General features: G+C 40.5%; 2 protein-coding genes across 5 annotated transcripts; both read left to right on the forward strand.

The window, feature by feature from the left end:
• The first annotated feature begins 6,292 nt into the window (after positions 1 to 6,292).
• Positions 6,293 to 61,539, forward strand: TIPRL (TOR signaling pathway regulator). Of its 3 annotated transcripts, XM_043877005.1 has the most exons (7): positions 6,293 to 6,647; positions 14,615 to 14,794; positions 15,531 to 15,630; positions 25,502 to 25,633; positions 57,149 to 57,244; positions 60,233 to 60,295; positions 61,241 to 61,539. In XM_043877005.1, exons 1-7 carry the CDS (start codon positions 6,544 to 6,546, stop codon positions 61,382 to 61,384), a joined length of 819 nt encoding a protein of 272 aa, XP_043732940.1. In that variant the 5' UTR covers positions 6,293 to 6,543; the 3' UTR covers positions 61,385 to 61,539. The 3 variants fall into 3 exon arrangements, with proteins under 3 accessions (XP_043732940.1, XP_043732942.1, XP_043732941.1); XM_043877007.1 differs by lacking the exon at positions 25,502 to 25,633 and having other exon boundaries at positions 6,367 to 6,647; XM_043877006.1 differs by lacking the exon at positions 57,149 to 57,244 and having other exon boundaries at positions 6,368 to 6,647.
• Positions 61,540 to 97,546: 36,007 nt separating this feature from the next.
• Positions 97,547 to 118,503, forward strand: SFT2D2 (SFT2 domain containing 2). Of its 2 annotated transcripts, none has more exons than XM_043876677.1 (8): positions 97,547 to 97,708; positions 103,343 to 103,429; positions 103,677 to 103,762; positions 106,643 to 106,729; positions 108,685 to 108,720; positions 108,808 to 108,866; positions 110,773 to 110,802; positions 112,818 to 112,929. In XM_043876677.1, exons 1-6 carry the CDS (start codon positions 97,646 to 97,648, stop codon positions 108,860 to 108,862), a joined length of 414 nt encoding a protein of 137 aa, XP_043732612.1. In that variant the 5' UTR covers positions 97,547 to 97,645; the 3' UTR covers positions 108,863 to 108,866; positions 110,773 to 110,802; positions 112,818 to 112,929. The 2 variants fall into 2 exon arrangements, with proteins under 2 accessions (XP_043732612.1, XP_043732611.1); XM_043876676.1 differs by having other exon boundaries at positions 97,551 to 97,708; positions 106,643 to 106,724; positions 112,818 to 118,503.
• Positions 118,504 to 144,179: the final 25,676 nt, after the last annotated feature.

The following is a 144,179-nucleotide window of genomic DNA, read 5'->3' on the forward strand; positions in this document are numbered from 1 at the left end:
TGACAGAACTAGAGACAGAGATTTTTCATGGCTTAATGTAGAAGTAAACAAAAGACACAGAGTGATAAGAATGTTGGAGTGAGTTTCTCACATGTCACCTGCTTATTCACCTCCTAATTATGTCCCCTTGGAAGACTAGCAGACATGTTTTTTCAGCAAGAACTGCAATGGTGAAAAGAACCCCCATCCTTGGAAAGTGCTCTGATGGTTGACCTCTGTACTTTAGAGATGGATGTGGAAGATGTTTCATTGAAATAGACTCCCTGATTTCTATAGGGGTGTAGGGATGTCCAAGATGGCAAAAGCCAAATAGGTGCACTTAATTGACAGAGGCAATGTGAATATGATAAGTACAATAGGCAATGAAGACATTGCCTCTTTTGTACTCTTCATTGCCTATTGTACTTATCAGATCATCAGAATGAACTGATCCACACAGATCTTGGGCAGGGACAGATGATGATGGGTCCCTAGGTCAGGTGGTCCACTGGAGAAGGGAATGGCAAACCACTTCAGCATTCCTGCCTTGAGAACCCCACAAACAGTATGAAAAGGCAAAAAGATATGACACTGAAAGATCAAGCTCTCAGGTCGGTAGGTGTCCAATAAGCTACTTGAGAAGAGTGGAGAAGTAGCTACAGAAGGAGCAAAGAGGCTGAGCTACAGAAGCAGCAAAGAGGCTGAGTCAAAGTGGAAACAACTCCCAGTTGTTTCTGGTGGTGAAAGTAAAGTCCGATGCTGTAAAAAGTAATACTGCATAGGAAACTGGAATGTTAGGTCAATGAGTCAAGGTATCTTGGAAATGATCAAACAGGAGATGGCAAGAGTGAACGTTGACATTTTAGGAATCAGTGAACTAAAATGGAGATAAATAGGCAAATTTAATTCAGATGACCATCATATCTACTACTATGGGTGAGTGATCACACCATTGTGATTATCTGGGTCATGAAGATCTTTTTGTACAGTTCTGTGTATTCTTGCCACCTCATTTCAAGCAAAGAGGGGCAAAATAAAGGACAGAAACAGTATGGACTTCATAGAAGCAGAAGATATTAAGAAGAGGTGGCAAGAATACACAGAACTGTACAAAAAAGATATTAATGACCTGGATAACCTCGATGGTGTGATCACTCACCTACAGCCACATATCCAGGAGTGTGAAGTCAAGTGGGCTTTAGGAAACATCACTATCAACAAAGCTAGTGGAGGTGATGGAATTCCAGGTGAGCTATTTCAAAACCTAAAAGATGATGCTGTTAAAGTGCTGCACTCAATATGCCAGCAAATTGGGAAAACTCAGCAGTGGCAACAGGACTGGAAAAGGTGATTCATTCCAATCAAAAAGAAGGGCAATGCCAAAGAATATTCAAACTACTGCACAATTGCACTCATCTCACACGCTAGCAAAGTAATGCTCAAAATTCCCCAAGCCAGGCTTCAACAGTAGTTGAACCATGAACTTCCAGATGTTCAAGCTGGATTTAGAAAAGGCAGAGGAACCAGAGATCAAATTGCCAACACCTTTGGATCATAGAAAAAGCAAGAGAGTTCCAGAAAAACAGCTACTTCTGCTTTATTGACTACACCAAAGCCTTTGACTGAGTGGATCACAACAAACTCTGGAAAATTTTTCAAGAGATGGGAATACCAGACCACCTTACTTTCCTCCTAAGAAATTTGTGTGCAGCAACAGTTAGAACTGGACATGGAATAACAGACTAGTTCCAAATCGGGAAAGGAGTACATCAAGGCTGCATATTGTCACCCTGCTTATTTAATTTATATGCAGAGTACATCATGTGAAACGCTGGGCTGGATTAAGCACAAGCTGGAATTAAGATTGCCAGGAGAAATATCAATAACCTCAGATTCGCAGATGACACCACCCTTATAGCAAAAAGTGAGGAAGAACTAAAGAGCCTCTTGATGAAAGTGAAAGAGGAGAGTAAAAAAGTTGGCTTAAAACTCAACATTCAGAAAACTAAGATCATGACATTCAGTCCCATCACTTAATGGCAAATAGATGGGGAAACAATGGAGATAGTGACAGATTTTATTTTTGGGGGCTCCAAAATTGCTGCAGATGGTGACTACAGTCATGAAATTAAAAGACACTTGCTCCTTGGAAGAAAAGGTATGACCAACCTAGACAGCACATTAAAAAACAAAGACATTACTTTGCCAACAAAAGCATATCTAGTCAAAGCTATAGTTTGTCCAGTAGTTATGTATGGATGTGAGAGTTGGACTATAAATAAAGCTGAGTGCCGAAAAATGGATGCTTTTGAACTGTGGTGGTGGAGAAGAATCTTGAGAGTATTTCAGACTGCAAGGAGATCAAACCAGTCAATCCTAAAGGAAATCAGTCCTGAATATTCATTGGAAGGACTGATGCTGAGGCTGAAATTCCAATACTTTGGCTACCTGAAGTGAAGAACTGACTCATCTGAAAAGACCCTGATGCTGGGAAAGTTTGAAGGTGGGAGAAGAAGGGGACGACAGATGATGAGATGGTTGGATGGCATCACCAACTCGAAGGTTGAGTTTGAGTAAGCTCTGGGAGTTGGTGATGGACAGGGAAGCCTGGCGTGCTGCAGTCCTTGGGGTTGCCAAGAGTTGGACATGACTGAGTGAACTGACTGATAGACAATGCCTTAGCATGTGTCACAGAGAACAAAGTTCCTTCAGGCAGGGGAATGCCATAGCTTACTCATATTTTCCATTGTAATATCTTTCTCCCAGTACTGTGCCTCAGACCCAATACATGTAAATATTCATTGAATAGATAAGCAGATAGGTGAATGAATGCAAAGGTAGACGATATAAGTAAATGGATGAATGAAAGACAAGAAAGCTGTTTTGAAACAAGAACAGTCATGAGGAGGAGGGAATATGCTTGTTCCATGGTGCTCCATAGCGCAAGACCAACTTCAAATAATGTAAGTAACAAGGAAGTAGATTTTACTTCAAATAAATGGCTCGGTGGTTAAGAAGCCACCTGCAATGCAGAAGACTTGCATCAAAATGCAAATGCAGTTTGATCGATTTTTGGGTAGGGAAGATCCCTTGGAGAAAGAAATGGCAATCTACTCCAGTATTCTTGCCTGGGAAATCCCATGGACAGAGGAGGCTGGCAGGCTACAGTCCATGGGGTCACAAAAGAGTTGGATACCACTTAGCAACTGAGCAACAACAGCAACAACCTCTAAACAATAGAGCTTCATCAATGGTACAGGCTATTTAGAGACAGTAAGCCTCTGCTTAACAAAGCTTTTTGTTTTTGTTTTTTAAAGACATATACATTGATTTGATAAGTTTGCCAAGAGAGAACATGATATAGCTTACAAATTATCTATGTGGTGGAGACCTTACTTGCCTCTCTGGACTCTTCCCAGTTTCCTTTTACTCCAGTCACACTGGCCTTCTTGCTCTTCCTAAAATGTGACAAGCCCACTGCCTCCTCTAGACCTGAATACCTGATGCTTGGAATGTTCTGTAAGATTTTCTCACGGATCTTCTTTATTATCAGCAGGTCTATGCTTGAATGTTACCTCCATTGATAGGGTTCTTCTGATCACTTCATCTACACTGTCTCCCCACCTCCCAAACACACACACACAAACACACACATACACGCACATTTTCCACTTAATTTGCTCAACAGTCTGCACAGAATTTATCCATATCTGAAATTATAAATTTTGTATTTACTTATTACCTGTCTTTTCCTTTTTCATTAGAGCTCTAAGATGAAAGAGATGTTGTCTTTTTTATCCACTGCTGTGTCCTTGTACCTAAAACTTTCTGGCATCATAATAGGTGCCCCAAAACGTTTGTGGAATGAGTTAATTTCTATAATAACCAGTTGGTTGTTCTCAGAACTAATCTTGATAAACTTGTAGATGATTTGATTTGGTGACTCAAACATACTTTGCCAATTTGGTTGAAAATAAATCCACCCTGCCTATCACCCCCATCAAGGCCCAGGAATTATTCCGTCCTCAGAACCAGCTTAATAAAGTAGACAGTTGTTGCATGATGGCTCTGGCTCTGTTTGGTTTTTGGCCTAGCCATTTGGCATGTGGGATCTTAGATCCTCAACCAGGGATCAAACCCATGCACACTGTATTGGGAGAATGGAGTGTTAACCACTGGACCACCAGGGAAGTCTTGCATGATGGTTCTTGAATAGACACTGAAAAATACCTTGTCAATGCCTAAATATCTCTTTTCCTAATGTGTGAGTGCTTGAAGTTGTACTTTTAAAGATTCATTTTCTTATATCCTCAAAGAATTTTAAACTCCCCTAACTAATTTCTGAATTGGAGGCCATTGAGATAATTGGTTTAATTTTTAGATTTTAGATTTAAATTAACATACCCTTCTAATAAGAAGTCTTCATCAGATCTTTTCTAGGAAAATTTTAGAAGGGAACAAATGTTTTAGGATAACAGGTGGAAAAGCACTGACTCAGCTCTGGATAGCATGGCCTGGCACTTCTCTATCAAGGCTACCTCAAAGCCAGCTCATAGAAAATGATACAAAAATCATTTATACTAAGATGTAAATGACTGATTAAGCCAATCAATGGCCTGTTGCCATATTGAAAAGCAATTAAATTTTTAGATAAAATTTGACAGATGGCTAACATATTTTGAGGGGCAGTGAGTCTTTCCTTGAATCACTGAAATCATATCTTAGAATTCCATTGTCAATCTCTGTTATAAGGAAGGGGGTGAGTGCTGTTTTGTAATAAAATAAACCCCTGGCAAATAGCAGGTGCTCAAATTTTGACATTTGGATTAATGAGTTAACAGTGATAACTGGAGTGAGAGAAGTTGACAATTCAACATGTTGGCTCAAAGGAAGAAGGGATTAAATCCAGCTCCAGGGTTCAGGAAAATCCTTTTGAAGGAGATGTATCATTCCAAGGATGATCATTCCAATCTAGGGAAAAGCACAGGTGTTGGGGCCGCTGGGAGGAGAGCAAGACAGATTCCATCTTCAAGACTGTCAGCCATCTTAAGGCAGGATGTGAACTGGGCCTGAACCCTGTTTACCATCATTGAAGAAAAACCAGGGAACCCCCTCCTCACAGACAGCAAACAAAGATTGGAAGTAAAGATCAGGTTGTCTCAGTTGGACTAATGATAGTGCCTGCACCTGCATCTTGTAATTGTTAATTCTTCCACCCCTGCATGTTATAAAACTAATTACTAACATGTATCCAGTCATGTGGAGGGTGGGTGGGTATAAAACCAAGTCCTCCGAAATCACTTGGGTCCTTGTTGGGAACCGATTCCCCTTGGACATGCTGGTGTAATAAACTGTACTCCACTGTCTTGAGAGTCCTCTGAGGTGTGTTTTGTGACTTTGGATTCTACAATACAGGGACTGGGGAATCTATACTTTTAAAAAAGTTCCAGGTTGACTCTGAAGTGGGACAGGTTTGAGTATGACAGTTTCAAGTATATAGAACAGTAAGAGTAAGGTCTCAGTAGTAGGGAGGAGTGCAGGTGAGTAGACCTAAGAGGGGGTTGCTGGAAATGAAGCCGGAAAGAAAGATTTGAGAGATCCTCTAACATAAACGCATAGCATTTTGAGGCAGCTGAAACCAAATCATTAGTTAAGTGGTTTGCCAAGGATTGGGCTTCCCTGTCTGCTCAGGGGTAAAGAATCCACCTGCCAAGCAGCAGATGTGGGTTCAATCCCTGGGTCAGGAAGATCCCCTGAAGGAAATGGCAACCCACTCCAGTATTCTTGCCTGGGAAATCTCATGCACAGAGGATCCAGGCAGGCTACACTCCATAGGCTCCTAATAGAGTGGGACACCACTTAGAGACTAAACAATCGCCAAGCATGCACAGAACAGCATTGCAATGGTGAATGTAGCACTAGATCTCTAGTGTTATTTCCACCATAACACAAGCTTAGGTAATAGCTAGACCAGGACACTCTTGAAATGTCTGAAGGATGAAATTTTTGATAGGAGTCTTAGTCAATAGTAGGTAGAGGTCCACTTGTCTTGCCGCACTTGATGCTGAACCTCCTAAACTCTAAGTGATTTAAGAACTTTGTCTTCAACGGAAAAATGCTGGGCATTTCCTCTACACCAATTCAGTAACTTTCTACAAAGATCACGTCGGATTCTCCAACACTGGGCTTCCGCGAAGGGGCCAAGATGATGTCATCCAAGGATGTGCGCGCCCCTAGCCACATCCCCTGCTGCCAAAGCCTCGCCCCTCAGCTGAGTCTCCCCACCTTTTTCAGGTGCGTCGTGACGTAAGACGTGGGTCACACAACCTCGGCAACTGGTCCCGGAAGCAAAAAGTCGCGGGACGGAGAAGGCGGAAAGGAGGGCCTGCGTCCGTGTCGCCGGCAGGGGGCGTGGTGGGGTGGGGCGGGGCCGGGCATGGTAACGGCTCGGAAGTCTAGGCTGCCGGGCTGGAAGGAGGAGGAGGGACCGGTATCTGCCGCCGCTGCAGCTGCCGCCCGAGCTCCAACCTGTTCCGTGTGGCCCCCGCTGGCCTTTCCGCGGCCATGATGATCCACGGCTTCCAGAGCAGCCACCAGGACTTCTCCTTCGGGCCCTGGAAGCTGACGGCTTCCAAGACCCACATCATGAAGTCGGCGGATGTGGAGAAGTGAGGCTCTAGGGCTGGGATCGGGGTGTGGGCCTTGGAGCTGGGCCTGAGCTGGAGGCGAGCGAGGCCCGCGAAGCCCCAGCCCTCCTCTAGGGCGGAGGCTCGTGTCCCTCCGGACGGGACCTTTGAATTGACAACACCAGGAAATATCCCTGTCACCACTTCCTGTCCTTCGGTTCGGGTTCGGCAGGCTCTGGCTTCGTGAAAGTCACTCCGCCTGGGTTTGAGTAGAGCATGACTGTTCTGGTGGACTGCCCCTTCCCGCAGGTCTCTACCTGCCAAAGCCAGCGCCACCTTTAGACTATTTCTGGGTGGCTGTGAACTGTTTTCTTGAGGGTTAATAACAGGGGTGGTATATATGCTTGGTTTTTAACATGTCAGGCGCTTGAGATACAAAAGATGAAAGCCTCTGCCTCGAGGAATTCAGTCTTGTGAGAGAGACAGACAGTTGTACAGTGTGAATTGATAGAGATGTACCTGCAGGGTTATTTATTTATTTATTTATTTATTTTGAGGCGGGGAACAAGGCATCCGGGAAATTGAGATGCCTGAAATGGATCTTAATAAAGTCGGTGGGATGGGGTGGGGCTGGGCTCGTGTGTAGCGCCGCAGGGCCAGTGAGAGTGACAACTGTGATGCGTTGTGATGCCTGAGCTGAATCTTGACAAGGTTTGGGGAGGTCCAGAGGGACGTGGAAAGCCAGGGGGGTCAGAGAGAGTGGGAGGCCTGAACAACAGTTCCTGTGTGATTAGAGCGTGAGGTATCAGAGGGGAAGAACTGCAGTGAGAAGCCAGTGGCAGATAGGCTCCTGAGCAGTGAAGGTACCACTGAGTGAACGTTTATGCCAGGCTAAGGAGTTTTGTTGGATTTTATCTGACTACCACCAGGTGTTATTTTATGCTAAAGGAACAAAATTATCAGGTGTACACTCTGAAAGATCTGAACATGATGTGGCGGTTGGATTGGAGGGCTGCAGGACTGGGGAAAGAGACCAGTTAGAAGGGTAGAGAGGAGAGGAGAGGTTTTAGAGATTAAGTGATTTGATGGTCACTTGATAGGAGGAGTAAGAGTAAAAGGAAGAATCTATACTCTTGGCAAGATTTCTGGCTTGGGTTATGCCTGGAAAGTTTTACCATTGGACATGGTGAGAAATACAGGAGGAAGAACAGTTGGGGGCAGGTGTTGGATGGAGGATGAGTTTAGTTTGTTGAAGTATGAATTGAATATAGCTTATGAAGTGGAGATGTATTAGGCACTTATCTTGGAGCTTAAAAAAGATGATTTATTTATGGATTTATGTTTGGGAATCATCACTTGGTACCTGGAGGCTTGAGAGTGAATTAAGATTGTCTGGAAATCATCCAGAAGAAAAGAAAAAGGTCATGAGGTGGAACTCTAGGGAGCAATGACAGATTTAGGCAGAGGAAAGTGACCAGAAGAGAGTTTGAAAGGATATTTAGTATCATAATTAATAAAAAGGTAACTTTCTTGCAGAGTCACTAAGAAAAATTTTGCTTCATCCCACCACAGGTTGAGTTATTCTCTGAGTTTTCCTCTGTGTATAACTTTCTCTGCTACATATTGCACCATATATATAATTGTGCTATATATTAGGCTGGTGCAAACCTAATTGTGATTTCGGATTGTGAATTTTAAATCATTGTAACTAGGCTCAAGCACATCTTTATTAATCAAAATAGAAACCATTACAATCATCACATTTTTACCTATGAGAAATGTTTGTTTATTCCTGTAGTGTAAAAATCTGTGCTTTGGGATTCAGCGATGAACTCTTGGTAGCATTTTCTGCCTCCTACTGGTTGTGGAAGCATTTTCCCTGCAAAAAGTTGAGGTGCTTGGAGAAGTGGCAGTCAGTTGGTGAGAGGTTGGGTGAATATGGTGGATGAGGCAAAACCTGGTAGCCCAGTTCATTCAACTTTTGAAGCATTGGTTGTGTGACCTGCAGTCAGGCGTTGCTGTGGAGAAGAATTGGGTCCTTTGTGTTGACCAGTGCTGGCTGCACCCTTTGCAATTTTCGATGCACCTCATCAATTTGCTGAGCATACATCTCAGATGTAATGGTTTCCCCCAGATTCAGAAAGCTGCAGTGGATCAGACTGGCAGCAGACCACCAAACAGTGACTGTGACCTTTTTTTCTGATGCAAGTTTGGCTTTGGGAAGTGCTCTGGAGCTTCTCCATGGTCCAACCACTGAGCTGGTCATCGCTGGTTGTTGTATATTAATATTTAAGTGAATTAGGAAAATTTTGGATTAATATATAGTGGCTCAGATGGTAAAGAATCTGCCTGCAGTAGTAGACCCGGGTTTGAACTCTGGGTTGGGAAGATCCCCTCAAGAAGGAAATGGTAACCCACTCCATTAGTTTTGCCTGGAGAGTTCCATGGACAGAGGAACCTGGTGGGTTATAGTCCATGAGGTCACAAAGAGTCGGACACAACTGAGCAACTAATGCTTTCACTTTTCTTTGAATTAGTGAAATTTCCTTTAATGAATTAAGGCATGTTAATCCTATAAAGGCTTTTCCTGTCTTCTTGGCCTTATAAATTTGTTGTTGTTCAGTTGCTCAATCAAATCTGACTCTTTGTGACCCCCATCGACTGCAGCATGCCAGGCTTCCCTGTCCTTCATTAACTCCCAGAGTTTGCTCAAACTCTTGTCCATTGAATTGGTGATGCCATCTAACCATCTTGTTCTCTGTCGTCCTCTTCTCCTCCTGCCTTCAATCTTTTTCAGCATCAGGGTCTATTCCAATGAGTAGGCTCTTTTCATCAGGTGGCCAAAGTATTGGAGCTTCAGCTTCAGCATCAGTCTTTCCAATGACTATTCAGGATTGACTTCCTTTAGGATTGACTGGTTTGATCTCCTTGCAGTCCAAGGGTCTCTCGAGAGTCTTCTCCAGCACCATAGTTCAAAAACATCAATTCTTTGGTGCTCTTTATGGTCCAGCTCTCACATCCGTACGTGACTTCTGGAAAAACCATAGCTTTGACTAGACAGACCTTTGTTGGCAAAGTGATGTCTCTGCTTTTTAATATGCTGTCTAGGTTTGTCATAGCTTTTCTTTGAAGGATCAAGTGTCTTTTAATTTCCTGGCTTCAGTTACCATTTGCAGCAATTTTGGAGTCCAGGAAAATAAAGTCTGTCATTGTTTCCCCATCTATTTGCCATGAAGTGATGAGACTGGATGCCATGATCTTAGGTTTTTGAATGTTGAGTTTTAAGCAGCTTTTTCACTCTCCTTTTTCATCTTCATCAAGAGGCTCTTTAGTTCCTCTTTGTTTTCTGCCATCAGGGTGGTGTCCTCTGCCTATATGAGGTTATTGATATTTCTCCTGGCAATCTTGATTCAGTCATGAGCATCATCCAGCCTGGCATTTTGCATAATGTACTCTACATATAAATTTAGAAGCAGGGACTTCCCTGGTGGCTCAGCTGCAATGTGGGAGACCCTGGTTCGATCCCTGGGTTGGGAAGATCCCCTGGAGAAGGGAACAGCTACCTACTCTAGTATTCTGACCTGGAGAATTCCATGGACTGTATAGTCCGCGGGGTCGCAAAGAGTAAGTCACAACTGAGCGACTTTCACTAGCACTAACTAGCACTCAGCAGGGTGACAGTATACAGCCTTGATGTACTCCTTTCCCGATTTTGAACCAGTCGGTTGTTCCATGTTGGGTTCTAACTGTTGCTTCTTGACCTGCATAGGGGTTTCTCAGGAGGCAGGTCAGGTGGTCTGGCATTCCCAACTCTTCAAGAGTTTTCTAGTTTGTTATGATCCACACAGTCAAAGGCTTTAGCATAGTCAATGAAGCAGATGTTTTTCTGGATTTCCCTTGCTTTTTCTATGAGCCAGTGGATGTTGGCAATTTGATCTCTGGTTCCTCTGCCTTTTCTAAATCCAGCTTATACATCTGGAAGTTCTTGGTTCATGTACTGTTGAAGCCTGGCTTGGAGGATTTTGAGCATTACTTTGCTAGCATGTGAAATGAGTGCAGTTGTATGGTAGTTTGAGCATTCTTTGGCATTGCCCTTCCTTGGGCTTGGAATGAAAACTGACCTTTTCCAGACCCGTGGCCACTGCTGACTTTTCTTTGACCTTATAAATAGGCATACCTGTTTGTTACAGAGTAAACTTTGCCATTAAAAATGGGGTTAAGATATTCTGTTTGACCTTTGTTCAAGATACTCTGAATTTAGGACATTTGAAGAAATGTAAGTTATTGACAGGTATTCTTTTGACATATATTTAACTGCAGTATTTCAGAGGACTATTAGATTTTTTCAGATATGTTGGGAAAATCCACAGAATCACATCTTATATTAGTTTATATTTCATATGCACTTTCCAGTGGTTGCAGCTTATTTATATCTAATCTTTTAATGAAATGTTTATTCTGATTATAATCCATCCAATTTAGTCTTTTAAGTATCTAGTATTTTCTTTTTTTAAAAGTTTTGTTTTATTGTGGTAAGAACACTTAATATGAATTCTACCCTCCTGACAAATTCATAAATGTAGAATGCATTATCATTGGCTATAGGGACAGTGTTGTATAGCAGATCTCTAGAACTTATTCATCTTGCTTGCCTGAAATTTTACACCTATTGATTAACAGCCCGTTTTTCCCTTCCTCTAGCCCTTGGCAACTACCATTTCACTCTTTGATTCTATGAATAAGTGGAATCATGTAGTGTCTGTCTGTCTGTGACTGGTTTGTTTTACTCAGCATAATGTTCTTAGGGTTCATACATGCCGTCACATATTGCAGAATTTCCTGCTTTTAAAAGGCTGCATCATACTCCATTGTATATATAAACCACATTTTCTTTTCTTTTCTCTCTTTTTTAAAATGATATTTTTGCTGTCCGTCTTGCCTGTGGCATTTGAACGGGAGTATTGGTCTCTCTTGTATTTGTTATTTTCTATTTCCTAATAACAAAAGAATAAATTTTACTTAAATTTATGTTGAAAATTAATGGTATCAGATATCACCCTAAAGTTGTGCAACTTAAAATGTTAGATCACTGATATGTGCTTATGTACAGAAACACAGAGATCTGATGAACATACAGTGTGCCTGATTTTTTTTCCTTAACTGTTGTTTCATAAGCATTTTCAACATTATTATATTCTCCTTTTAAATATTTTTAATGATTCCGTAATATTTTATCATCTGGATAGACAATAGTTTGTGTGCTCAGTCGCTCAGTCATGTCTGTCTTGTGACTCCCTGGACTGTAGCCTGCCAGGCTTCTCTGTTCAAGGAATTTTCCAGGCAAGAATATTGGAATGGGTTGCTATTTCTACCCCAGGGGAATCTTCCTGACCCAGGGATCGGACTCGTGTCTCTTACATCTCCTGCATTGGCAGGTGGATTCTTTACCACTGCACCACCTGGGAAGCCCAGACAGCAGCTTACATAACTATTTATTTCCTTATCATTAGAGTATTTCTTCTTTACTACTATAAATGAGATGATTATGAGTATTAATGTATGTAGTTTTTTTCTTCCCTGCATTGGGGTTTATTTCTTTATTACAGATTTCCCAAAGCTGATATTTTGAGTCAAAGAATATAAATTTGATTAAGTTCTTGGCACTTAACTGTATTAGAAACAGAAGGAAGGAGAAAAAATCCCTACAGTCTCTTTGCCCTAATAAATGAATTATTATTATTTTTCCTGTTCTCTTTTTATTCATTATGCAGTTTAAAGAAGTGTGATTGTTTGCTTTTTCCAGCCTTTGATAGGTTAAAACAAAATAAAGAGGGATGAGGGTGCTTCAGGGGCAGATACCTACATTCTAGAGCAGCTAGAGGTATAAACCCTCAGTTGAACTTGAGGACCTTGTCTTAACAAGTTTGTTAAATGTGATGATCTTTGATCAGTAGGAAAAGGTGAAGTAACATTTTATAGTTTTTGTTTGTGAACAAAGTATATAATACTTTTTGAAAATTTTCTGAAAGCAATAAAATTTAAAAATTGATATAAAATATAATTAGAAAATTGATTCCATGGGGCCTCTGTGTTGGTTATGCTTTCAGGTTGCCAGGAAAAGAGAATCCCTGCCCCAGCCCTCTACCCCCTTCTCATCCCTGTCCACCTCGGTTGCCTCAAGTGATGAGAATTTAATAGTACGTGAGGAAATAATTGAACACAGGATTCAGCTCAGAAGACGAACAGTGCTTATGACCAGAACAACCACAGATGTCCCTAGCCTTCCTCTTATCCTTGTTTTTCGGTCTCTCGTGTGCTCTGCCTGCTTCTCTGGCTGTTACTTAAAGTTTTCACTCTCTCCTCCTCACTCCCTCATGGTCTGTGTCATGCCGCATCTCTTGGTGTGTGCTTTATTCAACTGCCATCCAAACTTACGAAAAGAGGGATCAGAATAAAGTTAATTGGCCATTATTCAATTCAGCATGACTGTATTGGGCAGAGTTCTCAGGCTAAACTTCAGGGGTTCCTGCTAGCCGATAGATAATTGCCCTTGTTTGAGGAGCTGAACTTGCATCCCTAAACTGAAAGTCCTGCTTGTAACTGAGGTGATAGGGTTGTAAGGCATGGTAACCTATACATAAGGGGCTTCCCTGGTGGCTCAATGGTAAAGGATCCACCTACCAATGCAAGAGACACCGGTTCAATCCCTGGGTTGGAAAGATCCCCTGGAGAAGGAAATGGCAACCCACTCCAGTATTCTTGTCTGGGAAATGCCAGAGACAGAGGAGTCTGGCAGGCAAGAGAGTCGGACATAACAGCTAAACAACAACAAAAAACCTATACATAGAGTTACTTTTTTCAGAAGTAACTAGTAGCCACTTAAAAATCTTTAAAACAAGGGTTACAAACTCAGCTTTCTAAAGAGTCAAGGGGATTGGTGAACCAGCAAGCTCATACCCCACTTAGCGAGAACCCTCTACTCTGTTCCCGCCAGCTGGTGTCAAGTGGAAATACAGGTTCAGTATTGGCCAAATCTTCCTTTTTATTTTCCAAAGAGAAACCAAAAGTCCAGATCTCTCAAAAATCTCTCAATTTTTATTGGCAACTCAATAATTTTGCCAGTTATTTCAAATATTAAAAAGGTATTTTGTGAGGCTAGTCGTAACATGCTGCTGCTAAGTCGCATCAGTCGTGTCCAACCCTGTGTGACCCCACAGACGGCAGCCCACCAGGCTCCTCTGTCCCTGGGATTCTCCAGGCAAGAACACTGGAGTTGGTTGCCATTTCCTTCTCCAATTCATGAAAGTGAAAAGTGAAAGTGAAGTCGCTCAGTCATGTCTGACTCTTAGCGACCCCATGGACTGTATAGCCTACCAGGCTCCTCTGCCCATGGGATTCTCCAGGCAAGAGTACTGGAGTGGGTTTCCATTGCCTTCTCTGAGTTGTAACATATCTGTGAGTTAATAATTTGTGATCTTGGTCTCATGGTAGGTCTAATATAACTTTCTTATGTAATAAAACTAGCCAGTTGAGGTCCAAGTTTTTATAAAGCAGGCTAGTATAATGGAAAGAGGCCTAGTTTTACCACTTACTAGCTCTGTCATTTCATTAAGCTACTTAAGTTCTCTGAGCCTTTCTTAGCTCACAGGGTAGTTTTGAGGCTCAGATTCAACTATCTCAGACTTGTCTTTGATCATCCTACCTTAAATGGTACCCCTGCATTGCATTGCTTCAATTTTCGTGTATGACTAGCTGACATTGTATTATGTATTTTTTGTATATTTATTACTTATCTTATTATTTAGCCCACTACCTAGTACAGTGCCAAAAAGGTATACACAAAGACAATGGATGATGAAAGCATTTATAGACTTTACAACTATATCATCTTACTAAATCATATATTATTTAACTCATTTAGGAGTAAAAGGTATTCTGTGGAGATCAAAAGGAAACAAGAGTGCCAACAGTGATATAAAATAATCCTTCTGACTTTTGATTATGCATAGGCTAGCTGATGAATTGCATATGCCATCTCTCCCCGAAATGATGTTTGGAGACAATGTTTTAAGAATCCAGCATGGCTCTGGCTTTGGAATTGAGTTCAATGCTACAGATGCATTAAGATGTGTGAACAACTACCAAGGAATGCTTAAAGTAGCCTGTGCTGAAGAGTGGCAGGAAAGCAGGTGAGGATCTGGGCAGTTAGGGGTTGAAATAGAAAAAAGTTGAAAAAGTATTCAGTTGTGATATTTTATTATAATGAAGGGCTAGTATTATTATTAAATTTGATAGTTGAATCATTCTAGAGTTCATTTTTCTCATTGATAAAAGATTAATTACCCCCTTTTGAGTACTTCTTGAGTTAAATTCAATGACAGTTGAGGTGAGCTATGGAAGGTTTTGTTTTTTGAGCTTTCAGTGTTCTTTAGTGAAGACACATTGCACTGTGTACTTTAATATTCCTGTTTTTGAAGAAAAATGTTTGCTTATGGTTTGCATTGAAAATCTAAGGAGCATTGAAACTAAAGAAAATGAAAAATGTATTTTATTTCATAATCAAATCGAGAGTTATTTATTTTGTTCCTATTGTGTATTAGGTTCTTTGAAAAAAGTATAAAGCTTTAAAGCATGTCCTTGGGCAGTGTACAGATTAATTGGGGAGACTACATTATTAATTCATGACAGGTTAAATAACAATAAATGTACAGGAAAGCTAAGAAAGATCTTATATTAGTGAATTTTGACAAGTATATGTGTTTATTAATAGGATATTTTATATTATGTATAGAATGTAATTTGGTGTGATGCATGAATGGGGTCACAGAAGAGTTGGACACAACTTAGCAACTAAACAACAAAATGAATACAGATGTTCTATATTCTACCTCACTGAATCTGATCCTTCTCATTTTGGTATTTGAGGACGGAGGGTGAACACTCTAAAGAGGTTATTAAACCGTATGATTGGACCTATACAACGGATTATAAGGGAACATTACTTGGAGAATCACTTAAGTTAAAGGTAAATCTTACTTTTTGCTTTTATGAATCATTGATTGCCTTGGATAGTCTCAATGTTAAAGCTTTCTAGTAATGGGTTATTTTATGCTGCTACTTTCATCCTACTTTGTACTGTGGGAGGCTTTAGAACCTAATGTGAGGGAATTTTGCTTGTTGATTATCAGCACAAAATAAAAGAAGGCCATAGTGGAACAATTTTTATTAAAAACATGGTTGTAGTAGCTGGTGGATTGCCTTAGTTTTATTATGTAATATCAAGAAGCATTAAAATGTACTGTCCTTGGTGTACCGTATTAGGTGATTTAGGCAAACCCTGCTAGCTAGTAGCTTGCAGTTTTACAGATAAATGGATATGTGGGCAGGTAGGAATTTTGGTCAGACAACTGGGATTATTTTTCTGTCTGCACTATGTGTGAATCAAGTATGACTTAAGGCAAGTTATTTAATCTGTCTGATTCTATTTTATCAGTAAATTGGATAAACAGAAATATCTATCTTATAGCAGAGTTTTGATGTAAAATTATCTGTGGGAGTTTTCAGTGAATTCTAAAACTCTTTATTGATGTTAAACTGCATCTGTATAAGACCTGCTTAAGAAGAGATTCACTTCATGGTAAATGATACTAGGAATGTGGAGCTGGTAGGCCTCGTATTGGGAGCTTAGCTACATAGGGTCATGGATACAGCAGAGTACAGACAAATAATCCCTCCATTATAGTCTAATGGGGGAGGAAGGTTATTTTAGTTTGTTAATACTTTATAGATTAATATTTCCTCTTTTCATTCCTGACTGAAAAACTTTTCAAAGTGTGTAGACCATTTGCTATTTCATTGCAGAAAGTGAGGAAATGAGAATTTGTTTTATGCAATAATAATGATGACTTTCTTTGTAGGAGACAAGGGGTGTGAGAGCAGTAGGAGGTGAAAGACATATGCTCAGTACTCTTCATCGGCACTTGAGCCTGTCATTTAATTTGTTCTAAGGTGTTGCTGACAAATGTCAGTATGATCAACCACTCACTAGTGGTAAGGAGCTGAGGCTTTGGCAGACCTTAGTTCAAATCTCAGCACCATTACTTAACAGCTAATCTTTGCTAAGCCTTCGGGCTTCCCTGATAGCTCAATTGGTAAAGAATCCACCTGCAATGCAGGAGACCCCAGTTCGATTTTTGAGTCAGGAAGATCCGCTGGAGAAGGGATAGGCTACCCACTCCAGTATTCTTGGGCTTCCCTTGTGGCTCAGCTAGTAAAGAATCTGCCTGCAATGTGGGAGACCTGGGTTCCATCTCTGGGTTGGGAAGATCCAGTATTCTGGCCTGGAGAATTCCATGGACTGTATAGTCTATGAGATCACAGAGAGTCGGACACGACTGAGCGCCTTTCACTTTCACTTTCATGCCTTTGGTGAACTAAGGATAATATCAGTTGGGATGTAGTAAAGAATATATGTGTTGAGTGTTTAGAGCACAGTGTCTGTTAACACAGTAAGATCTTAATAGCAGCTGCTATCATTATAGTATCATATTTTAAATGTCAAGTTAATATTATTGAAATACCAAAAATAAAAGTAGATATATTGCCTAAATAGTATTTACCTCTTGCTTTATGATCTAAATAGAGTTGATGAATGTGTTCCTTTGTTGCCTTAAAAAATAGTGACTATTTTCCAGGTAAAATTGTTAGGATTTTGTTGCTTAACTCTCAAAATAATCTTGTTAGTAGGCATTATTATCCTCATTTTGTAGATGAAGAAATGGGTTCAAGATCTTTAAGTATGTATCTGTTAGTAAGGTAACACTGATGCTAGAGATTGTTGTTAAGCACATTTGTTATATGTGGAAGATCACTTTCATAGGAACATATTTTACATTTAACTTGTTTTAATACCTAAGGATTTTTTGACCTATTTTATATATATATATATATATATATTGACCTGTAATATTATTTGAGATTTTTAATTATTTAATCCTTCAACTGTTCCTCAGAATGCTTATTCAGAAGCCCTAGTAGGTATAGGAAGTGCATGCCAGTGTAGGAGAAGGTATTTTATATGTACAGTAAGGGTATCAGAGAATGAACCATTAGAATGAAGCCTTTCCTTTGCCCTTAAATTCTTGCTTTTTAGTTGCTGGTGGCTTCTGGTGTGTGTGTATATTTAATGTTTTCTCACTCTTCAGGTTGTTTAACCCATTACCCTGAGTTGTATCATGGTGTAAGAGGAGAGAGCCAGTCACGGAGTAATACTGACCTCGCTGGATTCATACCCAGCCTTGTCATTTGTTGTCTGGGCTACCATGGGCACTTCTCTCAGATTATGGTATGAGAATATTATGAGAAAACAGGTCAAATGCATAATATGTACCTGGCCCATAGTAACCTATCAACATTTGGCTGTTTTTTTCCTTTTCTATAAAATAAATGGGCTTCCTTGATAGCTCAGTTGGTAAAGAATCCGCCTGCAATGCAGGAGACCCCAGTTCGATTCCTGGGTCAGGAAGATCCCCTGGAGAAGGGATAGGCTACCCATTCCAGTATTCTTGGGCTTCCTTTGTAGCTCAGCTGCTAAAGAATCCACCTACAATGCGAGAGACCTGGGTTTGATCCCTGGGCTGGGAAGATCCCCTGGAGAAGGGAAAGGCTACCCACTCTAGTATTCTGGCCTGGAGAAATCCATGAACTGTATAGACATGGAGTTGCAAGGAGTTGGACATGACTGAGCAACTTTCACTTATTAAATAAATAAATTGGATATACAGGAAAATAGAAGTACAAAGCTGCCTCTTCTATTGATACTGCCTTTTAGGAATAAAACATACTTAGTGTGCATGCATTTAAACTTTTTTTTTTTAAAAGCACATTGGAACATTTGCCCAGTTATTTTTGTATGATGCAGTATCTTAAATTTTCTTTTTCTTTTTTCCTTTTGGTAAAAAGATATATAACATAAAACTACTATCTTAGTTATTTTCAAGCATATTAATTAGTGTTAAAGTGTATTCATGCTGTTGTGACACCAATCTCCAGAACTTCTTTCTCTTTAAAAACTGAAAATCTGTACCTATTGAACATCAACTTCTCCATTTCTTCCTTCTTCAGCACTTGGCAACTGCCATTCTTCTTTCTGTTTTTGTGAATTTGACTACTTTAGATGCCTCTTGTAAGCGGAACCATACATTGCCTTTTTCTGACTGGCTTATGTCACTTAGCATAATGTCCTCAGGGTTTATCCATGTTGTGGCGTGTGTCAGACTTCCCATCCTTTTTAGGGCTGGGTAATATTCCATTGCGTGTGTATACATTTTGTTCTTCTGTTCGCTTGTCAGGGAGCACTTGGGTTGTTTTACCTCCTGGGTATGGTGAATAGTGCTGCTACAAACATAGGTGTGCAAATATCTCTTCAGAATTCTGCTTTCATTTGTTTGTGTGTATACCCAGAAGTGGAATTGTTAGATCATATGGTAATAATTCTATTTTTAATTTTTTAAGGAACCTCTGTACTGTTTTCCATAGCAGCTATACATTTTACATTCCCACCAGCAGTGTGTGAGAGGTTTTGATTTGCATTTCCCTAATAACTTGTGATGTTGAGCATCTTTTCATATGCCTGTTGGCCATTTGTATATAATCTTTAATATTTTGAGCTTGTAAAAGTAAATTAAGTGGAGGGGGTAGGGGTAATGTGCTGACAGAAACATTGGAAATGAGTGGCGTTTGTAAGATAAAAGGCAAGAAGAACACATATGAATACTGTATGCTTCTTGATAGTTGTTTACCACAGAGGTGTAGGTTAACAATTCTGATACTGTTTTAGTTTTGCAAGATGAAAAAGTTTTAGAGATCTGTCTGACAACAGTGTGAATATAATTAACACTACTGAACGGTACACTTACAAATGATTTAAATGGTAGATTTCTTATTACTCATTTTTTCTTGCCAGCAATTTTAAAAAAAGTTAAACACTGTTATCATGTAACCCAGCAATTCCACTCTTAGGTATACACTCAAGAGAGAAAACTATATCCACATAAAAACCTGTATGCAAATATTCATAGCTGCATTACTCATAATAGCTAAAATGTGAAAACTACCCAGATGTTCATCAGTGGATAAGCAAAACTGGTATATCTAGACAGTGAAATATTATTTAGTCTTGAAAAAGAAACAAAACAGTGATACATACCTTGGAAATGTTATGCTAAGTGAAAGAAGCCAGACACAAACTTACATGTATATGACTCCAGAAGAATTTGCAAAACCAATTTATAGAAAAAAAACTAGAGTAGTGGCTTCCAGGAACTGCGGGAAGTGGGGAATGGAGAGACACTGCTAGTGGGTATGACAGTTTCTTTTTGGGGTGATGATATGTGCTGGAATTAGGTAATAGTGATGTCTACACAGTCTTGTCAACATACTAAAGACCAGTGAATTATAGTCTGGGAGTTGTATTTCTTTTTAAAGAAAGAAATCACTGTAAAACATAACAATTTCATGGTGTTTCCTAATGGGATGTACATACACACACACACTATTTTCAGTAATTTTTGAAAAGGAAATTTAACATTGGGTTCTTAACATTTGCTATTAACTAACTTTATATGATAAATATAAAAGTATTTATATCAAGTAATTTCCCTATTATAAATCTTCATCTGATGTGAGAGTGAGAGACATTCACTTGAAAGATGTGACCAAGACTTACTTTTCTTGCAAGGTATCAAGAATATTTTTAGCTTGAATATTTGTACATTTTTAAACCTTTTGAAAACTGTAAAATAACTTAGAAAAGTTCATGAAAGATGAAAATACAGTTTAATGTAACCACAGAGTAAAAGAAATAGAACATTGTGATCATCCCACCAGACCCCCAGCAGGATTTGCCTGACCATAATTCTGTTTAAAAACTATTTCCTAGTATCTTTTGATATGTTCAACCTTAATTTTATTTCCTTGAAATAAAACTAGTGTGCATTGTTGTTTATAGCGTGGGCCTCATATTTTCAGCATTTAGAGTCCCTAGTGTCTTTTAGTGTCTTATTTCTGTTGGTTCTGATTTATGGTGTCTAGACTCCTAATATACCTTATTTTCTTTGAATCCTCGGATGATGATATTTTCCTCCACAGAGGATTTTTGTTTATTTCTCATAAGCTACTAAGGGCATTCATAGTCAAGGGCATAGGTCTGCAATCTGTTTATGTAAAGGATCCGACAGTAAATATTATAGGCTTTGAAGACCATAGAGTTATGTTGCAGTTACTCAGCTGTGCTGTTGTAGTTGAAAGCAGCCATAGACAATATGCAAACAAGTAGGCACAGCTGTGTTTCAAAATTTTTTTTTTTTATGGACATGGAAATTTGAATGTCATATAGTTTTTTATGTCATGAAATATTAAAAAAACATTTTCCCCACAGTCATTTGAAAAAATGTGAAAATGATTCTTAGCTTGCATTCATACAAAAGTAGGTGGCAAACCACATTGGCCTGGAAGTCCTAGTTTGCTAACCTCTTATATGGGATCAGAGCTTGAGGTTTCAGTTCAGTTCAGTTGCTCAGTCCTGGCTGACTCTTTGCAACCCCATGGACTGCAACACAGCAGGCTTCCCTGTATATCACAACTCCCAGAGCTTGCTCAAATTCATGTCCATAGAGTTGGTGATGCCATGCAACTATCATGTTCTCTGTCATCCTCTTCTCCTCCTGACTTCAGTCTTTTCCAGCATCAGGGTCTTTTCCAATGAGTCAATTCTTCACATCAAGTGACCAAAGTATTGGAGTTTCAGCTGCAGCATCAGTCCTTCCAATGAACACCCAGGACCGATCTCCTTTAGGATGGACTGGTTGGATCTCCTTGCAGTCCAAGGAACTCTCAAGAGCCTTCTCCAACACCACAGTTCAAAAGCAACAATTTTTCGGCACTCAACTTTCTTTATAGCCCAACTCTCACATCCATACATGACTACTGGAAAAGCCATAGCTTTGAGTATATGGACCTTTGTTGGCAAAGTGATGTCTCTGCTTTTTAATGTTATGTCTAGGTTGGTCATAGCTTTTCTTTCAAGGAGTAAGCATCTTTTAACTTCATGGCTGCAGTCACCATCTGCAGTGATTTTGGAGCCCAAAAAAATAAAGTCTCTCATGTTTCCATTGTTTCCCCATCTACTTGCCATGAAGTGATAGGACTGGATGCCGTGATCTTAGTTTTCTGAATGTTGAGCTTTAAGCCAACTTTTTCACTCTCCTCTTTTACTTTCATCAAGAGACTCTTTAGTTCTTCACTTTCTGCCATAAGGGAGGTGTCATCTGCATATCTGAGGTTATTGATATTTCTCCTGGCAATCTTGATTCCAGCTTGTGCTTCATTCAGCCTGGCATTTCGCATGATGTACTCTGCATATAAGTTAAATAAGCAGGGTGACAATATACAGCCTTGACGTACTCCTTTCCTGATTTGGAACCAGTCTGTTTTCCATGTCCAGTTCTAACTGTTGCTTCTTGACCTGCATACAGATTTCTCAGGAGGCAGGTAAGGTGGTTTGGTATTCCCATCGCTTTAAAAATTTTCCACAGTTTGTTGTGATCCACATAGTCAAAGGCTTTGGCATAGTCAGTAAAGCAGAAGTAGATGTTTTTCTGGAATTCTCTTGCTTTTTCTATGATCCAGTGGATATTGGCAATTTGATTTCTGGTTCCTCTGCCTTTTCTAAATCCAGCTTGAACATCTGGAAGTTCATGATTCATGCACTATTGAAGCCTGGCTTGGAGAATTTTGAGCATTACTTTGCTAACGTGTGAGATGAGTACAACTGTGCTATAGTTTGAACATTCTTTGGCATTGCCTTTCTTTGGGATTGGAATGAAAACTGACCTTTTCCAGTCCTGTGGCCACTGCTGAGTTTTCCCAATTTGCTGGCATATTGAGTGCAGCACTTTCACAGCATCATCTTTTAGGATTTGAAATAGCTCAACTGGAATTCCATCACCTCTGCTAGCTTTGTAGTGATGCTTCCTAAGGCTTCCTAATGACTTCGCATTCTAGGATGTCTGGCTCTAGGTGAGTGATCACACCATCCTGGCTTTCTGGGTCGTAAAGATCTTTTTTGTATAGTTCTTCAGTGTATTCTGGAGAAGGAAATGGCAACCCACTCCAGTATTCTTGCCTGGAAAATCCCTTAGATGGAGGAGCCTGGTAGGCTAGAGTCCATGGGGTCGCAAAGAGTCAGCCAGGACTGAGTGACTTCACTTCACTTCACTTCACTTCGGTGTATTCTTGCCACCTCTCCTTAGTATCTTCAGCTTTTGTTGGGTCCATGCCATTTCTTTTATTGTGCCCATCTTTGCATGAAGTGTTCCCTTATTATCTCTAATTTTCTTGAAGAGATCTCTATTCTTTCCCATTCTCTTGTTTTCCTGTTTCATTGCATTGATCATTGAGGAAGGCTTTCTTATCTCTCCTTGCTGTTCTTTGGAATTCTGCATTCAAATGGATATATCTTTCCTTTGCTCCTTTGCCTTTAGCGTACTGGGCCTGTAACATAAGAAGTTGTGGATCCATTGTAACACTTTGAGATGTCTTTGCAAAATTGGGAGCAGGGCAAGGAATTCTCCAAGGCCTCTGCTCTTGGTGAAGACTGAACAGTGTCACTTTTCTGGGCTCCAGTCCTCTTCCAGATCTCAGTTCAGTCCTTTTTCACTGTATTGGCTGTATAATGCTTTTAAGAGGTTTTTATTTTTTCATCCAGCTTTGTAAATTGCCTTTAGCTTACTTGGGCTTCCCTGATAGCTCAGTTGGTAAAGAATCCGCCTGCAATGCAGGAGACCCCAGTTCGATTCCTGGATCAGGAAGATCCCCTGGAGAAGGGATAGGCTACTTACTCCAGTATTCTTGGGCTTCCTTTGTGGCTCAGTTGGTAAAGAATCCGCCTGTAATGCGGGAGACCTGGGTTTGATCCTTGGGTTGGGAAGATCCCCTGGAGAAGGGAAAGGCTACCCACTCCAGTTTTCTGGCCTGGAGAATTCCATGGACTGTATAGTCGATAGGCTCACGAAGAGTCCGACATGACTGATCGACTTTCACTTTTACTTTGCACTTTCAGCGAGAAAGTTTGTCTAGACTATTTATTTTGACAATACCAGAAGCCAGAAATGTTCAGTATCTCTTAAGTTTAGCTGTTTTACCTTTCAGATGCTTGAGTTCAGAGAGAAGATAAGTAGAGTTGAGGAAGAAAAAAGGCTGAGAAATATAAAGTTTTAAACATATTTGTCCTCATTAATGAAGAAGATAGTATATAGCTAAGCTAAATATAATGAATTTCCCTAATCCATGTGTTATCTAATTATTTTTTGTCTTTCTCTTTCAAACATTTTATGAGAACTTGGCAAAACAGATGGATTTATGTTCACTAATCACTTACTGAAGGCATATGTGAAATATTAGTGAAATGGCCGTTTACTAACGAGGTGTAATGGTTAATTTTTGGAAATCAGATATATCTATAAGAATGATCTTTCAAATGTGTTCCTTTGAACTAAAACTAAATAAAATATAAGGAATTAAAAGTTGTATTTATTTAATACTAACTAAAGTTTTATGCTCTTAGGCAGTTCTAGAGGCACCAGCCTTTGTTTTAAATAGATTACAAATATGCAGGTGATGCAAGGCACTGGTCTTATGCTGCCCTAAATCCCTATCCCTACCCTTCACCTTCCTTCCGCTCCTTTTAATTTCACCTCCATGTGTGGTCTCATGTCTGCTGCATGTTGAAATAAAATTTTAGAGAGCTAAAATATTATCTGTAAATAAACATGGAAGAACTATGAACATTTTTTTTCACCTCTTGGGAATCAAACTTCCAGATTCTTTCATAGCACCCTCTCCTCCTCTGCATTGCCATTTTCCCACAAAGTCTATGTAATCGCTTAGACATCCATTATCATATTTTCTAATTCTTATCCAGTTTTCTGAAACTACTCTAAATTTCTTAATTCTATCCATCAGTGAAAAAAAAATGACCTATTCACAGCTTATAAGTAAAGTACAATAATAGCTACCATATACCAAATACTTATAGTTTGACAAGCATTGCTTTGTTGTTTATTCATGATACAACTTTGTTAAAGAGGAAAAGCTGGACATTTTATAGTAAAAATGAATGTAGTATTAAATGGTATCACAAAACATACTTTCATGTTACTGTTAGGAGATACTTGGATTTAGTGAGTTACTGACATAACCCACCTTGAGATTGCTGGTGCTTTTGTTGGGTTATCTATGTTCGTGTCTGGTGGCTGTAAAATAATACTTTAAAAAAAAAAAGCCAGTATCCTCTAAAGCTCTTTGGAATGCTAGGAGTTTCCCTTAAAATTTCTCTAACGTTCTTATTTATCTCAATATTTAAAACACTTTTGTTTGTAGACTTGGAGATAGATCTACAATATGTAACATCATTCTTATAGGAAAGATTTTTTTTAAGTTCCAAATAAATGTCTTATAAGTAGAATTTTATAGCACCAAACTGCTTTGAACTTCTATGATAGTAGTAGTTTATTCATCACGTTGACTAATTTTCAGATAGTTAATTTTCTCATATTCATAATAGAGCAGTTGATTTTACTGTTCTATTTCGGTGTTCTATTTTACTGTTCTATTGCAGTGTTCTATTTCATGATTTGAATGAGATGATGAAGTTTGTATGTGTTGTGAAGCTATAATATTGGGCATTTTAAGTTTTTCAGGGGCAAGGTATATATCTCATTTTTTGTATCTACTTATAACATTGAAATTTAGAACCGTGCTCTGGCTATGCAGAAAATATTGGTAGGAAAACTGTTTAAATTTTTTTTGTGTGCCTGTTCTTAAATTTTTTCTTTCAGGTTGTACCTACAACAGATCATATAGATACAGAGAAATTGAAAGCCAGAGAACAGATTAAGTTTTTCGAAGAAGTTCTCCTATTTGAGGATGAACTTCATGATCATGGAGTTTCAAGCCTGAGTGTGAAAATTGTGAGTACTGTGAATTTGTTTAAAATTAACTTCTTTCATTTTTGCTATTGGCTAGAAATATGACTCCCTTCAAATCACAGTCTTAACGATGTCATGTAGAGTTTCACTTGAATCTAGGATACATCTTATTAATATCCATGATAAAATTCACAAAATCTTAGCATATTGCTAAGTCTTTAGCAAAGCATTTTTTTTTTTTTGTAGGCCCATGTGGTTACTTTGTGGTTTGTTTATTGTTTACTCTGAATGAAAATTGCAGCTTAATCCCCTTTTGTTAACGCAGTTTCTCTTCCATCATTTGTTTGCTCCTGGCGGTGCTGCACTTCACTTGCCCCACGCAGGCCTTTCTGTGGCTGCAGTGAGTGAGGCTGCTCTCTGCTGTGTGCAGAGGGGCTCCTCTTGCTGCAAGCACATGGACTTCAGCGGTCGCAGCTCGTGGGCGCTCGAGCGCGGGCTTAGCAGTTGTGGCACAAGGGCTTTAAAAAAAAAAAAAAACTAATGTATTTATTTTAATTGGAGGATAATTACTTTACAGTATTTTGATGATTTTTGCATGAGTCGGCTGTAGTGTCAGCCGCATGTGTACCCCCTTCCCCCCCAAATTTTGAACCTTGGTTCTGAGAGAGTCCGGAGGCCAAGACCCCCAGCGTCTTTGTGTGATTTAGCAACAACCTTTCACTTCCACCTCCCCCCCCCACCCTATCCCTCTAGGCTGTTCCAGGGCACTAGCTTTGGGTGCCCTGTTTCATACATCAAACTTGCATTGCTTATCTGTTTTATATATGGCGCTGTTTATGTTTTAATGCTATTCTCTCAAATCATCCCACCCACTCCTTCTCTCACTAAGCCAAAAGTCTGTTCTTTACATCTGTCTCCTTTGCTGCCCTGCATGTAGGATCGTTGGTACCATCTTTCTAAGTTCGATATATATGTGTTAATATCCATATATATTTGTCTTTCTCCTTCTGACTTACTTCACTCTGTATAATAGGCTCTAGGTTCATCTACCTCATTAGAACTGACTGAAGTGTGTTCCTTTTTTATAGCTGAGTAATATTCCATGGTGTATATGTACCACAACTTCCTTATCCATTCATCTGCTGATGGGCGTCTGGGTTGCTTCCATGTCCTAGCTATTGTAAATAGTGGTGCAGTGAACACTGGGGTACATGTGTCTCTTTCACTTCTGGTTTCCTTTGGAGTACATGCCCAGCAGTGGGGTTGCTGGGTCATATGGCAGTTCCATTCTCAGTCTTTTAAGGAATCTCCACACTGTTTTCCATAGTGGATATACCAGTTTGCATTCCCACCAACGGTGTAAGAGGGTTCCCTTTTCTCTACACCCTCTCCAGCATTTATTGTTTGTAGACTTTTTGATGGTGGCTGGAACATAGAATTAACTGGACCAAAAAGAATGCTGAGTGCCAAAGAATTAGCGTTTTTGAACTGTGGTGCTGGAGAAGACTCTTGAGAGTTCCTTGGACAGCAGGGAGATCAAGCCAGTCAATCCTAGAGGAAATCAACCCTGAATATTCATTGGAAGGGCTGATGCTGAAGCTCCAATACTTTGGCCACCTGATGCAAAGAGATGACTCATTGGAAAGGACCCTAATGCTGGAAAAGATTGAGGGCAAGAAAGAAGGAGGTGACAGGATGAGATGGTTGGATGGCATCACTGACTCAATGGACATGAGTTTGAGCAAATTCAGGGAAATAGTGAAGGATAGAGGAGCCTATCGTGTTGCAGTCCATAAGATCACAATGAGTTGGACATGAGTTGGACATGAGTTAGTGACTGAAAAACAGCAACAATAGTTCTAACTGGTATGAGATGATACCTCTTTGTGGTTTTGATTTGCATTTCTCTAATAATGAGTGATGTTGAGCATGAGTGATGTTTAGTAGCTATCTGTGTGTCTTCTTTGGAGAAATGTCTGTTTAGGTGTTTTGCCCACTTTTTGATTGGGTCGTTTGTTTTTCTGGTATTGGGCTGCATGAGCTGCTTGTATATTTTGGAGATTAATTCTTTGTTAGTTGTTTCATTTGCTATTGTTTTCTCCCATTATGAGGGCTGTCTTTTCATCTTGCTTATAGTTTTCTTTGTTGTGCAAAAGCTTTTATGTTTGTTAGGTCCCATTTGTTAATTTTTGTTATTATTTTCATTACTCTGGGAGGTAGGTCACAGAGGATCTTGCTGTGATTTATGTTGGAGAGTGTTCTGTGTTTTCCTCTAAGAGTTTTGTAGTCTCTGGTCCACAGTTAGGTCTTTAATCCATTTCAAGTTTATTTTTCTGTGCGGTGTCAGAAAGTGTTCTACTTTTATTTTTTTACACGTAGTTAACCAGTTTTCCCAGCACCACTTGTTGAAGAGACTGTCTTTTCTCCATTGTATATTTTTGTATCCTTTACCAAAGATTAGGTGTCCATAGATGCATGGATTTATCGCTAACCTTTCTATTTGGTTTATATTTCTGTCTTTGTGTCAGTACCATACTGTCTTGATGACTGTGGCTTTGTAGCATAGTCTGAAGTCAGAAAGGTTGATTCCTCCATTTCCATTCTTCTTTCTCAAGATTGCTCTAGCCATTTGGGGTCTGTTGGGCACATGGGCTTTAGTTGCTCCATGGTGTGTGAAATCTTCTCAGACTAGGGATCAACCCCATGTCCTCTGCATTGGCAGGTGGATTCCTATCTACTGTGCCACCAGGGAAGCCTTATATCTTAAATTTCACATTTCTGAATTAAAATGATGTTGAAAGAATCTGCAGACATCACAGTGGGTGTCATTTTAAGAAGTCACCTATGTGTCAGAATTTCAATGTACCATTAAGTTACAGTTTAGTCTCCTTTTCTCTCTTTGTTGTATTCTCTTCTATCAGGAGAGGACAAACTACTTCCATTAACAGTGTTATTGGTGGAACATGCTTAAAAAGAAAATAAATAGACTCTTAGCAGTTATTCATATCTGTTTACTATTAGGTTGTAATTGGAATTCTAACACTTTGCAGAGACACTTCAACTGAAACTTGTCTTGTCTGTAAGACCCAGCTAAATTGTCACCTCCTCTGTAAAGCCTTCCATAGCTCCCTTAGGCAGAGTCAAATATTCCATCACCATACTTCTTTAAGTACTTTTTTTAACCCCTCCATTATAGCACTTATCATAAGGACTGCCAAAGACCAAGGCCCCAGCATCAAACATTGTTTTTGGAGCATGATTACTGATATTGTGATTTAAATAATAATAAAGGATGAAAACAGTAAGTCAAAAGCGACAATAAATGTGTTTTAAAGCTGAATTTTCTGTAGAATCATAGGATTTGGGAATTGTAATGAATTTTTAGAGAATCACTTAGCCTAGCCTCTGTAGATGAAGCCCCAAAAGTTAATCTAAGGTTGTAACACTAACTAGTGACAAAGTTTGTACCATCTAACATATTTCATTATTTTAGCATTAATTGATTGTTTCTTGTTCACCTGTAACTTTTCCCCAGTTTATCCTTTGTAGTTTAGATTTGTCCATTCTCCAGCTCATCTAGTCTTGTACCTTTCCACTTGTCTACCTACCTACAGAATTGACTATGTTGAGTTTTTATTATGAGTTTGCATATCTGGGTGTGTGTTTGTATCCCAGTGGGTAGATATGTGGGGAGCACATGTATTTTTTTTGCAGTTGAAGGAGTTGGAGAGGCTATGGGCATAAATGTATGATATGTGTACCAGAGTAAATAGTAAGTCTCAAACTGAAGGGTAGCATCATCTTAAAACGTTTTCTTCTTACCTCGTGTAACTTTTTAAAAGTTATGTGATAGGGTTCCATTTTAAGAAAGCCTGGAAGGATTTCTTTAGCATAGTGAATTTCTTTTCTGGGTTGGTCTCTTTCTAAGAATGTAATAGATATTGCTGTAAATAAAATAAATGTCACAATTTCTGGCTTAGAGGTAATAGGGGATGGACAAGTGAAGGCCTCTTCCAAAGACTAACCTGACTAGCCTAGAAGCAAAGACTAGCCTGGTAAATATGAATGTAGGTGGGAAACCAGGAAAATGATGCCTGGGAGGTGAATGGAGTAGAGCTTCTCAAGAAGGGTGCAATGGAGGTCAATGTCATGCTGAAAAGAGATATCAGTAAACTTAGAATAGGATGGTGTCCACTAGACTAAAGCATTTGTTTATTGGTTTTAGCAGTTAGGGTATTGTTATTCATCTTGGTAAGGTCCACGCAAGTTAAATAGTTAAGGGGTAAATGAAAGATGTGGAGTTGGAGACAAAGTGTAGATGTACTTTCCTAAAACTTACTGGTATGGGGGAGAAACAGACATGGCTAAGAGAGAACATGAAGTTGACAAAGGAGTGTGTGTGTGTGTGTTTTGTTTTTCTTAAATATGGGGAAGACATTAGCATGTTTAGGGGCAGGAAAGAGTCACTGGACTTGTAGAGTAAGGGATGAAAATGGATGGAATGAAGTTTCTGAGGATGAGTATGGCAGGAAGAGGAAGGCTTTGAGCCTTTGCTGTATGTGAAACTGATTGGAAAAACTCCAGTCTTCTCCTGTATTTCTCCTTTATTCTCACACTACTATTATACCCATAACACTTCTGACACCAGATATGTGAGTTTTTATCCTAACACCAAGCAATTTGTGACATCAGCTGGATGTCCTATAATTTAACCCAGTCTGACGTTATCTACCTGGAAATAGCGTCAGGTCCCACAGGTTAAGTGGTCCCATGAGAGTGCCTTCCCTCCTTCAGATGCCAATTGCAAACAGTAGATCCCCAGGTTATCCACAACCGCTGTTGGACTTGGCTACAAATTGGAGGTTCCCATGAAATTCTCCTCCTTGGATTTGATTATTTGCTAGAATGCAGTGAAACACTAATGTTCACCAGTTTATTAGTTCAGTTCAATTGCTCAGTCGTGTCCGATTCTTTGTGACCCCATGGACTGCAGCACGCCAGGCCTCCCTGGAGTTTACTAAAGCTCAATGTCCATTGAGTTGGTGATGTCTATTGAGTTGGATGGCAACAACATCTTATCCTCTGTCGCCCCCTTCTCCTCCTGCCTTCGATCTTTCCCAGCATCAGGGTCTTTTCAAATGAGTCAGTTCTTCGCATCAGGTGGCGAAAGTATTGGAGTTTAAGCTTCAACATCAGTCCTTCCAATGAATATTCAAGACTGATTTCCTGACATCTTATTTTTATCCCTTTTATTTGAATGAGAGATTTGAAAATTGAATTATGTAAATATTTCAATGCATCTGCTATTATTTTGTGGAGTTTATTAAACTACTTTAAAAAAAAAAAAAAAGACTGATTTCCTCTAGGATGGACTGGTTGGATCTCCTTGCAGTCCAAGGGACTCTCAAGAGTCTTCTCCAATACCACAGTCCAAAAGCATCAATTCTTTGGTGTTCAGCTTTCTTTATAGTCCAACTCTCACATCCATACATGACTGTTGGAAAAACCATAGCCTTGACTACATGGACTTTTGTTGGCAAAGTAATGTCTGCTTTTTAATATGCTGTCTAGATAGGTCATAACTTTCCTTCCAAGGAGTAAGCGTCATGGCTGCAGTCACCATCTGCAGTGATTTTGGAGCCCCCAAAAATAAAATCCTCCACTGTTTCCCAGTCTATTTGCCATGAAGTGCTGGGACCAGATGCCATGATCTTAGTTTTCTGAATGTTGACCTTTAAGCCCACTTTTTCCCTCTCCTCTTTCACTTTCATCAAGAGGCTCTTTAGTTCTTCACTTTCTGCCATAAGGGTGGTGTCATCTGCATATCTGAGGTTATTGATATTTCTCCGAGCAATCTTGATTCCAGCCTGTGCTTCATCTAGCCCCGTGTTTCTCATGATGTACTCTGCATATAAGTTAAATGTACTCATGATGTACTCTGCATATAAGTTAAATAAGCAGGGTGATAATATATAGCCTTGACATACTCCTTTTCCTATTTGGAACAAGTCTGTTGTTCCATGTCCAGTTCTAACTGTTGCTTCCCGACCTGCATACAGATTTCTCAAGAGGCAGGTCAGGTGGTCTGGTATTCCCATCTCTTTCAGAATTTTCCACAGTTGATTGTGATCCACACAGTAAAAGGCTTTGGCATAGTCAATAAAGCAGAAATAGATGTTTTTCTGGAACTCTCTTGCTTTTCCGATGATCCAACGGATGTTGGCAATTTGATTTCTGGTTCCTCTGCCTTTTCTAGAGCTAGCTTGAACATCTGGTAGTTCACGGTTCATGTATTGTTGAAGCCTGGCCTGGAGAATTTTGAGCATTACTTTACTAGCATGTGAGATGAGTGCAATTGTGCAGTAGTTTGAACATTCTTTGGCATTGCCTTTCTTTGGGATTGGAATGAAAGCTGACCTTTTCCAGTCCTGTGACCACTGCTGAGTTTTACAAATTTTCTGGCATATTGAGTGCAGCACTTTCTCAGCATGGTCTTTTAGGATTTGAACTAGCTCAACGGGAATTTCATCACCTCCACTAGGCTTGTTTGTAGTGATGCTTCCTAAGGCCCACTTGACTTTACATTCCAGAATGCCTGGCTCTAGGTGAGTGATCACGCCATCCTGGCTATCTGGGTCGTGAAGATCTTTTTTGTACAGTTCTGTGTATCTTTGCCACCTCTTCTTAATATCTGCTGCTTCTGTTTGGTCCATACCATTTCTGTCCTTTACTGATGCCATCTTTGTATGAAATGTTCCCTTGGTAGCTCTGATTTTCTTGAAGAGATCTCTAATCTTTTCCATTCTATTGTTTTCCTCTATTTCTTTGCACTGATCACTGAGGAAGGCTTTCTTATCTCTTCTTGAATTCTTTGCATTCAAATGGGAATATCTTTCCTTTTCTCCTTTGCTTTTCGCTTCTCTTCTTTTCACAGCTATTTGTAAGGCCTCCTCAGACAGCCATTTTGCTTTTTTGCATTTCTTTTTCTTGGGGTTGATCTTGATCCCTGTCTCCTGTACAATGTCACGAACCTCCATCCATAGTTCATCAGGCACTCTGTCTATCAGATCTAGTCCCTTATATCTATTTCTCACTTCCACTGTATAATTGTAAGGGACTTGATTTAGGTCATACCTGAATGGTCTTATGGTTTTCCCTACTTTCTTCAATTTCCATCTGAATTTGGGAATAAAGAGTTCATGATTTGAGCCACAGTCAGCTCCCGGTCTTGTTTTTGCTGACTGTATAGAGCTTCTTCTCCATCTTTGGCTGCAAAGAATATAATCAGTCTGATTTCAGTGTTGACAATCTGGTGATGTCCATGTATAGAGTCTTCTCTTGTGTTGTTGGAAGAGGGTGTTTGCTATGACCTGTGCATTCTCTTGGCCAAACTCTATCAGACTTTGCCCTGCTTCATTCCGTACTCCAAGGCCAAATTTACCTTTTGCTCCAGGTGTTTCTTGACTTCCTACTTTTGCATTCCAGTCCCCTATAATGAAAAGGACATCTTTTTTGGGTGTTAGTTCTAGAAGGTCTTGATGGTCTTGATAGAACCGTTCAACTTCAGCTTCTTCAGCATTACTGGTCGGGGCATAGACTTGGATTACTGTGATGTTGAATGGTTTGCCAAGGAAGTGAACAGAGATCATTCTGTCGTTTTTGAGATTGCATCCAAGTACCAGTTTATTAAGGGTATGTTAAAGAATACAAATGAAGAGATACATAGGGTGAAGTCTGGGAGGATCCTAAGCCTGAATCCATGATCCTCTTTGAATCCCATGCTATTGGGATTTTATGGAGATTTGTTCTCAAAGGTATAATCAATTATTAATACCATTTCCAGCCTCTCTCTCCTCTGGAGAATGAAGGGGTTCTGAAAACTCCACGCTTTCAATCATGGCTTGGCCTTTCTGGGGACCAGCTTCCATCCAGGAGCCCATCCAGAGTCACCTCAGTAGGACAAAAAGTATTTGCTTGTAGTTCTCTTATCAGTTGGGAATGTACAAGGGTTTGGAAGTCCTGTTTTGGGAACCAGGGGTAGAGACTAATGTATGATTCTGTATTATCTCACAGATAGCATGCTAGATAATTATCAGTATTACCTCATTTAATCCTCATGAAAATTCTATGCAGTGAATACTTATCCTTATTTTTGCAGATATTAAGTCACTTGCCCTACATAAGTCACACAGTGGATGAGTTTGTCTCTCTGCCTTTGTTCGTAATCTTCTAGGATCTAGATCATGAGAATAAGGACTAGCTTTAGGAAAGAGAGATGCTTCTTCCCTAGTGATCAGAGGAAAGGGGAGCAGCATTAGATAAGTCTGCCTCTGTGCCAGTGATTCCTAAACCTGGAATTTAATCAGAATACCTAGCTATGTTAGAAATTTAGTTGTTTTTTTTAAACTATAGGACAGAGAATATTTCTTATTTGACAGTACATTGTACACTTGCCATGTGTTTGTTGACTGAAAAGATGGATAGACAGATGTAGAGATGGAGGGAATAGGTCAGGAAAGGCTTTTTAGAGGAAGTGGTCCTTGATCTGAGTTTGAGGTGTATAAGTTTCTCCAGCTAGACTAGAGAGGGATCTGGCAGTTGAACACAGTGACTCTGATGTATTTTCTGAGTTAATTTCTTCAGGCTGTCATGTTACTGGCTACTATCAGAAAATTAAGTATGATGATCATTTACAAAGTCCTTGCTAGGTTCTTTCCACTTACAGCTCACTTAAGAAGGTTGTTTAATTGGCCTTTTTCCATAGTGTTTTTCCTGACTTAATATCTACATTTCCCCCAATATCTTTGAAATAAAATGTGAACCATCACAGATTATTTTCAGTTTCTCAAAGTTTTCCAAAGAACTTCCAAAGAACTTCCAATATCTTTCAAATAAAATGTGAACCATCACAGATTATTTCAGTTTCTCAAAGTTTTCCAAAGAACTTCTATATTTTAAGGACTATCTTAGGTCTTTTCTTACTGCTAAGCATTCGACTGGGGGTATGGAACACACAGATATCTCACTTTCAAAGTGTTCTTAGCATCATTGGTAATAGAGTTCATTGCTTTTGTTTGGTGTTTTAACCTTGCCTGAAAAACTACTAAATGGTTACTGTTTTAGAATCAGGAAACTAGTTGGTTATGAGTGTTTGTTGTTTCAGTTTCCATAATAACTATAAAACATTCTGAAAAGAAATGTGGAAGATACTTATATAAACAAAGTAACATACTTTAGAATCTTGATGTTGTTGGATTGAGCCTTTTAGGTTGCTCTTAATTTATTTAACTGTTTCAGGTTTTAAGGTGTTTTCACTTAAATTTTCAATTCTAAACATGGATAATTTTTATTAAAAAAGAAATCTTAATTTCTTTGTGGTGCATTTCCCCAGTGGCAAAGAGTGAATTTAGAGGTCTGTGCACCATGAGGCCTGAAATGTTTTGGATTTGTTTCACTGAGTTTATTATGCGTTTTGATAGCTTTGTGTGGCTGGTATTACCTATACCTAATTAGGAGATGTGGAAATTCATCTTCTTTTGTGTTTCTAAATTAGTTTCTCTCAGCAGTGTTTGTTTCTAGTTTAGAATTTTGTGTGTTAACCTACTGTCCTTGTTGGGGCTTTCAGCTTGTAGGACTGTGCTGTCACAGAGATCTTTTTTGTCAAGAGAAGCTCTTTTTTTGTGCTGTTAGTTTTTAGCTTTCAAAGAAAATTAGTTTCCTATCTACCAAAGGGCTGACTCATTGAAAGAGATGCTGATGCTGGGAAAGATTGAAGGCAAAAGAAGAGGGGCAGCAGAGGATGAGATGATTAGACAGCTTCATCAACTTGATGGACGAAAGTTTAAGTGAACTCGGGGAGAAAGTGGAGGTCAGAGGAGCCAGGAGTGCCCGAGGACCCCGTGGGTCGCAAAGAGTTGAACGTGACTTAGTGACTGAACAGCAACAACAAGAATCTACCAAGTACTGGCAGTGCTGTAGTGTTCTGTGATGGCTTTTACAGCTAGTGGTTAATTCCATTTTGAGTCAGGGGTGAACATTGTGTACCTTCTGCCTCCATGTCTTGTTTTTGTTTGTTTTTTTTGGCTGTGCCATGCAGCATGTAGGATCCTAGTTCCCTGCATTGTATGTGCATGCTCTGTCATGTTCCATTCTTTGCAACTCCATGGACTGTAGCCTGCAGGCTTCTCTGTCCATGGAAATTTCCAGGCAAGAATGCTGGAGTGGGTTGCCATTTCCTGCTCCAAGGGATATTCCCCACCCAGGGATTGATCCTGTGTCTTTTGCATCTCCTGCATTGGCAGGTAGATTCTTTACCACTGAGCCATTTGTTAGTTCCATCACTAGGGATCAAACCCACACCCCCTGCATCCCTGCATTGGAAGTGTGGAGTCTTAACCACTGGACTGCCAGGGAAGCCCGTCCTTCCATGTTTTATTTAGAGTCCAAGTATAGTGGGCAGAGACATAGCTTTCACCTTTGTGTACAAAGAATTCTACAGTGCCTGTGCAGAGGTAACTTTTGTTGGACATGTAGTCCCATAGAATTTTTATATTTTACAGACACAGGTACCAAGAGACTGTTTCTTTATATCCCCTGTTTATGTAGGTGAAATAGAAGACTTTGGGTGGTTTGGTAACTTGGTGGTTTTCAACCTTATCAGACCCATTGCTTCATTTTTTTTTAAAAACCAAGTACTTTAACCTTTAACTATCCTGAAAGAAATTCATAAGCCACCTTCTTTCTAGGAAATCAGCATAATGCCCTATTTGCAAGATAAAAAGGAAACTTTGAAGTTGACTTAGAGTGAAGTGATGGGTATTCCTCTGTGTACATGTACAGTATGACCGCGTAAGTAGTCAGACACGTACATTTGCGTATGAGTCACTGTGACTATGACAGCTGCAAGTGCAGACTGACAGAAATGCCAGAGGTCAGTCGGTGACTCAGATAACACCCATCAGTGATGTAATTCTTCACAATGGTGGACAACTCTTAGTGGAGTGTCAGATCCAAGGATGATATTCCCTTGATTTACAAGGCAGTTGCCTTCCTTGGAAATTGAGTGATTTCATGTTTAAAAAATATAAAATGGAATAAGGTTCAAAGCTCAGATAATGAATTATAAGTTGATTTTTTTCACCTACATGAATGCCAGGTGAGATATTTGGCAGTTTTGTGGGAAGCAGAATTGGACTTTGTTTTAAAGGATTGGCCTGGGCACTATCAAACATTAATGTGTCTGGTCTTTAACTGCTAAATGTTAGTATTGGCAGCTCATTTTTGTGACAGTGAAAAATACCCTCGAATTTTCAGATGTCCCATTGGAGAGGACTACTGTCTTAAAATATACAGTTGAATTGTAGAATTGTAGATAGAACTTGGATCCCTTAGATTCTCCATTGTACCATGCTGAAGTGATACTTCAGCTTGGTTCATGTGTTGTGCCTGGATGATTGTTAATAATTTTGAAATTTAAAAAATGTTGCAAATGAGTCCAACAGCACTCTGCCAGGTAGTGATGTACTTCTCAACCAATTGTAATATCAAGTTATCATAAGTCAGGGTCTTTCTTCAGCTCTTCATTCCTGTAAGCCTTGCTTTTTAAAGTCTGCTGTTAATCTGCAGAATACAGTTTGACTCAGAGCTTTTTCTCCACCAAATAGCTTCTGGCCTCCATTTCATTCAGTCAGTAGTTAGCACCTGCTGTGTGCTAGCAACTTTTTTAGGCAGTAGACATGGTGATGAATGAAACAGTTATTCCCACTGTCTTAGAACCTACAGTCAAGTGGAGAAGAGATAGGCTTTAAGCAAGTAAGCACATAAATGAATATAGTTACAGATCTGCTCATTTGTGATGGAGAACTATGAGAGACAATAACAAGAAAAATCTCTGTGATTATGGAACAGTGGGAGAGGCATTGACATTTATTATGAGATTTGAAGGGCAAGTAAGCATTAACCAGGAGAACAACTCCAGGACAGGGAATAGGATGTTGAAAGGTCCTAGGGCAGGAGAGCTTGGCCTGCCGCTGGTGACTCTCCAGGCTTGTTGTTTCTTTCATTAACATTACCCCGTGCTTATCTGGACCTATTTCGTATTTCAGTACTTCTGTTTTTATTGTATGTGCTCTTTCCTCTTTCTAGAATTCTCCTTCCCACCCCAGCTTTTCTTTTCATGATCAGCTCTTCTCTGACTTCCTCCAGCAGACTTACCTACTTCTTTATTTGAGCACTTACTGAACCTTGTACATACCTCTGTTACAGCAGCTACCACATCATTTTGTCTGTTTTCCTCTTTGATAAACTTCTTAAGAATTGAGATTGTACTTCATTTATATACCTCCAAGGCCTATTATAATAAGAACCTGACACTTAGTAGACAACAGTATTTGTTTTGTAAATGGTCAAATATATTTTTTCTTTTTTAAATAATCCTGTATTATAAAACTTCCATGTTCAAAAGTAGATGCAATTCTCTTTTTTATTTAAAAAATTTTATTGGAGGTCTAGTTGATGTACAGTATACAGGTATACAATATAATGATTCACAATTTTTAAAGCTTATGCTTCATTTATAGTTATTATAAAATATTGGTTATAATCCCCATGTTGTGTGACATATCCTTGTTGCTTACTTTATATCTAATAGTTTGCATCTCTTGATACCTTACCCGTGTGTTGCCCCTCCATTCCTTCTCCGCACTGGTAACCACTTGTTTGTTCTCTGTGTCAGTGAGTCTGCTTCCTTTTTGTTATATTTGCTACTTTGTTGTGTTTTTAAAATTCCACATGTAAGTGATATCATGTAGTATTTGCCTTTTCTCTGTCTGATGTATTTCACTTAGCATAATGCCCTCCAAGTCTATCCTTGTTACTTCAAATGGCAAAATTTCATTCTTTTTTAAGGCTGGGTAGCATTCCATCATATCCATATCTTCTTTATCCACTCATCTTAGGACACTTTAGATTGCATCCATATTCTTGGCAATTTTAAATAATGCTGCTGTCAAGATTAGAGTGCATGTATGTTTTCAAATTAGTGGTTTTTTTTTTTTTTTTCAGGTATATACCCAGGAGTAGAATTTTTTGGTCATATGGTAGTTCTATTTTTAATTTTTTGAGAAACCTCCATACTCTTTTCAACAATAGTTGCACCAGTTTACATTCCCAGCAACAGTACTTGAGGGTTCTCTTTTTACCACATCCTTGCCAGCATTTGTTATTTGTGTTCTTTTTTAATGATAGTTATTCTGACAGGTGTGAAGTGGGATCTCACTGTGGTTTTGATTTGCATTTCTTTGATGATTAGACAAAATTCTATAATGACTCAGTATATATTTGTCATGTATCAATTCATGTCAATCTTTTAAACATTTTTTAATTTTTTATTGCAGTAACATGGATTTACAACATTATACAGGTTTCGTTACTTTGGAGAAATATTATATCTCTACTTCTGCATACCCTACAATGTGCTTACCACCAAAAATTTACTTTTCATTTGTCACCATACGGTTGACCTCCTTTAACCATTCCTCCCCCCCACCCTTTCCTGTCTAATAACTACTACTCTGTTCTCTGTATCTGTGTGTTTCTTTGTTTGGTTTATTCACTTATTTTGTTTTGTGTGTTTATTAGTTTTTTTAATCATACATATAAGTGAAATCATACAGTTTTTGTCTTTTTCCATCTGACTTATTTTGCTTAGGCTTCCCTGGTAGCTCAGATGGTAAAGAATCTGCCTGCAAAACAGGAGACATGGGTTTGATCCCTGGTTTGGGAAGATCCCCTGGAGAAGGGAATGTCTATCCACTCCAGTATTCTTGCCTAGAGAATTCCATGGACAGAGAACCCTGACGGGCTACACTCCATGGGGTCGCAAAGAGTTGGACATGACTGAGCAGCTAACACTTTCACTTTTTTCACTTAGCATAATGCTCAGCAGTAAGGAATCTACCTGCCAATGCAGGAGATGCATGTTTGATCCCTGGGTTGGGAAGATCTCCTCGAGAAGGAATTGGCAACTTACTCCAGTATTCTTGCTTGGGAAATCCCATGGACAGAGGAGCCTGGTGGGCAATAGTCTATAGGGTCACAAAGAGTCAGACAAAACTTAGTAACTAAACAACAACAGCAACATAATTATTGATAGATGAGGATTTAGTCTTGCCCTGTATCTTTTATGTTCTGGTGATTTCCTATGATATTTTTCTTAGTTTCCTCTTTCTTTGTTCTGTATCTCTGCTCTGTGTGGTTACCCTGAAGTTTGTATAAAACCTCTCATAGAGATAATAGTGTTTTTCCTACTGATAACATCTTACCTTCTTTAATCTGTAGAAGTTCTGTCCTTTTCCTCTTCCCTTTTCATGTTTTTGTTGTCTCTAATTATCCACTTAAAAAAAATTATTTATTTTACTTGGAGGCTAATTACTTTACAGTATTGTGGTGGTTTTTGCCCTACATTCACATGAATCAGCCATGCGTGTACATGTGTCCCCCATCCTGAACCCCCCACCCACTTCCCTCCCCATTGCCATCCCTCAAGGCCATCCCAGTGCACCAGCCCTGAGCACCCTGTCTCATGCATTGAACCTGGACTGGCGATCTATTTCACATATGGTAATATACATGTTTCAGTGCTATTCTCTCAAATCATCCCACCCTCACTGTCTCCCACAGAGTCCAAAAGTCTGTTCTTTACATCTGTGTCTCTTTTGGTGTCTCGCATACAGGGTCATTGTTACCATCGTGCTAAATTCCATATATATGTGTTAATATACTGTATTGGTGTTTTCCTTTCTGACTGACTTCACTCTGTATAATAGGCTCCTGTTTTATCCACCTCATTAGAACTGATTCAAATGCATTCTTTTTAACAGCTGAGTAATATTCTATTGTGTATATGTACCACAACTTTCTTATCCATTCATCTGCTGGACATCTAGGTTGCTTCCATGTCCTAGCTATTGTAAACAGTGCTGCAATAAACATTGGGGCACATGTGTCTCTTTCAATTCTGGTTTCCTCAGTGTGTATGCCCAGCAGTGGGATTGCTAGGTTGTATGGCAGTTCTATTTCCAGTTTTTTAAGGAATCTCCACACTGTTCTCCATAGTAGCTATACTAATTTGCATTCCCTCCAATAGTGTAAGAGGGTTCCTTTTTCTCTGTACCCTGCCCAGCATTTATTGTTTGTAGGCTTTTGGATAGCAGCCATTCTGACCAGCGTGAGGTGGAACCTCATTGTGGTTTTGATTTGCATTTCTCTGATAATGCGTGATGTTGAACATCTTTCATGTGTGTGTTAGCCATCTGTATGTCTTCTTTGGAGAAATGTCTGTTTGGTTCTTTGGTCCATGTTTTGGTTAGGTCACTTATTTTTCTGGAATTGAGCTGCAGGAGGTGCTTGTATATTTTTGAGATTAATTCTTTGTCAGTTGCTTCATTTGCTATTAATTTCTCCCATTCTGAAGGCTGTCTTTCACCTTGCTTATAGCTTCCTTTGTTGTGCAAAACCTTTTAAGTTTAATTCGGTCCCATTTGTTTATTTTTGCTTTTATTTCCAGTACTCTGGGAGGTGGGTTATAGAGGATCCTGCTGTGGTTTATGTCAGAGAGTGTTTTGCCTATGTTTTCCTCTAGGAGTTTTATAGTTTCTGGTCTTACATTTAGATCTTTAATCCATTTTGAGTTTATTTTTGTGTATGGTGTTAGAAAGTGTTCTAGTTTCATTCTTTTTCAAGTGGTTGACCAGTTTTCCCCCCACCACTTGTTAAAGAGAATGTCTTTTCTCCATTGTATATCCTTGCCTCCTTTGTCAAAGATCAGGTGTCCATAGGTTCGTGGATTTATCTCTGGGCTTTCTATTCTGTTCCATTGATCTATATTTCTGTCTTTGTGCCAGTACCATACTGTCTTGATGACTGTGGCTTTGTAGTATAGCCTGAAGTCAAGCAGATTGATTCCTCCAGTTCTATTCTTCTTTCTCAAGATTGCTTTGGCTATTAGAGTTTTTTGTATTTCCATACAAATTGTGAAATTATTTGTCCTAGTTCTCTCAAAAATACCGTTGGTAGCTTGATAGGGATTGCATTGAATCTATAGCTTGCTTTGGGTGGTATACTTATTTTCAAGATATTGATTCTTCCAATCCACGAACATGGTATTTTCTCCATCTATTTGTGTCCTCTTTGATTTCTTTCGTCAGTGTTTTATAGTTTTCTATATATACGTGTTTTGTTTCTTTAGATAGCTTTATTCCTAAGCATTTTATTCTTTTTGTTGCAATGGTGAATGGAATTATTTCCTTAATTTCTCTTTCTGTTTTCTCATTGTTAGTGTATAGAAATGCAAGGGATTTCTGTGTGTTAATTTTATATCCTGCAACTTTACTATATTCATTGATTAGCTCTAGTAATTCTCTGGTGGAGTCTTTAGGGTTTTCTATGTAGAGGATCATGTCATCTGCAAACAATGAGAGTTTTACTTCTTCTTTTCCAATCTGGATTCCTTTTGTTTCTTTTTCTTCTCTGATTGCTGTGGCTAAAACTTCCAAAACTATGTTGAATAGCAGTGGTGAGAGTGGGCACCCTTGTCTTGTTCCTGACTTTAGGAGAAATGCTTTCAGTTTTTCACCATTGAGGATAATGTTTGCTGTGGGTTTATCGCATATAGCTTTTATTATGTTGAGGTATGTTCCTTCTATTCCTGCTTTCTGGAGGGTTATTATCATAAATGGATGTTGAATTTTGTCAAAGGCTTTCTCTGCATAAACTGAGATAATCATATGGTTTTTATCTTTCAATTTGTTAATGTGGTGTATCACATTGATTGATTTGTGAATATTGAAGAATCCTTGCATCCCTGGGATAAAGCCCATTTGGTCATGATGTATGATCTTTTTAATATGTTGTTGGATTCTGTTTGCTAGAATTTTGTTAAGGATTTTTGCATCTGTGTTCATCAGTGACATTGGCCTGTAGTTTTCTTTTTCTGTGGCATCTTTGTCTGGCTTTGGAATTAGGGTGATGGTGGCCTCATAGAATGAGTTTGGAAGCTTACCTTCCTCTGCAATTTTCTGGAAGCGTTTGAGTAAGATAGGTGTTAGTTCTTTAAATTTTTGGTAGAATTCAGCTGTGAAGCCATCTGGTCCTGGGCTTTTGCTTGCTGGAAAATTTCTGATTACAGTTTCAATTTCTGTGGTTTTGATGGTCTGTTAAGATTTTCTTCCTGGTTCAGTTTTGGAAAGTTACACTTTTCTAAGAATTTGTCCATTTCTTCCAAGTTGTCCATTTTATTGGCATATAGTTGCTGATAGTAGTCTCTTATGATCCTTTGTATTTCTGTGTTGTCTGTTGTGATTTCTCCATTTTCATTTCTAATTTTGTTGATTTGATTCTTCTCTCTTTTTTTCTTGATAAGTCTGGCTAATGGTTTGTATATTTTATTTATATTCTCAAAGAACCAGCTTTTAGCTTTGTTGGTTTTTGCTATGGTCTCCTTTGTTTCTTTTACATTTATTTCTGCACTAATTTTTATGATTTCTTTCCTTCTACTAACCCTGTGGTTCTTCATTTCTTCTTTTTCTAGTTGCTTTAGGTGTAGAATTAGGTTATTTATTTGATTTTTCTCCTGTTTCTTGAGGTAGGCTTGTATTGCTATGAACCTTCCCCTTAGCACTGCTTTTACTGAATCCAATAGGTTTTGGGTTGTGTTTTTATTTTCATTAGTTTCTATGCATATTTTGATTTCAAACTATTAAAAAATAATTATCTGCTTTTATGTTGTGACTTTGTTGCTAAACTGAGATATCTATAGTTATTTTCCTGCTTTCTTTACTTTTTCTAGCCTTTATATTAGAATAAAATGTTTAAAAACCTATTCTGATAAAGAATTGCAATTTTATGATTCTATCTGTTTATCATCTTGCTCAAAGTTTTGTGTATTTTTCCCATTTTATTTCTAGTAAAAGAGTTCCTTTTAACATCTCTTATAAGGCAAGTCTGATGTTGATGAACTCCCTCATCATTTGTTTGTCTGTGGAAGTATTTCTTCTTTGTATCTAAGTGATAACTTTGTAGGATAGAGTATTTTGGGTTGGCAGTTTTTAATCTTTCAGTACTTTGAGAGCATCCTTCTGCTCCCTCCTGGCTTCTGGGGTCTCGGCTTGGAGAGCTGCTAACAACCTGATGGGGGATCCTTTGTAGTTACTGTCCTTTCTTTCCATGGCTATCTTTAAAAGTTTTTCTCTGTCATTGACTTTCAACAGTTTTAATATTATGTCTTGGGGAAGGTCTTTTGTGTTGAAGAGATTAGGTGTTCTCTGAGCTTCATGGGCTTATATGGCAGCTCCTTCTCCAGGTTTGAGAAGTTCTCTGTTGTTATTTCTTTAAATAATCTCTGCTCCCTTCTGCCTGTTTTTTTCTTTTATGATTCCCATCATGCTAATGTTGCCCTTCCCAAAAAAGTTGCATAGCTCTTGTAGAATTTTCTTAGTTTTAAAGTGTCTTATTTCTCTTTCCTCTTCTGTTTGTATCATTTCTAGCTATCTGCCATCGAGCTCACTAATACTCTTTCCCATATGCTCTTCTCTATTTCCAGTGTCTTCTAATGCATTCTTCATCTCATTTATTGAGTGCTTCTGCTCTGGAATTTCGGTTTGGTTTTTTTTTTTTTAGTTTCAGTTTCTTTGGTAAAGTATTCCTTCTCAGTTTTTAAAATTTCTGAGCACATTAAACTGCTTTTCTGAGTTTTCTTTTTTTAAAGTTTTCTTTTATTTTTATCTGGAGGATAATTACTTTACAGTATAGTGATGGTTTCTGCCATCCATCAAGATGAATCAGCCACAGGCATACACGTGTCTGCTTCCCTCTTAAACCTCCTTCCCACCTCCCCCTCTATCCCATCCTTGTGGATTGTCACAGAGCACCAGCTTTGGATTCTCTGCACCATACAGCAAATTTCCACTGGCTGTCTATTTTACATATGGTAATATATGTTCAGAACTACTCTCTCAAACCTTTTCACCCTCTCCCTCCCTCCTACCGTCTCCCTAATGCCTGCATTTCCTTTGCTGCCCTGCAGATAGAATCATCAGTACTGTCTTTCTAGATTCCATATAGATGCATTAATATCTGGTATTTGTCTTTTTCTTTCTGACTTAACTTCACTCAGTATATAATAAGCTCTGGAGTCATCCACCTCATTAGAACTGACTCAGATGCATTCTTTTTATGGCTGAGGAATATGCTATTGTGTATATATACCACAACTTCTTTATCCATTCATCTGTCAATGGACATCTAGGTTTCTTCTATATCCTAGCTATTGTAAATAGTGCATTGCAATGAGCTTTTGGGCACATGTGTCTTTTTCAATTTCAATTTCCTCAGGGAATATTCCTAGTAGTGGGATTCCTGGTTCATATGGTGGTTTTTGTCCTAGTTTTTAAACTAGGACATAAGACTCCATACTGTCTTCCATAGTGACTGTATTAATTTACATTCCCACTAACAGTGCAAGAGGGTTCCCTTTTCTCCATATCCTCTCCAATATCTATTATTTGTAGATTTTTTGATGATGACCATTCTGACTGGTGTGAGGTGATATACCTCTGGGTAGTTTTGATTTGCATTTCTCTAAGAATGAGTGATGTTGAGCATTTTTTCATCTCTTTATTAGCCATCTTTATGTCTTCTTTGGAGAAATGTCTATTTAGGTCTTCTGCCCACTTTTTGAGTGGATTGTTTTTCTGATATTGAGCTGCATGAACTGCTTGGACCTTTTGGAGATTAATTCTTTGTCAGTTGTTTCAGCTGCTATTGTTTTCTCCCATTCTGAGGGTTGCATTTTCACTTTACTTATAGTTTTCCTTCATTGTGCAAAAGCTTTTAAGTTTAATTAGGTCCCATTTGTTTATTTTTGTTTTATTTCATTACTCTGAGAGGTGGGTCATATAGGTTCATTCTGTGATTTATGTTTTAAGAGTGTTCTGCCTGGTTTCCTCTAAGAGTTCTATAGTTTCTGGTCTACATTTAGGTCTTTATTCCATTTCGAGTTTATTTTTGTTTTTGGTGTTAGGAAGTGTTCTAATTTCATTCTTTTACACATAGCTTCCCAGTTTTCCTGGCACCATGTATTGAAGAAACTGTCTTTTCTCTATTGTATGTTTTGCCTCCTTTGTCAAAGATAAGGTGTTCATAGGTGCGTGGATTTATCTCCAGGCTTTCTATCTTGTTCCATTGGTCTATGTTTCTATTTTTGTGCCACTTCCGTACGGTCTTGATGAGTGTAGCTTTGTAGTATAGTCTAAAGTCAGGAAGGTTTATTCCTCCAGCTTCATTCTTCTTTCTCAAGATTACTTTGGCTTTTTGGGGCCTTTTGTCTTTCCATACAAATTGTGAAATTGTTTGTTCTAGTTCTGTGAAAAATATCATTGGTGGTTTGATAGGGGTTGTGTTGAATCTATAGATTGCATTTGGTAGTATAGTCATCTTCATATTATTTATTATTCCAATCCAAGAACGTGGTATATTATTCCATCTGTTTGTGTCATCTTCAATTTCTTTCGTCAGTGTCCTATAGTTTTCTGAATATAGGTCTTTTGTCTCTTTAGGTAAATTTATCCCTAAGTATTTTATTCTTTTTGTTACAGTGGTAAATGGGATTGTGTCCTTAATTTCTCTTCCTGATTTTTCATTGTTAGTACATTGGAGTGCAAGAGATTTCTGTGTCTTAATTTTGATCCCACGACTACTATATTCACTGGTTTTTGTTGTTGTTCAGTTGCTCAGTCATGTCTGACTCTTTGCAACCCCATGGACTGCAGCATGCCAGACTTCCTTGTCCTTCACTGTCTCCTGGAGTTTGCTAAAACTCATGTCCATTGAGTCAGTGATGACATTCAACTATCTCATCCTCTGTCACCCCCTCCTCCTCTTGCCCTCAATCTTTCCCAGCATCAGCATCTTTTATAGTGAGTTTGCTCTTTGCATCAGGTGGCCAAATTATTGGAGCTTCAGCTTCAGCATCAGTCCTTCCAGTGAGGATTCAGGGTTGATTTCCTTTAGAATTGACTGTTTTGCTCTCCTTGCAGTCCAAGGAACTCTCAAGACTTCTCCAGCACCACAGTTGGAAAGTGTCAATTCTTTGGCTCTCAGCCTTCTTTATGGTCCAGAGCTCACATCTGTACATGAATACTGGAAAAGCTATAGCTTTGACTAGATGGACTTTTGTAGGCAAAGTATGTATCTGCTTTTTAATACACTGTCTAGGTTTGTCATGGTTTTTTTTTTTTTTTTCAAGGAGCAAGCATCTTTTAGTTTCATGGCTGCAGTCACTGTCTGTAGTCATTTTGGAGCTGAAGACGATAAAGTCTGCCACTGTGTCCATTTTTTGCCCCTCTATTTGCCATGATGTGATGGGACCAGATGTCATGATTTTAGTTTTTTGAATGTTGAGTTTTAAGCCAGCTTTTTCCTTTTTCACCTTCACAAGAGGTTCTTTAGTTCCTCTTCGCTTTCTGCCATTAGGGTGGTATTATCTGCATGTCTGAGATTATTGATATTTCTCCCAGCAATCTTGCTCCAGCTTGAGCTTCATCCAGCCTGGCATTTAGCATGATGTACTCTGCATATAAGTTAAATAAGCATGGTGACAGTATACAGCCTTGACATACTCCTTTCCCAATTTTGAACCACTCTATTGTTCCATGTCCAGTTCTAACTGTTGCTTCTTGACCTGCATACAGGTTTCTCATGAGGCAGTTAAGGTGGTCTGGTATTCCCATCTCTTTAAGCATTTTCCACAGTTTGTTGTGATCCATGTAGTCAAAGTCTTTAGTATAGTCAATAAAGCAGAAGTAGATGTTTTTCTGGATTTTCTGGTGGCATCTTTAGGGTTTTCTATGTAGAAAATCATGACATATGTAAACAGTGAGAGTTTTGCTTCTTTTCCAATCTTGATTCCTTTTATTTATTTTTCTTCTCTGATTGCTTTGGTTAGGACTTCCAAAATTCTGTTGAATAATGGTGGCAACAGTGGAAAACCTTGTTTTGTTCCTCATTTTAGAGGAAATGATTTCAATTTTTCACCATTGTGAACAATATTTGCTATGGATTTGTCTTATATGGCCTTTATTATGTTGACTTATGTTCCCCCTGTGCATATTTTCTGGAGAGTTTTCATCATAAATGAGTGTTGAATTTTGTCAAAGAATTTCTCTGCTTCTATTGATATAATTGTATGGTTTTTATCTTTCAGTTTGTTAATATGGTGTATCATATTGGTTGATTTGAGAATATTGAAGAATCCTTCCATCCCTGGAATAAAGCCCACTTGATTATGATGTATGATCTTTCTATTATGTTGTTGGATTGTGTTTGCTAGAATTTTGTTAAGAATTTTTGCATTTATGTTCATCAGTGATACTGGCTGATAGTTTTCTTTTTTTTTTTTTTTTTCCGGCACCTTTGTCTAGTTTTGGTATCAGAGTGATGGTGGCCTCATAGAATGAATTTGGGAGTTTTCCTTTCTCTGCAGTTTTCTGGAAGAGTTTGAGTAGAATAGGTGTTAGCTCGTCTCTCAACTTTTGGTAGAATTCGCCTGTCAACCCATCTGGCCCTGAGCTTCTGTTTGTTGGAAGATTTTTTATTAGAATTTCAATTTCCATGTTTGTGATTGGTTTGTTCCTATTTTGTATTTCTTTCTGGTTCTGTTTTGGAAGGTTATATATACTTTTCTAAGAGTTTGTACTATCCAAAATGCAGTACTTGGGTGCAACCTCAAGAATGACAGAATGAGCTCTGTTCATTTCCAAGGCAAACCATTCAATATCACAGTAATACAAGTCTGTGCCCCAACCACTAAGGCCAAAGAAGCTGAAGTTGAATGGTTCTTTGAAGATCTTCTAGAAGTAACACCAAAAAAAGATGTCCTTTTTGTCATAGGGGACTGGAATGCAAAAGTAGGAAGTCAAGAGATACCTTGAGTAACTGGCAAGTTTGGCCTTGGAGTACCAAATGAAGCAGGGCAAAGGCTAACAGAATTTTGCCAAGAGAACACACTGGTTATAGCTAATACCCTCTTCCAACAATACACGAGATGATGACTCTCCACATGGACATCACCAAATGGTCAGTACCAAAATCAGATTGATTATATTCTTTGGTTCCAAATTGGGAAAGGAGTACATCAAGGCTGTATATTGTCACCCTGCTTATTTAACTTATATGCAGAGTACATCATGTGAAATGCCGGGCTGAATGAAGCACAAGCTGGAATCAAGATTGCTGGGAGAAATGTCAATAACCTCAGATTTGCAGATGACACCACCCTTATGGCAGAAAGTGAAGAACTAAAGAGCCTCTTGATGAAAGTGAAAGAGGGGGGTGAACAAGCTGGCTTAAAACTCAGCATTCAAAAAAAATGAGATCATGGCATCCAGTCCCATCACTTCATGGGAAATAGATGGGGGAACAATGAAAACAGGGACAGATTTTATTTTGGGGGGCTCCAAAATTGGTGCAGATGGTGACTGCAACCATGAAATTAAAAGATGCTTGCTCCTTGGAAGAAAAGTTACGACCCACATAGACAGCATATTAAAAATCAGATGTATTTCTTTGCCAACAGAGGTCCATCTAGTCAAAGCTATGGATTTTCCAGTAGTCATATTTGGATGTGACAGTTGGACTGTAAAGAAAGCTGAGTGCCAAAAAATTGATGTTTTTGAACTGTGGTGTTGGAGAAGACTCTTGAGAGCCCCTTGGACTGCAAGGAGATCCAACCAGTTGATCCTGAATGAAATCAGTCCTGAATATTCATTGGAAGGACTGATGCGAAGCTGAAACTCCAATACTTGGCCACCTGATGCAAAGAACTCAGTCACTAGAAAGGCCCTAATGCTGGAAAAGATTGAAGGCAGGAGGAGAAGGGGACAACAGAGGATGAAATGGTTGGATGGCATCACTGACTCGATGGACATGAATTTGAGCAAGCTCCAGGAGTTGGTGATGGGCATGGAAGCCTAGTGTGCTACAATCTATGGGGTCACAAAGAGTTGGACAGGATTGAGCAAACGAACTGAACTTGAGAAATTTATCCATTTCTTCTAGGTTGCCCATTATATCAACATATAGATGCTGGTAGTAGTCTTTTATGATCCTTTTGTATTTCTGTGTTGTGTGTTGTAATTTTACCTTTTTCATTTCTAATTTTAATGATTTGAGTCTTCTTTCTGTTTTTCTTGATGAGTCCGGCTAACCATTTGTCAATTTTAATTATCTTCTCAAAGAACCATCTTTTAGTCTTATTGATCTTTGATATCGTCTCCTTCATTTCTTTTTGATTTATTTCTCTGATCTTTATGATTTCTTTCCTTCTACTAACTGGGTTTTTTTAAATTCTCCTTTTTCTAGTTGCTTTAGGTGTAAAGTTAGGTAGGTTGTTTGATGTCTCTTGTTTCTTGAGATAGGCTTGTATTGCTATAAACTTCCCTCTTAGCACTGCTTTTACTCCATCCCATAGGTTTTGAGTTGTCATGTTTTCAATATCATTTGTTTCTAGGCCTATTATGATTTTCTTTTTTATTTCTTCAGTGATCTGTTGGTTATTCAAAAGCATATTGTTTAGCCTCCATGTGTTTATGCTTTTTCTAGTTTTTTTTTTTCTGTAGTTGATAGTCTTACAGTGTTGTGGTCAGAAAAAAATGCTTGAGATGATTTTGATAGCTTATGGTGAACGGTGTTGGATCCCTGGTCTCTGAATAAGATTTAGCTTTGGAACCAAGGACCAAGCTTGATCACTCAGAGCTTTTGTTGGCAGAAGCTTTATTACAGTGAGAAAGGACAGAGAAAGCTTCTGACACAGACATCAGGAGGGGGTGGAGAGTGCCCCACTCACTATGCTTATCAAGGCCTTACACACTTGTACCAGACTCACTTCCACAGCATAAACCTTAAATTAACAAGCTTAGAGGTAGACCCACTCCCACAACTAGGTCTTAAGATAACAAGATTAGTCAGAAGGTTCTTGATAAGAAGGAGAGGTGTCCTGGAGCAAGATACATTGTTGTTATATAATCATTACTACAGAGTTTAAGGAAAAACATACCCTTGACCAAGATGAGTTGTTTTGTCTAGATCTGGGCTTAAACAAAGTTAGTCTTAAAGATTGTCGTAACAAGAGTTTAAGATAAAAAGTCTTATGTGACTAAGACAAAGCAGTGTAGAAAAGAAAAACTTTCTCCTCCTTGAGGGCCCTGGACCCCTTCCTCCTCCTTAGGAGCCCCAGACTCCTTATCAACCTACCAAAGAATTAACTCTCTCAATTCCAGTTTTTTTTTTTTTTTTTTTTTTTTACCAAGGCTTGATTTACAGCCCAAGATGTGTTCCATCTTGGAGAATGTTCCATGTGCACTTGAGGAAAAAGTGAAATTGTTCTATTGTTTTTGGATGAAATGCCCTGTAGATACCAGTTAGGTCCAACTGGTCCAATATATTGTTTAAAGCTTGTTTTTCCCTATTTTCTGCTTGTATGATCTGTTCATTGGTGTGAGAGGAGTATTAAAGCCCCCCACTATTACTGTGTTACTGTTGATTTCCCCTTTAATAGTTGTTAGCATCTGCCTTATATATTTAGGTGCTCCTATGTGCATATATATTTGTAATTGTTACATTTTCTCCTTGGATTGATCCCTTGATTATTATGTAGTGTCCTTCTTTGTCTCTTGTAACAGTCTTTATTTTAAAGTCTATTTTTATTGCTACTCCTGCTATCTTTTGATTTCTGTTTTCATGGAATATCTTTTTCCAGCCCGTCACTTTCAATCTGGTCTGAGGTGGGTCTCTTGTAGATAGCATATATAGTGGTCTTATTTTTGTATCCATTCAGCCAATCTGTTGTCCTTTGGCTAGAACACTTAGCCCATTTACATGTTTGATTAATATGGGTCTTGGCATGTTTCTCCTTGGGTTTATCCTGTATGGTGGAGAAGGAAATGGCAACCCACTCCAGTACTCTTGCCTGGAAAGAGGCAGAGTACTGCCTCCTGGATGGAGGAGCCTGGTAGGCTACAGTCCATGGGGTTGCAAAGAGTAGGACACGACTTCACTTTCTCTTTCACTTATCCTGTATCGAACTCTCTGGGTTTCCTGGACTTGGGTGGCTGTATCTTTTCCCATTTTAGGGAAGTTTTCAATTAAAATACCCTTAAATATTTTCTCTTGCCCTTTCCTTTTATCTTCTTCTGGGACCCCTATGATTTGAGTATTGGGATGCTAAATGTTGTCCCAGAAGTCTCAGAGACTATCCTCATTTCTTTTTTATTCTTTTTTCTTTAATGCAGTGTTCAGTGGTGTGTTTTAGGGTGTTTATGGGATCAGTATGGCTTTGGGCAGCCTGTCTGCTAATGTGCCAGGGTTGTGCCTCTCTTTTGCTGAAGGATTGGCATGGGGTGTCCAGCAGTGGAACTTGCTGAGTTTTAGGTGGGGCTTGGTCTTAGTGTTGAGATGGAGGCCTTTGGGAGGGCTCTCACCTATTAATGTCCATGGGGTCAGGAGTTTTGGTGATCCAAAGTCCTGGGAGTCAAGCCTCCTGCATCTGGGGTTCAGGTCCGACTCCTTACAACAGCATCAAGATTTCACAGTCCACATAGCACAGAAGACAAAATGCCTAGACTAATGGTGAACCAGCTCTCAAAAGCCAAGAACACCCAAAGAGATTGGCACACTGACATAGGAAAAAGGGGGAGGAAAATGAAGAAAAGGCTGTGAAGAGGAGTCGAAAGACAGCAATCAAGCTAGTGATCAAACCCCTCAGTGAAAATAGATACTAAAAATTAGACTCTTAAAGATACAAAATTAAAAACAAAAAGTCAAAAAGCAAAAATCAGAAACATGGAATTTATTTAAAAAATAGAGTTTTTTAATGGAAAAAGTAGGTTATAAAAATAAAAACTAAAGGATTAATAAATAACCATATTAGGACAATATGAGAAAATAATTTTTTAAAAGGGGAAAAAACAAATATATATATATATATATATAGAGAGAGAGAGAGAGAGAGTGATAGTGAGAGAAATGTCCAAATGATTCTTCCTTTGTCCTGCTCCAGTCGATTTGCCTACCCAGAAAGGCCTCCAGTATTTCTAGAAAGATCTTGACCTGTTGTGGGCATCTTCCGTTGCTCCAGTTTGTACTTGTTCTCAAAATCTACAGTTACCTCTAAAGCTTACGGCCTCAGGCTTAGAGTGGAAATGTAAACCATTGCACCTGCCACTTCCAGGGCAGTTTCTCCTTCTTTGCTTTGCTTACACAGCCACTGGCATTCTGCTTTGGTTTGGAGCCCACCTCTCCTTATAAGGTGCCTTACCTCTGGAAGAGGTCAGTTTTCATTCTGATCCCAAAGAAGGGCAATGCCAAAGAATGTTCCAGCTAGTGTACAATTGAGCTCATTTCACATACTAGCAAGGTCATGCTCAAAATCCTTCAAACTAGGCTTCAACAGTACATGAACTGAGAATTTCCATATGTAAAAGTTGGATTTAGAAAAGGCAGAGGGACCACAGATCAAATTGCCAACATCCACTGGATCATAGAGAAAGCAAGGGAATCCCAGAAAAACATCTACTTCTGTTTCATTGACTATGCAAAAAACCTTTGACCTTGTGGATCATAACAAACTGGAAAATTCTGAAAGAGATGGGATTGCTGGACCACCTTACCTACCTCCTGAGAAACCTTTATGCAGGAAAAGAAGCAACAGTTAGAACTGGAACATGAAACAATGGACTGGTTCAAAATTGGGAAAATAGTATGTCAAGGCTATGTATTGTCACCCTGCCTATTTAACTTATATGCAGAGTATATCATGTGAAATGCTGGGCTAGATGAATCACAAATTAGAATCAAGGTTGCCAGGAGAAATATCAACAACCGTAGATATACAGATGATACTATCCCAAAGGCAGAAAGTAAAGAGGAACTAAAGAACCTCTTGATGAAGGTGAAAGAGGAGAGTGAAAAAGCTGGCTTAACACTCAACATTCAAAAAACTGAGATCATGGCATTCGGTCTCATCACTTCATGGGAAATAGGTGGGCAAAAAATGGAAACAGTAACAGACTTTATTTCCTTGGCTCCAAAATCACTGTGGACAGTGACTGCAGCCATGAAATTAAAAGATGCTTGCTCCTTGAAAGAAAAGCTATGACAAACCTAGACAGCATATTAAGTATAGTCAAAGGTATGATTTTTCCAGCAGCCATGTACAGATGTGAGAATTGGACCATAAAGAAGGCTGAGTGCCAAAGAATTGATGCTTTCAAACTGTGGTACTGGAGAACACTCTTGAGAATCCCTTGGACAGCAAGGAGATCAAACCAGCCAATCCTAAAGAAAATCAACCCTGAATATCCCTTGGAAGGGCTCATGCTGAAGCTGAAGCTCCAAGATTTTGACCACCTGATGTGAAGAGCTGACTCATTGGAAAAGACCCTGATGCTAAGAAGGATTGAGGACAGGAGGAGAAGGGGGCCACAGAGAATGAAATGGTTGGATGGCATCACTGAATCAATGCACGTGAGTTTGAGCAAATTCTGGGAGACAGTGAAGGACAGGGAAGCCTGGCATGCTGCAGACCATGGGGCTGCAAAGAGTAGGACACGACTTAGCGACTGAACAAAAACTGCTTGTAAGTCTCTCTTCTGTGTCCTTCACCTAGACATGAGGGGGTGAAAATAGGAGCTTATTAGGGCTCACTTGCTCAGTTGTGCCGGGATGGGGGAGGGGTAAGGCAGATGTTGTTAGGGTGTGTGAGGAGTGCTCGCCACAGCTGGTCCTTGCTTGGTCCCTGCGGGAGGTCCCCAGTCTGAGGCAAGTTGTGCACTTCCCCAGGGGAGTTGGTCCTGGTGCTTGGCAGAGTCGTGCTGCTCAGGCTCCCAGGAAGACGTGGGTAGCAACCCTTAGCCACTCACAACTTGGCGGTAGATGCAATCTCTGGGTTCGGGACCTTAGTGGCCCTCTACCTTCCACCTCTGGTATTTGCACCTGCCTCTCTGCCTCTGGGGCCATAGACCACTGCCATCTTGCCCCCATTTGGTATTCACTAGGGTTGTGTCCTTTTTTTCTGTAAGCGTGCAGAACTAGAGTGAAGCATTAGAGTCTTCCCATGGGAATGATCTTTTGCTTCTCTGGCATTTTCCCAGGTCTGCCTCTGCAGTGTCTTGTTAGCGCCCCCAGAGTATCCTCACCGCAGTCAACCCTGATCCTTTCCCTGAGGACCAATCCCCAAGGGCTGAGCCTCTGTGCCCAGCCCCTACTCAACTGTGGGGAGACGCGAGTGTGAGCTGCTTCTTGGCTAGGAAGTGCCAACCAGTGCAGTCTCTGTGGTGAATTTTCTCCAGTTTGCCTTCAGAGCACCTGGCTTGCTGTGTTCCCCTCTGAGGTTCTGAATCTTCCCCCTGACCCCGCCTGTGAGGCGGTGTCCTAGTGTGCAGAAACTTTTCCTCCTTCATAACTCCCTCCCCGGGAGCCCCCCAGGGGCTCAGGTCCCCGCCCGGAACTCCTTTGTCTCCCTTTTTGTTTTTATCTTTTGCCCTACCTTATTCTGAGGAGATTGGTTTGCCTTTCTGAAAGTCTGGGGTCCTCTGTCCGCATTCAGAAGATATTCTGTGGGAATTGTTCCACGTGCAGATGATTTTTTTGATATATTTGTGGGGGAGAAGTTCATTTCCCTGTCCTGTTCCTCAGCCATGTTAAAGCTCCCTCCTCTGAGTTTTCTTAAATCTCATTAAGTTTCTTCACAATAGCTACTTTGAATTCTCTACCAGTTAGATTGAAATATTCTGTGACTTTTAGTTTGGTTTCTGGAGATTTGTCATTTTCTTCTTGTGGTGTATAATTACTGTGGTTCTTCATGGTGCTTGATGAAGTGCTCCTCTGCTGGTGTCTTTAAATAACAAGTTAAAAGTGAGAGCGCCTTCTTTTGTTTTCTGGTAGGTGGCACTATTGACTTCCCTCCCTCTTGACTTGCCTGGTGGCTCAGATGGTAAGGAATCTGCCTGTAATGCAGGAGACCCGGGTTCAGTCCCTGGGTTGGGAAGATCCCCTGGAGAAGGAAATGGCACCCCACTCGAGTCCTCTTGCCTGGAAAATCCCACGGACAGAGGAGCCTGGTGGGCTGCAGTCCACGGGGTCGCAGAATGGGACAGACTGAGCGCCTTCACTTTCGCTTTCAGGCGGCACTGTAACACAGGCTCTGGTTTCTCTTGGCTGTGCTGCTTCTGGTCGTGTTTGAGAACTGGCGCTCTCCACACGTGGTAAGAGGCATGGCGCTGTGCCTTCTTTGGCTCTTCTTGTGCCTCTGGGTTAGCTACTGCTTTGCTTCTGTTGGAGCTGCTGTGTCGTGGGCATGGTGGGCTCTCCCTCGTGTCTGGGATCCCCGAGACATCGGCTCTGCTCTGGAGGAGGATGACGATTGGAGGGGAGCAGGGTTGTGCAGTCACCTCCACCATGTTGGGTGCTGTGAGCGTCTTGGGCTCTGCCGTTGCAGACTGGGGGCAGGTCTTTGGGTACGTCAGCCGCTGGAGGCATAGAGTCCTAGGCCCTGCTGCTACTGCTTCCCAGGCACCCATGCCCACAGGTGCTCCCACATTCAGGACACCAAAGTCATGTGTGCCGCTCCCCCTGCTGCTGGGGTTTCTGAGGCTGTGGGCTCAGCTATCGCAGACATAAGGCTGGGATTGCAGGTACGGACTCCACTGTTCCTTTGGTTCTGCCCCTCCATATGTTCCAGTACACCCACCAATAGATGTATAGATGTGTGGAATTCTCCATTGACTGATTAAGTTGGGCACAGGTATACTTTTGTTCAGTTGTGGATGTTTTGCAGGTTGTAGGTTGAAGGGGAGAAACAAAGGTAACCTTGTTTCTGACAGCATTCCTATGAGGTTTAAAGACCTGAAGACCCCACACCCTATCCATCCCCTCCCTTCCTGACACCAGGACCCACACTCCACTTATTCTGACTTTCTTCAGTGGTAATACTTGGAAAACAGAAATGTGTAGATGTGACACAGGTCAGAGATGTTAAGAACATGTTATAATGATCTCATAAATCAGACCTTGGCAGTATAAAATAGTAAATACTTACTTGGTTGTGTTGAATTAAACCATACCATTAAAGGCCTCTTGTCTTTACATAAAGTTAATGAAAGACGAGTAGCAACAAAGAACTAGGTTGTTTTCTCATTTTTATATTACTGATATTGACATTTACTATAAGTGTCATTTTTTTAATAGTGAACATTATAATTTTCATATTATATAGGTATGTTTTAAGTCTTTAACCTCATTATCTTTTGACATAGAAAAAATATTTTTCTATTACAGGAAGCTGTTTGTGTTATGTTACATAATATAAACAGGTTTTCAGTTTTGGTTGGAACTAGGGCAAAGACCTCTAGTTGAGAGATTTTATGCCTTAAAATTTTTTTTCTTTTAGCAAATTAATAAAATATTTAATTTTCATTAAAATATTGATATACTTTTTTTCTTTTCCAGAGAGTAATGCCTTCTAGCTTTTTCTTGCTGTTGCGATTTTTCTTGAGAATTGATGGGGTGCTTATTAGAATGAATGACACAAGACTTTACCATGAGGTATCTCTTCTTATTTAGAGAATATACTAGTTAATATTTGGCTTGTTCATGTTACGTTGTCGGTCTGACAGTTTGAAATTCAACAGTGCTTTATGTTATATGGTTATCCATCTAACCTTTAAGATTGAGTGTTTCACATTCACTGTTGACTGCACAGTTATCAAAACATTACATCTTCTTTTCCAAAAGTTCTAGTAGCTGAAAATGTTTTTCTAAAAGGCATTTCCATTAAGGGGAGCCTAATGCTTTTTTAAAAAAATTGTGTTTACTCTGTTTAATCTGTTTCAGAAAACTATCCCTTAACTCTTACTTTTTTTTAATAGTATGTGTTATTTATGTGATGTCCTAATATTAGAAATATCAATCACATAGCCTCCAGAAATTTGTATCATCCCATCATTTTAATAGTTGTTTTAATGCTTGGAAGTTCTATGTTCTATTTCAAGGAATTGTTAACCTACAAGATTCTTAAAAAATAAGTGAAGAAAGTATAGGGAGGCTTAATTGAGTCATAAAAACTCTTCTAGTAGCTTATAGCAGCCTATCCTTTTTTATTTTTTTTTATTTTATTTTTTTTTTCAGCCTATCCTTTTTAAATGAATTTTTGACATCAGATTTGTGATCATACAGAATGATAAATAAGAGACCACCAGAATGACAAATGAGAGAAGACCCCACCAGTATCAGTCACAGTAATTGTAGTAATAGTTAACTTTCCTGATAATCCTATAAAATAAATATTATGATTATCTCTGCTTTATAGCTGAGGCAACTAAGGCAAAGAGAAATTAAGTAAATTGCCTAAGTTATACAATCAATAGGGCTTCTCTGATAGCTCAGTTGATAAAGAATCCACATCCAATGCAGAGAACCCAGTTCGATTTGTGGGTTGAGAAGATCTGCTGGAGAAGGGATAGGCTACCCACTCCAGTATACTTGGGCTTCCCTTGTGGCTCAGCTGGTAAAGAATCTGCCTGCAATGCGGGAGACCTGGATTCAATCCCTGGGTTGGGAAGATCCCCTGGAGAAGGGAACGGCTACCTACTCCACTATTCTGACCTGGAGAATTCCTTGGACTGTACAGTTGCAAAGAGTCGGATGTGACTTTCACTTTCACTTTTTTGCATACAATTAACAGGTGGCAGAACTGGGATTTGAACTCAGTAAGATAGAATTGAATTGGTATTTTCCTTTTTTTATGGCCACAATGTGTGGCCTCTTGGATAGCTCCCCAACCAAGGATTGAAACCCCCACCCCGGCTACCTTCAGTGGTAGAAGCTTGGAATCTTAACCACTGGATCACCAGGAAAGTTCCTGGATCTTTTTCTTTTCAAAAGTGATAGCAAAGTACTAAAAATAGGCTATATTTTACTGCCTCAGAAAAAAATGAAATTTGCATTTTTAGAAATGCTTGCACTTTAGCTCAGAAATGTTGATTTCTTTTCAGGGTTTATCCTCAAAAAGATTCTTATATTCAGTAACCCACAAATTTCAATTAGGCAGATGTATAGAGTTGTGTCTGTGTGTGTGTATATATATATGTGTGTGTGTGTGTGTGTGTATATGTATGTATTCATGGAAATGCTATTGTTTGTAACAGTTCAAGGATTTTCCAGGCAAGAATACTGGAGTGGGTTGCCATTTCCTTCTCCAGGGGATCTTCCCAACCCAGGGATCGAACCCAGGTCTCCTGCATTGTAGTCAGACGCTTTACCATCTGAGCTACCAGGGAAGCCCCAAAGGAAAGAAGGAAAGTGCTTTAATAACCATTGAATGAATATTGATTAAATGGCCATTTATATCCTGTTAATCTGCTACAAATAGACTGCCAGATATTTCTCCAGCAAAATTGGATTTATTCAGGATCAGCTGAAAATTGCAGTTTGGGATCTGTAACCATGGTGAGCCATGTGCAAGCCCCTGCCTGGCAAGGGAAGGAGAATACTTCTGTAGACTGGAAAAGGAAGGTGGGATGGCTATAGGAAACTGAGAGTCCATGACCTTCCATTGGCTGATTCCTTGCCAGAAACTCAGAGGAGTCTGTCTTTTTTGTTGGGCTTTGCTATGGTTGCAGGATGTGAGAGCCCCCCGTGTTAGTCTCCAAACTGTGTTTAATTGAGGTTTCTATTTTTAACTTTTTACAATTCATATCGTAGAAAATATTCAACCATTAAAATTAGTGGTTGATTTGAAGAGATGTACAAGTTAATATTGACTTTTAAGGTGCAAGTATGAATATAAGATTTTCTGTAGAGATTTCTAAATGTTGAGGATAGTGTTATCTGTAGAATTTGTGATTGTTGATGATTTATACTCTTATGTTTATATTATTTGATTTTTTTACAATGAGCATCAATCTTTTTGTTGATATAGAAGATTGAAACTTTAAGGGAATGTAATCTTGTGATTTTTTTCTCTTATTAAATAATGTTTACCAGAAACCAAATTATAATAAATTGCTTTCTAAAACCTCCCTTTAAAAAATCTTAAATGGGAAAATTGAAGTATTGAAAAAGTGACTATAAATAAGCAATTTAACAAATTTTTAGAAATAGGAAAGAATAAAACTTGTTTAAGCTTTCTTCTTTTTTTTGAATATAAGGGTAGCCACAGTTATGTAGGTAGATGCTAGTATAGCTTAAGGAAAAGGTGTGGTTCCAAACTTGAAATGATATTTAAATCTCTAACATATCTCATTACAAATATATACATTTTCTTTCAGAGTAAAACCTTTGCTTGTGTTTCCCTTACATGATAATTATTAAATATGTTTACATATGTGTATCTGATATTACTGTAATTTATACAGATTGGAATTAATTCAGAATTCTTGAATTAGTTATCTTAACTGTAGAATTAGCTGGTCTCGCCAGACTTAATGCTACTTTCACAACCTGTTCTAAAATGCAGGCGATTCTATTTAATAGGAAAGATTTTGTAAATCAATATAAATAAATTTATTGTGATTTTTTTATTTTTAAATATAGGCTGACAAGACCTACATGTTACGAGAATATACATCACGAGAGAGCAAAATTGCTAATTTAATGGTACAGTATTTAAATATAAATTTTTAAAAGTTAAGTTTTAATATTTTATTTTAGGTGTGGTATCCTTCCATGTCCCACCCATCCACCAAACCTGTATCCCTAAATCCATTCATTAACCTAATAGGTAGGTAAATTCTGCTGAAGTATATATTTTTTCTGGTACTTACCTCAATTATAGTTAGAGTTGTTAGGTATCTTAGTCATCATCCAACCCAGTTTCCACTTGTATTCTGGGAAAACTGAGAGCCAGAGGTGTGACTTACTCCAGCTCTTACCACTGGTTGGTGGTGGAGCTGCAATAGGATGTTCCTTCTACTACTTATTTTGGGGGGCATAATACCCTCTTCTTTTTTTTGCTCCCCTGGAACTTGTAAAGGGCTTCTGCAAGTCTACAGGAGTTAATAATGGCTTGTTTAAAACGTGATACCTTCCTGCTAAATTGACATTTTTAAATTCACCCTTAGTGCTTATTTCTATCTGTATGTATTGGGTTGGCCAGAATGTTTGTTTGGGTTTTGATGTTAAGATGTTATGGAAAGATCTGAACAAACCTTTTGGGCAACCAAATAGAATATGTATGAGTTAGAAAAGTTACTTAGAGTCTATTGTAGACTACATATTGGCATCTAACTGAAGACTGGTGCTCTCAGGGTACAAAAGTAACAGGAAAAGGGACTTGGAGTAAGATGTATTAAATTCTTAGAACATTTCATGGTGCATTATAAATGACATCTCCCTGTGATTTTTGAGGAAACCCTGTAGTAACAGAGCTAAATGAGTCAGTAACAAGAGATATTATTAGGAGTACCTAATGATGTTCCTTATATACATATACTGTACCTCATTTTAAAATTCTCATGCTTTAGGAATGCTTGAGCCAAAGCATTTCCAAAATTATCAATGTAGTGACTTTATATATGCTAATATGATTTATGTATTTCCTAGCATGTTTCACCTTCCCTCTTCACGGAACCTAATGAAATATCACAGTATTTACCGATAAAGGAGGCAGTTTGTGAGAAGCTAATGTTTCCAGAGAGAATTGATCCTCGCCCTGCAGACTCAAAAGAGTGTACACCTGTGGAATAGAATGTGTTATAACATATACTCACTGTGAAATCTGACTGGCTATTTGGAGGGGGGCATTTTTATTTTGAGAATTAATTGCCTTGTCTATGTGCAGATTTTCTGTAACCTTAAAGGAAAAAAAAAATAAAGGATTGTTGCAGGCAGATTCCACTCAACTGCTGTTTGTACCCTGTCTTCAAATTCATATTCCAGGAATTTATATTCTCTGGGATTAAGTTCAGATTTCTAAATTGTAACAAAGCGGAGTCTCACTAAGAAGGTGATGTGTGTATGTTTCTGAAGGAGTGAGCACAACCTGCATCTATGATGAAACGCTATCTTCTGCCATGAGGAGAGGTTATTTTAAATCGCTCAAACATAGCACGTTGTGGCTTTCGTTGGATTCCCAATCATGCACATTGGTGTAGCTTAGTGACTCTCTACCTTGTTTTTTGCCTTCTAGGAAATTGATCTGTGCCCAGGAATTAAAAAGAAAATTACCCCTTAAATTTTAAATTGGCTTTTGAAGTTTAAAGAGTCAGACATAGAACCAAATAAACTATATTTTTGGAAAACGTAAGGTGTTATGTCCATGGAAACACATGAACGTGGTTTGCCACTAACAGCTAGGGTATCAGAGCTGTCTCCTTCCATCTTTAGGTGCTTTTTCTGTATTTGGTACTGTTTGTACTGACATATGTTCTACTTCCATCTTCCATTGGATATTGAATTTGATATTAGTCCTAAAAAGTTTGAATTAAAGTGGATTATTTTAAGTGAACATTACATCAACCCCTAAAACAATCAGATTAATTTTCTGCTTAAAATATTTGAAGGGTAGCTGCAGAGGAGGAGAAGGAGGAGGTTTATTTTAAAGTCTAAAAGCCAGTTTTTAGTTTTTTTTAAGATTCATGTTTTTAATATTACAGGAGATCCAGGAAAGTGTAATTAATTAGGACAAGACCTCAGTAGTACAGAAAGTACACAGAGGTAAATTAAAAATCCATTTGGTTATTTTGATAACCTTTAAATATTTTATATTCTTTGCTGCCTTTCTAAATGATCTCTATAAAGTAGAAAGTAATTATAAAGCACCAAGTAAGAACTTATTTTAAATGGATTTTTAAAAATATTTTATTTACAGGGCAGGGGAAAAGAATTACCCTCTCCCCCCCCACTTTTTCTAATTTGAAATAACTATTGTACATATTTCTACTTGATGCATAAGTCATTAAAGAAGAATATTTAATTGTAAGTATTAGAAAAACTCTTCAGGTATTAGCCTGAAGATAAATTTTAGTGAAACAAATACAATTGAATATTCATCATTGCTCAGACTCTGGTGTATTGTTGTGTGGTTTTTTTGTGTGTGTGTGTGCTAATTTTATTAGCTAAATTTAGTCACAAATAATTTATGTGTCTGTGTTCTGCTTCATCAACCTGCAAGGTGTGAAAAAATCAATTTTTTTGGCTATAAGAAAACACATGGCATGCTCACTGTATATTAAATACATCTGTACTTAGTGTTTCCTCCTAGATTCGAAAAGAACAGACTCTTTAGTTATACAAATTATAAAAAATGGAAAACTTAAGAATATTCATGAGTTGAATTAGTTGAGGTTTCTAGGTAACAACATATTATACATATATTTTTAACTTAATTCAGATACCTTAGTCACAAAATAAGTCTTAGATTACTTATTTTGAGAATCCATTATTAAAACTTGTAAAATTGATCTTTTTATAGAGGGTAGGAGGTGGGTAGGATGAGGTGGATGGATAAACTTATAAAAACTTCATTAGCTTAAGAATACCAAGAAAACTTGTATTTGCCTATTGCTAAACAAGACCTATACCATTTTATATTTATTTGTTCCAAGTGTCTTTTTGTAAGAGGAGAATAAACAATAAGTAATTACTGATCTGTGTTTTGCTATTTCATTTGATCCCATTTTTCTTGAAACTTAATTAAAAATGGTTTGTGTACCTTTCTTGTTTGTGCTTTATATTAAAAAAAAAAATTTATTTGACTGCATTGGGTCTTAGTTCTGTAGCACTTGGGCTCCAGAGTGTGTGGGCTTTAGTAGCTGTGGCATGCGGCCTTAGTTGCTCCAAGACATGTGAGGTCTCAGTTCCCCGACCAGGGATCACACCTGTCTGTGTCTCCCGCACTGCAAGGCAGAGAGTCTTAACCAGTAGATCACCAGGGAAGTACCATGCTATAAGTGTTTGTGGTAATGTATCATTCCATCTCATTTTCAGTGCTGTGTGTCCTATGCGGTGCTAGACACAGGGATCACAATAACAAAGAAGACACTTAGCGCTCTGTATCTGCTGGTTCGACATCTGCAGATTCAGCCAACCACGGATCAAAAATATTGAAAAAGAATTTCCAAAAAGCAAAACTTGGATTTGTTGTGTACCTGCCAGCTATTTACATAGCATTTATGTTGTACTTAAAGCTATCTACACAGCCTTTACATATTATAAGTGTTTAGAGAGGACTTAAAGTGTATGGGAGGATATGTGTAGGTTATATGTAAATGCACCATTTTGGAGTGTGAAGTCAAATGGGACTTAGGGAGCATCACTGTGAACAAAGCTAGCAGAGGTGATGGAATTCCAGTTGAGCTATTTCAAATCCGAAAAGATGATGCTGTGAAAGTGCTGCACTCAATATGCCAGCAAATTTGGAACACTCAGCAGTGGCCACAGGACTGTGGCCAGTTTTGAAAATGAAAAGGTCAGTTTTCATTCCAATCCCAAAGAAAGACAATGCCAAAGAATGCTCAAACTACCGCACAGTTGCACTCATCTCACATGCTAGTAAAGTAATGCTCAAAATTCTCTATGCCAGGCTTCAGCAGTATGTGAACTGTGAACTTCCAGATGTTCAAGCTGGTTTTAGAAAAGGCAGAGGAACCAGAGATAAAATGGCCAACATCTATTGGTTCACCGAAAAAGCAAGAGAGTTCCAGAAAAACATCTATTTCTGCTTTATCGACTATGCCAAAGCCTTTGACTGTGTGGATCACAATAAACTGGAAAATTCTTCAAGAGATGGGAATACCAGATCACCTGACCTGCCTCTTAAGAAATGTGTATGCAGGTCAGGAAGCAACAGTTAAAACTGGACATGGAACAACAGACTGGTTCCAAATAGGAAAAGGAGTACATCAAGGCTGTATATTGTCACCCTGCTTATTTAACTTATATGCAGAGTACATCATGAGAAACTCTGAGCTGGAGGAAGCACAAGCTGGAATCAAGATTGCCAGGAGAAATATCAATAACCTCAGATACGCAGATGACACCACCCTTATGGCAGAAAGTGAAGAAGAACTAAAGAGCCTCTTGATGAAAGTGAAAGAGGAGAGTGAAAAAGTTGGCTTAAAGCTTAATATTCAGAAAACTAGGATCATGGCATCCGGTCTCATCACTTGATGGCAAATAGATGGGGAAACGGTGGCTGACTATTTTGGGGGGCTCCAAAATCACGGCAGATGGTGAGTGGAGCCATGAAAGTAAAAGATGCTTACTCCTTGGAAGGAAAGTCATGACCAACCTAGACAGCATATTAAAAAGCAGGGACATTACTTTGCCAACAAAGGTCCATCTAGTCAAGGCTATGGTTTTTCCAGCAGTCATGTATGGATGTGAGAGTTGGACTATAAAGAAGGCTGAGCACCTAAGAATTGATGCTTTTGAACTGTGGTGTTGGAAAGACTCCTGAGAGTCCCTTGGACAGCAAGGAGATCCAACCTGTCCATCCTAAAGGAGATCAGTCCTGGGTGTTGATTGGAAGGACTGACGCTGAAGCTGAAACTCCAATACTTTGGCCACCTGATGCAAAGAGCTGACTCATTTGAAAAGACCCTGATGCTGGGAGGGATTGGGGGCAGGAGGAGAAGGGGATGGTAGAGGATGAGATGGCTGGATGGCATCACTGACTCGATGGACATGAGTTTGAGTAGACTCCGGGAGTTGGTGATGGACAGGGCGGCCTGGCATGCTGTGATTCATGGGGTCGCAAAGAGTTGTACACGACTGAGTGACTGAAGTGAACTGAACTGAACTGTATGTTAGTTTACAGTTTTTATTAATTTTGTATGGTTCAGGTAACTCTATTGATTTCCTCAGTATGTTCAGTTAATATTTCTTTAGTGACTATCTATATGCCTTGTCTTATAATAATGGTAGGTAGTTAGAATAGGAAAAAGGAGTCCAAAATGGCAGAGGCTAAAAAGACAAAGGGAAAAGCCCATGAAAAGGGAACAAAGTAAAAATCTATGGACCAGAATGAGACCCTCAGTGAAATAGACACGCCTCCTTCCTTAAGCAACCTGGTGGTCCCCGGCTCCTGGGAGGTCACCATATTGATGACGGACTTGGTGTGGACACCCGATCCACATAGCGTGCTGCAGCCCAGAACTCCGGGGCTTAAGCAGTCCTCCAGCAATTCGTGCTGGGGCACTATTCCCCAGTGAAACACGTCTATCTCACAGTGTAATTACTAAGCCTATTTAAATATACCAATGTATATACTTTTATCAAAATTCCATTAACTTTTACACCTTTAACTTTAGTTTTACTAGGATCCCATCAACAAGTTTTGGTCTCTAAGAGTTTATTTTTGTTCCCTGTCCATTTTACTTACTTGACATAAAAAGCTCTGGAATCCCCAGAGTGAGGTTGAGCCAAGAAGTTCAGGCCCTTTGGCCTAACTGTCTCAAATAGTCAAATAGTGTAAAATTTTCGAGCCTCTTAAATATATAACTTAAAACTGGGGTAAATAGAACAAACTTGTTTGGCTTTTAATGTTAGGGAACAGTAGGGTGTCCTTTTTGGCCCATTTAACCTTAGGTAGGGGACACAAGTGGTTTCTGCTGGTACCAAGGCTCTGGAACCTTGTAGAGTGCAGGTGGAGGAGGGGAATCTGCTCTGGGTCCCTTCATGGGTCAACAAACTGTTGACTAAAAAGTAGTCACAACCTAGAAGTTGAGAGTATGTTTTATCTGGTGGGAATTTTTAGGACTTCAAGCCCAGGAGACAGCATCTCATGTAACCTTGAGAGAACTGTTCTGAAGAGGAAGGGGGAGGAGTCAGGTTATATAGAAGCTTGCAACAGGGGGCAGGTAGTCTGAAGATAAAAAGATTATTGTTAATTAAGGAAAAACATATCTCAAGTTAACAAATTTAGTGTTTTTCTATGTATGGGAAGATGCAAGAGTCTGGGTCTACTGAAACCCTTACTTTCATATGCCTGTCAGTTATCTGGGGCCAGCATCCTGTGATTTGATTTTTCACGATTTGATTCTTCACATCCTAGGGAATGGCAGCAGCTTGTGATGGCAGGTCCGTGGGTTCTGGAGAGCAGGTATTGTTCTTCCTGGGCTCAGGAATTCACATATGGATGGCTAGAATCCGTGATGGCTGTGACATCCTTGTTTATTGGTATGGCACAAAATACTCCATCTCTCTCTCTCTCTCTCACACACACACACACATATTGTCTTTCAGATTCTTCCCTGTGCTATACAGTAGGTCTTTGTTATTTATCTGTCTTACATGAAATGAAGTCTTTTCAACAAATGACACTGGAACAACAAGACATACGCAGGCAAAAAAAATAACTTTATCTCATGCCATGTACAGAAATTAAATCACAGACATCAATGTAAAATCCAAAATTGTGAAAGTAAACAAAATCTTTGTGATTTTAGGTAGGCAAAGACTTCTTCAATAAAAAACACTGAACATAGAAAAAAATGATAAAATGACCTTCATTAAAATGAAAAACTACTCTTTGAAAGATATTGTTGAGGATATCAATAGATAACCCACATACTGTAGAAAATATTTGTAAGACAATTATCTGACCAAAGGACTTATATCCAGAATATATAAAGAACTCAACTCAATAATAAGACAAATGCTCGAACCAAAAAAAGTATGGGTGGTAAATAAGTATATGAAATGATGCTAAAAAACATCCGTTATGAGACTTCCCTAATGGTCCAGTGGTTGAGAACCCAACGCAGGGGATGTGGGTACTAAGATCCCACATGCGGTGGGGCAACTAAGCTCTTGTGTTGCAACTAGAAAAGCCTGAGCACCACAGCAAGAAGCCCCCATGCCTCACAACTAGAAAAAGCCACGCCCCACAGCAAAGACCCTGGATAGCCACAATTTAAAAAAAAACCATCAGTTACTAGGCAAATATAAGTGAAAACTTCAATGAGATATCATTATGCTTAATAGAATCTGGAAACTATTCTGAGGACTTGGCATTTAAGCTAAAACTTGAAGGATGAAGATAATTTAGCCATGTGATTTGTTTTGGGGGTGGGAAGAGCTTTCCAAGAGAGGAACAGTATCTGAGAAGAGTCCTCCAGGTAAGAAAGACTGGCAAATTCATGGAAGTGGAGAGAACTGGGTTGTTTGAACACAAAGTGAGGTTAAAGAAATTGATTAAGTCCAGATCATTTAGGAGTTTATAGTTCATGTTTAAGGAGGACAGATTTCAATGCAGTGAGAAACAATGAAAAGTATAGACGCAAGTGATCTGATTTATATTTTACATTTACTTTAGCTGTGACGGGGGATGAGTTGAAGGTGTGAAGAGACAAAGCAGAGAATCAATTAAGGAGGCTGTAGCAGTAAGACAGGTGAGTGGTTGATGCCATTTGAGCTAGGGTTACACTGTGGAGGGACCTATAAAAATCAAAATGAAGTCTAATATACACCTATTTCTGTAACTCAGCTTGCTCCTTGCATTATCACATTGATCATGTAATTTCACGGAAATGGAAACTTACAACAATGTTAAGAACTAAAGCTTATCTTGCCCCTGCTTTGCAACTGCTCAATCCCTATAATCTTGCTTAGCCATGCTTGTCTGTGAAGGTCAGGCAGTTCCCCGACCCCTCCCCATCCTGCATGTCTAAAGTATCCAATACAAGATATAGAACGCAAACCTGGAATTGGGACCCTTTAAAGGAGCTATATACCCAACAGTCTGGGCTCACAACTTGGAGTGTTAACTGCTTGGAGTGTTAACAGTCTGGGCCCACCGGCTTAATAAACTTGACTTCTCCAACTCTCTTGAGTGTTGCTTGGTTTTTCCACAGCCAGTTTCTGCAACAACACCAGTGCATATCAAGAAAAATGGACTCAAAGTTGAATTTATTGGGTTTTCTAAAGAACAAAATGAAGGAATTAAGGAGGATGTTCAAGTTTTTGTCTTGACTGAGTAGGGAGATATTAGTGCTATGACATGTGATGGGACCAGAAAGGAGGGACAAGTTTAGAGGAATGAAATTTCTGTTTGAACACTTGAGATATGAAATGCCTAAGAGAAGTCCAAATGGAAATGCTTAATGTGTGTTTTAATGAGTAATGAAATCTGTAGCTCAAAAGTTGTCCGAGCTGGAAATAGGGGATGTTATCACCGATATAGATAACATTTAAAGTCATAGCTATGAATGAGATCACTTTGAGAATTTTTAAAGGAAATTAAGAAGGCCTTACTGGCCTTCAGCCAGCAAGTAGGTAGAAACCAGGGGAGAGTGGTGGAAGTCAAGGGAAGAGCAGAATGTTTAAAGGAAGGAGCTATCATCTGTGCGGAATGCTGTCAAGAGGACTATTGATAGTAAGAGGACAGGCGTTTCTAATGGAAGCTTGGAGGTATAGCTGGTTTTGATAGTTTCAGGGGAGTGATGATGGCACAAGCCAGCATGGACTGTGAAGATCAAATATGGCGATGATAGAGTTTTCAGCAAAACTGCTTTAACAGAAATGGGTTGGTAGCTGTGGTGTTCAGTTCAGTTCAGTCGCTCAGTCGTGTCCAGCTCTGCAACCCCATGAACCGCAGCACACCAGGCCTCCCTGTCCATCACCAACTCCCGGAGTCCACCCAAACCCATATGCATTAAGTTGGTGATGCCATCCAACCACCTCATCCTCTGTCGTCCCCTTCTCCTCCTGCCCTCAATCTTTCCCAGCATCAGGGTCTTTTCAAATGAGTCAGCTCTTCGCATCAGGTGGCCAAAGTATTGGAGTTTCAGCTTCAACATCAGTCCCTCCAATGAACACCCAGGACTGATCTCCTTTAGGATGGACTGGTTGGATCTCCTTGCAGTTCAAGGGACTCTCAGGAGTCTTCTCCAAAACCACAGTTTAAAAGCATCAGTTCTTTGGGGAAGACAGTCATGTTTATGTCTATGAGAATAGTCCAGTAATCAGACTGGTGATTCAGAAGAGGATACAAGTGGAGCAATCAGTGTTATTGTAAATGAAGCAATTGAAAGAAAGCCTCACGCTTCATACTCGCTTATCAGCCATTTCTCACAGTAATTTTGTAAAGAATGATTAAGTCTATCAAAATAAGTTTCCAGATAACACTGGCTCCAGAAAGCAGGAATTGTCTAGTTTTTTTCCTTACATGCTTCCCTCAGGCATTTAGAGAACATCAAAATCTTTCCCTAATCTTTCCTAGGAGTGTGAACTTAGCTGTCCCTAGAATGTGATAGTCCTATAGATGTGAGGCCTGTTATTGCTTTGGGGCTTTGCTGAGTTGCACTGTAACTATTAGATCAGGTGATGCATATGGGAAATCTGCCTGTGCTGGTATCATCTCAATTCACGTCTTTAGGGGTGTGGGTTTTCCTATTCAGGATGTATGTAGGGCACTGGCAGAAAAACACCCATTTGACTGTGAGGGCTGGACTAGTGTTACAGTGACAGGTCTCTGTGTGGGTATGGGATTTGACTTTGTCAGAGATAGAAATAAAAGTCCATTACAGCAAATACCACCCCTGTCTTGGTTTGGGTTTTCTCCAAAGCATAGCCTGAAACCAGCACTTAGATGCAGGTAGTTGGGAGGTGATCTCAGGAAGAACAAATAAGCAAGAAGATGGAGAAAGGGAGATAAGGGAGGCCAGGCAAAATGAGGTGTAATGAATGAGCAGGTTGCCTCTTGCTGGAGACTTCTGAGATGCTTTATGGGACATGTCTTAGATTGTCCCAGCACAGGAGAAGGACCCGAGACATTTATCATCCCAACTTCCTGGGCCTGGCTCCAGGTAATAGGTCCCCCTTAAGTGCCACACCTTAGCAATATGTGCACACATACACAACCACACACACACAAACACACACATAAGCAAGCAAGAAAGGGCTTGGGGAGAGATGCTCTCTGCATGCCAGGATGTCTGCCACCGGTATGGGTGGATTCAGGTGGGCCAAAGAATATGAGATAGGACATCAACAGCCCTTGTTGAACACCCCCAAATTCATGTATTGCAAACTTACTCCCCCGAAGACATGACGAGAAGAGTCTTGTTTTTATTTGACCCAATTCTGTGCACTCCTGAACTGAAATTATTTCTTTGTCCTGTCCGTATAACTGTTCCTTTTTCAGCCAGCTGTCTTGTAATTGATCAAGGGACTACTGGACAGTAAGTATCCCTGAAGAGGGTTGATAAGATGGCAAACAATTACTCTTTAGTTCTTTTTCCTCCTTTAAATGATCATGCGTCTCCCCAAAGGGACTTTGAAAAATGTGAACACCACCACTAAAATGAAAGCAAAGCAATCTAGGGCTTGTGAAAGAGAAAACTGATGTCCATTTCCCTGCTGAGCCTGGGTTCTCAACCATGCACCCACAGTCAATGGCTGAACTTCTGCTCTACATAACTCCCCTGGAATTGAAGGCAACTTTTCTGCATGTGGGTCTATGGAGAGAGGCTCTATGACAATTATTGTCTCAAAATAGAATAAGAATCACTATACTTATTGGCTTGCCAAGGCACCATTCCTACTTCACTTATTTATTTCATGTGAAATATTCAAGAAAGGCAAGAATACCCATCAGATGGAGAGAAGAAGTGTGGCTGCCCAGACAAATCCCCACAGGGAGACATAACCCTGAGGAGGACCTCTCCTGCTCCAGTCCAGCCTTTCAGCTTCACAGTTTCAAGGTCTGACTTCTGTCCACTCAGAGGGTGGACATCTCCCTGGGCACAGCAGATTATAATGGAGAAGGCTGCTTGGTAAGCTAGAAACCAGAGCAAAAGAATAAAGTTCAGGATTTGCACAATCAGTGGCCCCATGTTTTCACAGATATGATGGGGATGTAGCTGGTTTAGGCAGAATTCATGCACCAAAACCACATCTTACTTGCTCTATGATTAAATGGGCTTTGCCAACATTGCCTCAGACTTTTTTTCTTTGGCTTTGCCTTTAGGATGAATCAGTGTGAGGAACTGGCTTTCCTTCCCTCTCCCCCTTTCTCCTTTCCCAATATATTAAAGCATTCAATCCGGTATCTTAACATCTTTTAGGTCTTTTTCTTTGAAATTGCCGGGAATGCATATCTCAGGTCTGATAGTTTCTTCTTAATACCATGCATTATCACTCAGAGGTCTGTACTGTTTTTCATTCCCTCAAGGCTACCACTGCAGAGCACCCTGAATGCAGTTTTCTTAGAGACCCTCTAAAGGCCATTTTTCTTTTAGTTCTTGCTCAGGGGAGGATGAAATTCAACTAGGCAGACATGAAATTTCATTTAAAAGATGGCTGCTGGAGCAGCAATGGAGACATGGACATTGAGAACAGACTTATGGACACGGCTGGGGTGGTGGGAAAGAAGGTGGGATGCATGAAGAGCGTAACATGGAAACATACATCACCAAATGTAAAATAGATAGCCAATGGGAATTTGCTCTATGACTTAGGGAACTCAAACTGGGGCTCTGTAACAACCTAGAGGGGTGGGATGGTAGGGAGGTGGGAGGGCTGTTCAAGTGGAGGGGACATGGGTAAAAACCTATGGCAGATTCATGTCGATGTTTGGTAGAAACCAATACAGTACTGTAAAGCAATTATCCTTCAATTAAAAGTAAATATATTTTTTAAAATGATAAAAAGAGCAAAAAGTTTAATATAGGAAAAGTGGTATGCTAAGAGCTAATTTGCAATTATTTTATTACACAAGACTGTATACATAAGTGCAATTGTTAAGCACTTAGTTTCTTAGTCAAAAATTGCCAGCGAGAGTCCTCTGTTTTTATGTAGTGGGTTGGAGTGTTTTCATTACTCTCTTCCATCACATTCTTTCAAAATAAATTGGATTTTTTTCCCCCACAAAAACAGCTGAAAAGCTGCTCTGGTTTGCACACTTAGAACTGTCTCCCATCTCATATTTGAATCTTGTGTTTTATGTATATGTGTGATATTTATTTTTAAACATTTTATGATTTAAGTGCTATATATTATGTAAGTATATAATACACTTAAAATTTGCAACACTTTCATATCACTATATTGTTTGATTATTTTAGTGCATTATAAGACTAACTGTAACTAATAAACAGGTTTGAAGTTTCAAAAAAAAAAAGATGCCCGCTGGACTTCCCTCATGGTAATCAGTTCAATTCAGTCACTCAGTCGTGTCTCTCTGCGACCCCATGAACTGCAGGACACCAGGCTTCCCTATCCATCCCCAACTCCCAGAGTCCACCCAAACTCATGTCCATCGAGTCGCTGATGCCATCCAACCATCTCATCCTCTGTCGTCCCCTTTTCCTCCTGCCCCCAATCCCTCCCAGCATCAGGGTCTTTTCAAATGAGTGAGCTCATTGCATCAGGTGGCCAAAGTATTGGAGTTTCAGCTTCAACATCAGTCCTTCCAATCAACACCCAGGACTGATCTCCTTTAGGATGGACTGTTGGATCTCCTTGCAGTCCAAGGGACTCTCAGGAGTCTTCTCCAACACCACTGTTGAACACCACAGTTCAAAAGCATCAATTCTTCGGTGCTCAGCTTTCTTTATAGTCCAACTTTTTGGTCCAACTCTCACATCCATACATGACCACTGGAAAAACCATAGCCTGACTAGATGGACACTTGTTGACAAAGTAATGCCTCTGCGTTTTAATATGCTGTCTAGGTTGGTCATAACTTCCCTTCCAAGGAATAAGTGTCTTTTAATTTCACGGCTGCCATCACCATCTGCAGTGATTTTGGAGCCCAATAAAGTAAAGTCAGCCACTGCTTCCCCTGTTTTCCCCATCTATTTGTCATGAAGTGATGGGACTGGATGCCGTGATCTTAGTTTTCTGAATGTTGAGCTTTATGCCAACTATTTCACTCTCCTCTTTCACTTTCATCAAGAGGCTCTTTAGTTCTTCTTCACTTTCTGCCATAAGGGTGGTGTCATCTGCATATCTGAGGTTATTGATATTTCTCCTGGCAGTCTTGATTCCAGTTTGTGCTTCTTCCAGCCCAGAGTTTCTCATGATGTACTCTGCATATAAGTTAAATAAGCAGGGTGACAATATACAGCCTTGACATACACCTTTTCCTATTTGGAACCAGTCTATTGTTCCATGTCCAGTTCTAACTGTTGCTTCCTGACCTGCATACACATTTCTTAAGAGGCAGGTCAGGTGATCTGGTATTCCCATCTCTTGAAGAATTTTCCACAGTTTATTGTGATCCACACAGTCAAAGGCTTTGGCATAGTCAATAAAACAGAAATAGATATTTTTCTGGAACTCTCTTGCTTTTTCGGTGATCTGATAGATGTTGCCCATTTTATCTCTGGTTCCTCTGCCTTTTCTAAAACCAGCTTGAACATCTGGAAGTTCACAGTTCACATACTGCTGAAGCCTGGCTTGCAGAATTTTGAGCATTACTTCACTAGCGTGTGAGATGAGTGCAATTGTGTGGTAGTTTGAGCATTCTTTGCTATTGCCTTTCTTTCGGGTTGGAATGAAAACTGACCTTTTCCAGTCCTGTGGCCACTGCTGAGTGTTCCAAATTTGCTGGCATATTGAGTGCAGCACTTTCACAGCATCATCTTTTCAGATTTGAAATAGCTCAACTGGAATTCCATCACCTTCACTAGCTTTGTTCATAGTGATGCTTCCTAAGGCCCATTTGACTTCATGTTCCAGGATGTCTGGCTCTACGTGAGTGATCACACCATCGTGATTATCTGGGTCATAAAGATCTTTTTTGTACAGTTCTTCTGTGTATTCTTGCCACCTCTTCTTAACATCTTCTGCTTCTGTTAGATCCATACCATTTCTGTCCTTTATTGAGCCCATCTTTTCATGAAATGTTCCCTTGGTATCTGTAATTTTCTTGAAAAGATCTCTAGTCTTTCCCATTCTATTGTTTACCCTCATGGTATATTGGATAAGAATCTACCTGCAAATCAACCTGCAGGAGACACAGGTTGGATCTCTGGTTTGGGAAGATTCCACATGCCACAGAGCACCTAAGCCCCTGTGCCACAACTACTGAGCCCACAGTACCTAAAGCCTGTGCTCTGCAACAAGAGAAGCCCACACACTGCAGTTAAGAGCAGCTCTCTCATGCCACAACTAGAGAAAGCCTGAGCACAGCAAAGAAGAGCCAGTGCAACCTAAATTAACTAATTAGTAATAATAAAAAAATGCTACCTGCTTGTCAACCCAAGCAAGACAGGTGTACAGAGAGGCTGTGCAGGAGTGCATCATGCAGCCTGGAGGAGCTGGTGACCTCTGCATTGTGCAGCGGAGAATCAGGACAGTTGGCCGTCCATAGCAAGCCAAATGGACAATGATGCAGTAGTGCTTTGATGCTAAATCTATTCATTCACTTAGCACTTCCTTTGTGTCCTGGCACTGTGCTTGGTGCTGGAGATGTGAAGGCAAATAAGATCGGATCCATGCCCTGTAGGGACTCTTATATAGATGGGAGGGACAGCAAATTAGAGCATATTATGCCAAATGTTAAAATAGGGGTAAGAAACAGGTGACTTGGGAGCACTGTGTGTTGGGAGAGAGAAGGGGAAAGGGATGGGCAGGGAGCAGGAGTTTTTTTCAGGAAGACAAGGTGGCAAATGCGATGAGTTCAGGAACTATTGTCTCTTAAGCTTGGGGCCTGGGCATGTCAGAGAAAGGGAAGAAATGAGACCATGAAGCAAGGGATGTGCTCCTGAGTCAGCCACAGTCTATCTACCTCATGTGGTGAGGACCCACATGCATTAGTTTCCTAGGCAGTTAGTATTCCTATGCAGTAGTTTCCGATAACAAATTATTACAAATTTGATGGCTTAAAACAGTAGAAAATTATTCTCTCACACGTAGAAGGGGAACCCTCTTACACCATTGGTAGGAATTTAAATTGGTAGAGCCACGATGGAGAACAGTTAAAAAACTAAAAATAGAGCTACCATATGACCCTGCAATCCCACCCCTGGGCGTATCTCTGGAGAAAAACACAGTCTGAAAGGATACATTCACCACAGTGTTCATTGCGGCACTGTTTACAATAGCCAAGACATGAAAACAACCTAAATGTCCACTGACAGAGGAATGGATAAAGAAGATGTGGTACATATACCTAATGGAATATTATTCAGACATTAAAAACAATGAAACGATGCCATATGCAGCAACATGGATGGACCTAGAAATTGTCATACTGAGTGAAGTAAGTTAGTCAGAGAAGGAGAAATATTGTATGAAATCCCTTATATGTGGAATGATACAAATGAACTTACAAAACAGCAAGAGACTCGCAGACTTAAAGAATGCATTTCTGGTTGCCAGCGGGGAAGGGATAGGGAGTTTGGGATGGAAAAGCACACCCCACTGTATTAAAAATGGACAAGCAACAAGGGCCTACTGTGTAGCACATGAAATTCTGCCCAATGTTTTGGCAGGTTTGGATGGGAGAGGAGTTTCAGGGAGAATGGACACATGTATATGTATGGCTGAGTCCCTTTGCTGTTTGCCTGAAACTATCACAACATTGTTAACTGGCTATACCCAATGCAAAATAAAAAGTTTTTTAAAAAGAAAGACATTTATTTTTTCACATGTTTGGAGGCCAGAAATGTACCCATCAAGGTGTTGGCTGGGCCATGATCCCTCTGGAGGCTCTAGGGAAGAATCCTTTCTTTGCCTCTAATAGCTTCTGGTGGCCTCCAGCATTCCTTGGCTTGTGGCTATGTCCCTCCAGTGCCTCGTTACATTGCCTTCTCCTCTTTCCTTTGTCAAATCTTCTGCCTCCTTCTTCCGGGGATGTGATTGCACTTAGGACCCACATAGATAAACCAGAAGCTGAAGCTCCAACACTTTGGCCGCTTGATGAAAAGAACTGACTCATTGAAAAAGACCCTGATGCTGGGAAAGATTGTGGCAGAAGGAGAAGGGGATGACAGAGGATGAGATGGCTGGATGGCATCACTGATTCGATGGACATGAGTTTGAGCAAGATCCAGGAATTGGTGATAGACCAGGAAGCCTGGTGTGCTGCAGTCCATGGGGCTTCTAAGAGTCAGACCCAATTGAGCCACTGAACTGAGCTGAACTGAGATAAACCAGAATAATCTCAAGATTCTTTCTTTTTTAAAAATGGAATCATATAATATCTGACCTTTTTTGTCTGTAGTTATTTTTGAATAGTAGACATATTCAAAAATTTCATAGTTGAAAAGTCAATGAAAGATATATGGAGATATGTTCTCTGCCCATGGCAGGATGTGAAATAGCTCAACTGGAATTCCATCACCTACACTAGCTTTGTTTGTAGTGATGCTTCCTAAGGTGCACTTGACTTCTCATTCTAGGATGTCTGGCTCTACATGACTGATCACACCATCGTGATTATCTGGGTCATAAAGATCCTTTTTGCATAGTTCTTCTGTGTATTCTTGCCACCTTTTCTTAATATCTTCTGCTTCTGTTAGGTCCATACCATTTCTGTCCTTTATTGTGCCCATCTTTGCATGAACTGTTCCCTTGGTATCTCTAATTTTCTTGAAGAGAAAATTAGTCTTTCCCATTCTCTTGTTTTCCTCTATTTATTTGCATTGATCACTGAGGAAGTCTTTCTTATCTCTCCTTGCTATTCTTTGGAATTCTGCATTCAAATGGGTATATCTTTCCTTTTCTCCTTTGCCAGGATATTCCGTGTACATAAAAGCTAGTATATTACTATATATACATAGTCTATCTATGTTTACATCTATCTATCAATACACACATATGTGCTTAGATGTTCAGTCGTGTCCGACTCGTACAACCCCATAGACTGTAGCCTGCTAGGCTCCTCTGTCCATGGGATTCTCCAGGCAAGAATACTGGAGTGGGTTGCCATTTCCTTCTCCAATAAACATATATGGGCTTCCCTTATGGCTCAGTGGTAAAGAACCTGCCTGTCAATGAAGGAGACTTAAGAGATTCAGGTTTGATTCCTGGGTTGGGAAGATCCCTTGGAAAAAGAAATGGCAACCCACTCCAGTATTCTTAGTATTCTTGCCTGGGAAATCCCATGGACAGCCAGGAACCAGGTAGGCTACAGTCCATGGGGTTGCAAAACAGTCAGACACAACTAAACAAAAATACATATATATATGTGTGTGTGTGTGTGTGTGTGTGTGTGTGTATATATAGGTTTCCCAGGTGGATCTAGTAGTACAGAACCTGCCTGGCAATGCAGGAGATGTAAGAGACAAGAGTTTGATCCCTGGTTTGTAAAGATTCCCTAGAGGAAGGCATGGTAACCCACTCCAGTATTCTTGCCTGGAGAACCCCATGGACAGAGAAGCCTGGTGTGCTATGGTCCATAGGGTCACAAACAGTTACACACGACTGAAGTGACTTAGTACACATGCATGCATGTATATACATATATATCTATTTATGTATTCATCATCTATTTATCATCTTCTCCAGCACTCTTCAAATGACTTTCTCAGGTAATGCTAGCAGTAAAGAACCCATCTGCCAGTGCAGGAGATGTAAGAACCATAAGTTCAATCCTGGGTTGGAAAGATCTTCTGGAGGAGGGCATGGCAAACCACACCAGTATTCTTGCCTGGAGAATCCCATGAACAGAGGAACCTGGAGGATTATAGTACATAGTCTCGCAGAGTTGGAAAGTCTAAAGCGACTTAGTATGCACACACACTGTTGGACCTGATTTTTTTTCTCCTAACAGTATATCTTGGAAATAGTTTCATATCAAAATATTAAGAATGCCCTCATTCTTCTTTTAATAGTCTTTCCCCCTTTTTTGTATAGTTCCTCTGTGTATTCTTGCCACCTCTTCTTATTATCTTCTATTTCTGTAGGTCCATACTGTTTCTTGGAGAATGCAATGGCAGCCCACTCCAGTACTCCTGCCTGGTAAATCCCATGGACGGAGGAGCCTGATAAGCTGCAGTCCATGGGGTCGCTAAGAGTCGGATACGACTGAGCGACTTCACTTTCACTTTTCACTTTCATGCATGGAAGAAGGAAATGGCAACCCACTCCAGTGCTCTTGCCTGGAGAATCCCAGGGATGGGGGAGCCTGGTGGGATGCCGTCTATGGGGTCCCACAGAATCGGACACGACTGAAGTGACTTAGCAGCAGCAGCAACAGCAGCATACTGTTTCTGTCCTTTATTGTGCCCATCTTTGCATGAAATGTTCCCTTGATATGTCCAATTTTCTTGAAGAGATCTCTAATCTTTCCCAACCTATTGTTTTCCTCTATTTCTTTGCATTGATAGCTTAGGAAAGCTTCCTGATCTCTCCTTGATACTCTTTGGAACTCTGCATTCAGATAAATAATCTATCATTTTCTCCCTTTTCTAACCCTTTTCTCCTCTGTCTTTCACTTGTCTTCTTTTCTCAGCTATCTGTAAGGCCTCCTCAGACAACCATTTCACCTTTTTGCATTTCTTCTTCTTGGGGATGATTTTATCACCGCTTCCTGCACAATGCTTTCTATTTTTCAGTTCAGTTCAGCCGGTCAGTTGTGTCCAACTGTTTGCAACCCCATGCCAGGCCTCCCTGCCCATGACAACTCCCAGAGTTTATGCAAACTTATGTCCATTGAGTCACTGATGCCATCCAGCCATCTCATTCTCTGTCATCTCCTTCTCCTCCCACCTTCCATCTTTCCCAGCACCAGGGTCTTTGCAAATGAGTCAGCTCTTTGCATCAGGTGGCCAAAGTATTGGGAGTTTCAGCTTCAGCATCAGTCCTTCCAATGAATTTTCAGGACTGATTTCCTTTAGGACAGACTGGTTGGATCTCCTTGCTGTCCAAGGGACTCTCAAGAGTCTTCTCCAACACCACAGTTCAAAAGCATCAATTCTTTGGTGCTCAGCTTCTTTATAGTCCAGCTCTCACATCCATACCTGACCACTGGAAAAACCATAGCCTCAACTAGACGGACCTTTGTTGACAAAGAAATGTGTCTGCTTTTTAATACACTGCCTAGGTTGGTCATAGCTTTTCTTCCAAGTAGTGAGAGTCTTTTAAGTTTATTTTTTTAAAAATTTATTTATTTTTAATTGGAGGATAATTGCTTTACAATTGTTATTGGTTTCTACCAAACATCAACATAATCAGCCCTAAGTATACATATGTGCCCTTCCTCCTGAGCATCCCTTGCACCTCCCATCCCATCCCACTCCTCTAGGTTGTCATGGAGAATTGGGTTTGAGTTCTGTGTCATACTGGATATTCCCACTGGCTATCTATTTTACATGTGGTAAAGTATACACTTTGATGCTACTTTCTCAATTGGTCCCACCCTCTCCTACCCCCACTGTGTCCACAAGTCTGCTCTCTATGTTTGCATCTCCACTGCTGCCCTGCAAGTGGGCTCATCAGTACCATCTTTCAAGATTCCATATAAATGCATTAACATATGACATTTGTTCTCCTCTTTCTGACTTACTTCATTCTGTATAATAGACTCTAGATTCATCTATCTCATTAGAAGTGATTCAAATGCATTCTTTTTTTATGGATGTGTACTATTCCACTCCAGTATTCTCTCCTGGAAAATCCCATGGGCAGAGGAGGCTACAGTCCGTGGGGTCACAAACAGTCGGACATGACTGAGTGACTTCACTTTCACTTTCAATATTCATATACACACACACACACACACATCACAATTTCTTTATCCATTCATCTGTTAATGGACATCTAGGTTGTTTTCATGGCCTGGTTATTGTAAATAGTGCTGCAATGAACATTGAGATACATGTCTCTTTTTCAATTATGGTTTTCTTGGGTATATGCCCAGTAGTAGGATTGCTAGATCATATGGTAGTTTTATTCCTAGGTTTAAAAAGAAATCTCCATACTATTTTCCACAGTGGCTATACAAACTTGCATCCCCACCAACAGTGCAAGAGGTTTCTCTTTTTTCCACATCCTCCCCAGTATTTATTGTTTCTACGTTTTTTTTCGGTGATGACCATTCTGACCGGTCTGAGGTGAAACCTCTTTGTTGTTTTGATTTGCATTTCTCTAAGAATGAGCCATGTTGAGCATATTTTCATCTGTTTATTAGCCATCTGTAAGTCTTCTTTGGAGAAATGTCTGTTTAGGTCTTTTGCCCATTATTTGATTGGGTTGTTTGTTTTTCTGTTTGAGCTATATAAGCTGTTTGTGTATTTTGGAGGTTAATCCTTTGTCAGTTGCTTCATTTGCAATTATTGTCTTCTATTTTGAGGGTTGTCTTTTCATCTTGTTTATGGTTTTCTTTGCTGAATCTTTTAAGTTTAATTAGATCCCATTTGTTTATTTTTGGTTTTTCCCCCCCATTATTTTAGGAAGTGGGTCATCAAGGTTATTCCTGGGATTTATGTCAGAGCCTGTTCTATAAATTTTCCTCTAAAAGTTTTATAGACTCTGTTCTTACATTTAGGTCTTTAATCCATTTTGAGTTTACTTTAGTGTATGGTGTACAGGGATGGAATACAGCCCCACCCATTAGTAGAAAATTGGATTAAAGATTTACTGAGCATGCCCCCTCCTCCCACCTTTACACACTGTTCATGGGGTTCTTACACTGGGACACCATCCTTATGGCAGAAAGTAAAGAAGAACTAAAGAGCCTCTTGATGAAAGTGAAAGAGGAGAGTGAAAAAGTTGGCTTAAAGCTCAACATTCAGAAAACTAAGATCATGACATTTGGTACCATCACTTCATGGCAAATAGATGGGGAAACAGTGGAAGCAGTGACAGGCTTTATTTTCTTGGGAACCAGAATCACTGCAGATGGTGACTGCAGCCATGAAAGTAAAAGACACTTACTCTTTGGAAGAAAAGTTATGACCAACCTAGATATATTAAAAAGCAGAGACACATTACTTTGCCAACAAATGTCCGTCTAGTCAAGGCTATGGTTTTTCCAGTAGTCATGTATGGATGTGAGAGCTGGACTATAAAGAAAGCTGAGCACTGAAGAATTGATGCTTTTAAACTGTGGTGTTGGAGAAGACTCTTGAGAGTCCCTTGGGTGGCAAGGAGATCCAACCAGTCCATCCTAAAGGAGATCAGTCCTGGGTGTTCACTGGAAGGACTGATGTTGAAGCTGAAACTCCAATACTTCGGCCACCTGATGCAGAGAACTGACTCATTTGCAAAGACCCTGGTGCTGGGAAAGATTGAAGGCGGGAGGAGAAGGAGACAACAAAGGATGAGATGGCTGGATGGCATCACCGACTCAATGGACTTGATTTGAGTAGACTCAGGGAGTTGATGATGGACAGGGAGGCCTGGTGTGATGTAGTCCATAGGGTCGCAAAGAGTCGGACACGACTGAACTGAACTGAACTGAACCCCCCGCCCCCACCAGAGCAAGACCCATTTTTCCTCAAAGCCAATCCTTCCCATCAGAAAGCTTCCACAAGCCTCATATCCTCATCCATCAGAGGGCAGACAGAATGAAAATCACAATCACAGAAAACTAATCAAAATGATCACATGACTCATTGTCTAACTCAATGAAACTATCCGCCATGCCATGTAGGGCCACCCAAGATGGAAGTGTCTTGGTGGAGAGTTCTGACAAAAAGTGGTTGACTGGAGACAGGAATGGCAAACCACTTCAGCATTCTTGCCATGAGAACCCCACGAACAGTATGAAAAGGGAAAAGATATGACACTGAAAGATGAACTCCCCAGGTTGGTAGGTGCCCAATATGCTACTGGAGAAGAGTAGAGAAATAACTCCAGAAGAAGTGAAGAGGCTGAGTCAAGGCAAAAACAATGCCCAGTTCTGGATGTGTCTGGTGGTGGAAGTAAATTTCAATTCTATAAAGAACAATATTACATAGGAACCTGGAATGTTAGGTCCATGAATCAAGGTAAACTGGAAGTGGGCAAACAGGAGATGGCAAGAGTGAACATCGACATTTTAGGAATCAGTGAGCTAAAATGGACCGGAATGGGCAAATTTAATTCAGATGACCATTACATCAAATGCTGTGGGCAAGAATCCCTTAGAAGAAATGGAGTAGCCCTCATAGTCAACAAAAGAGTCCATAATGCAGTACTTTGGTGCAATCTCAAAAATGACAGAATGATCTCTGTTCATTTCCAAGGCAAACTATTCACTATCACAGTAACCCAAGTCTATGCCACCACCACTAATGCTAAAGAATGAAGTTGAACAGTTCTATACTAACTTCAAGACCTTCTAGAACTAACACCAAAAAAAGATGTCCGTTTCATCATAGGGGATAGGATTACAAAAGTAGGAAGTTAAGAGATACCTGGAATAACAGGCAAATTTGGCCTCAGAGGAAAATGAAGCAGGGCAAAGGCTAACAGAGTTTTGCCAAGAGAATGCACCTGTCATAGCAAACACCTTCTTTCAACAACACAAGAGATGACTCTACACATGGACATCACCACATGGTCAATACTGAAATCAGAGTGATTATATTCTTTGCAGCCAAAGGTGGAGAAGCTCTATACAGTCAGTAAAAACAAGACCTGGAGCTGACTGTGGCTCAGATCATAAACTCCTTGTTGCCACATTCAGACTTAAACTGAAGAAAATAAGGAAAGCCACCATGCCATTCAGTTACAACCTAAATCAAATCCCTTACAATTATACAGTGGAAGTAACAAATAGAATCTAGGGATTAGATATGATAGATAGAGTGCCTGAAGAACTATGGACAGAGGTTCATAACACTGTACAGGAGGCAGTGATCAAAACAATCCCCAAGAAGAAGAGATGCAAAAAGGCAAAATGGTTGTCAGAGGAGGCCTTAAAAATAGCAAAGCAAAGAAGACAAGTAGTGAAAGGCAAAGGAGGAAATGAAAGATATATCCATCTGAATGCAGAGTTCCAAAAAACAGCAAGGAGAGTAAGAAAGCCTTCCTAAGATATCAATGCAAAGAAGTAGAGGAAAACAATAGTCTGGGAAAGACTAGAGATCTTTTCAAGAAAATTACAGATACCAATGGAAATTTCATGCAAAAATGTGCACATAAAAGGATAGAAATGGTGTGGACCTAACAGAAGTAGAAGATATTAAGAAGAGGTGGTAAGAATACACAGAAGAACTATACAAAAAAGATCTTCATGACCCAGATAACTACGATGGTGTGATCACTCACCCAAAGCCAGACATCCTGGAGTGTGAAGTCAAGTGGGCCTTAGGAAGCATCACTACAAACAAAGCTAGTGGAGGTGATGGAATTCCAGTTGAGCTATTTCAAATCCTAAAAGATGATGCTGTGAAAGTGCTGCACTCAATATGCCAGCAAATTGGGAAAACTCAGCAGTGGCCACAGGACTGGAAAAGGTCAGTTTTCATTCCAATCCCAAAGAAAGGCAATGCCAAAGAATGTTGAAACTACCACACAATTGTACTCATCTCACATGCTAGCAGAGTAATGCTCCTAATTCTCCAAGCTAGACTTCAACAGTACATGAATTGTGAACTTCCAGATGTTCAAGCTGGATTTAGAAAAGGCAGGGGGACCAGAGATCAAATTGCCAACATCCATTGGATCATCAAAAAAGCAAGAGCATTCCAGAAAAACATCTACTTCTGCTTCATTGACTATGCTAAAGCCTTTGACTGTGTGGATCACCATAAACTATGGAAACTTATTAAAGCAATGGGAATACCAGACCACCTCACCTGCCTTCTGAGAAACATGTATGAGGGTCAGGAAGCAACAGTTAGAATTGGACATGGAACAACAGATTGGTTCCAAATCGGGAAAGGAGTACGTCAAGGCTGTATATTGTCACCCTGTTTATTTAACTTATATGCAGAGTACATCATGAGAAATGCTGGGCTGGATAAAGCACAAGCTGGAATCAAGATTGCTGGGAGAAATATCAATAACCTCAGATATGCAGATGACACCACCCTTATGGCAGAAAGTGAAGAAGAACTAAAGAGCCTCTTGATGAAAGTGAAAGAGGAGAGTGAAAAAATTGGCTTAAATCTCAACAGTCAGAAAACTAAGATCACGGCATCTGGTCCCATCACTTCATGGCAAATAGATGGGGAAACAGTGGAAGCAGTGACAGGCTTTATTTTCTTGGGAACCAGAATCACTGCAGATGGTGACTGCAGCCATGAAATAAAAGACACTTACTCCTTGGAAGAAAAGTTATGACCAACCTAGATAGCATATTAAAAAGCAGAGACACATTACTTTGCCAACAAAGGTCTGTCTATTCAAGGTTATGGTTTTTCCAGTAGTCGTATATGGTTATGAGAGCTGGACTATAAAGAAAGCTGAGCACCAAAAAATTGATGCTTTTGAACTGTGGTGTTGGAGAAGACTCTTGAGAGTCCCTTGGGTGGCAAGGAGATCCAACCAGTCCATCCTAAAGGAAATCAGTCCTGAATATTCATTGGAAGGACTGATGTTGAAGCTGAAACTCCAATACTTTGGCCACCTGATGCAGAGAACTGACTCATTTGAAAAGACCCCGAGGCTGGGAAAGATTGAAGGTGGGAGAAGAAGGGGACGACAGATGATGAGATGGTTGGATGGCATCACCAACTCAATGGACTTGAGTTTGGGTAAACTTAGGGAGTTGATGATGGACAGGGAGGCCTGGTGTGCTGCAGTTCATAGGGTCGCAAAGAGTCGGACACGACTGAGTGACTGAACTGAATTATTGGTTCTGAGTCTTAAGTGGAACCGACTTGGAGAAAGAGTCTAGGGTATATACATGGTTCATTAACATAGCTTAAGAAAAACATTTCCATAAGAAAAACACATTGGTTAGCTCAAGGTTTGAGAAAAGTTAAGTTCAAGTGGAGCTAGGTGTCATCGTGGCAAACGGAATTTTAAGAGAAACCTTTTTTGAAATTTTCATAGAGAATGGGAAAGAATTTAATACTAGTAGTTTTTTTTCCTCCTGCTGCTTGAGAGAGAGATAAAAAAAAAAAATGTCTAACACTTGTAGCTTATTTCCTCTGTTTGGAGACCCCTGGCCTTCCTTCCTGTTACCCTTTCAAGTCCACCTTCTCCCCAGGTGGCCAGCCTCCTGAATAAAGTAATCTTTCCAACCAATACTTGTCTCTTGAATATTGACTTTTGAGTGGCAAACAGTCAAGACTGAGTTTGGTAATACATGATCACAAAACTAATAAATGGAGGAATCTAGTATTAAAACCATATCCTTGTGACACTAAGGACTACTTTACACAAAGAACTTTATAAATTGTAAAGTACTGTAGAAATGTGTTGTTGAAATCCTGAAAGAAATAAACTTTCCAAAGATGAATGTGTAAAGAGAGAAAACAGAAAACCCAGCCTGTTGAAACATTCATTTTATGGTTGAGAAAAGTAAATAAAGGTAGAGAAGAACTGGTTATAAATGTGATTCATGAGACCAGTGGTTCTCAGACTCAGATTTCATAAGTTTTCATGGTTTTCACAGTGTGACAGCTAATCACATGACCACTTTACTATAATATAATGTATATAATTCATATAAGCTTCCCAGGTGGCTCAGTGGTAAAGAATCCACCTGCAATGCAGGAGACTCAGGTTCAATTCCTAGGTCAGGAAGATCCCCTAGAAAAGGAAATGGCAACCCACTCAACTATTATTGCCTGGGAAATCAAGAACAGAGTATCCTTGATGGTTACAGTCCTTGTGGGGTCACAAAAGAATTGGACATGACTTAGTGACTAAGGAACAACAAACATACAACTCAGGTCAAAGGCACTATGAGTAGAGTTGTGGATGGCCACAAATATTTGCTAAGAATATTTTTAAAATACCTACCTTTTCTATCACTGTCATTTCAGAAAATTATAAGTAATTATAGAGAAAGCAACAATTCTCCCCAGAAAGTATGGATATTATACCACCACATATACATGACATTTTGTCATATATTGCATAGTAAATATCTTGTAAGTGCATACATATATCATGTGGGTACTGTCTGTTGTTAAAGACTTTTTTCATTTCCTTGTTAAAATGGTCAAAACCTCATCACGTGTAACTTCATCCTCTATGAGATGAGGAACTGTATATTTCTTAATTGTCACATAGTACTCTATAAATGTTTTTAAAATGAATAACAGATGAATTAAAAAATGAGTCAGCAACCATGAAAACAAGGTGGGGGAGGAAGTTACTTTTAAGATATTTTAAGATATCTTGTGTTTTAAAACAGTATTCCTCAAGCATTACAGGACTATTGCTTGCATTGTGGGAGAGCTAGTAATATAGGGCTATTGTACAGATTGTAATATTCTACCTCCCTCCTCTTTCTTATGGGTCCTGCAATTAATTCAAAGTGCTTCCTTCCTCTTTCCAGCAGGAGAGGAGGTTGGTCTCTAAAGTTCTCTGAATGCAGGGATAATGTTTCTTTAATTTTGTATTTGTATGTCAAGTACCTGATTTTGTGTGTGGTATATAGTCCTGTTGTTCATTCATTCAGTTATGTCCAACTCTGCAATCCCATGGACTGCAGCACACCAGGCTTCCCTGTTCTTCACTATCTCCAGGAGTTTGCTCAAACTCATATCCATTGAGTCAGTGATGCCATCCAACCATCTCATCCTCTGTTGGCCTCTTTTCCTCCTGCCCTTAATTTCTGCCAGCATCAGGATCTCTTCCAGTGAGTGGGCTCTTTGCATCAGGTGGCCAAAGTGTTGGAGCTCCAGCTTCAGCATCAGTCCTTCCAGTGAATATTCAGGGTTGATTTCCTTTAGGACTGACTGGTTTGAGCTCCTTGCTGTCCAAGGGACTCACAAGAGTCTTCTCCAGCACCACAGTGTGAAAGCATCTCTTCCCAGCGGTAGCCTTCTTTATGGTCCAACTCTCACATAGGTACATGACTACTAGAAAAACCATAGCTTTGACTATTGAACCTTTGTTGGCAAAGTGATATCTCTGCTTTTTAATAAGTTGTCTATGTATGTAATAGGTGCTCAATAAATGTGAAAGGATTGAAGCCCATGAGGTTAATCAATGGGGAACAGGGAGGCTGCCTTGGAGAGGGTAGAAGGATTTTTGAGGGAAGAGACTGACCTCTTGGAGGAGTTTGCCATTAGCCCTACCATAGAGCCATCGGGTGGGCAAACCACAAACTGGAGAACAATTACACCATAAAAGTTCTCACACTGTTGGGAAGGTCCTAGACCCCACATCAGACTTCTCAACCTGGGATCCAGCCGAGAGACTGGGAATCTCCAGGTTTGAAGCTCAGTGGAGGTTGATTATGGAACTTCCACAAGACTGAGGGAAACAGAGACTCTTGGACGGCCCAAACAAAACCCTGTGAACATCAGAACCCAGGGGAAAGGAACAGTGAGTGCACAAGAGACTGAGCCAGACTTGCCTGTGAATGTTTGGGAGTCTCTTGCAGAGGTGTGGGCCTGCCACAGGGTCAGGGGCAATGGCAGCAGCAGTCCTGGGAGGCCCAGCATGTTGGCATAGGTCCTCTTCAAAGAGGTTGCCATTGGCCTTACCATAACCTATGGCTCTACCATAGCGACTGCAGATTCCAGGACTGGGTTGCCTTGGGCCAAACTGCAGTGAGGGATCACAGCCACACCTGCGAGCAGAAAATTTGTATAAAGATTTACTGAGGATGGCTCTGCCCAACAGAGGAAGACCCAGTTTTCCCCACAGAGAGTCCCTCGCATCAGGAAGTTGCACAAACTTCTTATTCTCATTCATTAGAGAGCAGACAGAAGATCAAATAACTACAATCCCATGGCCTTCAGAATGAAACAGAAGACAACAAACCTAAATGATCACATGGGTAACAGCCTTGTGAAACTTAATAAAACTGTGAGCCAGGCTGTGCAGGTTTACCGAAGTTAGATGGGTCATGGTGGAGAGTTCTGACAAAACGTGGTCCACAGGAGAAGGGGATGGCAAGCCACTTCAGTATTCTTGTCTTGAGAACCCCACAAGGAGTTTGAAAAGGCAAAATGATATGAAATTGGAAGATGAACGCCTCCCCCCAACCCCAGGTTGGTAGGTGTCCAATATGCTATGGGCACAAGTGGAGAAATAGCTACAGAAAGAATGAAGAGGCTGAGTCAAGGTGGAAATGGAACCCAGCTGTGGCTGTTTCAGGTGGAGAATGTAAAATCTGATGCTGTAAAGAACAATATTGCACAGAAACCTGAAATGTTAGGTCCATGAGTCAAGGAAAAGTCTGTTCAGTTCAGCTGAGTTGCTCAGTCATGTCCAACTCCTTGCCACCCAATGGACTGCAGCATGCCAGGCTTCCCCCTCCATCACCAACACCTGGAGCTTGCTCAAACTCATGTCCATCGAGTCAGTGCTGCCATCCAACCATCTCATCCTCTGTCATCCCCTTCTCCTCCTGCCTTCAATCATTCTCAGCATCAAGGTCTTCTCAAATGAGTCAGTTTTTCGCATCAGGGGGCCATAGTATTGGAGCTTCAGCTTCACCATCAGTCATTCCAGTGAATATTTAGGATTGATTTCCTCTAGGACTAAGTGGTTTAACCTCCTCCAGTCCAAGGGACTCTCAAGAGCCTTCACCAACACTATGGTTCAAAAGCATCAGCTTTCTTTATGGTCCAACTCTCACATCCATACATGACTACTGGAAAAACCATAGACTTGATTAGATGGACCTTTGTTCATAAAGTAATTTCTCTGCCCTTCATATGCTATTAAAGCCTTGCTTTGAGAACATTGAGCATTACTTTGCTAGCATGTGAGATGACTGCAATTGTGAGGTAGCTTCAGCATTCTTTGGCATTTCCTTTCTTTGGGATTGGAATGAAAACTGACCTTTTCCAGTCCTGTGGACACTGCTGAGTTTTCCAAATTTGCTGACATATTGAGTGCAGCACTTTCACAGCACCATCTTTTAGGATTTGAAATAACTCAGCTGGAACTCCATCACCTCCACTAGCTTTGTTCATAATGATGTTTCTGAGGCCAGAATGTCTGGCTCTCAGTGAGTGATCACACTGTCGTGGTTATCTGCATCATGAAGATATTTTTTGTTTAGTTCTTCTGTGTATTCTTGCCACCTCTTCTTAATATCTTCTGCTTCTGTTAGGTCCATACTATTTCTGTCCTTTACTGTGCCCATCTTTGCATGAAATGTTCCCTTGGTATCTCTAATTTTCTTGAAGAGATCTCTAGCCATTCCCATTCTATTGTTTTCCTGTATTTGTTTGCATTGATCTGAGGAAGGCTTTTTTTTTTTTTTTTTCATTAGTTGGAGGCTAATTACTTCACAACATTTCAGTGGGTTTTGTCATACATTGATATGAATCAGCCATAGATTTACACGTATTCCCCATCCCGATCCCCCCTCCCACCTCCCTCTCCACCCGATTCCTCTGGGTCTTCCCAGTGCACCAGACCCGAGCACTTGTCTCATGCATCCCACCTGGGCTGGTGATCTGTTTCACCATAGATAGTATAGATGCTGTTCTTTTGAAACATCCCACCCTCACCTTCTCCCACAGAGTTCAAAAGTCTGTTCTGTACTTCTGTGTCTCTTTTTCTGTTTTGCATATAGGGTTATCGTTACCATCTTTCTAAATTCCATATATATGTGTTAGTATGCTGTAATGTTCTTTATCTTTCTGGCTTACTTCATTCTGTATAATGGGCTCCAGTTTCATCCATCTCTTTAGGACTGGTTCAAATGAATTCTTTTTAATGACTGAGTAATATTCCATGGTGTATATGTACCACAGCTTCCTTATCCATTCATCTGCTGATGGGCATCTAGGTTGCTTCCATGTCCTGGCTATTATAAACAGTGCTGCGATGAACATTGGGGTGCATGTGTCTCTTTCAGATCTGGTTTTGAGGAAGGCTTTCTTATCTCTATTTGCTATTCTTTGGAACTCTGCATTCAGATGGGTTTACTAAGCCATCCATTTCTTCTAAGGGATTCTTCCCCACAGTATTTAGATATAACAGTCATCTGAGTTAAATTTGTCCATACTGGTTCATTTTAGTTCACTGATTCATAACATATTGATGTTCACTTTTGCTATCTCTTGTTTGACCACTTCCAATTTAGCTTGATTCACGGGTCTAACACTCCAGGTTCCTATGCAATATTGCTCTTTACACCATCAGAATTTACTTCCATCACCAGTCACATCCCCAGTTGGGTGTTGTTTTTCTTTAGTTCTGTCTCTTCATTGTTTCTGGAGTTATTTCTCCACTCTTCTTCAGTAGCATATTGGGCACCTACTGATCTGGGGAGTTAATCTTTCAGGGTCCTATCATTTTGCCTTTTCATGCTGCTCATATGGTTCTCAAGGCAAGAGTACTGAAGTGATTGGCACACTAGGTTAGTAGCTTCAATTCCCCAAACAGTTACAAAATGGTCAGAGAGACCAGGAAAAGCTGATTGGGCAAAATAACTTCTGTCCATATGCTTTTGAGTTAGCAAAGTAGAGACTTTACAGTAAAAGAGCAAAAGAGTTCCAGCTCGGAGTATTCTTACCTTGCCTTGAAGATCCTGGATGAGCCCTCAAGATGGCTTAGTGGTGAATGGTGAACAGTGCCACCAGATTCGTGGTCTCCAAAGGAGAAGCTTTAACTCTGGGGCCAAAGACAGTCTCAGTCACTCAGAGTTTTGTGTAGATTTTTCTTTAAAGTGAAAGTGACAGAAAAAGCTTCTGACATAGAAATCAGAAGTGGGTAGCAGAGAACCCACCTCACTATTTTAAGCGGGGCCTTATTTACTTCTCAGCTGGTTGCTGAGCATAGGTAAAAAGAATACCTCAAGGTATAAGACTTTCACCAGATCATTACCCAAAGCATACATTCTGAGATAACTTCGGCACAAGATTAGCCAGGGAGGAAGGGTTCTGGGAAAGATAAACTGTTGCTATGTAATCAGGGGTACAAGTCTTGAGAAACAGGTTCCCAGGCAAGATTTGTTACAGTTATAATCATTAACATAGAGTCTAAGAAAAGTAATGCTTAAAATTCTCCAAGCCAGGCTTCAGCAATACGTGAACCATGAACTTCCAGATGTTCAAGCTGGTTTTAGGAAAGGCACAGGAACCAGAGATTGAATTGCTAACATCCGCTGGATCATCAAAAAAACAAGAGAATTTCAGAAAAACATATATTTCTGCTATATTGACTATGCCAAAGCCTTTGACTGTGTGGATCACAATAAACTGTGGAAAATTCTGAAGGAGATGGGGATACCAGACCACCTGACCTGCTTCTTGAGAAACCTGTATGCAGGTCAGGAAGCAACAGTTAGAACTGGACGTGGAAACACAGACTGGTTCCAAATAGGAAAAGGAGTATGTCAAGGCTGTATATTAGTTAGTTAGTTTAGTCGCTCAGTCATGTTCAACTCTTTGTGACCCCATGAACTGCAGCATGCCAGGCCTCGCTGTCCATCGCTAACTCCTGGAGTCCACTCAAACTTATGCCCATTGAGTCTGTGATGCCATCCAGCCGTTTCATCCTCTGTTGTCCCCTTCTCCTCCGGCTCCCAATCCCTCCCAGCATCAGGATCTTTTCCAATGAGTCAACTCTTCACATGAGGGGGCCAAAGTATTGGAGCTTCAGCTTCAGCATCAGTCCTTCCAATGAACACCCAGGACTGATCTATCTTAGGGTGGACTGGTTGGATCTCCTTGCAGTCCAAGGGGCTCACAAGAGTCTTCTTCAACACCATAGTTCAAAAGCATCAATTTTTTGGTGCTCAGTCCAAGGAGTAAGTCCAACTCTCACATCCATACATGACCACTGGAAAAACCATAGCCTTGATTAGATGGACCTTTGTTGGCAAAGTAACGTCTCTGCTTTTTAATATGCTCTCTAGGTTGGTCGTAACTTTCCTTCCAAGGAGTAGGCGTCTTTTAATTTCGTGGCTGCAATCACCATCTGCAGTGATTTTGGAGCCCAGAAGAAGTCTGACACTGTTTCCACTGTCTCCCCAGTGTCACCCTGCTTATTTAACTTATATGCAGAGTACATCATGAGAAACTCTGGGCTGGAAGAAGCACAAGCTGGAATCAAGATTGCTGGGAGAAATATCAATAACCTCAGATATGCAGATGACACTACCCTTATGGCAGAAAGTGAAGAAGAACTAAAGAGCCTCTTGATGAAAGTGAAAGAGGAGAGTGAAAAATTTGGCTTAAAGCTCAACATTCAGAAAACTAAGATCATGGCATCTGGTCCCATCACCTCATGGGAAATAGATGGGGAAACAGTGGAAACAGTGGCTGACTATTTTTCTGGGCTCCAAAATCACTGTAGATGGTGACTGCAGCCATAAATTTAAAAGACGCTTACTCCTTGGAAGGAAAGTTACGACCAACCTAGATAGCATATTAAAAAGTAGAGACGTTACTTTGCCAACAAAGGTCCATCTAGTCAAGGCTATGGTTTTTCCAGTGGTCATGTATGGATGTGAGAGTTGGACTATAAAGAAAGCTGAGCACCAAAGAATTGATGCTTTTGAACTGTGGTGTTGGAGAAGACTCTTGAGAGTCCCTTGGACTGCAAGGAGATCCAACCTGTCCATCCTAAAGGAGATCAGTCCTGGGTGTTCATTGGAAGGACTGATGCTGAAGCTGAAACTCCAATACTTTGGCCACCTGATGCAAAGAGCTGACTCATTGGAAAAGACCCTGATGTTGGGAAAGATTGAGGGCAGGAGGAGAAGGGGACGGCAGAGGATGAGATGGTTGGATGGCATCACCAACTTGATAGACGTGGGTTTGGGTGGACTCTGGGAGTTGGTGATGGACAGGGAGGCCTGGTGTGCTGCAGTCCATGGGGTCGCAAAGAGTCAGACACGACTGAGCCACCGAACTGAACTGAACTAAGAAAAGCATTTCCATGAGCAAGGCCTTGTGCGTGTGATCATTAGTTCCTTAGTTCTGGATATAAAAAAGGCCGATTCTCGGACTGGGTACATTGTTGCACAAGTCTTAAGGAAAGCCTGAGCCAGAATGTTCACCTCCTCCTTAAAGGGCCCTAAGCTTTAACTCTCTCAGCACAGGGAACTCTACTCAATATTCTGTCATAACCTGTATAGGAAAATAATTTGAAAAATAATATTATATAACTGAACCACTTTGCTGTATATGTGAAAGTAATACAACATTGTAGATCAATTATAAAATAAAAAAACTAAAAAAAAAAAAACCAAAACAGAAAGTGTTTGTACTTTTATATCTGAATCCATCTAGCATTTCCCCTCAGACAAGTCAAAAGTCCTTTGAGTGGACCACTTGCAAGTAAGTGTTCCTCTAAGATTTTCAGGACCTGAGAAATTGTACAAATGGAAGTCCATATATTTAAATTCTATTTTAAAAGCCATTGGAATATATTATCATAACAACATAAATTCAATTTTCAAATAAAATTGTCACTTTTTTATGTTTTCAAGAGTAATTTTTCTAAAATGTTCAAAGTCAAAAGTTAAAGGGAAGAAATATAATTTATACTTAATAAACCTTAAGCATTGAATATCAAGTACTTAAATAAAGTTGAAACTTTTTACTTGACATTTTGAAAATGTAATGAAATCTTATTAAATAAAGTTATGATTCTAGTGTTCAATATCAAGTGAGTGTCATGTTTCATGTACTTTATGCGTGTTCATATTAAAAAGTAATATGAATTGTTTAATTTTGCACAATACTTGCCAGCTTCCATGTGAAGTGCTGCAAATACTGAATTAATTTATGGGTACCTCTGGGATCTTAAATTAGAGCCTGCAGAAAAACAAGAAAATGGTTATTTAGTAGTGCTGGGAGATGGTGTGTTCTTATACAAGAATCTATTGCATTCAAGGAATCTTAGTGGAGGGATCTGACAAGTGGACTTACCTTTCTTCTATTACCTAAGCTCGTCCATTGTTTGTATTCACTGGTGAAGCAGTCTCTGTCTGCACAGGTAGTGATGTTTCACAGCATTCAGATGTGGTTGCCTTTCGTTTCAGGGATACTGGCCATGGATAAACAGCTCCCTGGGACCTGAGCAATGTTAACCACGAGAACGGGGTGTCACAGTGTTGCATGTGAGATCCCAAATAACCAGAGTGTCCTGTGTTCTTTAATGCATGTGTGCATGTGTTTGTGGTTTTCAGGCTCCCTTGCCAGCCTGGGTCAAGAGCAGAGTCTATCCCTACTCAGCCGAAAAAGAAATACTAATCTTAGGCATGAGGTGAGATTACAAGCATGGTCTTTCTTATCAAAATCTCACTGACTCTGATGAATGCAGAGTGGGGGTGGAGGTGGAAGGCAGACCAGTGGGTCTCACTTTGCTAACAAAAATAGGCTTTCTCTGCTGAGTTACATAGCATAGCCATTTAAGTGTCACCATATCTACCAATCTGGCTGTTAAATTCACTGAACCTAAATTCACTGAACTGCAAAAGACAGAGGCAAGGTTTCTCATTCGTTCACTCACTCAACGTGAATTTACTGAGCACCTGTTCTGTGGGTGTTTTCTGGGTTCAGAGAATAAAGAAATGAAAGGTCTCACAATGTGAGGGTCTCACAATGTAGAGGAGACAGACGTGTAACAAAGGTAATACTGTGAGGTAAGTATTTATAGGTGTGCTTAAGGGGCTCCGGACACACAGAGGAAAGAGCAACTGCTGCGTCAGTATGGCCTAGAGAAGGCTTCAGAGGATGAGGCAGGGTAATACTAACTTCCATTAGTTGTTAACTGAATGCCTGCCATGTTCCAGACTTTCTGCACATACTGTCATGCTTACTGCCCACAGTAATTTGCAGAGGTAGTCATTTGTGTCCGTTTTATGCATGAGAAAATTGAGGACCAGAAAGGTTAGGTAAATTGCTCAATGTTACACAGCTAGTAAGTGATGGTAAGATGTTTAACACTCCTATCTTCCTAATTCCACTATGGATGGACTTTTCACTCTGTCCTTATATTTGAAGAGTCTTGAAAGATGTGTAGGAATTTACTTGAGTGAAACAAGAGGGTAAAGAGCATCCAGGCAAGAGCAATAGCATTTGTTATTCAAGATCTCAGGTGTGAACTAAAATTATAAAGCATAGCCTAACCATAAAGAGGAAACCACATAAAGGTATAACTACAGGCATTTGACTGACTGCATAGGGTCCTGTGCAAAAATCCCCTTGCTTGGCTGATTTACAATACTTTCTAAAGGTCCAAGCTCTCGGTAACACTTAAATTCTCTCCATTCAGACACGGCATTACTGCTCTTTCATGAATGTTCTCCTGTGTGTGTGTGTTCATGGTGGGGAAAGAGGGTATAGGGAGATTCTCCAGTGGGTGCTCTAGTGGGTACTCTCCCTGTGGATTTCTTTTTTCTAAGCCTTTTTAAACTTGAAATTAGTTTTCCAGACATTTACCAGCAAGCAGTTTGAGACATGAGACCGTGTCCTGTCTATGGCACCATCTGAGGGTAACATGGATTCTCCAACATAGAATCATCAGCACTGGAGTCTGGTTTCAGTAAAACAAACCAAGGTGAAATGAAACATTTTCTGCCATATGGTGAGCAAGAAATGTCACAGCCATCAGTGATTTCAGGCCTCCAAATGTGAATGTAGTCTCCCAAAATGGAACACAATGCCTGCAATCCAGCAGATGCCACCAGCCCCCCATGCCCTCCCCCCCACCCCCACACAGGTTGCTGAGGAGCTGGGGGTGGGGGAATGCAAGAAGAAGCCATCTGCCACATCTGCCACCCCTTATGGTGAACAAGGAATTCAGAAGGTAAACAATCTAGAAACAGGATTTGGCCCCATATAGCTGGCAGCGGCGGCTGAGTGGCTTCAGTTGTGTCTGACTTTGTGACCCTATGGACTGTAGCCTGCCAGGCCCTTCTGACCATGGGATTCTCCAGGCAAGAATACTGGAGTGGGTTGCCATGCCCTCCTCCAGGGGATCTTCCCAACCCAGGGATCAAACCACATCTCTTGTCTCCAGCATCCCGTAGGCGATTTCTTTACCACTAGCGCCACCTGGGAAGCTCGCCAGATAGCTGAGGTACATGTAAAAGGAATGAATTCAGTGAGCACCGAGGCTTGCATCTTCCCATACATAGAAGAACACTAAATTCCTTAGCTTGACATCTGGCTTTCCTTACTACTTAATAATCTTTGATGTTCAGACTGCCTGCCCCCTTTGTTACAAACTTGTATATAGCCTGACTCCCTTTCCTGCCTCCTCAAAACAGTTTTCTCAGGGCTACTGAGGCACTATTTTCCAGGCTCAGTCTTCCAGGCTCAGAGAGTCCTTAACATTCCCACGAAATAAAATAACTCTCTACTTTTAGGTTGTGACTAATTTTTTAGTCAACACCAAAAAACACTTAACAATCTAATTAATATAGATGGCACTCCCTCAAGCAAGTTCTACTCCTTTCTACCAAAATCAGTCTTCTGGATGCATTTCCAGTTGGAATTACAGTAGTGTTTTTGTTAACTTTTCCATAAAGCTTATTAGATTAAATTTACTCCAGTTGGCCTCAATTGATTTTTAAACAGCTGTTTACACTGTAACTAGGACAAGAATGCAGATTCCTCACAGCATTTGTTTATAAGTTTGCACCCACACCAGAGGGAGTGTGGGGCACAGGAAGATGGGTTCCAGGCGTCAGTCTCGTTTCTGCAGTGCCTTTCATGTGCTAGGGACTCCGCGTTTGTCAACTGAACCTATGGAGGGCCCCCGGAAGCGAGGGCTGCCGCTCGGAGCCTGGAATGCAGCGCTGGACGCAGAACCGCAACCTAGCCTAGCTCGGCAGACCTTAAATCCAGCTCTTCCTGCCCACCCCTCCTTCCCTGCATAACATCACCGGGAGAAAGAGGGCGGGGCGTCGGCGGGCTGTGGGCGGTGGCCTCGCTGGGCGCCTGCGTGGGCAGGAGCCAGGTGGGCAGGTACCTGGGCGGGGCGCGCTGTGGTTGGCGGCGGCTGGGGCAGCACCCGGAAGAATCTGCGACTTAGCCAGCGCAACAGGCGGCTGGAGGGGCAGCCGGGTGGACCAGTCCCGCCATGGACAAGCTGAAGAAGGTGCTGAGCGGGCAGGACACCGAGGACCGGGGCGGCCTGTCCGAGGTGAGTGCACCTTGGCGGTCCACCCTGCTGGTCGCACTCTCCTCCGCCCGGCGGCTGCTGCTCCCAAGCCGCGGTGGAACGTCCGTCCGGGGCCTCGGAGAGCACCAAGCCCGCCCCCCAGCTCCGCCGGCTCTTGTTGCTAGCTGGTGAGAAAAGGATGCTGGACTTCTAGGATTTCTTGGAAAGCAACTCTGCGTCTGTCCCTTTCTCCTCCCCTGCAGGCTCCAGACCTTCGCGTTCCCCTCACTTCCCGCCCCAAGTGCCAGGGCCCAGGTTGCTTAGGGCGGTTGGCACCTGTTTACTTTTTTGTCCTTCACCCTTTCAACCTTCCGCGCCCCAGCCCCCCACAAAGGGAGGGCCACGCTGGAGCGAAACCTAGAAACAAATGCGGAAGGAAGGGTGGCCATCGGCGGCCCCGTTCCTGCTGGCCAGGGAAAAGGCTTTAGAGCCGAGCTAGGCAGAGGCCTCTGAGAAGCTGACGGAGGGAGTCCTCGTATAGATTGCCTGGGCTAGGCCCTGGTGAGGGTCCCTGCTAGATGCCCACTGCGCGCCGCACTCTGGTGCTCCCGGCTGCGTTCTTGCTCGGTTTAAGTTGTGGAGTGTGACATGCCCACCCAACGTTTGTGTACACTGTTGCTGTAAATTGTCTCCAGGAAAACCGTAAATCCTGGAGCTTTAGGACCGCATCTTGTTTCTCTGCCTGCTCATAGACGTCTTAGACCTCATAGACGCCCAAAACCTCTTAGGCCGCCTGCTTGTGTGTTCAGTTTACTGGAAAGCTTTGGTCGAGCTGAAACGTGGGCAATATTACCCGCTATGTTCTAGAGCTACACAGTGTGTTTCTTGCCTATTTCTAATGCTTTGAACTTTTTTTTTCTTTGTGGATGAGAAAATAACATTTCTCTTTATTCTTTTTTTTTTGTATTCCATGGGCCTTGGTTTTCTCATCTGTAAAAAGAAGCCGTTGCACAAGATAATATAGCTTCTTTCAACTTTGTACCTAAGTTTTTCCTCCAATTTTCATCAGTGTCTTTATTGGTTATCTCAGCATGCTGTTTTCACCTGGTTTTGCAGTTGCTGATTTTATGTTGAGTGACCCTGATACCCCCACCCCTCCATGAAATCTCAGAACCCTAAAACTTGCTGTCTGAATCTTCACCTTGAAGAAGTAACACTATAGATCTTGAGTGTTACAGGAATTGGGGTTTAACTTTTTTTGGACAGTTCAAAGCAGCCTCTGGCTTCTTTTAAATCTATTGCCTTTATTAATTGATCAAGGCTCAGAAGTAATTTCATTAGTTCCTTGTTCTTGATTTCTGGCTTCTAATATGAACCCTTAAGGGCAGCCTCAGACTAGGCCTAAGAAAATTTAGATGGTTGACAGTCATGCTTATCTTAAGTTTTATGCTGCACAGACTATCAATAAGTTTTTAAAGCAGCTGGGGTTCAAAAGGGAGATGTTTTCTTTTCCTGGGGATTCTTGGGGGGACAGTGGGAATTATGCAGTTATTTTGATTTAGAAAACCATCATGAAGTGGTAGACCCTCAAGAATGAATGATGGTAGTACAGATTGAAAATACAAATGATGAGTTTGTTTTTACCTAAAATAGTGAATGCCTATGTTGGATACAATGAAAGGCTTTAAAGAGTTGTAAGCCCAGGTATGTAAAGTCTGTTTTAGGAAGACTAGGTGCTTCTCTCTTGTTCTAAAACATTGCTGTCAGTTTCCTCTCTCTTGAGTGTGAGATTCCTGATTACATACATCACTGTGTGGCACTTCCTGAGTCCCAACTCCCAGGAAGCATTTTGCATGCAGCTGAATCACTCTCAGGGTTGTTTTTGGCTTAGTTTTTACTTATTAGGTCCAGGCCACCTTGAAAATGTTGGTCTTAACTTGTCTCACGTTTCCTATGCTTTTAAGGCTTGAGGATGCTGGTGAAATTTCTGTGGGGGGTGTGTGTGTGTGTGTGTGTGCAAAGTTAGACTCGGTGACCTTAAAGTCTCTTTCAGTTCAGTTCGGTCGCTCAGTCGTATCTGACTCTTCGCGACCCAGCACGCCAGGCCTCCCTGTCCATCACAAACTCCTGGAGTTTACCCAAACTCATGTCCATTGAGTTGGAGATGCCATCCAGCCATCTCATCCTCTGTCGTCCCCTTCTCCTGCCCTCAATCTTTCCCAGCATCAGGGTCTTTTCCAATGAGTCAGCTCTTCGCATCAGGTGGCCAAAGTATTGGAGTTTCAGCTACAGCATCAGTCCAATGAACACCTAAGACTGATCTCCTTTAGGATGGACAGGTTGGATCTCCTTGCAGTCCAAGGGACTCTCAAGAGTCTTCTCCAACACCACAGTTCAAAAGCATCAATTCTCCGGCGCTCAGCTTTCTTTATAGTCCAACTCTCACATCCATACATGACCACTGGAAAAACCATAGCCTTGACTAGATGGACCTTTGTTGGCAAAGTAATGTCTCTACTTTTTAATATGTTGTCTAGGTTGGTCATAACTTTCCTTCCAAGGAGTAAGCGTCTTTTACTTTCATGGTTGCAGTCACCATCTGCAGTGATTTTGGAGCCCAGAAAAATAAAGTCAGCCACTGTTTCCACTGTTTCCCCATCTATTTGCCATGAAGTGATGGGACCAGATGCCATGATCTTAGTTTTCTGAATGTTGAGCTTTATGCCAACTATTTCACTCTCCTCTTTCACTTTCATCAAAAGGCTCTTTAGTTCTTCTTCACTTTCTGCTATAAAGGTGGTGTCATCTGCATATCTGAGGTTATTGATATTTCTCCCAGCAGTCTTGATTCCAGCCTGTGCTTCCTCCAGCCCAGCGTTTCTCATGATGTACTCTTCATATAAGTTAAATAAGCAGGGTGACAATATACAGCCTTGATGTACTCCTTTTCCTATTTGGAAACAGTCTGTTGTTCCATTTCCAGTTCTAACTGTTGCTTCCTGACCTGCATACAGGTTTCTCAAGAGTTTACATTCAGTTATAAAAGCTGTCAGATGTCAGAAATGAGGGCTTTTAAAAAATGTTATTCTTTTAATGCAAACAATAGAAGTATGATTAGTTCTGTTTCTCCTACTTATGAAACTGCAGAATTATAAAACTTGCCTGGTAATGTCTAGTCACAGATGGGTTCCTGATGAGTTTTCTAATTGATAACCTGGTCTTCATAAAGTCAACTTCAACCTTTATTTTCTGTGAGCTTTCTGAAAATAGAGGCTTTGTGTTTTCTCTTCAGGATTGTAGGGACGAGGAAGGTCTGAATGGTACCTGGTTTGAAAGCACAGGAATGAAGCAGTATTCCTTTCTCACCTTCTTCTGGTTACCAATCCTGTTTTCCTGAATCATTCTCAGTTTTTCTTATTTTGGCAAGAGCCCCTCTTCTCTCCACATCCCAGAGTCAAAGGGACCTTTGTGCATAACTACCAGTCAGATGGCCAGGGAGCTGTTTGCCTACAGCTTCTATCCATGTGCTATTCCAACTACTCTAACTTCCAAAAAGTGCACTAGCAGTTTCTAGAGACTGTGAATTTAGGGAGTTATTTTCCATCAACACGGTTGATCTTCACAAACTGACGAAAAGACGTGTTTGGTTTTTGCTGGGTCCAGTTGGAAGTGGAGCAACAGCAACAGCTTCCTCTGGCCTGCGACCAAGCACGGGTGTGAAAGAACTTGCCATTAATTACATTGATGAAAAATTTTGGCCCCCTCCCTCATTTTGACAAATAGGGTGACATTTGGATGGTAGTCAGCTTGAGAGACGTGTAGAAGCAACGTGTTACTTTCCTTTCTGAAGGTAGAAACCAGAACTTCTTCCTATAACAAATGATTTTAATTTTTACAAGAGCTGGCATCTCATCATCCTTTTGAGGCTATTTTGTGCTTTAAGTGCCAAGGCCATATCAGATTGATACTTTGTGGCTTATCCTCTTTAAAAAACAGGTGACTCTTAAAATGTCTCTGTAGATGCCAAGCAATCCTATCCCATCTTGCTACCACAGTTTTTTTTTTTCTCATGTAGCTCTGTTCCTTTCTCCGCCTTGACAAGCTCCTTCTTTGGTGCATGCATGACTAGCAAGAGTGGTAGCTTTTGATTTTTTCCTCTGTCCTCGGCAGGAGGTTGAAAAAGGGTCTACCCGGCTTTCCTGGGCTGCCGGTCAAGCCTGGCAGCAGAGCATCAGAGGCTCGTTCTGGGGCAGAGTGTGGCATCGGGCGGCTCGCGGTCAGCTCCTGAGCCCTGCCACCACCTCTGACCGTGCCGCTCATCCTTCTGTCGCCACGCGTGTCCGCAGGTGCCCTTGTGTGCTTGTGTACGCGTGGGGGGTTTGCTGTGTCCTGAGCCCACTTTCAATGTGTGTGAATAGATGGGACAGGAGCACCCCTTTTGATAAGCTGCTCTAAATACTTTTCTTGTGAGTGGAGAGGAAGCCATGCGGTAGCAAAGCTTGCCATGCCTGCGGGAGCCTCTGGTCCTGTTCTTCTGGCTTCTGGTTTGACAGGAAGTTTGGAGACAGGGTTGAAAACAGTCCTAAGCTGGGAGCAGTCAAGGCGGTGCCCGTCTAGTGACCTTTGCAGCCTCCACCACACTACCTTCTTCCATTAGCCGTGGGAATGTGGAGTCTGGAAGCTCTTACCACATGGCCTGGTGGAGACTGTGCTATCCACTTGAGGTGAGGCCTGGGTGAATGAATATGCATGGGGCCTGGCTGTCCTGCCTCAGTTGGGCTGGAGAAAAGGCCTTTGGCCTCCCTGGCAGCTGCCTGTGAAACTTGGAAGAGCTGTGGCCACTGCATGAGGGTGAATAGGCCTCATGTCTCTGGTGCAGACACCTAACTGTCATCTTTGATGTGGGGAAAAAAGCCTCAAGAGCTACTTATAGGCTCCCTTGTTTTAGCAGAGTTTTTCTGGCAATCTTGGCCTCTTCTGAACTTTGCTCTTGGGAAGGATTAATCGTGGTGGCGGAGAGGGATGAGTAGGGCAGTCATTAATTAACTCGGATCCATCTCACATGAGGGTGGCTTGGCTGATGCCAACACCTTGAAGAACAGTTTCTACCAAGAGTGCATAGACTTGGATAAGAATCCTGGTTAGGATGAGAGTCAGACTCCTCCGGGGACCTGGAAGGACCAGCAAAAGCAGTGAGTGAGAAAACTTGGCTGGTTGAATTAGGAGATAGTGCCGCGTGGACCCAACTGCCTGAGTGCCACCCCTGTCTCTTCCCCTCTTCCTGGGCCTCTACAGGCAGAGCTCACGCCGCTCCAGGCGTGCTCCTCATCTTGCCTGGGCTGCCGTGAGGCTACTCTAGGATCTTCTGCAGTCTTGCCTTTCTGTTTGTGACATGCGTTGTGCTTAAGGCAGAGAGTTTTCACCTCTGGAGATATTCAGCCAGCAGCTTGGTAGCCTCTAATTAGCTACAGGAGAAGAGATTCATGGGACGGATCAGGAGCTGGATTCAGTGAATCATGAGGGCTGTTGCAGACGTGACCAAGTAGGAGGCCGTGTTCCTGCCTTCCTCAGTACAAATTCTAGATTTAATTATGTGTATCCTTTGTTTTGGTGATTAAATATGCACACACATGTATGTAATTAGTTTTTTATGTTATTTTTTTTTAACTATTTTAGGTTGTTGAGGCAACTTCATTAAGCTCGGGCACCAGAATAAAAGGCTTCATTGCCTGTTTTGCTGCAGGAATTCTCTGCTCACTTCTGGTAAGACCTCTCTCCCCTCTTCCAATCTTTTCCCCTGCCTTTCTTCTCTCCTCTTTCCACTTTCATCAACCTCCTTTTCTCCTTTGTTTTTCACTGAAATGCATGGACAAGAGGAGGGGGAGGTAACAGACGTGGAGGGGGAGCTAAGGGGTGCAGGGAGGGAACAGATTGCTCTGTGAACTCCTGGTTCTGTGGCTGTGCTAGGAGGGGTTCCTCATGTGCAAATGCCCTGTGCCTTGTCTTACAGGGAACTCTTTTGCTCTGGGTGCCCAGGAAGGGACTGTATCTCTTCGCAGTGTTTTATACCTTTGGTAACATCGCATCTCTTGGGAGGTAACAGTTTTGTTTTTTTTTTAATCTAACCTTAGCCAATTATTAGATGGGGAAATGGATGTAGATTGTGTTTAGCGGGAGGTGAAGGAGGATGCTTCAGTAATTATAAGGATTTGGAGAGGAAAGAGGTGGTTAAAACACATCACTTTCATATCCTATCACTTCTATATATACGTATGTATTTTTAACTTCAGCATGTATTTACATCTTGGTTCATCTTTGAAGTACCCCTGGGAGGAGGCAAGAACCACTTGTAAAAATTACCACTGTAATTTTACATGGAGCAGAGCAGTTGAATGACTTCTTCACCATTTACAGCTCCACCGTCTCCACCACCACCTTCCCCATTGCTCTCCTCTTACTGTTCTGCTCCTCGCTGATGGGCTTACGTGCTCCTACCTTGTGCTAGGCTCAGAGAATTCAAAGACAGACAGCGTTTGGTTCCTCACTGGTTGGCCAGGCAGACAGACATATAGCATGTGGAGAGAGTGATGCCTGGGAGAGGGGCAGGGGGGCTGAGCTGATCTGACCCGACTTGGGGAGCCAAGAGGCCTTTCTGTGGAGAAGGTGCTGTCTGAGCTGCTCAGAGCTCCGGCATCTATCACTGCTGCTCTGAAGACTGTATGAGTTTCCTGTTGGGCTTCCCTGTCTCTTTTATGGACCCCTCGCTGGGCCATTTTCCACAGAACTGTGGAGTCACTCATTTTGTAGCCCAACTTACCCCCTTAGTGGCCCCCCATTCCCTCTCAACAGGTGAAGTCCGAACCCCTCAGCATGCATGTGGGACAGACCCTTCCAGTCCTCCTCCTCAACCAGGCTCAACTTGTATTTCCCCCAGATGTTTTTGTTCTTTGCTGGGACTGTTTCTCTGCCTGGGGTCCCAGCCCATGTGCACCCCATATTTGATGGGTACTTGCTTATTTGTCAATACCTGACTCAAAAGTCACCTCTTCTGTGAAACCTCTTTTAATTCCATTTTCCCCTTCAGAATCACTGACCTCCTCCTTTAAAATGGGCTCTGTCTATCCCATATATATTTATGTGACAACACAGATAGCATTTTATTATACTGACTTGTTGCAGGTGTGTAAACCACTTGACAAGGGCTGCACTTCTGTCTTATTTGTCTCTACATGTCCCCAAATCTAGGTCTTTTTCTGGCGGGAAATGTTAACCAAATGATTAAGTATAATGCACTGGACACCTTCCTGAAGCTTAATTTATTAAATCTTATGATAGGGCTTCCTTGGTGGCTCAGAGGTTAAAGCATCTGCCTGCGATGTGGGAGACCTGGGTTCTATCCCTGGGTCGGGAAAATCCCCTGGAGAAGGAAATGGAAACCCACTCCAGTCTTCTTGCCTGGAGAATCCCATGGATGGAGGAGCCTGGTGGGCTACAGTCCACGGGGTCGCAAAGAGTCGGACATGACTGAGTGACTTCACTTTCACTTTCTTTATGATAGTATAATGCTGGACCTTGAGATGTCTAATCTTGCTTTAAAGCTCTCTCAAAGACTAACTTTTGGGGAGTTTTGCTTTGGGTAGGCAGCATAGGTTATAATGTAGAGTCTAGATTGAGCAGAAATATATAGGTGTGTTAGTCCAAAAGAACTATTTAACAAATCCTAATGGAACTGACCCTTCATTGCTTGGGGAGATAACAAAGGGAGTGAATTATTTCAGCGTGTGTCTAGGAGTTTGTGGCTTTACCTGTAATCTTTTATATTTTTGTATACGTGCTGCGTTTAATTTTGAAGGCCACCTTTGGCTCTTGCTTCTTGTTCAGTGTAGGCTTACGAGTGCACTCAGCTCTAACACTTGACCTGGCAGCCTTGAATTCAAGTGGAAACTTACTGGCACTTCAAAGAGAGGTAGATTTATTTAACTTTTTAAAAAAAAATTTTTTATAGAACACTTAGTAGCCAATGTCATCTGCTGGTTGGCTTGTGTTGAACACTGACTATAACCAGCTACTCGTGGAGTGACGCTTCTGTCAGGAGTCAGGAAGCATGACTTATAGCCGGCCCTGGCTCTTGCGGTGTTAGGCGAGCCTGCTTCCTTTGTGTTTACTCTTTCTTATCAGCCGCCTCTCAGATTTCATCTCTGCAGAAGACATGCTGAGCCTGTCCTTTGGAGCTTGGTAATCCAATAGATGTGGGCTGGAATGCCAGCTTGTTTAAGTGCCTAGCTGTGTGATCTTGGAAAGTTACATAAGTAAATTAACCTTTCTGAACTTCATTTTCTCAGCTCTGAAATAAGTGTAATAATACCTAACTGCCAGAGTAGTTGAGAGGATGAAATGGAATCATGTATGTGATATCTAGCATTTAGCAAACAGTCCACACATCATGGATGCTACTCCTACCATCATTAGAATTATGGAGATTATGAAAGAAAATGGAATTCTCTGCTTATTAACATAAACTCCCTAAGCCTGTAAGATACGTTTTTTCCTTTTTCAGTTACCTGAGTCTTTTTGTCTCCATGGGTGGGTTGTTAAGCAGGCCAAGGTAGCAGCTGTAAGAGAGGGGTCCTCTAGCCTAGTGGTTATGGAGGTAGTTCCGGAGTCAGGCCTGCATGCACCTGCAGCCTCCCTCTACCATTTTCTAGTTGGATGGCCTTGGTAAGTAATAAGTACGTCTGGATTTAAGGTTCTTCATCTGCAGAACAAGTACGGTAACTGTCCTGTGATCGCTTCATACATTGTCAGTGGGTTGAATGAGAATAGGGCACAAAGGCCCTGAGCACAGAGCCCTTCAAGTGCTGGCTACCCTCACTGCTCCCACTGCCGCCGGTGAGCTGCAGCAGCGATGGGAGGCGCCTCGGTGGCCCCGGTGTGGCTTTGTCTGGTCTGAATGGCTTGTCTGTGTTTGCTCCTCAGCACTGCCTTCCTCATGGGACCAATGAAACAGCTGAAGCGAATGTTTGAGCCTACGCGTTTGATTGCAACTGTCATGGTGCTGGTAAGGTCTGCCAGTCAGGTAACAGGAGTTACCTGTTTAAAATAGGGGTTTTTGTTCCTGCTGTTTGGAGTTTTTTTCCTCTTAAATCTGTAGACTTCTACCCTTTTCTCTTTCATCTTCACTTACAACCCAATGTCTGTACCCACTGTGGCAGAAGGGCCGTCCCTTTTTAAAATTTTATTTTTATTTATTTATTTGGCTGTGCTGGGCTTTAGTTGTGGCATGCAGGGTCTAGTTCCCCCATCAGGGATCGAACCTGGGCCCCTTCCACTGGGGGTGAGGAGTCTTAACCACAGGACTACCAGGGAAGTCCCAGGAGCGTTCTTTATCTAATAATTTTTCTCTTCCCTCTGACTTGTGTTTTAGTTGGTATGAGGTATTGCAAGTTCTATAAAGTTCCCAGAAGGTTTTGCTTGTCAGTTTAGTCAAACTCAACGTGGTAATGGGCTTCCCAGGTGGCGCTTGGAGTAAAGAGCCTGCCTGCCAATGCAGGAGACATGAGATGTGAGTTCGATCCCTGAGTCGGGAAGATCCCCTGGAGGGCATGGCGACCCACTCCAGTGCTCTTACCTGGAGAATCCCATGGACAGAGGAGCCTGGCAGGCTACAGTCCATAGAGTCACAAAGAGTTGGAGGTGACTGAAGCAACATAGCATGCATGCAGTCATGTGGTAATAAGAGAGCTGTGACATCCTTCTGGTAATAGGTGATGCCACACACAAGCAGAGCTTGGAGGGCATTACTCAGGAACACAGGGTTCATTCTCTAGAGTGGGTATCCAGTCTAACATGGTCTCTTTTTCTCCTTGTCATCATCTGACTTTGGAATTCTGTTTGTTTTCATCAATTTTCCTGCGGTGGGTCTGGTCTCCTATTCCCTGCTGGTCACCACAGTGCCTTAAGTCTTGTCCTGTCTTTCTCTCCCTAATGGGGAATGCCTCTCTCTTCCTTGGGCCACGTTATTCCCTTGGACCATCCCATCATTCCAGACCATATTGTCTGGACTTCTGTTATAATTATCAGTATTGAGGTATTGTAGCTTGATCCATATACTTCTATTTTTAGTTTTATTTGTGTACATCTCATTTGCTCAGATAGGTAAAAGTCCATTGCAACTATTCTGTGTTCTTTCAGAGCATGAGGTACAATGCTGGACACCAATTTATTTCCATCATATTTATTGAACAATTACTGATATAGCAGGATAGAGAGGATAAGCGTGACTGACAGCTGGAGTCATTGTTCTTGGCCAGCCCTGGAAGTAGATGAGCTGCAGAAATCTCTTTCTGAAAGAACTTTCTCAGAAAACATGCAGGGGTGAGGGGAAGGCGTGGGATTCCCTGGCAGTCCAGAAGTTAGGATTTTGTGCTTTCACTCTCATGACTTGAGTCCAATCCCTGGTCAAGGAACTAAGATCCCACAAGCTGTGTGTGGCACAGCCAGAAAAAAAGAAGACTAGAAAGGACTTGGGGAAAGTGTTAGCTATAAACAGATACAAACAGATAACTGCCTCATGGGCTCTGAGAGTGACATCTCATGTTAACCTTTGTCCTTGCAAGCCCTTTCTACTCCAGAGACTATAAAGAAGTGTGTGTTAAACTTCACATTTGAATGCACATTTGAATGGAAAGATGGATGGATGGGTAGTCCGGAAATGTGCTTGTATTTGCTGGGCAGAGATTGTGAGAAAATTTGAAAGTAGAAGAGGATCCTCCTTCTCTTTTTAATCTACATGAATCCTTATTGACTTATTTCATTTGACCTCTTCTGCCAAAACATGGGTTCTGAGGTAGCTTAGACACTTTGAAATAATGGTTGCATTTGGTTCCTGTAATAATCACAGAATCTGATTACTGCAGTTTTGATGCGCTGTTGTAAGTTTGTCAAGAATGTCTTTACAATTTTTCCCCTCCCTGTTGTCATTGTCACTATGTTAATTAATGTTTCCATTCTCTCTCTAGCTGTGTTTTGCGCTTACCCTGTGTTCTGCCTTTTGGGTAAGTGTTTTTTTTAATTTTCATTAACCTTTTTGGTGTGTGCCTCTTGTCATACACATTCCTGTAACCAGATCATTTTTATTCCAGTGGCACAACAAAGGGCTTGCTCTCATCTTCTGTATTTTGCAGTCTCTGGCCCTGACGTGGTAAGTAACCTTTTCAGCTGTCCCCTCCCACATCGGTCTCTGACTAATGCAGCTGAGGGAGATAAAATCCCACATGACGTGGGCAGGAGGATTAGGAACACAAAAGCTTTTCGATTTAAAAATCCTTAATGATGCAAGTCAAGTACACTGTAGAGCCAAAACCTGTCAACTCAGCCCACTGCCAGTAGGTGGCCTTAGTGGTCTTGAGTGGTCGTTGGAGGCCATTTGGCCACTGCGGCATTTTTGCTGGCCTCAGGGTTGATTTTGAGATGTTGCTAACATTATTCAACCATTCACGTCCAGTAAGAGGAAGGACAATGAAGTATTGTAGGGGCTGGTAAAAAGAGGCTTGTGAGTCAAATAGACATTAAAGAAAAGGGAAGCTGGCAAAAAAAAAAAAATATCATGAGTGTTTTATTTATGGTTGGATGAATCATTTAACAGAAGGACAAAAAGTGTCACTGTCCAGGAACAGTGACTGATGAAATGGAAAACCGTGTGGCTGTGGGCTGCAGCACGACCAGAGAATTGTGGCCCAGAGCCCAAGCAGACAGAAGGGACCACTGGGGACATTATTGCTCAAAACCATGGGTGGTGCTGTAGGTTCATGGCCATTTCAAACCTGTCCAAGCATGTATGGAAACAAATGTCCTGAGACATTTCCGTAATATGTTCTCAGTTTATCAAAGGATGATATCTGCCAGGACAGTTTCATAAAAATGTGACTAGATCTACTTTGGGGAAAAAATGTTGGCTCTAATGCAAAGAAAGGAGGACTAAAAGTTTTAAAACTTCCAGGGATCAAGTGTAGTCTTATTTGATAGAATTCAATCTTGAGACTACATGCTTAACATCCATTCTTCCTTTTAGTAATTTTGGGCTTTTGAATAAATGTACTTTCAAAATTCCCTTTGGCATTTACTCTGTTCCAAGTAAGTGAGCTCCTTCTGTACATGGTGAGTGTCAGAATCAGAGAAGGGTGGCCTGATTTTAATATAACACATACAGTGTGTTAATGTATTGAAAGGGCCTGGTGTAATGGCTTATGTTTGTATTTTGGTTTTCTTCTGGAGGCAGAAATCAGTCCTCACATGCACATGCCTTTCTTTGCTTATAGACTGATTATGAAGCCAGTTTTTAAAGGTTCGGCATTCACATGGGCGCAGGCAAATGGCCCTGTTACAACGCTGATGTGTTCCAACTATATATGCCTTCTTAGGGCTGATTGACTTCCAGCCTGCCTGACACCCAGGCCTGGTCTTTTGGGATGTGGCCAGCTTCCTCCCTGTGTGGTTCTCTCCTGGGGAAGGGGCTGAGTTAACTGAGACCACCAGGAAATCTATGGGCTTGGGTTCTTAAAGAATCATATTTTATAAAAGAAGAATCACAGCTTGCTTACACGTTCATCCACAGAGCCACTGGCAGCGTGCTTCCCCACGCTTTACCAATGCTCTTCTCACTCCTTTCACAATTCATGGGCAAGAGCAGAGAGTCTATCCCAGTTGGGTAGAAGGTACATTCTGCTGAGGGTTTGTAAAATATTAGGGGACAACCGATCTGGATCTTATTTAGTGCTCTGTAAGAATAGGGCTTCTAGGATATCTGGAATCTGTGTGTTGTAGGTGCTGTTGCTGGCTCATTTGGTTAAAGATTAACCCCGTGAGGCTGAGGTGACAGTTATCGCCGCAGGGGACTTTTGCCCCCAGCTTTGATTACAGATGATCCTCGCTTCCCTGTTACACACGTGACACCGTGTGTGTGTGTGCTTGTGTGTGTGTATATGTGTGTATAGGGGTGTGTGTGTTCATGCACCTTTCACACATTGCAGGTGCTCAGAAGCCCAGTTCACCATGTGATCGTCCACTCCCTTCATTTGACTAGATCTTTTGTTTGTTCTTCATTGTAGGTACAGTCTTTCCTACATACCATTTGCAAGGTAAGACTGACTCTCCTTAGGACTGTAACATCAATTATTTGGGGATGAGGATATGTTTGCACAGGTCCTTTTAGTTGAGGGTGGTTTTATAGAGCTCATGCTATTACATATTTACTAAAAACCCTTGAGACAAATGAGCAGATGTGATACACCTATTTTGGGCTTCCCTGGTAGCTCAGACGGTAAAGCGTCTGCCTATAATGCGGGAGACCCGGGCTCGATCCCTGGGTCAGGAAGATTCCCCTGGAGAAGGAACTAGCAACCCACTCCAGTATTCACGCCTGGAAAATCCCATGGACTGAGGAGCCTGGGGGCTACAGTCCATGGGGTCGCAAAGAGTCAGACACGAATGAGCGACTTCACTTCACATACACCTATTTTATGATTTTATACATTTGTAAGCTAAGGCTCATCCCCAGCCCCACCTGTAATACAACCAGTGATGATCATTGACCCACGTCTGCCAATTCCTGATGCTGGGAACATTCTGCTGTGATAGATAGATAGATTCCTTATCACTTTTTAAACCTGTAACTTTGTGGATATTTTCTTAAAGGTGATTATCACCTTAATAATCACTGAGCAAAGGATGGAAGGTTCATGCTTGTTTTCTTGCCCTATCCCACTGATGGAACATTTCAGAAAAGAATTCACAAAGAGAAGTAAGCAGGGCCAGAACTCTGGAGGACTGTGGTTTCCTAATTAGCAGTGTGACCTTGGGCAACTCATTTGACCCCACCTTGGCCTGAAAGAACTCATGATAACTAAGAATAGTTTCGCCCCTTCTCACTCTGAGCTTCTGACCTCAAGACCTCCTTAAATTAGCACTTTCAGTGATCTCTATCTCTGAGTCTGTTCTCATGTCACTCTTTAATTTCCATTCTTTTATAACCTGTTAACTAAAAAGGGCTTTTCCTAAGGAAATGAGAAGTGTGAGAGAGCTGGGAATGAGGAAGAACAGGCTTAAGTTTCAACGCCTTCCAAGCCTGTGTCTGACAGTGACCAGAAGATGCTGGGGAGTGACTGATTAGACAGGAAGTTAACTAGCTCATTGTGTTAAAGGCTGTGTGAATAGACTTTCCAGGTCCCTTAATATGTTATGTATATTGTGAGCTGCCATGAGGGATCTTCCTTGATCATAAAACACTTTCTCGTGCATCTGCTGGGACTTCAGTGTGGAGCGGATCTTAAGAAACGCAGTCCTAGAATGATCTGGATAGTAAAATGCAGTGTCTGTTCACGTGAATGCATTCTCTCATGCTCCCTCCCTCGGGTGACTCTAGCGTCCTCAGCCAAGTGCAGCTGGGAACACAGAGAATAGGGCTTGGGTGAGAAGCCTTAGATGTGGAGGTGGGCTGGACGTGCCTGCGTGGTGAGCATGGGAGTTTGCCGAGCCCTCCCTCTTTTCCTGCATGCTCTGCACTGCATTCCAAGGAGTAGGTGCCCGAGGTAGGGCTCACACATCAGGGTCACAAGTGTCAGTCCTCAGAGAGAGCTCCATGTGCGAGGGAACAACACGATGCCTCTTAACAAGTTTCTGCTGCCTACTCAGAAGGAAGAAAGGCCCCAGAGCCTATTTTATTTAATGTTTTTAGTGCATTCTGTGCTTCTGGTTGATATTAAAGTACACAGTCCTGACTAATTTTTTGGTTTCAGAAAGTTTCTGCTTTCTTCCTATTTTTTCCTCTGATTGTCAAGATAGCTGTTGTTTATTAAATATCTGTTCTGTTCAGTGCGTTAAGCCCCGAACTGGTCAGTAGGATAGATGGGAACGTGCCCTTTTATAGATGAGGAATATGAAATTCAAATAAGTCAAGTAACTTGCCCAGTTTGACATTGCTAATAGATGTTGAAGCTGAAGTTGATGCCATGTAGATCTGACCTCATAATCTAGAAGCTTTCTGCCCTGCAGCATGCTACTCTGGGTGCCCAGGAAATCTCAAGGAGGGCCCTTACCACTTACAGGAGGCTTTGGGTTGATGATCTCCTGTTTTTCTTTGTGTTTTTTCTCCCAGGGACGCTGTGAAGAAGTGTTTTACTGTGTGTCTTGCGTAACACACAGCCAGGTTTGCAAAGCTCTGGAAAGCACCGTGGATGGATGTGGGTGGACCGTGTTGTAAATATCTTCTAAACCTCTGTCTCACAGACATGTGCCTTTGATCTTGCAAGCAACGTGCGGCTTGCATTTTGAACCTTTGAGGATTGCTTCTGGAGGCAACTGTGTGTTCCCAAACCCAAATGTCTGTCACATGATACAAGAAATGGGTTCTATATCTGACAGAGTGGAATCTTCCTCATGTACCTTTGGATGGTGTTCCACTGAGCTCTTACGAGTAAGAACCTTGTTAGCAACAGCAGATAAGCCTTGGAAGCCAGTGATTCCCAGTTGGTGACAGATGGCCCCACTGGAGACTCAGGTGCAACAGGAAGGGATAGAGTTTGGGAGTCAATGGGACTTTGTAGATTTGTCCCTCAGCGTGTCACGCCTGCCCCATACAACATGGATGTACTTCTCCTGTGATGTCCAGGACCAAGCTGCCATCCTGACGTTTGAACACGAGCCTGTGGACAGCCTGGCTGGAATGAGGTAGAAAAGCACTTTCTGATGATGTGTGTTGTTTTTAAACCTGAACAGCTCTCTTCTGGCTCCACCCCTGACTATGGATTGTATTTTCTTTCCTTCTTTTTTATTGGAGTGTAGTTGCTTTACAGGGTTGGGTGGGAATGTATTTTCTAATGCTCAGTGCATACTCTTTTTCTTGGGTTTTCATTTCTTTCTTTCTCCCTCCCCAACGTATCTTCACTCTTGACCTCCTGGAACGAGATTGAAAGAGAACAAAGCTGCAGCAGTAAACACGAGTGTTTCCTTTTGGACAGGAGCCCGTAGGAGGTGAAAAACCATGCTGCTCTCTGCTGTATTCCGCCCCCACCACCATTATTTGTATATGTTTGCTTTTAAACCGATTTTATTTTCCATTCTCCCCTGGAATGGGGCCAGGGGAGAGTAGGTGGGAAGACAGAGCCCAACCGTGGAGCCAGCAGAAAGTAGGCAGTCCTACCCAGTGACCTTTAAACAGTCCCAGCGTTTTGCACTGGAGCCTGTGCTGGAAACAGTGGGAGAAGATGCCAGGGACTGCAGAGTGGCCATATCACAGCCTGATGCCTGATCACAGACAGACTGCTTTCATGTCCCTGATCTTGTCTAGTCCTGGTAAGAGCCTTGTGATCAAGCAGAGATTGTTAACCCACTTGGCAGTCTAAAAAAAATCAAGGCTCAGAAAAGTTACTAGATCTACCCAAAATCAGAGTTGATGGCAGAACTGAGTCCTGAGCCTGGGTGCCGCTGCTTCAGTCCCCTTCGTAACCCGCATTTCTGGATGTGGCTCTGGTGATATCTCCTGTAACAATTTTCCCCGTTTTCATCAGTCAAGCTTGTTCGTTTTCTGGCCCCAGTCCTCTACATCATTGTATCTTCTCCTGCTTAGTCTCCCTGTGCGAAGCTTCCTCCTGGATCTGTGGCCTCTTCATCAGTTCTTTTGTGCCCGTTTGCCCCTCCTTATACTGCATGACCATCAGAATGTCCTGTATTGATCATCAGAGCTCTTGGCATTGCAAGGCCTCCAAAGTCTCCTTCAAAGCCAGTCTGTTTGGGTTTGCCTTTCTCTTCTTCCTGGTCTGGTCTGTCCACTCAGACTCTTGCTCTGGGAGCCTCCAAACCAAAGGCAGTGTTCCACCTCTTGTCTCTTTGCTTGCTAATAGCTGAATTCTTTTTTCTGTTGTAGCTGAGACCTCAGACTGGCAAGGCTCTTCTTCTGATCTGGGGAAGGTATGAACAGGCCTGATGGTGCCAGAGTGAGGAACCAATGTTACTGGGCCCTTTCTAGGCTGTTGAGGGCATCCTGTCTTCTGCTGAGACCCCTAATATACCTTCAGCTAGAATTGGAAAGTATATACTACCATCTGGTTACCTTCACATGCCCGGTGCTTCCAGCAGACTGCTCAGATCTCAGAAGGGTCCTGAATGGGGCCAGAAGGAAGTCAGGAGTCTTCATTGCTTCTTCTCTTTAAAGCTGATGTGAAACTAACCTGGTCTTACTGTGAGCTTCAACTAGCCTGAAGGCCACGAACAGCCAGAGGATCTCTGGCTGACCCCTCTGTACCTTTTTCAGAGGCTGGACTTGGACTTTGTGAGACATGAGGTTAAGAGGTCACCTGGCCTGTATGATGTTGTGGTGGTTAATGTGGACTATGAAGTCAAATAGGTCTGGGTGAGCTGTGTCTCAGTCACATGCTAGTGTCAGGTTGAACAAGCTCCTTAACCTCTGGTCCTCATGTTGCTCATCTGTTTAAAAATAATGGGGATAGTTGCTGCTGGATCATTGCAGGATGTCAGTAAGAAATATGTCAAGTGCTTAGCAGGGGGCCCAGCATAGGTAAATATCTCAGTAAAAGGTGGGTATTATTATTTAAGCCTGACAATAATGGATGACCATTGAAGGTGAGAGGGTGAATGTCTCTGGTCATTAATTTATCTAAAAAAATTTATTTTGTAATATGTGTCTGGCACTACAGATGTCACCGTGCAACATCTCACTGAATATTCACAATAACTTCGCTAGACTAGCAGTGCGTGCTGTCGCTGGGTTGTGTCTGGCTCTTTGCGACCCTATGTACTGTAGCTCACCAGGCTCCTCTGCCCATAGGATATTCCAGGCAAGGATACTGGAGTGAGTTACCATAGGCCAGCAGTCTTGTCTCTATTATTAGACAAGCAACAGCCTCAGAGAGGGTAAAGGGTCTGTACCAGATCTCACCGGCAGAGGACGCCAGTTCTTAGATAAAAGCTCCTACTTTGTCTGCTCTTGAGTCCTGTGGCCAGGTTGCTCATATAGGTCCGTTCCAACACCTTAACAGCTCATGGGTGGTCTTGCCTTCCAGGATCTTCCCAGACTCCTACATTTTTCTTTCTGCTGCCTTACCTTTTGGTTACTTCCCTACTTGTTTTTGTCTGCCAGATTGTAGGTGTCCATCTCAAATGTACTGAAAGCTGTTACCAAGCAACAGTGCTGGTTAAAAGCGACCCCATGGATGAGACAAGGAGTGGAGAGTTAGGGTTTTAGATCCTGTGGCTGTTCGTGGTCTGTTTCCCTGCTCCTCTGCCTTCCATCTTACCTGTTCATTGCTGGGTTAGATCTTTGCATTTTGGAATGAAGGCAACCTTTGAGGTGGCCCTTTTGTAGATAAGAAGTGTGTTTGTTCAAGGCGGTGCTCCCATCAGCGGGGTGGGAGGCTGGCCCGAATGCCCTTCCTTGGCTGTGTTGGCCTGTGACCTGTGCTGGGAGTAGCCCTGCTCTCCCGCCCTGGAGGCCTGGACTCTTCTTAGGTTTTCCCGCCCCTTAGAAACTGCTTGTCTGCTGGGCTAGTGTGTTTACTATCTCATTGACCCCACCTCCTGTCTCAGAGTTCTTCACTTTTGCTTAATGTGCTCAGGGGGGCCTCTGGTTCTCCAACTTCTCTGCATGGCTGTGCCTATGGCTATGGGCTGCTGAGACCCGGCCTAAGCTTTCCTCTCTCCCTTCCACAGACTGTCTTGTCTCTGGGAAAGAGCAAAACACTCTATCTGGCTGAGCATTCTCATTGGCCTCATTATCAGTGCTTGGAGCTTCTGTGCATCACTCCTGTGTGGTGACTGTGGATTATCCACCTGAGTGCTACCCTAATCAGTATACGCTCAGAAGCAAGAAATATAATCATGAAATGCATCTAACATTACTTATGGATACTTCCATTAGGAAAGATAATCAAGAAGAGGGTCATACCTTAAAAAAAAATGGTTTGGGGGTACTGGTTTGGCTGCTTCTGCTTTTGATATCTGCATGAGAGTGACATGTGTTACAACACACGTGATGAAACTTGGCAGAATGAATTAGAAAATAAAACTGCAGCCCTGTGACTTCGATATTCTTTTTGTATGGGGTTGCCTATATAAGGCTTCTCTTCTCATCTCCTTCCTCAGATAACTTCTGACTAGAGTGGCTGCAGAATTCCAGATACTTCAGAGTTCACAACCCATCCTTAAACTTCATTTTTTAAGCAAATAAAAACAACAAAATCAGTGTTTAAGGTTTATACAGTCATTTTGCTAGATAGTAGGCATCATTCTTTTGATTTTAAAATCCAAGACTTAAGTTTTTAGATATGCAGTAGTTTCCTTGCAGTTAGCATTTTTAAAAAAGTGAATAAACTCTCACCTGATGTTAAATACAGATTTATATGTGCGTAGCTCTTGAAAAGATTAACAAAAGAATTTACATTTAAAAGTCTACATTTTTTTTTTTTTACCAATTTTTATTTAAAAAGTTGGAAAGTTAAGTCATGTGACTTTAAAGTACCTTCTCATTTATAATTTTATGAAATTCTGAGATCTTGAGGGTTTTTTGGTCAAGTGAAGAGGAGAGTGCTATGTGGTGTAGTTGCCGCCAGTTTACTTGGGGTAGGGCATTTCGTCCCACTTTTCAGTTATCTAGTTCTACCCTGAATGCTTTAATAACACTCCTAAGGCCCTGGTACACTTAAGCTTTGCTGTTGATGGCTCAGATTTCTGCCCCTTGGCTTCACAAAGCACAGAGCTTTGTGAGCAGAGCCCAGGGACCATCAGTGCCTTTGTTGATGTAAACTGACTGAATAAAATTGTGTTCTTTCTTAGCTGGAGCTGAAAAACTGATGATGAGCTTGAAAATGTACAGAGCATTTTCTATAGATGGAATGAACTGAAAGCAGGGAAGAGTATGTTCACTAGGCAGAAGGAACATGGCTATTTGAAGTGAAAGGTCAATCAATAGCACTGTAATAAACAATCCACAGCATCGTAATAAACAACTACTACTGGTGTGTATATTCAGAACAATGTCACTGCATTTTTTTTAATCGGAGTATAATTGCTACAGTGGTCATTACGTTTAATAAATAGCACCAAAAACAGACATAGCATAGGCAGAAATTCCCTGATATAAATGGCTGCCTAGATTTAATATCATGGTGGATGCGTGGGAGCCATCCTTTGAGACCAAACTGAGACTTGTTCCTGGGCAGAATGTTGCTTCCTGCCTGTTGAACTTCCAAACTGCAAGAAGAGGTGCATTAGCACCTTAAGTACAGATGAACCTTATACTTGTTTAGTGTCTTAAAGGAGAACCATAGTTTACATGCAATCTTGTGGTCTTAATGCTATGAAAAGTGCTTTCTTTGCCTTTTTCAATGTATTTGCTTGACTTAGCCACTTTGAACAAGGAAAAAAAAATAAAACCTCTGAACTATGATCTTTTGCTGCTTTTGTACATTCTGATTGTGCAGTTGAGATTATGGATTTTTAAAAGCCCATGGGGAATTTATATGCCTACAGAACATTGTGCCTGTTCTAATATGATAAGCTTTTAAGACACTTTGTTAAAAATTCAATTTTTATAACTGTATACTCAGCTAATTTTGAATGCTGCTGATGGCATACCTAAATTTTTATATCAAAAAATACATTGCGTGCTGTTTTTCCTACCTTGAGATCCTATTTCATACAATGAATATTGTTTTCTTTTTACTAACCCCTTTCAAAGAGAAAGAATTTTACTGTTAAGCAAGCTATTTTTCCCCCAAATATCACAAAACTTCTTTTTCTCTAATAAATGATAGCATTATCATCTTTAATAAATTTTGTGTTGTCTCTTATTCATGTTTGTTTTTCCAGGAGTCACTAAGCCAAATGAGATTGCATGACTATGAGAAAAGACCATGTCTTTAATGTGAATCTTTAATGGTAGCACATATCATAGGTACTTAAAGATGTGTTTTGAGATAAACTGGTATGTTTATCCTTTTTTCAAATGACTTAGGATAAATACAGATCTAAGGACAGTTTTAAAGGTTTTGAAATGTAAGAAATTTCAAGTGGTTATTCTGGAATACTCCTGTATACCTTGCTGGTTTAGTTACTTTGTGTAAACCAGGTTGTCAAATTAATTACTGTAAGGTTTTTAATAATAATATTTCCTTATTCTTTTAATGTCTGTAGCACTTGTAGTTATGTCAGTTCTTTCATTGCTGATACTGATTATTTGTGTCTATATTGATCAGTCTAGCTTGAGGTTTATCAATTGTATTGACTGTTTCAAAGGACAACTCAGTTGAAAAGATTTGAACAGACATTTAACTTAAGAAAATATGTGAAAAGCAAGCAAACACGTCTAATAATAACATATCATCATTATATGAAGTTAATAAAAACAGGTAAAACTCAATCCTAGATTTTGAAGATGTATTCTTAGGTGGTAAAATTATAATGAAAGCAAGGAAGTTATTTGCATAAAAGGTTGGGTAGTGATTACTTTGAGAAGGACAGAGAGGTTAATGATTGAGGAGAAACAGAATGTGTGGGGAGACCCTGGGTGCTGAAGTATTCTATTTCTTCATCAAGTGGTACTTACAGGGTGTTCATTGGTAAATCATTGCACTTTGTGTTTTTTGTGTATGTGCTCTTTTAAAAGAATATTTTTTTGGCTGCACTGGATCTTAGTTGTGGCGCACAGGTATATCATTGCAGCATGCACGTGGGATCTTTCATGGGAGTGCACAGGCTTCTCTCTAGGTGCACTGTGCTGGCTTAGTAATTGAGGCACATGGGCTTCATGACATGTGGGATCTTAGTTTCCCAGGCAGGGATTGAACCTGTGTCCCCTGCATTGGAAGATGGATTCTTAACCACTGGACCACCAGGTACTCCCTGCATGTACACTTTTGTGATGTGTTGTATTTTATAATAAAAGAACCAGCTTCAGTTTCATTGATTGTCTGTTTTCTATTTAATTGATTTCTTACATTTCTTATTTCCTTTCTTATACTTACTTTAGGTTTATATTACTTTCTAGCTTTTTAAAAGTTAGACATTTAAATAGTTGACTTTAGATCTTTCTCTTGTAATATAATTTAATGCTGTAAATTTCCCTTTAAAGATTATTTTAGCTACATCTCACAAAGTTTGATATATTGTGTTTTCATTTTCAGTCCAATATATTTTTTTCTCTGATTTTTTTCTTTGGTCCATTGATTATATACAAGTGTGTTTAATATTCAAGTATTCGGGGATTTCTTGGATGTCTGCTGTTGATTTATAGTTTAATTCTGTTGTGGTCAGAGAACATGGTCTACGTTACCTTAACCTGGTTAAGTACACTGGGACTTGTTTATGGCCCAGCATGTAGTCTGTCTTGATGGATGTTCCATGTATATTTGAAAAGAATTGCATTTAGCACTGGGTGTGTGGAGTACTCTATAGATACCAGGTCAAATTGGTTAATAGTATTATTTAAATTCTAACCTTACTAATTTTGTCTACTTCTATAAATTTATTGAGTGAGATGGTGTAAATTATAATTGAATTTAATTATCCATTCAATTAGCTTTTTAGAAATAGCTTATTTAAAGCATTAAAAAAATAAAATACATATGGAGAAGCAAAATATGAGACAAAAATGTATAGCTCAATGAATTATTACAGAATGATTGTCTAACCACCACCCAGGTCAAGAAATAGAATGTTGCCATCACCCCAAAGTTCCCTTATATTCCTTTCCTGTATCTCTCCTTCAAAAAGGGGACCAGTATTCTGATTTTATAGTGTCACTTCCTTGGTTTTCTTCAGAGTTTTTTCTTTCAATTTTATTGGGATATAATTGACATAAATTTGGCCTTGGAATATGGAATGAAGCAGGGCAAAGGCTAATTGAGTTTTGCCAAGAGAACGCACTGGTCATAGCAAACACCCTCTTCCAACAACACAAAAGAAGACTCTACATATGGACATCACCAGATGGTCAACACCAAAATCAGATTGATTACATTCTTTGCAGCCAAAGATGGAGAAGCTCTATACAGTCAGCAAAAACAAGACCGGGAGCTGACTGTGGTTCAGATCATGAACTCCTTATTGTCAAATTCAGACTTAAATTGAAGAAAGTAGGGAAAACCACTAGACCATTCAGGTATGACCTAAATCAAATCCCTTATGATTATACAGTGGGAGTGAGAAATAGATTTAAGGGACTAGATCTGATAGACAGAGTGCCTGATGAACTATGGACGGAGGTTCATGACATTGTACAGGAGACAGGGATTAAGACCATCCCCATGGAAAAGAAATGCAAAAAAGCAAAATGGCTGTCTGAGGAGGCCTTACAAATAGCTGTGAAAAGAAGAGAAGTGAAAAGCAAAGGAGAAAAGGAAAGATATATCCATTTGAATGCAGAGTTCCAAAGAATAGCAAGGAGAGATAAAAAAGCCTTCCTCAGTGATCAGTGCAAAGAAATAGAGGAAAACAAAAGAATGGGAAAGACTAGAGATCTCTTGAAGAAAATTAGAGATACCAAGGGAACATTTCATGCAATGGAGGGCACAATATAGGACAGAAATGGCATGGACCTAACAGAAGCAGAAAATATTAAGAAGAGGTGGCAAGAATACGCAGAAGAACTATACAGAAAAGATCTTTGCGACCCAGATAATCATGATGGTGTGATCACTCACCTAGAGCCAGACATCCAGGAATGTGAAGTCAAGTGGGCCTTAGGAAGCATCACTATGAACAAAGCTAGTGGAGGTGATGGAATTCCAGTTGAGTTATTTCAAATCCTGAAAGATGATGCTGTGAAAGTGCTGCACTCAATATGCCAGCAAATTTGGAAAACTCAGGAGTGGCCACAGGACTGGAAAAGGTCAGTTTTCATTCCAATTCCAAAGAAAGGCAGTGCCAAAGAATGTTCGAACTACTGCACAATTGCACCCATCTCACACGCTAGTGAAGTAATGTTCAAAATTCTCCAAGCCAGGCTTCAGCAATACATGAACCATGAACTTCCAGATGTTCAAGCTGGTTTTAGAAAAGACAGAGGAACCAGAGATCAAATTGCCAACATCCGCTGGATCATAGAAAAAGCAAGAGAGTTCCAGAAAGACATCTATTTCTGCTTTATTGACCATACCAAAGCCTTTGACTCTGTGGATCACAATAAACTGTGGAAAGTTCTTAAAGAGATGGGAATACCAGACCATCTGACCTGCCTTTTGAGAAACCTGTATGCAGGTCAGGAAGCAACAGTTAGAACTGGACATGGAACAACAGACTGGTTCCAAATAGGAAAAGGAGTACGTCAAGGCTGTGTATTGTCACCCTGCTTATTTAACTTATATGCAGAATATATCATGAGAAACGCTGGGCTGGAAGAAGCACAAACTGGAATCAAAATTGCCAGGAGAAATATCAATAACCTCAGATTTGCAGACAACACCACCCTTATGGCAGAAAGTGAAGAGGAACTAAAAAGCCTCTTGATGAAAGTGAAAGAGGAGAGTGAAAAAGTTGGCTCAAAGCTCAACATTCAGAAAACTAAGATCATGGCATCTGGTCCCATCACTTCATGGGAAATAGATGGGGAAACAGTGGAAACAGTGTCAGACTTTATTTTTTTGGGCTCCAAATTCACTGCAGATGGTGATTGCAGCCATGAAATTAAAAGATGCTTGCTCCTTGGAAGGAAAGTTATGACCAACCTGGATAGCATATTTAAAAACAGAGACATGCCTTTGCCAACAAAGGTCCATCTAGTCAAGGCTATGGTTTTTCCAGTAGTCATGTATGGATGTGAGAGTTGGACAGTGAAGAGAGCTGAGCGCCGAAGAATTGATGCTTTTGAACTGTGGTGTTGGAGAAGACTCTTGAGAGTCCCTTGGACTGCAAGGAGATCCAACCAGTCCACCCTAAAGGAGATCAGTCCAAGGTGTTCATGTGAAGGACTGATGTTGAAGCTGAAACTCCAATACTTTTGCCACCTGATGCGGAGTTGACTCATTTGAAAAGACCCTAATGCTGGGAAGGATTGGGGGCAGGAGGAGAAGGGGACGACAGAGGATGAAATGGCTGGATGGCATCACCGACTCCAGGGACATGGATTTTGGTAGACTCCGGGAGTTGGTGACGGACAGGGAGGCCTGGCGTGCTGCGATTCATGGGGTCACAAAGAATTCGACACAATTGAGTGACTGAACGGAACTGAATTGACATAACAGCACTGTATAAATTTAAGGCATATAGCATAATGACTTATATACATTTTGAATGATTGCCACAATAAGTTAACATCTATCAACTCATATAGATTAAAAAAAAAGAAAAAGAAAACTCTTATTTTCCTTTGTGATGAGGAGTTTTAGGATTTACTTCTTAATTTTCAGATATACAGAGTTTTAACTATAGTTATCATGTTGTACATTATATCCCCAACACTTATTTATCTTCTAATTGGAAGTTTATAACTTTTTCCCACCTCATCCAGTTTTCCCATCTCCCAATCCCTGTCTATAAATCTATTAATAGTAACTATAAATCTGAATCTTTTTCTGTGAGTTTTATTTTTAAGATTCCACATATAAGTGAGATCATATGGTATTTGTCTTTTTCTGTCTGACTTCACTTATCCACTCAAGCTGTCATAAATGGCAGGATTTCCTTTTTATGGCTGCATAGTATTCCTGTGTTTCTGTTTCAATATGATGCTGAATTTGGTTTCCTGGGGTTTTTTGTTTGTTTGTTTGCTTGTTTTGAGGACTTCTGCATCAATGTTCATAAGGAATATTGGTCTCTAGTTTTTTAAATAGTATGTTTGGCATCATAGAATGATTTAGAAAGTCTTCCTTCCTCTTCAAGTTTTGGGAAAAGTCTGTGAAGAATTAGTTTTTCTTTAAATGTTTGGTAGAATTATAGTGAATCCCATGTCCAGGGCTTTTCTTTGTGGGAATATTTTTGATTACTGATTCAACATCCTTACTAGTTATAGGTCTATTCAGATTTTATATTGGTTTGTGACTTAGTCTTGGTAGAGGAATACCAAGTGTTGTGTTTCAGGAGATTTGTTCATTAAAACTAGGTTATCCAATATTTGTTCTTGGTACTCTCTTAATCCTTTTTATTTCTGTAGAATTGGTAGTAATGCTCCTACTTTCATATTTAATATTTTGAGTTGTCTCTATTTTTCATAGTTCATCTAACTAAAGATTTGTTGATCTTATGGATCTTTATTTGTTGTTGATCTTTTTGTCAGTCTTTTGTAGATACATTGACCTGTTGTTTTTGTTTGATTGATTTTTTCCATTGTTTTTCTATTCTCTATTTATCTCTGCTCTAATCTTTATTATTTTAAGTTTACTTTATTACTTTACTACTAGCTAGCTTTGAGTTTAGTTCTTTTTTTCTAGTTCCTTAAGTTGTAAAGTTAGGCTGTTGGTTTTAGATCTTTTTCATTTTTTAATGTAAGCCTTTATATAGCTGTACATTTCCTCCAGGATTGCCTTTGATGCATCCCATAAGTTTTGGCATGTTGTGTTTTTATTTTTGTTCATCTTCAAATATTTTCTTTCTTTTTTAAAATTTGTTTTTAATTAGAGGATAATGGCTTTACAATACTGTGTTGGTTTCTGCCATATAGCAACATGAGTCGGCCAGAGGTATACATATGTCCCCTCCCTCTTGAACCTTTCTCCTACCTCCCTCCCCACCCCACCCCTTTAGGTTGTCGCAGACCACCAGATTTGAGCTCCCTGCATCATACAGCAAATTCCCACTGACTATTTTACATATAATAATGTATGTATTTGTTTCAGTGCTACTCTCTCAATTCATCTCACCCTCTCCTTCCACTGCGTCCACAAGCCTCTTCTTTATATTTCCTAGTGATTTTTTTGGTTTAATTTCCATAATCTGAATTTTCCAGTTTAATTTATGCTATTGATTTCTAACTTAATCCTGTTCTTGTCAGAGAAGATCTTCTGTATGATATCTGTCTTTTAAAATCTATTAAGACTTAATTCATGGCCTAATATATGGACTATCTTGGAAAATGTGCATTTGAGAAGAATGTTTATGTTGTTGGTTGGTGTTCTGTATATGTCTGTTAGATCTCTTTAGTTTATTGTGTTAAGTCCGCTATTTCCTTATCTTCTGGCTGGTTGTTCTGTTCATTACTGAGCGAGATATTAAAATCTCCAATGATTATAGTAGAACTGTTTATTCCTTTTTTTTTCAATTCTGTCAGTTTTTGCTTCATAGATACTCATTTTGTCATTATGCACATAAATGTTTGTGGTTGTTATATCTCTTGCTGTGTTAAATCTTTCATTAATATATAATGTACTTCTTTGTCTTTTTGCTTTAAAGTCTGTTTTGTCTGCTATGAATAGCCATTCCTGCTTTCTTATTACCATTTGCATGAAATATCGTTTTTCATCTTTTTACTTTTGATTTGTTTGTGACTTTGGCTTTCAGCTGAGTCTCTTGTAGATAGCATGTAGTTGAATCATGCTTTTTTTTTTTTTTAATCCGTTCTACCAAATTTTGTCTTTTGATTGGAAAGTTTAGTGGATTTACATTTAAAGTATTAATAATTGTTTATCAGGGAGGACTTACATCTGTCATTGTGCTATTTCTTTTCTATATGCTCTATAGCTTTATTGTCCCTCATTTTCTGTATGTTCATCTTCTTTTGTGTTTAATTGATATTTTTTGGAGTAAAATATTTAAATATCTTCTTGATTTCCTTTGGTGCTTATTCTGGGCAGTTTTATTTGTGGTTACCATGGACATTATGTTTAACATCCTAAAGGTATAAATTTGAATATATTCTAATTTGAGTGTGTGGCAGCTTACCTTCAATAACAAATAAAAACTGTATTTCTTTATAGTTCTTATCCACACTTCTTTTGGTTGTCAGTGTCATAAAATTACACCTTTATTATTGTGTGCCTGAAAACATAAATTAATAATTTTTTGAAATGTATTACTCTCCTAAATTTTGTAGAAAACAAAATTTGGAGTTACAAACCAAAGTCATAATAATACAGTCTTTTATACTTTGTTGATTATTGCTTTTTTTCTTTAAATGAATTAGTCTCTAAAGTCATGTAGAAAATAAGTACAATTACAAACTGTTGTTACAATAAAACTACCTTTTATAATTGCCTAGGTATTTACTTTTATTGAGATCTTTATTTTTCCATATGGGTTTGAGGTGTTGTCAAGTATCTTTTCAGGTCTCCTTGCAGGACTCCCTTGAGCACATTTTGTAGGCAGGTCTAATAGTTATGTCTCTTGGGCTTTATTTATCTGTGGATGTTTTGATTTCTTCCTCACTTTTGAAGGATGATTTTGCTGAACAAGATTCTTAGATGGCAGTTTTTTCTTTTAGTACTTTAACTATCTTGGCCTACTGTCTTCGGGCCTTCCAAGTTTCAGATGAGAAATCTCATTGAAGATCTTATTGAGAATCCCTTATGATGATTAGCTTCTCTCTTGCTGCTTTCAATATTTGCTCTTTGTTTTGGCTTTTGAAAGTTTGATTATCGTGTGTCTTGGTGTGGGTTTCTTTATGTGAACGCACTTTACTTGGAGTTTTGGGGCTTGGATGTTTCATGTATTTCATGAAATTTGGAAAGTTTTCAGTCATTATTTTTTCAAATATTTTCTCTTTCCCTTTCTCTGTCTTCTTTCCTTCTGAGAAACCTACAATGCATATGTTGGCCCACTTGCTGGCATCCTAAATGTTCCTTAGACTCTGGTCACTTTTCTTCAATCTATTTTCTTCCTGTTTCCCAGACTTGATAATTCCCATTGTCCTACATTCAATTCACTGATTCTTCTGCCTGCTCAAATCCATATTTAAGTCCTTTTCACTACCCTAGCTCCCATAAGCTGTGTGCAAACTGTTTCAGGAACCCTGCATGGCTGCCTTCCAGTTGGCTGGGGATGGGTGATGGGTAGGTTCTACTGTGCTTAGAGCTGAAATTGACCACAATTATTAACCACCATTTATTGTCCAAGTCTTCTCCTCAAAGTTGCAAGCCTTCAACAGACCCCAGAATTCCAAAATAGTTATATCAGACACATTCTGCCGGTGTAGTTGTCTAGGTGGGGAGGCAGATTCCTGGCACTTTCTACTCTGCCCACTTTCTCAGAATTTTCATTGTCTGTTACTTGCGTTGTGTCCATTAAGAAGTCAGTTTTGTGGTAATCGGTACATCTTTGAAGGCAATCTATTTTTTCCACCTGCTCTCTGTACTCAGTATTTTACTATGACATTCTTAGATGTCCATTTCTTTTTATGTTTTTAGAATTTTTAGGGCTTCATGAACTGTTAGCTCAATGTCTTTCATTAGTTTTGGAAAAATATTAGCTTTTATCTCTTCCATTATTTTTCTCCTTTCCTTCTTGGACTGTAATTAATGTGATAGTTTCACTTTATGTCTCTTACCCTGTTTTCTGTGTGCTTTTAGTTCTTTTGTTTCTTCATATTTAATTCTAGATATGAGCTTATGACTTCTTCCAGTTCATTTGCTATTTAGCTCTCTCGTCTATGTTGAACTTATCCACATTGAATTCTTAATTTCAGTTGTATTTTTAGTTTAAAAATTTCTATTTAGAACTTAAATAGTTTCCAGTTTTCTGCTGAAAAATCCCCACACTATCTTTTATCTCCCTGAGAATGGTCAGTATGTATCTGTTGAATCCATGCATCTATTATCTGAAGGCCCCGATAGTTCCCTTTCTAGTGTCTTGGGTTTTATGGGTTTTGTTCATGTCATTGCGTTTCCCTTATTTGCCTGACTATTGCATGCTAGGAAGAGCTTTACAGAAAGCTCTGTGGAAATAATTTGAAGCCTGTATCTTCCAGAGATAATTTATATTAGCTTCTGTCAAGTGGCTGGGAATACTAGCACTCAGGGTAATTTCAAGGTGATTGATAGATAAGTTACTCCTGGTTTACTCTGTTTCCCAGTGCACAGATCTTCAAGGCCAAACCCAAGAAAAGGAGGATCCATTATTTGTTCTCCCTGTGTCCTAGTCTCCCTGCCCTGACCTAGATTCAGGAAGCTTTCAGAAGTGTTTGCTAGACCCTTTTGGAATTAGCAAAACCTTCCCAGAAAAAGCACTCCAAAAAAGTCAAATCACTTTTCCAGTCTCTGTCTTCTTTCCTATCTTGACTTTATAAATCCTTATCATTTTGTTGGTTCTCTAATGCTTTCAAGTAGATAATTACATTTTGTTCAGATTTTCTATTTGTCCTCAGGATGAAGGCTAGTTCAGATTATTTGGTTTGCTGTGAATGGAAGAAAAACTGCCTTCCTATCAACTTTTGTGATTCTATCATAGTCACAAATGACCTTTTCATGCTTTTTATGGTGCTTAAGCTTTTGACTAATAAGAATAATGACCTTATTTAGCCTCCTTACTTGTGTTTTTTTGTTGTTGTTGAATTTTTTGCTTACCCTCAACATTTATTTTTTCATTTGGCTTCTTTTCTCAAGTTATATCAAAGTTATATCTCAAGTTATAGCAAAGCTGCATGCAACAGAAAAAAAACTTGTGTGTTGTGAATATATCTATATATGCAAGGTAAAATTTATTTTCATTTTATAAAAAGAGTAGTTGTTGGGCCTTAGAATTCTTTTGCTTGGGAATTTAGTATTAGAAGGTACCATAATATTTAGTAACTTAGATAAAATACTTGAGCTGTACATTTTAAAAACATCTTTTAGTTTTATATATATATATATATATATATATATATATATATATAAAGTTTTAAAATTCTCATTAGACATATATATATATATATATATATACACACACACATAAGTGGGTAATTAATAAAAACCTACTTTTAATTTATTTTCTTCTGAACTGTTTCATGGAAGTCATACTTCTGTTTTCTGGAGTTATACTTATCCTAAACCTAAATTAGGAAAAAGGGGAGAATGTTGGCCTCTAGATAGAACATCAAAGAACTTGATTTAGGGGCTAGATAAGCTAACCAACTGATGGGGGATACCTCCAAAAACCACTGATATGTTTCTGTATAGAAATGTTTTATTTTCCAAACAAGCAAGTAAAACTCTTCTGTTATAAATTATCATTGTATTTTGGGAATTAAAGTAAGAAATAAGGGAGTATGTCAAATAATGAGGTCCATTGAGGATCAAAGTTGAGGTTGCTTTATTTTGGTATTCTCTTAAATATTCCTCAGGAGTATAGTATAGTATAAAATTGAGAAATTTATAAATGAGGTAAATTTCACCTAAAAAGTAAAAATTCTGAGCTGATGTAAAAGTGCAGGAAAATCCAACCAGATCTTAAGAATGGTCAGAAAAGTGGTAGAAAACTAAGCACATAGTGTAAAGCCACCCAAATTGTGTTTATGGTCATGGGCTTCAACTTGCCTATTGCAACCTTGAGAGGAACTTTGGAGTCCTTATAGGTATTGGTGGGAAGGTATTATAAACAAAACAGAGAAAATCTTCCCATGGGTTTTTTTGTACCAAAACACTGGATACAGTTCTGTCGGCACACTTCACAAAAGCTGTGATACAGCTGGAAATGGTTCACAAAATCCTGGGTTTCTGAATAAGGTAAGAATAAAAACATGTGAGGTCCTTAGGATAGAAAAATGAAGCCAGCTAACTGGCTATAAATGAAAATTCTATAATTATAGAAAGAATGGTAGTCATTGAAAAAAAAACACAGGTTGGTGTCACAAATTCTTGAGCCCCAGAACTGGAGGTACTCCTTGAAGATAAAAGGAGACCATTTTAGATTCAAATTACCACTATATAGCAGGGGAATGAGAGCTGGATGATAAAAATGGCTGAGCACTGAAGAATGGATGCCTTTAAAATGTAGTGCTGGAGAAGACTCTTCAGAGTCCCTTGGACAACAAGGAGATAAAACCAGTCAATCCTAAAGGAAATCAACCCTGAATATTCACTGGAAAGACAGATGCTGAAGCTGAAGCTCCAATACTTTGGCCACCTGATGCAAAGAGCTGACTTATTGGAAAAGACTGTGATTCTGGGAAAGTTTGAAGGCAGGAGGAGAAGGGGATGACAGAGAATGAGATGGTTGAATGCATCACCAACTCAATGGACATGAGTTTGAGCAAAGTCTGGGAGATGGTGAAAGACATGGAGGCCTGGTGGGTTGCAGTCCATGGGGTCACAAAGAGTCAGAAATGACTGTGACTGAACAAAAAAAACAGGGGAGTAAATGTGATGTTTGTGACTCTGAGAAATAATACACATAGTCCAAGTTAGTGGTGGTTTAGTTGCTAAGTTGTATCCAACTCTTGTGACCCCATGGACTGTAGCCTGCCAGGCTCCTCTGTCCATGGGATTCTCCAGGCGAGAACACCTGAGTGGACACGCCAGTCAGAATGGCTGCTATCCAAAAGTCTACAAGCAATAAATGCTGGAGAGGGTGTAGAGAAAAGGGAACCCTCTTACACTGTTTTTGGGAATGCAAACTAGTACAGCCACTATGGAGAACAGTGTGGAGATTCCTTAAAAAACTGGAAATAGAACTGCCATATGACCCAGCAATCCCACTACTGGGCATACACACCGAGGAAACCAGATCTGAAAGAGACACGTGTACCCCAATGTTCATTGCAGCACTGTTTATAATAGCCAGGACAAGGAAGCAACCTAGATGCCCATCAGCAGATGAATGGATAAGAAAGCTATGGTACATATACACAATGGAATAATACTCAGCCATTAAAAAGAATGCGTTTGAATCAGTTCTAATGAGGTGGATGAAACTGGAGCCTATTATACAGAGTGAAGTAAGCCAGAAAGATAAAGACCAATACAGTATACTAACGCATGTATATGGAATTTAAGAAGATGATAATGATAACCCTATATGCAAGACAGAAAAAGAGACACAGATGTACAGAACAGACTTTTAGACTCTGTGGGAGAAGGCGAGGGTGGGATGATCTGAGAGAATAGCATTGAAACATGTATATTATCAAGGGTGAAACAGATCACCAGCCCAGGTTGGATGCATGAGACAAGTTCTCAGGGCTGGTGCACTGGGAAGACCCGGAGGGATGGGATGGGGAGGGAGGTGGGAGGGGGGATCAGGATGGGGAACACATGTAAATCCATGGCTGATTCATGTCAGTGTATGGCAAAACCCACTACAATATTGTAAAGTAATTAGCCTCCACCTAATAAAAATAAATGAAATAAAAAAAGAATACGAGAGTGGGTTACCATGCCCTCCTCCAGGGGATCTTCCCAACCCAGGAATTGAACCCAGGTCTCCTGCTTTGCAGGCTGATTCTTTACCGACTGAGCTACGGGGGAAGCCCTCAGTTACTAATGAAGCCGTCTACTAATTTGCCTATTCAAATCTATTCTAGCATTCTTCTAATAGTCTCTCTATTGTAACCAGAGCGATCTTTTAAAAAAAAATTTTATTGGGATATAGTTGCCTTACAATGTTGTGTTCGTTTCTACCGTAAACAGAGTGAACCAGCTACACGTGTTCCCTCCGGCTTAGACTCCCTGCCCACTCAGGTCGCCGTGGTGCATTAGAGTCTCCTGTGTTCTTGTTAGTCGTCTATTTCATACAGAGTGTCCGTCGTGCAGAATGATCTTTCAAAAGGGCATTTTCCCATTATTTTTAGGATTATTGAATACTTCATGTTTTGACCTATAAGGCTGTATATTGTCCTTTATGGTCTGGCTTCTACCTACCATTTCATCTTCCTTTTGCCTCCATTTGTTTCTCTTTTTGTCATGTTCTCTGTTGTCATGTGGTCTTTGCGCATGCTGTGTTCCTCCTGTTAGCCAAGGTATTTCTTCCTTACCTTCTGTATTTCAGAGCAGGCTTTGCTTTCCAATGGTGCTCTGCCCTGACCTCCTTGACTCAGTGCCATTGTCCTTAGCAGACCGTAACAGTTCCATGAGAGCATGGGCTGCGTTTATTTTAGCTAACTGCCCTTTCTCTAGCACTTAGCACACCACCTAACAGAGAATAGACATTTAAGAAATATTTGCTAAAGGAATGAAAGTATAAATAGGCATATAAGGTCACAAGTGGGTCACTTTGGCTTACAGACATATTTTGTTTATTCCCACACAATGTTTAAAATGTCTTTTGATGCCTCTGGATTGACATGTGCATTTCCATTTCCCTAGTCTCTGATGTGCCTGCCCTTCATTCATGTTAGAGTGTTGATGTTCCTTGGTTTAGCTGCGTGAGGGCATGGCAGATGCACAGTGGCTATCTATGGGGGAAGTCAAGGGTCTTTTTACTTTGTCCACATGGAGAACAGTCATATTCTTATCCCAGTGCTGTTCCTTCTCATTATTGTTAGAAACTCAATTGAGAATTTAGAATGACATTCTCATGGACACCTAAAAACTCAGGACCAAATTAATTTTTGAGAGAAGTTTTCAGTGAAAAATCAGATATTTAGGGGTCTGACAAATAGATTGTCAGTGACTTTATAAAATCTAACCTTTCACATATGGAAAAGGATGAGCTGTTGTTATGGAAAGGTATCTTAAAAGGCTCTTATGATTGATTTGGAACTGACTCCAGACACTAATGAAAGAGTAATCTTCCTTAAATCACCCAAAAGCTAGTAATCCCTAGGGCTGCATGTTGGTGATTAAAAAAGAAAAGTAGGAGCAGCTGTCTTTTTGTTCAGTGTAATTATGACCCAATATCTGGGGGAGTGTTAATTTCCTGGCGGCACTGGAGGTGGGTGGGGAAAGGTGTTAGGTTTCTGCACGCTGCAGGGACTGAATGTGCAGACATGGATTCTGCCTGGTTTGTGCCCAGGGATGTGGACAGTGTTCCGGGGAGCTCATGCGCTCAGATTGCATGGCATTCAATTTCTGCCCTTTATGTCCGAGACATGAACCTCTGTGTGCCAAAGAACACAGTAGTGCTATTGGGTGTCAGTTAGACTACGCACCTTAATTAATAGCCCCTCACCTCCAGCAAGCCATCTGCTGGGCCTGAGAGATAGAACTCCATTATGTCATCAGGAAGAAGAGGAACATTTAGCCCTCTTAATTCCTTTCTCAGCATTTAAGGCCGGAAGTCACTGAACTGGGCATCTGCTTTCCCAAGTTCCGAGTTTTGAATATTCAAGTTGGTGTCTGAGTGTGTATTCACAAACAGTCTGTGAACTGTTGGCTGTTCTTGAAAATTAACACCCTGCTGGTGGTGAACATGGAACACCATTCCTCCCAGTTTTTCTCCTCTTGTATTTGATGTATTAGAATGGTCCCGTCATCTGCCCAGTCATCCAGCCAGATGCTTGGTATCATATGTGCCTTCTACCTTCTAAATAGCTATCACATCTACTGTGTCCTCTCCTCCATTGCACGTACCCTCTTCTCCTTCCCCGCCCCACTTGAGGTTTCTGCAGCATTCTCCCTGCCTGCCTGAAATCCCATCACTTTCCTGTCCAGCTTCCACATTACTACTAAAGCACTCTTCCTGAAGTGTCGATCTCAGGTTGTGTACCTGCTTAAAGTTACAGAGTGACTCCTAGTCACAGATAGCAGCTTTTGCTAATCTTCAATCTTCTTACCACCTTTGTAATGTTCAACTTTTACCTTCACTGTTTCTTTATTATTATTTTAATTTAAACCACACCACCCCTTTTAGTTTTACTTGTCCTAGGAATGGCCTGGGTTTCACGTGCTAGTTAAAGTTCTTTGCTGTAACTAATATAATAATCGATGTTAGTCCATTTGCCACCTAAAATTGTCTCCTTTTGGGAATTACTTAACATCCAAAGCCCTTTATCATTTCTTCTCTAGTCTAATGTTCCATAAGCTTGACTCCTTGATATTACTTGAGTATACAATCTGCCAAGACTGAGTCAAGAAGAAACAATTTGAACAGACTGATCACTGTTAGTAGAATTGAATTTGTAATAAAAACTCTGAGGAAACAAAAGTCCAGGGCTGGATGGTTTCACTGTGGAATAATACCAAACATGTAAAGAACTAATACCTATTCTTCTCAAACTATTCCAAAAATTTGAAGAGAAGGGAACACTCCCAAATTCATTCTATGAGAACACTATTATCATAATATAAAAACCAGGCAAACACCTTTCAAAAAAATTATAGGTCAATATCTTTGATAAATATAGATGTAAAAATCGTCAAGAAGATATTAGTAGGGACTTTCCTGGTGGCTCAGTGGTAGGAATCTAGCTGCCAATGAAGGGGACAATGGGTTTGATCCCTGGTGCGGGAAGATTCCACATGCTATGGAGTTACTGAGTCCCTATACCACAACTACTGAGCCCGTGTTCTAGAGCCTGCAAGCCACAACTACTGAAGCACCCATGCTACAACTACTAAGCCTGTGTTCCGGAATAAGAGAAGCCACTGCAGTGAAAAGCCCGTGTACCGCAATGAAGAGTAACCCCTGCTAGTCACAACTGAAGTAAGCCTGTGCAAAAGCAATGAAGACCTAGCACAACTCCCCCCTCCCCCCTCCAAAAAGGATATTAGCAAACCAAATTCAACAATATATAAAAAGACTCATACATCATGATCAAATTGGATCTATTTCAGGGTACAAGGATGATTCAACATTCACAGATCAGTCAATGTTATGCACCACATTGGGCTTCCCAGGTGGCTCAGTGATAAAGAATCTGCCTGCCAGTGCAGGAGACACAAGAGATGTGGGTTTGAACCCTGGGTTGGGAAGATCCCTTAGAGGAGGAAATGGCAACCCACTCCAGTATTCTCACCTAGAAAATTTCATGGACAGAGTAGCCTGGTGGGCTATAGTCCATGCGGCTGCAGGGAGTTGAATACAACTGAACTACTAACACACACACCCATGTACCACATTAACAAAAGGAATAATAAAAATCACATGATCATTTCAATAGACACAGAGAAAGCATTTGACAAGATTCAACATCCATGATAAAAACTCTCCAGAAAGTGAATATAAAAGGAAAACTGTTGTTGTTGTTTAGTCACTGAGTTGTGTCTGACTTTTTGCATCCCCATGGACTGTAAACCTCCAGGCTCCTCTGTCCAGGCAGAAATATTGGAGTGGGTTGCCATATCTCAACATAATAAAGGCCATTTTTGACAAACCCACAGCTAACATTGTGTTCAATGGTGAAAAGCTGAAAGCCTTTTCTCTAAATTCAGGAACAAGACAAGGATGCCTACTCTCACCAATTCTATTTAACATAGTATTGGAAGTCCTAGTTACAGTACTCAAGACTGGAAAAAGAAAGAAAAGACATCCAAATTGAAAAGGAAGAAGTAAAAGTGTTACTTTTGCAGTAGACTTGATACTTTATATAGAAAACCCCAAAATCTACACCCCAAAACTATTAGAACTAATAAACTAATTCAGCAAAATTACAGGATACTAGATTTATATACAGAAATCTACTTTTCTATACACTGATAATGAACCATCAGAGAATAGATTTTTAAATCTCATTTAAAATCACATCAGAAAGACTAAAATACCCAGGAATAAACTTAACCAGGGACTTCCTTAGCTCAGATGGTAAAGAATCTGACTGCAATGCAGGAAACCTGGGTTTGATCCCTGGGTCAGGAAGATCCCCTGGAGAAGGAAATGGCAATCCACTCAAGTATTCTTGCCTGGAGAATCCCAAGGACAGAGGAGCCTGGTGGGCTATAGTCCATGGGGTCACCAAAAGTCAAACACAACTAAGCAACTAACGCACAAACTTAACCAAAGAAGTAAAAGACCTGTATTCTAAAAACCATAAAAAATTGATGAAAGAAATTGAAGATGATGCAAATTAATGGAAAAATACTTCATGCTCTTGGGCTGGAAGAATTAATATTGTTAAAATGGCCATACTTACCCAAAGCAATCTACAGACAATGCAATCCCTATCAAAATACCCCATGACATTTTTCATAGAAGTAGAACAAATAATCCTAAAATTCTGTGGAAACCCAAACTGAAAAAACTCTAAATTGTCCAAGCAATCTTGAGAAAAAAAAGAATAAAGGTGGAGGTATAAACCTCTCAGACTTCAGATTATACCACAAAGTTATGGTAATCAAAACACCATGGTACTGGAGCATAAACAGCCACATATATCAATGGAACAGAATAGAGAACCCAGGAACAAACCCATGTACCTATGGTCAATTAATCTATGACAAAGGGAGCAAGAATATACAATGGAAAAAAGACAGTCTCTTCAGTAAGTGGTGTGGAAAACTAGAGAGCAACATCTAAAACAATGAGTTTATAATATTATGTGCTGTGACCCCCATGGACTGTTTGTGACCCTATGGACTGTAGCCCACCAGGCTCTTTTCTCCACGGGGATTCTCCAGGCAAGAGTACTGGAGTGGGTTGCCATGCCCACCTCCAGGGGATCTTCCCAACCCAGGGATCGAACTGGGGTCTCCTGCTTTGCAGGTGGATTCTTTACCAGCTGAGCTACCAGGGAAGACCAGTATTTCCTTATATAATGTGCGAAAATAAACTCAAAGTGGATTAAAGACCTAAATGTAAGACCTTAAACCATAAAAAGTGTAGAAAAGAACAAAGAACACTCTTCAACATAAATTGTAGCAATATTTTTGGGGAACTGTCTTCAAGGGAAAATAAACAAATGTGACTTAATTAAACATAAAAGCTTCTGCCCAGCAAAGGAAGCCATCAACAAAACAAAAAGACAACCTACAGAATGGGAGAAAATACTTGCAAAATATATAAACAGCTCATATAACAGCTCATATAACTCCACATCAAAAAGATTACCCCCCCCCCCCAAATGGCAGAAGACCTGAGCAGGCATTTTTCCAAAGAAGACATGGCCAATAGGCACATGAAAAGATCATCAACATTGTGAATCATCAGAGAAAAGCAAATCAAAACAAGATACCTCCTCACACCTGTCAGAATGTCTGTTATAAAAAGTCTATAAATAAATGTTGATAAGGATGTGGACCAAAGGGAACACTTCTACACCATTAGTGAGAGTATAAACTGGTGCAGCCATTATGGAAAAAAGTATGAGAGTTTCTAAAAAACTGAAAATTGAATCACCATATGATCCAGCAATTCCATATTTGTTATATATACAGAAAAAAAGGAAACACTAAATTGAAAGGATATATGCACCTCAATATTCATAGTACCTCTGTTTATGATAGCCAAGATATAGAAGCAAACCAACTGTCCATCAACAGATGAATGGATAGAGATATTAACACACACACATGCACATATATATACATACATATGCACACATAATGGAATATTACTCATCCATAAAAAGAATGAAATCCTGCCATTTGCAGTATGGTGGATAGACCCAGAGAATATTATGTTGCTATTATTGTTTAGTCGCTAAGTTGTGTCTGGCTCTTTGCAACCCCATGGGCTCTAGCCTGCCTGGCTCCTCTTCCCATGGGATTTCCCAGACAAGAGTACTGGAGTGGGTTGTCATTCCTTCTCTAGTGTATTTTCCTGACTCAGGGATCAAACCTGTGTCTATTGCATTGCAGGTGGATTCTTTACTGCTGAGCCACCAGAGAAGCCCAGAGAATATTATACTAGTGAAATAAATCAGAGAAAGACAAATACTCTAGGATATAATTTATATATGGAATCTAAAAAATAAGAGAAATGAATGTATAGAAAAATAGAAACAGACTCACAGATATAAAAAACAAACTAGTGATGAGAACAAGATGATGGAGGTGTAGGTGGACATGGAATACATCTCTCTCCACGGATAATCAGGAATACACATTCAGAAACAAAAGAGTTTGCAGAATATCTGCTGAGAGCAGGCAGGAGTACCTGACCACCAGAAAAGAATATATAGAACCACACGAAACTTGGTAGGATGAAGGAAGTAGGGGGGAAAAGAGTAGGACTGGAGGTCTGATCTGAAGCAGAGGTCTGATCCCCACACTGTGGCGATTGTTTGGGACAGAAGAGAAACATTTGAGGCTGAGAGAGAAGCAGCTGAGCTGCAACAATGGAATGAGAATCACACAGACAATCCTTGCCACCACCAGACATGCCGTGGACAGGGACATGGGTCCCCTAGAAGGCACAGTGGCTGGGAACTGGAGTGTAGGGATTGTGGAACAACCCCAGGATGAGGTCTGCTGTTGACTGTGAGGAGACGTCCCAAGGGACTATGAGGGAGGAGACTGTGGTGGGCAATGCCTGTGGAGGAAAACCAGGCAGCCACGGAGGCAAGGCGATACTGCTGAGTCATGTGTAGGGGATGGAGTCATCACTGTAGCCTCTCTCTCCCCACACGCCAGCACCAACAGCTGAACAATAGAGAGGCTGGCCCTTTAAGCACCTGACCTCCAAGCAACAGAGTAGGACCCCAGCCAGGGGGTCTCTTTAGATACCTGATGTATTGAGCAACAGAGAAGGACCAGCCAAAAAGGCCTTCTGATCTCCAGCTGCCAGAGGCTAGAAAGATTCTGTTAGGGCTACAACTCCTGCAGCTGAGGTAGTTGGTGTCCCTGCACATTTGGCACTGCCAGGGACCCCACGACCCAAGCAGCTGCACCACCTTCATGTTTAATCCTCACTGCGGCAGAGCTGCCACAGGCTAGAAAAAGCCCTAATAGCACCATATATCCTGTGACAATAGTCACCGGCATGCCTGTGTAGCCGGTGTTGCCAGAGTCTGTGATCCAAGCAACCATGCCACCGCTATGCTTGACCCTCGGTGGGAGAGAGCTGCCAGAGGCTAGGAAGAATCCTGCACTTGTGCATGTGGCATTGCTTCAGTCATTTCTGACCCTTGTGACCCTGTGGACTGTGGCCTGCCAGGCTTCTCTGTCCATGGGACTCTCCAGGCAAGAATAGTGGAGTGGGTTGCCGTACCCTTCTAGAGCACCATATTTCCTGCTGCCCTAGCCACCAGCTCCCCTGAGTACCTGGTGCTGCCAGGGCTCCTGAGACCCAAGCAGCTGTGCCACCTCCACACCTGGCCCTCACTGGAGCAGACCCAAGGCCTCCAGGGCAGCCTCAGGAGCAAATCCCTGTGGATGACTCACAGAGGAGGAGATAAAACCACAGTTGAAACCCAGGGCAGTGTGCTTAAGGAAGAGGACCCAAAACCTTCCCAACCCGCTGTACAAGCTACAGATTAAATCCACCTGATCAATTAGGCAGACTCTATCTATGGAATATATTAAAGGACAATGAGAGCTCCCACAAAAGAAAATGCACTAGTTCTGACAGTGTGGACATTGGAGGCAAGAACACACAGGAGTAGGTCCAGATTAGAGTCTGAGCTGCCCCCACAGCAGGTCCAGAGACCAGCCAAGTGTTGGAGGGCATCCTAGGGAGGTGAGGTAGACTGTGACTCCCAGCGAGGGGAAGGATGCTGACAGCAGAGACTGAAGAAAAACATTTATTATTCTTATATTTTGACTTGTTCTATAGTTGCCTCTGGATTTTTAATTTTTCTTTCCCTCCTCCCCCTTTCCCCTCTATGTTGTTGCAGTTGTTGATTTTATTAGTACTATTACATCTATTTAAGTTTTTGAGAATTTTTTTTTCCAATCACACTTTCTGTTTCTTTTATATACTTCTATCTCTACGTTGGGCCTTTTGCAGTTCTGTGGGGTTTTCCTTTTTTCTTTTCTTCTTTTTTAAAAACATTTTAATTCTTGCATTTAAAAATTCTATTACTTTTTCTACATTTATTCTTTTGTTTGCTTTTCCTACTGTTCTTTTTCCATTGTAATTAATCTTTAATATATATAAGCCTTTATATACCTCTATTTGGCTTTGTGTTTCTATTCTTTCTTTTTTCTCTTTTCCTTACAATGTTTGTTTGTTTTGTTTTCATTGCTTTATCCCCCAGGTTGCATCTTGCTTTAGTTTTATTTTCAAATTTGTGCTCTAGTTAGTTTTGTTTTTAACTGGAGGACATCACTTTTGGTTTCCTTTGTTCACCAGGTTAATCTATTGTATGTTATTATTATTTTTTTGTCTGTTTTGGTTTGGTTTATGGGAGTATATGTATATGTGTATAGTCCATTATTTTAGTTATTATTTGCCTGATTCTGTAATTGCCATTTGTCGGGGGTGCATCATTTGTTTCTCATATTTGTGTATTTGTTTTAATCCCATTTAATCCCATAAAAACCACGTGTGGAATCTCCATTCCCTGGCCAGAGAGCAATCCTTGAGGCCGTGGTGTGGGAGCCCTGACTCCAGGAACCTAGGTTACCAGAGAACACCTAACCCTAGGGAGTATCAATTAGTGAGAATTCCCACAAAGGTGACCACTTGTACACAAGACCTGGCATCACCCAGCTGCCAGCAGCACCACATGCAGGACGCCTTATCCAAGCAACAAACAGACAAACCGTCAGCAGACAGGATTCCCACCTCAGAGAACCCTGCCCATCAGAGGAAACAAGAAAAAACCAAAACCAAAACCAAACTCACCTCCTCCCATCAGATCTCAAGCATAAGTCACACCTATACAGCTTACACAATACACTGGACCAAACTTATGAGGGCAGAAGCCAAAAGGAAGAAATAATTCAACCTCAAAGCCTTGGAATGCAGTGAAAAGTGAAGTGAAATTTGCTCAGTTGTGTCAAACTCTTTGCGACCCAATGGACTATACAGTCCATGGAATTCTCTAGGCCAGAATACTGGAGTGGGTAGCCATTCCCTTCTCCAGGGGATCTCCCCAACCAGACCAGGGATTGAACCCAGGTCCCCCACATTGCAGATGGATTCTTTACCAACTGAGCTATTAGGGAAGCCCTGGAATATTAGACCTCAAACACAAAAAGTTAAAAAAAAAAAAAAAGAAGGAAAAGTCAGGGTAATACTGCACAAGTGGAGGAACAATCTAGAAACAGACAAGTCCAAATAAATGAAGATGACATAGGCAAACTACCTGAAAAAGAATTCAGAATAATGATAATAAAGATGATCCAAAACTTCAAAGCTAGAATGGAGAAAGTGCAAGAGTCAATTAAAAAAGACTATAAAGAATAAACAAACAGAGACAAGGCAATTACTGAAATTAAAAATACTCTAGAAGGAATCAATGGCAGAATCTGAGGCAGAAGAATGGATAAGTGAGCTGGAAGCTAGAATGGTGGAAATAACTTCTGAAGGGCAGACTAAAAGAAAAAGAATGAAAAGAACAGGATAGTCTCAAGGACCTCTGGGACAGTATTAAACACAACAACATCCAAATTATAGGGGTCCCAGAAGAAGAAGAAAATAATAAAAGGTGTGAGAAATTTTTTGAAGAGATTATTGTTGAAAATTTTCCCTACATGGGGAAAGAAGTAGTCAATCAACCCTAAAAGCACCGAGAGTCCCATTAAGGAACAACCCAAGGAGAAACATGCCAAGACACATGATAATCAAACTAACAAAGATTAAACACAAAGAAAGAATATGAAAAGCAGGAAGGGAAAAACAACAAGTAACATACAAGGAAAACCCCATATGTTTAACAGCTGATCTTTCAGCTAAAACTCTGCAGGCCAGAAGCAAATGACAGAATATATTTAAAATATTGAAAGAGAACAATCTACAACCAAAATTACTATACCCAGAAAAGATCTCATTCAAAATTGATGGAGAAATCATCAAATCAAAAGCTTTATGGACAAGCAAAAGTTAAGAGAATTTAGTACCACCAAACCAGCTTTACAACAAATGTTAAAGGGACTTATATAGTCAGGAAATGCAAGAGGAGAAAAAGCCTACAGAAACAAACCCCAAACAATTAAGAAAATGGCAATAGAAACATTTATATCAACAATTACTTTAAATGTAAATGGATTAAATGCTCCAACAGACTGGCTGAATGGATACAAAAACAAGACCCATATATATGCTGTCTATAAGAAACCCACTTCAGGGGGAAGGGAAGATGGCGGAGGGTTAGGACAGAGAGACCACTTTCTCCCCCACAAATTCATCAAAAGAACATTTGAACGGTGAGAAAACTCCAAAAAACAACTTCTGAGCGATGGCAGAGGACATCACGCACCCAGAAAAGCAGCCCATTTTCTTTAACAGGAGGTCACCTCTATCTCCTCCCTCCCCCTTCTCTTCTCAACCCAACTCTGTGAATCTCTGTGGGTGTTCCGGGCTGAGGAGAACACTTAGGAAATAGAGCACTGCCTAGATCTATCTCTCTCCTTTTGATTCCCCCTTTTCTCCTCCTGCTCACCTCTATCTCCCATCCCTCTTCTCTTCTCTATGTAACTCTGTGAACCTCTCTGAGGGTTCTGGACTGTGGAGAGCACATAGGGAATTGTTTACTGGCTAGATTGCTCTCTGCCCTTTTGATTCCCCCTCTTCTTCTCCTTGTCACCTCTATCTCCCTCCTACCTCTTCTCTTCTCCATGTAGAACATCTTCTCTGTGAACCTCTCAGGGTGTCTCTCACTGTGGAGAATCTTTTCACCATTAACCTAGAAGTTTTAGTATCAGTGCTGTATGGATGGAGAACCCTTGAGGCTACTGAAATCCAGAGGCAGGAGGCTTAAGTCCCAAACCTGAGAACAGCAGAGAACTCCTGACTCCAGAGAACATTAATTGATAAGAGATCATCCAAAAGCCTCCATACCTACACTGAAACCAAGCTCCACCCAAGAGCCAATAAGTTCCAGAGCAAGACATACCATGCAAATTCTCCAGCAACGCAGGAACATAGTCCTGAGCTTCAATATACAGGCTGCCGTAAGTCACACCAAACCCATAGACATCTCAAAATTCACTAGACACTTCGTTGCACTCCAGAGAGAAGAAATCCAGCTCCACCCACCAGAACACTGATGCAAGCTTCCCTAACCAGGAAACCTTGACAAGCCACTTGTCCAACCCCGCCCACAGGGAGGAATCTCCACAATAAAGAGGAACCACAAACTGCCAGAATACAGAAAGGCCAGCCCAAACACAGCAATCTAAACAAGATGAAAAGGCAGAGAAATACTCAGCAGGTAAAGGAACATGATAAATTCCCGCCAAACCAAACAAAAGAGGAGGAGATAGGGAATCTACCTGAAAAAGAATTTAGAATAATGATAATAAAAATGATCCAAAATCTTGAAAACAAAATGGAGTTACAGATAAATAGCCTGGAGACAAGGATTGAGAAGATGCAAGAAATGTTTAACAAGGACATAGAAGAAATAAAAAAGAGTCAATTAATAATGAATAATGCAATAAATGAGATTAAAAAATACTCTGGAGGGAACCAACAGTAGAATAATGGAGGCAGAAGATAGGATAAGTGAGGTAGAAGATAGAATGATAGAAATAAACGAAGCAGAGAGGAAAAAAGAAAAAAGAATTACAAGAAATGAGGACAACCTTGGCGACCTCTGGGACAATGTGAAACACCCCAACATTCGAATCATAGGAGTCCCAGAAGAAGAACACAAAATGAAAGGCCATGAGAAAATACTCGAGGAGATAATAGTTGAAAATGTCCCTAAAATGGGGAAGGAAATAATCACCCAAGTCCAAGAAACCCAGTCCCAAGCAGGATAAACCCAAGGCAAAACACCCCAAGACACATATTAATCAAATTAACAAAGATCAAACACAAAGAACAAATATTAAAAGCAACAAGGGAAAAACAACAAATAACACACAGGGGGATTCCCATAAGGATAACAGCTGATCTTTCAATAGAAACTCTTCAGGCCTGAAGGGAATGGCAGGACATACTTAAAGTGATGAAAGAGAAAAACCGACAATCCAGATTACTGTACCCAGCAAGGATCTCATTCAGATATGAAGGAGAATTCAAAAGCTTTACAGACAAGCAAAAGCTGAGAGAACTCAGCACCACCAAACCAGCTCTTCAACAAATGCTAAAGGATCTTCTCTAGACAGGAAACACAGAAAGGTTGTATGAACGCAAACCCAAAACAACAAAGCAAATGGCAATGGGACCATACTTATCAATAATTACCTTAAATGTAAATGTGTTGAATGCCGCAACCGAAAGACAAAGACTGGCTGAATGGATACAAAAACAAGGCCCCTATATGTGCTGTCTACAAGAGAACCACCTGAAAACAAGGGACACATACAGACTGAAAGTGAAGGGCTGGAAAAAGATATTTCATGCAAGTGGACACCAAAAACAAAACAAAACAAAACAAAAAAAAAACAGGAGTAGCAATACTCGTATCAGATAAAATAGACTTTAAAATAAAGTCTGTGAAGAGAGACAAAGAAGGACACTACATAATGATCAAAGGATCAATCCAAGAAGAAGATATGACAATTATAAATATATATGCACCTAACATAGGAGCACCAAAATATGTAAGGCAAATGCTAATGAAAGGTTGTTGCTGAATGAAAAGACACCGGGATTCTTGGCCTCCAGAGGAGACGAATTCAATCCGGGGCCAGAGACAAGGCTGGATTGCTCAGAGCTTTTGTATAATAAAGTTTTATTA

Source organism: Cervus elaphus, chromosome 20, assembly GCF_910594005.1.
Source record: "Cervus elaphus chromosome 20, mCerEla1.1, whole genome shotgun sequence".
NCBI lineage: Eukaryota > Metazoa > Chordata > Mammalia > Artiodactyla > Cervidae > Cervus > Cervus elaphus.

Bases quoted from the DNA above. Each gene is read 5' to 3' on its own strand.
- TIPRL (XM_043877005.1), top strand. From the start codon at position 6,544: ATGATGATCCACGGCTTCCAGAGCAGCCACCAGGACTTCTCCTTCGGG. The intron at 15,631-25,501 runs GTAAATCTTACT...TTTTTCTTTCAG, and splicing joins GAGAATCACTTAAGTTAAAG to GTTGTACCTACAACAGATCA. The intron at 25,634-57,148 runs GTGAGTACTGTG...TTTCTTTTCCAG, and splicing joins CAAGCCTGAGTGTGAAAATT to AGAGTAATGCCTTCTAGCTT.
- SFT2D2 (XM_043876676.1), top strand. From the start codon at position 97,646: ATGGACAAGCTGAAGAAGGTGCTGAGCGGGCAGGACACCGAGGACCGG. The intron at 97,709-103,342 runs GTGAGTGCACCT...TAACTATTTTAG, and splicing joins ACCGGGGCGGCCTGTCCGAG to GTTGTTGAGGCAACTTCATT. The intron at 103,430-103,676 runs GTAAGACCTCTC...CTTGTCTTACAG, and splicing joins GAATTCTCTGCTCACTTCTG to GGAACTCTTTTGCTCTGGGT.